The sequence below is a fragment of the Anomalospiza imberbis genome, chromosome 1 (assembly GCF_031753505.1).
Source record: "Anomalospiza imberbis isolate Cuckoo-Finch-1a 21T00152 chromosome 1, ASM3175350v1, whole genome shotgun sequence".
NCBI lineage: Eukaryota > Metazoa > Chordata > Aves > Passeriformes > Viduidae > Anomalospiza > Anomalospiza imberbis.
Window position 1 is genome coordinate 148,538,505 of NC_089681.1, and position 144,179 is coordinate 148,682,683.

The 144,179-nt window shown below is 41.3% G+C and overlaps 1 protein-coding gene across 2 annotated transcripts; it reads left to right on the forward strand.

Moving 5' to 3' along the window:
• Positions 1 to 22,400: 22,400 nt before the first annotated feature.
• Positions 22,401 to 92,682, forward strand: MINDY4 (MINDY lysine 48 deubiquitinase 4). 2 transcript variants are annotated; one of them, XM_068175652.1, is made up of 18 exons: positions 22,401 to 22,510; positions 24,058 to 24,177; positions 25,065 to 25,267; positions 28,122 to 28,380; positions 29,438 to 29,856; positions 42,893 to 42,951; positions 43,289 to 43,398; positions 44,403 to 44,519; positions 48,824 to 48,912; positions 52,557 to 52,658; positions 53,644 to 53,707; positions 54,779 to 54,844; positions 55,158 to 55,225; positions 70,564 to 70,627; positions 73,216 to 73,377; positions 82,649 to 82,829; positions 86,436 to 86,508; positions 91,518 to 92,682. In XM_068175652.1, exons 1-18 carry the CDS (start codon positions 22,448 to 22,450, stop codon positions 91,564 to 91,566), a joined length of 2,268 nt encoding a protein of 755 aa, XP_068031753.1. In that variant the 5' UTR covers positions 22,401 to 22,447; the 3' UTR covers positions 91,567 to 92,682. The 2 variants fall into 2 exon arrangements, with proteins under 2 accessions (XP_068031753.1, XP_068031763.1); XM_068175662.1 differs by lacking the exon at positions 86,436 to 86,508.
• Positions 92,683 to 144,179: the final 51,497 nt, after the last annotated feature.

The window sequence follows — 144,179 nt, forward strand, 5'->3', positions numbered from 1 at the left end:
AGCTGCAGTGTCAGTATCTGAAAGTAAAAACATATCAGCACCTTGCATCAAAGTGGTCACAGCCTGACAGAGTTCAGGGAGTGTTTGGGAAATGCTCTCAGGCACAGGCTGAGATTGTTGAGGCGTCTGTGCAGGGACAGGAGTTGGGCTCGATGATTCCAATGGATCCCTTCCAACTCAACTTATTCTCTGATTCTGTGATTCTTACTTCTGCAACAAGCTTAGGGTCTTCCTTTAGGTTCTCCAGAGAAGCTGTGGCTGTCCCTGGATCCCTGGAAGTGTCCACAGCCAGGCTGGACAGGGTTTGGAGCAACCTGGGATAATGGAAGGTGTCCCTGCCCATGGCAGGGAGTGGAATTATGATCTTTCAAGTCCCTTGCAACTCAAACCATTACAGGATTCTATGATTTATTTTACTTGCTGTGGAAATATTTGCATCTGGGTCTCTATGCTCAAAAAGCAGAAAAAGTCGTTTGGAGTTCAACTTTTGGAGGTAAATCCATGATTTGGAGTGCCAAGAGGATAAAATCTTGATTTTTTTAGACTAGATCCATCCAGGTGTGGTCTAGTGAAAGGTGTCCCTTCCCATGGCAGAGGGAGGAAGGAGATGCTCTTCATGGTCCCTTCCAACCCAAACCATTCTGGGATTCCTTCAGCTTTCCGTGGAATAGCCTGTTTAGTTGTTTGATTGTTTGGTCTGACCAAAGATGGGTAAGAAAACTCAAATGTGAGCCAAGAAGGTTCAATTTCATTAATTTTCACTCCTCTTAAGCTGGACAGCAAGCTCCAGCTGCTCAGTTAGCACAGTGTATCTCATTAGATCCCAACTATTCGTCCAGGCTTCCATTTCCAGGAAATGGGGAGACTGGCAGCTCCAGGAGGTGCCTCATCCCACCTTTTTGAGGTCCTACCCTGGAACCGATAGCACAAATCCCTCACCAGATCCCACCTTCCTCCTGCACTGGCAAGGCAACGTAGCTCAGCCACCTAGAAATTCAGCACGTTGTTCCAAGTCAGATGATTCCTGTTGCAAGAAGAAATCCACCCAGCCCCCTAAGCCACCCAATGAATTTGTGATGTCCTCAACATGTCGGAGTCCAGGATATCCCTCTGGCTGCCCTGGCTGTCTCGAGACACTGGCAGGGGGCTCAGAGACCTTGACAAGAAGTCAAAAACACCTGTGGCTTCGATTTTAGCCTGTGGAAAAAGCTGTCAATTTTGTATGAAGAATTACAGGCCACGAGGGTTTGAGTAGTGTGATATTTAAATTAACAGAGGGTGGAAAAGTAGAATTTGGGTTTTTTTAGAATATAATTCAGGGGGTCAAGATGGAGGAATTTGGGCATGTCCTAGCCTTCTTCTCCTTCTTCTTGTCCTCCATGTCTTGGTGTGATGGTGACACTTTTCTACTGGTTCAAGGTAGAGATTCACAGTCTAACATGGGTGATAAGAATTGGTAAAGAAATTGTAAACGTACAACACGTAGTTTTGAGTATATAATGTGGGAGCCACCCAAGGCTCGCAGCAGACTGCCATGGCTTCCTTTCTGGACAGACCTCAGCAGGTCAGAGAAAGACTGGTTTTAGATAAGAAAAAATACCAACCTTGAAAACGCAAACAGACACATTCCAGGCTCCTTCTTTGGCTGCACGGGCTGGGAAAAGGACTTTCACACTGCTGGGGTCCCGACAAGAGGGCCCTGACATCAACCCACTGGATTCACTTTGCAGGGAGAATGCAGCACCTGCACAGTTCTTAGATCTTACCTTCAGAGTCTCTTGGAATAAAAGCCTTCTTGATTTGGTTTTGGTACAGATCTCATGGACATGTAGGAAATCTCATTATTAGATCTCCCAGCATGCCTGTGGAAAAGGGATTCTGAAGTGACTGAACACAATAAAATTAAAACTCTGATAAACACACCTGGCTCCAGGATCCCTTTTGATGTGTTGAAAGCAGTGCCAAAGACAATAAGAAATTGAGCTGGGGGCTGATTTCATTGCAAGGGGAGCAAAATGCCACATGTAGGGAGAAACTGGGACCCCTCACTTGCACATCAGGAAGGGACAGAGAAGCCAAAACCCTGCTGTTTGATTTACACAGACATTTTGACATTTTACAGTTGTGAGGAGAGTCAGAAAAATGCTTGAGCAGAATGTAACAATGGCAAGAGACAAATTTCCTATAATTCTGTATTTTACAATTTTGTTTTCCAGTAAATGCACTTATTCTAGAGTATCCTACTGTTTAGAGAGCCCAGAAATGCTGCCAGTCAAAATGAAAGAGGACAGAGTGGATCAAATTCAACCCAGGGTCGATACTGCTGGAACAAGAAGTTGTTTTGAATGACTAGAAGTAGAGAGAAAAATAGAAAAACACCCAAGAAGCTGGTTAGAGATTGAACTCAGCTTGCCGGTAAAGGGCTCATCAAGGTCTTTAAATCAAGAGTGTGGATCTCCTTACTCGTGTCCTCCCACTTGTCCTATACTTCTCTGGGTACTGAGGGGTTTTATGTTCCAAGCATCTCCAGTTCCCTGTGCTGCTTCCCCAGAGCTGGCTGGGCCAGAATCTAAACTGATTCTTCCCCAGTGCCCAGCTGAACTTCAGGGAACTGTAGTCCAGCTAAACTGTATTTTTCAGGCACTATTCAAACACTTCCAGCCAGACTTTCCTTTTCAAGACCTGATTTAAATCAAGAAATCTTTATTTTCAGTAGTGCTGCATCATAAAATCAGACAATTACTCTTGTAAATCTGTCAGGGCTCTAAGTAATTATCTAATTTAGAGCAGTTAAAATAAAAAAGGCAGGAAAATTCTGATCTCTGGGGTGTGTTGCTTAGAGGAATTAACCTGGGGGACAGGGATGTGCTGATGAAATCTGTTCCATGGGGTGAGTTGGGGCAGCAGGGAAATATCCATGAATATATGGCCAACTTGCAATGAGTGATCCTTTGGCGGCAGTCATCCTCCTTTCCTGTCCCAATTGCACCAAATTAGAAAGATGATTGCCAGGAATCAAATTCCTGCCTTCAGCTGTCTAGACAAACGTTATGGGGAAGACAAAACCAGACTGAAAGGACAAGAGGCAATGGACACAAACTGCACCAAGGGGAATTTGGGGAGGAATAAGCAACAGCTTTTCTCAATGTGAGGCTGGTGCAGCACTGGGACAGGTGCCTGGAATGTCTGTGGAATCCCTGTCCTTGAGGATTTTCAGCACTCAGCTAATAAAATCCTCAGGCCACATGATCTGACTGGGAAGTGTATCCTGCTGGAAATCAAGGTTGGACCAGGGAGCTCCAGAGATCCCTTCCAATCTAAATGTCTTTGTCATTCCAACAAGCAGAGACTCAGCTCTGCAAATCTGTAATTCTGCAATTCTGTGATTCCGTCATTCTGCAATTCTGTAATTCTGTAATTCTGTAATTCTGCAATTCTGTAATTTTGTACTTCTTACAACCTTGTGAAGCAGAGGCAAGGTTGATCCAAGCAAGACCCCTCACTGTGCCAAGCTGAAACCACAGGAACAGGATCTCTCCTACTGGGACTGTGGAAATCCTTCAGCATCTGAAGTTGACACTGAACCAGAATTTATCCAGATCATGGGTAGAGCAGGTCTTCAGTGACATTTTCAGAGAACCACAGAATGGTTTGGGTTGGAAGGGACCTGAAAGACCATCTTGTTCCACACACCTCCTACTATCCCAGGTGCTCCAACCTGGTCTTGGACACATCCAGGGATGGGGCAGCCACAGCTTCTCTAAGCACCCTGTGCCAGGGCCTCATCACTCTGACAGGGAAGAATTTCTTCCTAATATCTCTTCCTAATATTTCTTCCTAATATCTCTAAATAATATCCTCATCTAACCCTATACTCCTTCAGCTTAAAGCCATTCCCTCTTGTCCTGTCCCTACCTGCCCCTGTGAAATTTTAGGCTTTAGTACCATGCTTTCAAATAACTGGGAAATAAGGAAAAATAACTGCAAACATTTTAGACCAAGGTGCACACGCAAACACCCTTCTCCTTATTCCCCCTTCTGTGGGGTGTTCAGTCAACAACTCCTGGGCTTAAATTTTGCTGCAAAACCAGCATCTGACATCACTGAGAGCTTGTATTGGACAGCAAAGCTGCTGCTGCCGCAGGAAGCTGCCTTCTCCCCATCCATCAGGGCAGCACCAGCCCTATGGCTCCACACTGGCAGCCACACGTATTCCAAATCATCCCTATTTTTCACAAAGCAGATGCACAGATTCCCAGCCAGCTCTACTTGAGAGTCCCTATAACTCCCTCCATCTGCTCCCCGAGCCTACACAGGCAACAAACTGTGCAGCCTTGAATGAGGAGCTTGGCTTGGTGCCTCCACCAAAAAGAGAAAAAAGAAAAAAAGAAAAAAGAAAAAAAAAAAAGAAAAAAAAAAACCACCTCCTCCACTTCAGCTAGTTTTAGTATCTATAATTAGTTTCCCTCAAGAAAACATGAACATAAGACCGTAGATATTTTTGATAAAGCTTGAGTGATGATCCTAAAGACAGCACAGGAATATCGTAGAGCCACAAATGTTTCAAAGCCTCCTTCTGGACGTTTGTAATTTATAACAGGCTTCTAATATGGAAGGCATGCCTTCAGTAGGAAGGGAAACAGGATGAGAAATACTTGCTAGGGCTTCTGGAAAGGCCAGACACAATTTCCATTGGAATTTTACCTTTCCATTCCCCCCAGTGAAAAATTTTAATGTTTCTCCAGAAGAGCAAATTCCAATACCTTTGATGGCTGGGCAGACCTTAAGGTCTTCATTCAAATGAGATGAACATGTGAAGTAGGAACCGCCCTCAGGCATAATACATTTTAAATCCAAATTTTAAATACCTCTGAATTTTGAAAGAGGTTCAAGGTCCAGGGACAGTCTGTTACAGGAGGGAAGAACAAAACTGACATTGGAGACAACACAAGTTTGATATCACAGAGGATGAATGCTTTTATCAGCCAATTAACATTTTAATTGTAGGTTAACAGTAGGGGAAACATTTGGCCTTGCTTCTTCTCCAGAATCTCCATGAAAAATAATTTTTACTTTCCCCTGCATTTTTACTGTACGTAATTTCAATTGAATGTTCCTGTTGCAATCAATCCCTGCTCCATTTCCCAATCCAAAACCACTCCCGTGAATGTTTTCACTGAACAATCCTGTACCACAAACAAAACCTCTCCACACATCTGGAAGGGGGAAGCAGAGGCTCTAACAATTAGACATTATCTTTAAACAACACCATGCTAATGAGAGCAGTTGTTCAAAAAAAGGAAGAGCATTGTTAGAGGGGAATAAACACCCCGGGAAACAGAGCAATCAAAAGAAGTGACACTCATGTTAGTAACAACTGTGACCTTTCAGTCACACTGGAGTAAATGGAGATTTGCTCATGCATAAACATTAGGAGGGAAACGTGCCTCAATAAATAAAGGTTAAAACTTTGAGAACACCCACAAACAATAGGAGAAGACAAAGAGGCTACAGGCACCTCTTTGGAAGCAAGTGAGCAGTGTTGTTTTCCAGCTCCTGGGAAGCTTCTGTCACTGGGAGTTTCAGTTCCATGAGGATTTCTCTGACTTTAAATGTGGGGAAAGTGACTGGTGAAATGCTAACATCCAAACCAGCTACCTCTCTTGAGGCTCACCTGTGCAGCAAAACCTGCCTGACTCAGTCTGGTGCAGGAGAGATGGGGACGAGCTGTAAATTCTACTCCAGCTCAAATAATGTGCTCTTCACTGGTCTCATTAAACTCATTGCTTACTCAAATTCTCTGAGTCTTTGTTTTTAAGGCATGGATGGAGGTCCTCACCACCAGAACTGTTTTTAAGAAGAGAGATCCAATGGAAATGAGGTGTGCTGGGTGCCACTAAAATTTGAGAAGATAAGCAAGGTTTAACCAGGCCTGTGCACTGCAGATTTTCTTGCTCCTTCTTTTGAAATATCCAGTTCCATAGAAATATAGAATCACAGAATGGTTTGGGTTGGAAGGGACATTAAAAATTACCAGTTCCAATTCCACTGCCAAGGGCAGGGACCCCTTCAACTGGATCAGACCTGGGTAGATCTAGTCTAAACCCCAAGATTTTATTATCTTGGTACTCCAAAACATGGACTTAAGTTCAAAAGTTGAACTTCAGACCTGCAATAAGGTCTAGTTCAGTTTATCTAATTCTGAGTCAAACATATTTTAGAAGACCATGTGGGAACTTGCCATTCTCCAAAGTTGGGGTGCAAATACAGAGTAAAATTGCCTTGTTTTTAAAGCCAGCAATGCTGAGGGCTGAAAAAAATGACCAGGACAGCAACCACAAAATGGTTTTTCTTAAAAATATCTACATACGCATAACCACATGCACAAGACCTGCACATTTATTCTGACTTCAGCCTCATTTCTCAATCCAAACATTAACCATTGCCAATTATTTCGTAGTTCTGCAGCTCTCAATAAACTGAATTTGTCACACAGCCTGGGTACCAAACCCAAACAAGTTTGTAAACTTGTTGTAAATTTATTCGTAAACTGCTGGGCTGGAAATCATTCAAATTACTGTGTAACGAAAGTCTGGGATTCCTGCAGGAGCCTGGGACAGACAGACCTTAGCTTGGCTCTCAGCAAACATCCAGGCATTCCTTTTTTTAGCAGAAGTACTCATAAGAAATTAGTTTGGAGTTCTCAGGGGTGCATATTTGAGGCTCCAGAGAGGATCTGTACACACACAAGAATGTGATTCATGCCAGAGCTGCTCATCCAATCAAGGAACGGAAATGCTGCTACTGCTTGTGGTTCATTTACCCAAACGCTCCCAAATACCACAAAGGAAATTTAGAATAGTTGGGACCACTGCGACAGGGAAGATATTCCAAAAATGCATGATCAAAATTCTAATATTGCAGTAAAACCCCTGTGCTGTTCTCAGAGTGGAATAAAACAAAAGAGTTGTGTTAAGTGGGTTCCCAACACCTGCAACTGTTACTGGTAAGAAAAAAAAAATGGATAAGCAGTAGATGAAGATCTTTAAAATCAGTATTTTGTTAATTCACTACTGAGAAAATTGTTAATTCTTGTATTAAATTACATTTCAATTTTAACTAGCCACAAATTTGCTGTGATATGGAGTAAAAGGCAATATTCTGCTAAAAGTTTCTCCTTTTATTTACTGTTATGAGAGCATGAGGAGACTCAGCTCTCCAAAAAAGCCTCTGGAAAAACGAAACCATGAATCAGGAGCTCTCCCTAGTGTTTCAAAATCAGACTGCAGTGAGGAGCTAAAAAGTCTTTCATATTTTACTTGGCGTTTTCATAAATCATATTTGCTGTGCACCTTGTCTGCATAAAAGCAAAAAAAACCTTCCTTGCCTAAGCTCTGATTTCTTTCTGTTAGTATTTAACAAAAGCTTCCTTATCTGGGTCTCCCATTTTACAACAAAATGGGCATACTCCAGTGTTTTGATGCAACTTTTGGTGTCAATTAATTAATATCAAATCAGTAAATTACAGTTTATTTTGCAGGCTCCAAGGACAGCAGCATTTACCATGGACAATCCTTAGCAAATTGTTAGTGAGGATTTTACTCTAAGACACAAGACAGAAGAAAGGAGAGGCGGAAAAAGCAACAGCTAAAAATCTGAAGCATTTCATGTGGAATTGATACCAAAAATCTCAATTAATTCATGACCTGGTTTTTAGAAATGAGTCCATTTACATAAATACAGCCTACATGCAGCTGTCTTTCTAATTTTTCCTCCTCTTTGTGCCTTTAAAAATTTAATTCCCAATAAAATAACATATTTTAGGCATACAGGTCAATGCCAGGGCATGTAGGGACTAAAAAAGGGGAATGGCTTTAAGCTGAAGGAGGGCAGGGTTAGATTGGATATTAGGGAGAAATTGTTCCCTGGAAGGGTGGGGAGGCCCTGGCACAGGTGCCCAGAGAAGCTGTGGCTGTCCCTGGATCTCTAGAAGTGCCCAAGGCCAGGTTGGATGGAGCTTGGTGCAGCCTGGGTCAGTGGAAGGTGTCCCTGCCATGGCAGGGGGTGGGATGGGATGAGCTGTAAAGTTTTTTTCCAAGCCAACCCAATCCAATCCAATTCAACCCAACCCAACTCATCCTAACCCAACCGAACCCAACACATCCCAATGCAACCCAATCCAATCCAATCCAATCCAATCCAATCCAATCCAATCCAACCCAACCCAACCCAACTCATCCCAACCCAACCCAACCCAACTCATCCTAACGCAACCGAACCCAACACATCCCAACGCAACCCAATCCAATTCAGCCCAACTCAACCCAACCCAATCCAACCAAACCCAACCCACTCCAACCCAACCCAACCCAACCCAACTCATCCTAACCCAACCCATCCCAACCCAACCCACTCCAACCCATCCCAACCAAACTCAATCCAACCCATCCCAACCCAACCCAATCCAACCCAACACAACTCATCCTAACCCATTCCAATGCAATCCAACCCAACCCAACTCATCCCAACCCATTCCAACACAACCCAACCCAACTCAATCCAACCCATCCCAACCCAACTCAATCCAACCCATCCCTACCCATTCCAAAACAACCCAACCCAACTCAATCCAACCCATCCCAACCCAACCCAACCCAATCCAACCCAACCCAACTCATCCTAACCCAACCCAACCCAATCCAACCCAACACAACTCATCCTAACCCATCCCAATCCAATCCAACCCAACTCATCCTAACCCGACCCAACCATTCTGTCATTCTGGGATTCTATGATCATGCAGACCAGCCTAGAGGAAAAAAAAAATAGACCCATGGTTTTTACACAGCCTGTCCCCTGGAAATTGGCAAAGTGGCCTTCTTCAGGAAGAGGACAGAAAGTGCCAGGAGGAGTGGGACAGAAAACATTTCAATTCCAACAGAAGTGTGCACTGGGCTGCAGATTTTGAGAGAAAAGGAAAAAAAAGGAAGGACAAGCCTTTGAAAACAACAGCTTTTTTAAGGACAGACGCAAAATCTGCAGTTTGCTTATTGCTGAGAGAAAAATAAAGGCAATTCACCACAGCAGGTGAATTTTTTAATAGTCAGAAAGTGGTTGGACATTTTAAGGGAAGAAAAGAGTGTCTTGCAGCATGCCTAGTACTAAAGAGCTACCCTGCAGAGATGGTGGGGGAACATGGGCATTTACCTGAGACAAAACTGCCCCAAAGATGCTGGATAATTTATACTTTCCCTTAGAAAAGAGACAATAGGACTGCACCAGGAAGAAAAACACTCGGTGTGCCAATGCCTCGGTGTTACTGTGTATAAACCAAACAGAGCAACAACAACTTGGCATAATGATGATAATTCATACCTGAATTCAAAACCCAAAGGAGGAGGAAAAGCTTGAGATGAACTCAGAAATTTCAGGGCAAAATGTTGGGAAGTAGAGGCCTTTGGTTCATTCTTAACAGTGTTTTGATGCAACTTTTGGTGTCAATTAATTAATATCAAATCAGTAAATTACAGCTTATTTTGCAGGCTCCAAGGGCAGCAGCATTTATCATGGACAATCCTTAGCAAACTGTTAATGAGTATTTTACTCTGTAGCTTAAGACACAAAAGAGAAGAAAGGAAGGGGAAGAAAAGCAACAGCTAAAAATCTGAAGCATTTCATGTGGGATTTATAAGAAAGTCTCAATTCATGCATGACTTCAGACTAAGGTAGGTGGTTGCTCCATTTCCCTAAAAACCCCTCTGAAAGGAAAAAAGTAAAAAAAGGATCTAAATCTCAGATCAAAATTTCTTATTTCTATCTCAGTCAGAACAACTGGACACTGAAAGAAGTGATGCATAAAAGTTTAGAGAGGAGATGTAAGAGCAAGGCTAGTCCAGTGTGGGGGCCTGACAGATCCCATCAAAGCCAGCAAAAGCATGATGGGGACAAAGAAACATCTTATTCTGCTGACAGTGATATGCACAGAAAAAGAAAACATCTCCTGTATTCTTCTGATTCACATTCTTGTATTAAACGTATCTTGTATCTTGAGGAAAAAACCTTAAAAGAGAAAAAGGATGTTTGAAATCCAACTTGACAGCCAGAGTGGGTGTTCTGTCCCTCTAATTTATTCTGCATTTTGTTTATTTCTCAGTCTATGTACCAAAAGGTGTTATTGTTCACTGCTGGATTGGAGTTAATTATTTTCCTGACAACAGCATCAGTTCCTATTTAAATACCAAAATACACTCTTGATTTTCCATGCAGCCACGTAGTCTGTTACTGGAGATAATTCAGGAGCAGTGCAATCTTCCCACAAAGTTTCTGTGGGTCTTTGAGGGGCAGGATGTTATAAAAAAAGAAAATTATGTGAGCCACCGAACTCAGAGTGTTTCTGCTGAGGTCTGTAAGAAGTTGGGGCACTAGGATGAGGTTTGGCCAGAGAACAGACCATGAAAAACTACTGGGCACAACATTAGAATCTGCTGAATTAAAAAAAAACAGTGGAAAAGTGGAGAAATAGGACTGTGAGGGATGGTTGGATTTCCCTGAGAGCCTCAGCAGACATCAGGACAGTCACCCATAAGACAGGATGGAATAAAACCAGGGAGAATACAAAAAACCTCAGGCTGTCAGCTACCATGGAAGGGTTGCACAAAGAAAGAGCAGCAGATCCTGCTGTTTTCAGGTGCTGTGGGAATGCTCCAAGCACAGCCCCACTGTGCAGCTGCATTGATTTCATATTTCCAGCAGGATCATGGCCAACATTTGTTCTTAACTATTTTCCAAGAATTAAGGTGAGACAATAGTCTCTGCCTCCTGCTCCCTCACACCTTGCAGTAGCAAACTGAGATCCAAAATCCCAGAGATTTTGACTAAATTAGCTTTTAACTATTTAAAATGCAGTGTTCACGGGGATATGACAACCTGATATTAGGAAACTAATTACAGCATTGTACCCAAAAGACACACTTGTCATTACACACAGGCGATAGTTACCAGTGATTCAAGATTCCAGCAGTTCCTTAACAACAGGGCTCAAGAAGAACAAGGCATCCATCATATTCCTACTTAAAATACTACAACAATGTTATAAATTACACAGCTGCTTCCTCTCAAGGCCTTGGATGCAATTATAAAACCCAGTGGTGGGCAAGTACATATTGTTGGCTTTCATTTCTTCTAAGAAATTTAATTTTTACCTGTGTTTCATAACTTTTCTGTAATAGGAAGCTGAGATTCCCATTAAACCAGTCCTCCTTTCTGTTGGATCAGTCTGTGTCTCACAAACAGGGTGGGACTTTGACTGGTTGTAGACTCAGGATTTATTATCTGTCTTTATTATACAAGCAAAAAGTAAGACACACAGGAAAATAACAACATTTATGTAACTTTAGATTAGAGACAAGATGGTAGTTTATGTAAAGCTTTTTTTATATAATATAAAAGAAAAGGTGTAAAGTTATTATACTTTAATAAGAAAAGGACTTACATGGGTTCAATAATAATAAAAGGACTTATATGAGCTTTAAATAATATACAATAATTTATTATTTAAGATGGAAACTTTTTCTATCTTTGCAAAGCATATATCTAGGACTTTTCACATCTTGAGCTATCAATAAGTTCTTGCTCTTTCTTGTCCTTTATGATAAATATAAATGTATTCACTCGGTTCTTAACTTCCTAGCTTCTAGTTCCAAACCTTCTCCTGGGAACCTTTTCACTCAGAGGAGTGAGCCAAAAAGATGGATGAAACTCCAGATTGAAACAATGCCACAGCTCACAGTTTATGAGTTCTACAAAGGATGGTGATGCTGTATTTCAAACTGTGGCTGGCACTTCTGTGATTACCTGCTTGTTGTTTGTTATTTTGAAATACTCAAAACTGCACAAGGATGCAGTCAAGGTTACCAGGCAGTGTAAAAATGAAGGGTTTTTGAAGGCCTGTCCTTTGTTCCCAGTCCTCCTTAAACTGATGGGGAGGGAAGAGTGGTGGAAAAAAAAAAAAAAAAAAAAGCCAGGTGCCATGCCTTTTCCTTTTTACAGAATGAAACAGCTTTCTAATCCAGCATCAAAACAGTTTTTAAGGAAATATTAGCCAAAGTACACTGGAGGAATCCAAACCAACATGACAGTTATCAAAACAGGTCTTTTGATTTGTTTTAATAATAGGGTCTAAAATAACAGGGGCTATAATAATAATAACAGCTTTAAACTAAGCTTGGTGGGAGAGGGGAACCTCAATCCATCCCATTCCTCACATCCAACTGAAGATGCTCAGTGTCTGGACAGGGGTTACAGTCAGCAGGAGAGCACCTGAAGAGCAGGACAATGGCATTCCAGCCACTCCAGACAGTGAGGCTTCATCAGGGGTCCTGCTTAGCCGTGACTGCCCCATCCCTGGAAGTGTCCAAGGCCAGGCTGGATGGGGCTTGAAGCAGCCTGGGACAGTGGAAGGTGTCCCTGCCCCAGGCAGGGGGTGGCACTGGATGGGCTTTAAGGTCCCTTCCAACCCAAACCATGCTGTGGTTCGATGATTCAACACTGACTAAACAATACACAACAAGATAAACTGAAACCATGCGTGGCCCAGGTAGATCCTGCTGGTTCCAGTCAGAACAGCAGCAGAAAAATACCTTGATATTGAAGCATCCAGAGAGTGGCAGGTATTTTAGTATTTTTTTCCTTAAGAGTGCATTCTTCACGTCTCATTGTGACAGGCTAATTTTTGCAGCACTGATTCACAGCAGCATTCTTGAGCAGGAAAGCAGTGTAACAGCTTTCAAGTGTCAGCTTAACATCCCTTCCTTGAAAAACTTTATGAAATTTCTTGCCATTGTTGTTTTACTCCTCCAGTCATTTCTACCTTTGATTTTCAACACTTAAAAAAAGGTAGGTTTGATAAACACAGGCAAAAAAATGATACTTGGAAAATCTTGGAAATTAAATGACAGATTCTCTGGAGGGAGATGCCAGAGCAGGCTCCCAGGGATGGGGCTGCAGCAGCCTCAAACAGGCAAATTGTGCTCTGCTTGAATTACTAGAGAATTATATATGTTTGCACTGTAACAGCATGAAAGTGTTACAGGAAAAGTGTGGTAGAACCCTTGAGGCAAGGAATCCCATAATCTAATTCCAGTTTAGCACTGGAACTGGGTCCCCACCAGGGCAATGACAGTGAAATGCCAAGCACAGAAAGGGCAAATTTTGGACTGAGAGTAGTGAAATCACTTAAACCCAAAATAGGTCTGCAGTTCTTCAGGATGAGATGCAAACCCAAAACTTCTCAAAGAACCTATACAGGAATCCACAGAAAAGATGCTGCTTTGGATTTAGACTCAAGTGGTGCTTGGAAAACAGTTCAAGTGGAATCACTGGAAAAGCTGTTTTCTAGTGGTGCTCACAACAAAATTGGGTTGCTGTAGAAAAGAGCTGAAAAAAAGCACAAGATAAAAGAAATGTGAAGAAACGAAACAGTGTAGAAACAAAGCTATTAGACAGGAAAATGATTAGAAGAACAGCTCCTGAAGCAGGAACTGTCACCTCTAAAAACATGCTAAAGACTACACAGAATACTGGGTTAGAAGGCCAGATAAAACATGGACCAAAGGGAAAAAAAGAATAAAGAAAATTCAATTAATTTTTGCTTAGCTCAACAGGGAGTTCAGGAGGCTGAAGGAAAAGGTCAGAATTTAAAGAAGTGGAAAACTTGCTCAAATGCAGAGAGCAGAAAAGCACAAAACATGGCAGGTCAGAGCGAAACAAGAAATGAAGAGGATGGAAATTAATTTGGACAGCCCCTTACAGTGGACACTCAACTGCATGGTAAGTAGTTCTTGAAAAGCATTAAAGCAGGAGGCCAGCTAAGGAATCGCCAGAAATGCTTGATGGAGAAAAAGTAGCAAAAACACCCAGTGAATTTCTTTACTGGGCTCTTGTGACACAGACCCTGGGGAGATTCCCACATTTCTGACATACTTTGTAGGGAATTAAAAATATTGCAGCGAACCAAAGCTGTCAATAACCCCCCCAGAACCGACTCACATTCTCTGCAATGTGAGCCTGCAAAGCTGCTGGCAAGGGTAGGTGACCCACCCCAAAAACACCTTCCCTCTTTTAATTCTTTTTTTTTTTTTCACTGTATCAACAGCATTTCTTGTATTCCTGTTCACAGTCAGCACAAACTACTGTCCTTTTTAAAATAAAATATACAATTGCAAAACTGAAATGGATTTTTTTCTAATCAATACCAGCACTAAGGAGCCAAGTTCAAGCTGAATGCATCATTTTGCTCAAACCCAAATTCTGTAAATTGAAGGGGGTGTCACAGCCTTCAGGAGATTAAGCACCACTTTAAAAGACTCTGTCAATTATTTAATAAATTCTTCACTAGTACAATGTTGCCAATCCATGTCTCACATCCAAGGTTAATTTAAGGCTTGAAATGGAGCATTTCAAGTAGTGTTGCATTAAATAATAAAGAACAAGGAGAAAATTATTCATGTGAATAAAGGACATGAATCACAGAGGAGAGAAAATTGTATCTATAAAATGCAGACATGCAAAGATCAATCCTTTATATGAGGTGACACGAAGGAAATTTAAATTGAGGGTGAAACTATAGCTACATACAGTAATTTAGATTCTTTTAAGCAGCAAAGAATCTGGCTCACCACAGATTCTGGTCCAATCAGTCAAGGTGCTACCAAGCCATGCAGAAAACCTCTGTAAAAAACTCAGGTGCATCTTTACTGTCAATACACTGAGAATCACAGAATCCCCGGAGCTGGAAGGGACCCACAAAGACTGTCAAAGCCCAGCTCCCAGTCCTTCCTTCCAAAGACCTCAAATGACCAAGAACACAAACAAAGAACACACACAAGCTCACAAACACTGCCAGGTTCCACAGGAGAACCCACCTCTGTGACAATTAGACAAAGAAAGGTCAGTCCCAGTTCCAGGGAAGGTAGGCATCATAGAATCATGGAATGGTTCAGGTTAGAAGGGACCTTTAAAGCTCATTTAATCCAACACCCTTGTCATGATCAGGGACATCATCAACCAGATCAAGCTGATCTTGTTCAACTTGACCTTGAATGTTTCCAGGGATGGGGCATCCATTGCTGTCTGGGCAATCTGTTCCAGCTTCTCTCATGAGGCCATGTCTCTTTCCAAAGACATTTCAGAAGGTGGCCAATGAAACCACTTATCTGCCCACATTAGTGCTGATCAAGACCCCAAATCACTTCAGAGTTCCTGCCTTGGGGTCTGGAACCGGAGTCAGATGACAAAGAACCACCTCCCTGTCCAGGGAGAATTGCTGCTTCCCCTGATCTTGGATCAGGGATGCTGAGGAGAAGCTGCCAGGCTCATCCAGCCTTGGGCACTTGCTGCTTCTTCACATGGGTCAAGGGAGACCACGAGAACATCAGCACAAAAGGCCTGAATGTCTAGAGCTCCATGATAGATTGCAGGGTGCAACGGAGGAATTTAGAAACGCTGCCAAGGCACGTGGAGATGGTGTCAGAAAAGCCAGAGCTCACCCACAGTTCATGTTTGTAGAAGATTTTAAGGGTTCAGAGAAGTGCTGCTTCTCTCACGCATGACTGGGGTCCTGGCAGGGCTGTTGTCCAGGATCTTTGAACAGTTGTGGGCATCCAGGGAGGTCCTCAGCCACAAATCAAAGATAAATGTTTCAGCTGCTTCAAAAAGAGGCCAAAAGTTCTACCCAGGGCCCCACAAACTGCTCAGCTTCCCTTCAGTTTGTGGGGAAATGATGAAATGAGTCCTCCCAGAACAGATTTCCACATGAAGGAAATGGTGGTGGTTGGGAATAGTCTGTGGGAAAGGACGTGGAGGTCTTAGCAGTCAGCAAGTGATGTGTCCTGGCAGCAAAGGCAGCTGGCAGCATCCAAAAGGAGCATGGCCTGTGAATTGAGGAAAAATTCCTAAGGGGAATTATTCACCCCCTTGGCTCTGAGGGGTTTAGATCACACTGGGTCACATCCCCATGATCCGAGCAGGGGAAATGTCACACACATTTTTGGTACCCTGGTACAAAGCAAATTATTCAGGTGTTAGAAGGGGCTGGCTGTGTGCAGCCAGGGCTGTCTGTCTTTGTGCCCCAGGTCAGTGCAGTCTGTCCTGTGCCCTCATGGAGCTTTATTTCCAACTCCTGTCCCAGGTAAGGGGCTATTGTCCTTCTCTATTCTATGGCCCTCTGCATATTCAGAGGTCTGACTCATCTGCTTCTTTCTCCTGCTTTCAACTCATTGTCCCCACAACTCCTCTGAACGAGAAGGGGTGAAAAAAAGAGACAGGCAATAGAAAAAAGAAACAACTGTGGACCAAAAAAAAAAAATGTTTGGCAACAAGGTTTCACAAAACCACCCAAACCCATGGAGAAGAAGGTGAAGAAGAAGGAACAGCCTTCGCCCTAAAACCTCCATCTTGCTTTATATCTATTCCTGTATTCTAAACCCTTAAACTCTGAGTTTCCCACCCTGTGATATCACACACTTATATTCAAACTCCACCCCCACAATCCCAGTTCTGTCATTCCATTTTGGAAGCCTTCTCCATGGCCTCAGGTCAATGCAGTGTTCTCCTGGGGGTCAGTGCCTGGCAGCACAGAAAGTCTGAAATTCTCAGCAGCCAGGGTTCCAACACAAGGTGATCAATCAACTCTCTTGTTCATCACCACAAATACCAGCCAATTCCTTTCCTGTACAAATCAGCCACTCTCCAACCCTACTATTTACAAAAATGCCTTTTGTTCAGAAAAAGTTGCTGGATTTGACATTTAAATTTCTTTTAATACCTTTCACTTTTAGCTGGTACACACAATGAAATGTTCTGCATTTCTACAAAAAACCACAGGCACATTACGTAGACAAATAAAGATCACCTTAAACAGAGCATAAAACATCAAGCTTAAGTGCAATTATGTTCTCCAAAGCACAGAGCAGAGAACAAAGGAGTCGACAAACTGCAGCACACACCTAGCTGTGTACAATTATACAAGCTATACATGATTTCTTTTGCTCTAATTACTTTGCATTAGTATCAGGCTTTATTGTATTCTAAATTCTCTACCAAAAAGTTGTCAGCCAACTACAGGTGCCTCTTAAAAGCCAGAGCTATTACACTTATTGAGTGTTACCCACTCTGGAAAATAATGGCATTTACAGATTCCACAATGCTCAAAGAAAACTTTAAGGAGTCTTTCCAGACCACCCATTTGCTGGATTACTGGAACTGTCAAATTACTGGAAGCACCTCCCTTAGCCCCTAAGCAGAAGAATGGTTTTAGAGTGCATATGATCAGCAGCTGGTGATGCTGAACCAGCCAAATTGTCCTACAGCTGCAGCTGCTGAGTGACAGGAGCTGAGCTCCACGTGCCTGCCATGACTGCCACCCACCCTGGAGCAGGGACAGGGACACTTGTGAGCTCCAGAACTGATTAAAACCAGAAACCCACAAGGCAGCCCCAGTTCCTGTTGATTATCAGACCTGCACAGACAGCAGTGCCCCGTCCCCAGAGTGTGGCTGCTCAGCAGCCCTTTGCTCAGACAGAGATTAGGGTATGAGGGAAATGTGCCTCAAGAATCCTTCTGCAGCACCTGGGAAACTGGAGCAGGTGGGATGCAGCTGGAGGGTTAAGAAAGAAGTGATTTTTTTTCTCAGTGAAACCTTTTTTCTTGTCTGTGGATTACAGAGCATCGTGCTGCCAAATTGAGCTTGCTGCACTGGAAGCGTTGTCACTGACATGAAGGAGAATAATCAAATCTTAGCACCACAGGGATAAGGTGGGCAGGCACCTCTGTGCCCCAAGAGTATCACACCTTGGCAGATGCTGCTACCCAATGCAACCAAAAATCATCCTGAAGGCCTTGGAGAAAGGGAATCTCAGAGAATGTGAATCTCACCTCCAAAAAGTCATGCAGGTGGTTAACACAAAGCCTGTAGTCCACCACAGCAGCTCTGCAGAAAACTGAACCCCTCAGACACCACAGCAGCTCTGAAGAAAACTGAACCCCTCAGACTAAGCTTAACTTGGCAGAAGACTCAGTTCTGATGACCATCTGCACAACCTGGCCTCCAGAAGGTCTTTTCTAGGGCAGGAGGCTGTAAGAAGCCATGGGCCACAGCCCTGAGATAAATGAAACAACCCTGGGAACACCTACTGTATTCCAAAACTTAAGTAAGAAAAGTAATTGAGCTTAACAACACACCTGGAATTATTTTGGGAACTCTGAAGGGTTCCAGGTCAGGTACACTGCAGTGAGAGCTCCAGCCTGTACCTGACATGATGTTGGAGCATCAACCCCTATAAAACTTCAAACTCTGCCTGATCCTCTGTTCATCAGAGGGATTTGGATGGAGCCTGTGCATCTTTCAGTGAAAAAAGTGGAATAAAAGACTTGGGAAGGCTTTATAAGCTGTGTGCAACTATTGGCAGTGGGGGAAGTAAAACACAGAGTAAAACACAGATTCACATCAGAGGGGTGATGTGAGACAGAACAGCCAGGAGCCACAGCAGGGGAAATTTGAAACAGACAGGGAAAATTACCCACACAAAAACGGCCACACTTTGGAAGAGGTTGGCAAGGCTGTGGAATCTCACCAGCCAGGGGCACAGGGTACTTTAATCAACTCCCCAGGCCGAAAAGCGGCACCACAATCTCAGCCCTGATCACGTTATATTACTGCCTAGAGCAGGTATAACCTACAAGGAAAGGCTCAGGTGATGAATCTCCCACCCCAGACACCGCCAGTGTGAGAAATTCAGCTTTATTTAGCAGCTGCAATTTGTTTTTTGCTTTTTTGAAAATTGTGTTTGGTTTATACAGCTTTACTCAGAGAGTGCTGCTTTGCTAAAGGTACACACATGGTTAAAAGTTGAATTAGCACAGGAGTATTTGACTGCAGGTAACTATGCGCAGTTCTTAAAAATAAAGAAAGAAATCATCATAAATCAGCTATCTCTGAGCTGAACATTCCTTAATTAAATATTATTTTAATAATTATTTTATTAATATAATATGACATAACACAATATATTATGATAAACAGCATAACAAACATAACATAGGATAATAATATAATATAATAAATATAATATAATAAATACAATATAATATAGTATAATATAATATAATTAATATATTTTGTCAGAAACACGGCTCACTATTTAAACTTTTTATAGAAGTTGATTAAGGGATAAAAGGGATAAAATCCAGCGCTGGGGTGCTTGGCTATTTGCCAAAAGCACATGGTTAATTTAAATCATGTTCTCTATATACTGTTACAGTACATGTACATGCATATTCATAAGAGTTTATACATATTCAAACATTCTTTTGAGTTTAGATGTTCTTTTGCTTGGTTTTATATTTTATATTTTTATAAAATTTATATTTTTATATTTTATTATATACTTCTATATTTTATTTCTTTTTTTGGTTCCATCCTGTTGTATTTTCACTCCCTGATAATGAGGGTCAATAAATCCTCCTTTTTTTTTTTTTTTTTTTTTGTGCTCTGGTTTTTGTTTCCATTATCTTGTCTTTTAGATAAGATAAGATAGTCCCTGAATGTGAGAAATCACCTAATTATTTTACACCATTTTCTGAGTTAGTTACATGAAAAAACATGTCAACATTTCACAGTCTTTATTATGCTATGGTCTAAATTAGTATCTATTACACTACTATTTATAAAAGCTGTATGGTGAATACATAAACTGACAGATTATTCTATATCAAAATGTGAAAAGCACGCTCACTCTCCTGTGAAAATTTAAAAAGTTTAATAAAGGACAATAGGAGACAAGGACTATAAAGGTTATTAGGGTTATCTTCGGGGATACCTTTTAAATATTTTTTTATTACATCAGCCTGTTGCATTCTTATGGAACTTTATGTATGGTAAACTTTTCCCCAAACTAGTCTACATGTTCTAAGAATTGTTTAACATATCTCTTCTTTGGATCCACTCTTTTAGAACACGTGTATTCTTTGGTTTTATTTATTTAGTTTTATTGGGCTTTGGTCTACACCAAAGTCAGTGAGTGCTGATGGTTGGCAGATCTGTACAGGTGTCCTCATCCTGTGTTCGTTGGGTGTTATCCCATCCCAGCAGGCATTTTAACACAAGCATAGATGTTTAACTACTCTGTCTAACTTTAATTAACAACAAAAATAAAAACTATATAATGATAACAAAGTTATGCTAACACTACACATATAAAATCAATTTTAATATTTGCAAAAAGCCAGTATTACCATATGTATCTATAACAAAAAGCAGTAGTTACGACTTATTGTTTGTAATAATTATAATTTTCTATATAAATAAATAATATGAATAATTTCTATTTTATTATTTGCAGTAATAACATTAAAATAAATAAGTAAATAATAATAATAATAATAATAATAATAATAATAATAATAATAATAATATATCTTAACTATATGGATTTTTGTCATCAATAATGTGAAAAATGACCAGATAATATTGGCTTTCACATGTATGTATTAGCCTATGTATGTTGTTAGTGATTGTAAGTATTTAGAAATAGTACCAATCACAACTCTTTTTAGCTGCATGTCAGTAAAATATAATCTATCAGTTTAGGTATGCTCATAGTAATAGTATAGTGAATGTAATATCTTCGTGTCACTTATGGAAACAATAGTGTGATGAATGTACTGTGTTACAGACTTGAGGAAAGCACGAGATGTGAAAAAGGCTTTTGTGTAACTAAAGCCAGTGTGAGGCCATCCACTGACCAACCTGTCCAGGTGACACGAGAACCCTGGCACAAACCAGAGCACCGGAGCGCAATTAGAGAATACCACGTTAAAATTCAGGACACGCTAAAATCTTACCAGAGGATGTGAAACAGCAGGGTGGAGACGCAAGAAGAAATCAAATCTATTGACCTGACACCCAGGATCTCATGCAGATAAGCTGGGGGTGTGAAGAAGTGAAACAAAGGGGTTCCCCAAACAGCAGAAAGTTCGAAAGAATGTTTGAATAATGCATGAAACACGTGAATATGTGTGAAAAATGCATATTATATGGCTCTACGCAGATATTTACTATATGTATTATGCTAGGTTGGAAAGTTATGCTGTAGTAACATTTTAATAATATAGTAAATGTAGTTTTGTAATTGAAATTAAGCCTTAGTAGTTAAAATAGAAAATATGTGTGTGTGGTATTCTTTTTGCTCAAGAGAAGGAGAAGATAATCAAGAAATTCTTCACACAGAGATAACAATTACAAAAACCCCTAAATCTTCCAGAGGAGAGGAATTTATGGCTTTCCTTATCAACAAAAAACCGAACTTCTCCAAACTCAATTTAGACTTCAAGGCGCCTGGGATTAACAGGAATTCCTCAACAAGTACCAGACGAATTTCTTGTTTTAAATAAAAAATATGCATATTCATGAAGTGATTTGTGTATGCAACAGGTTACCCCTCTTAAGGAGGGAATTCTCTTTTATCGGGGTCCTTCTCCTGGCTCACTTTTGTCCAGAGAGAGGTACCCAGCCCGGGCTGTAACTTTTTGCTGTTATTGTCTCTTTAATTGTCCTAACTCTAATTGTTTAATCTTTATTACTATACTTGTATTAGTTTTTTTCCATTTTATTTTTATTAAACCTTTATAAATTTTAAAAACCAAGTGATTGGCGTTTATTACAATATGCATGAAACTTAGCGATGTAACAGTAGAAAGATAACATTGTCTGGGTAAGCCAGTGTGTGCTTTGGCTGTTGGCCAGGATCCCCCCAGCGCTGGAAATTGTGTCCTTTTTTTATCCTATTACCATCACCATAACTATATTATTTTATTATTATTGTTATTGTTATTGTTATTATTATTGTTATTATGATTATTATGATTATGTTTATTATTATATTTGTTTATTATTATATTTGCTTATTATTATGTATTTATTATTGTTATTATTGTTATTATTGTTATTATTGTTATTGTTATTGTTGTACTTTTAAAACTCTAAGCAGTGAATTCTGTTTTTCACAATTACAACTTGCAGAACAAAAGTTAATACATAAATGCGAAAAGCCAATACCTGTATTTGTTCTTTACCACCTAATTCATAATGTAATGCTTTTATTTCAAATTTAAGTGTTGCTGTTATGTTTGGGTGTGTTTTTTTTTTTTTTTTTTTTTTCCCGTTCTCCACAACTTCCCTCCATCCCAAATTTCTGTCCGGCTTCCTTCCTTCCTCTCTCCATCCCTCCCTCCCCAGGGGGAGGAGTTGTCCCGGTTTCCGATGACATGGTACCCACGGCGACATCCCTGCGGGCTCCGTCCCATCACCGCGGGCAGCGGCGATGCCGCGGGGCTGCCCTGGCCTGAGCAGCATCCCCGCCCCCCAAATCCGCTTTATTTTGGGGGCTGAAACATGGACAACGCCTTCGTGGAAGAAGTGGCCGCATCACTGGTGAGAGAGTTTCTCAGTAGAAAGGTAAACTTGTGTGAGTTTGCTGGCAGCTGAGCCGCGCTGGGGATGGCGCCGGGGAAAACGGGACGCGCTGCGGGATTCAGGGATGCTGGCGGATTCAGCCGGACCGAAAGCAGCTGGCTGGGAAGGGGGGAGGCTCCGGGGGGAGCAGCTGGACTACATCTCCCACAGTGCCCTTTTATTCCCGGCACGGAGCTGCTTCCTCCTGCTCCGGCAAGCCCATGCTTACCCACACACGCCTGCGAGACTGGAAATTAAATCAAGAAACGCACTTTCAGTTTGGTTTTTCTTATTGCTTGCAGGTTGGTTTTTTGTTTTTTTAATTGTAATGTTTTTTCTTTTCTTCCTTCATGAATTGCCTGTTTTGTTGTTGTCCTTCTGTTTGCAAGAGGAATACAAAGCCTAATTAAAAAAAAAACCCACTTTTTTTTTTTAAATTAAAGCAAAAGGTAACAGTTTTAGAGAAACTGGTAACATGCATTTCCCCCCCCCAGTTTTCAGTAATAACTCAGCCAAAAACCCATTTTTGTTTTGGCTGGGGGAAAGGAATTGAGGTAAGGGAGAAATGAGGCCATTGTACCTGTCAGAAATTTAATACTATAAAGCGAATTTTGGACTACACGGACATGCAGGGAGTGTGGGATTGAGCGGACTGGAAACCACCTTCACATTCCTATGTAGCAGCACCTATTACTTTGTATTTATGTTCAATCCTTAGGAAATAATGCTGATGTTGGACCCGCTGTCTCAGGAATGAGTTATATCAGAAATTAAGCAGCCACTGCCTCATTGAGTGCTACACAAACCTCAGTCTCATGTTTTACATCCCAGCTCCAAATTGCCATTTTCAAAATAAGGGATACTGATAATCCTTTGTGCTTCTGCTTCCCCCAGATCTTTCATACACATCAGAGCCTACAGGGATAATGATCCTTTATTTATCACAGCTTGCCCTTAATTTCATAAATCTGAGCCAGACACTGTCAGCAGAAAAATAAATCCTTTGTTGTGATAATAACCCTCCACAGAAGGAATCAGGGCTTTCTCTCTCAAAATAGTAGCCTGGTGTTTTACCACTTAAATTATTTTGGGATCCAGCTCACAATAAATCAGTGTCTCCCCCGCAGAGAGTGGGATGCCCATGAGTTTTGTCTCTGAGGTGCCCATGGATGCTGACCACAGACTGAAAATTGAAGTGGGAAGACCCCAGACCAGCTGATGCCATGGAGATCTGACTGATTTCCAACCTGAGGCTGCCTGGAATAACTTCAGCTCAGGGCCTTTCATACAGACCATCAGTCTTAGGAGGCTGTTTAGCAGATGAAGTCAGCTGCACAGAGGTTTTTGTTTTTCTCTGTTCAGCCATTTCCATCTCACGTAGCCACCTGAATTACTTTCACATCCGTGGGCTGCTATAATTCAAGGCTGTACCGTTACAGCACAGGTTCTGAGGATTTCCTGCTTACAAACTGCTGCCACCCACAAGTTTCATGTCACACCCAGCGAAACCCAGAGTAAGAGCTTTGGGGTCTGACACTTTTCCTTCTCAGGGTTTGAAGAAAACCATCAGCACCATGGACCGGGAGCTTCCCCGCTCTGCACTCAGCATCAGCAACAGGAATGAGCTCAGGAATGTCCTGCACCTGCACTCCCTGTACAAACAGAACAAGGTGAGCACCTGGCACCATGTGGAAGTATCCTTGCATGCCCCTTTCCATTTGCAGCTTTATATGTGGCACAGCAGATGGAAATTACACTTCTAGCATTTATTATCTGTTGCCCTGATTTTTAAAAGTGTTAACTTTTCTTTTATAGTTCATTTGAAAGCTTTAAAGTTCTCATAAAACTTCTTTAGCTTTCTGATAATGTTTACATATTTGAGAGTCAGAGTTCCCACACAATTTCATGTACAAATAGAAGAGTTTATATATTTCTCTGTGGGTGGAGAGAAATGATGGATTGATCTTTGGACCAGTGTGGTTGGAGAGGTGGTAATTCCATCCTCCAATCTACGGTCACCTTTGGAATTCTATGAATACCAGATGTTTGAATAAAACTGGGTCTTTTTCTCTTTTAAACTTGCCAAGCTTCTGTGTACTCATTTCGTGTCCAATAGCAATAATTATCCTTGGAAATGCAATATAAATAGTTCACTCATAATTTGAGGCACCGCAATACTTTTGGTATCTTCATATAAGTCTATAAATGCCACTTCAAAAAACCCTCTCCCAATGTAGAAAAGGTGCATTCTAGCACAGTTTCCGCACTTTGGAATATTTAGCTGAAATGAGAGTCAGAAATCTCCGTGACCGGTTGCTTTTTTGTGTCGTGCTTCCTTCACTTGACACAGCAGCACCCTTGAGCTCTTGACATTCTCTAGCTGCCATCTTCCATTTCCCTGGATTGTTTGTAGAGTCACTCCTGGGATACACCCTCAGGTAACTCCAGGAAGCAGTTAAAATGTTCAGTAGCTGTACACTGTAAAAATCATGCCCTGCAGCCAGACTAACACAGCATTTCAATAGCCACCAAGAACTTCATTTCTCTTTTTGGCCAGGCAAAAGAGAACCCGCTGAAAACACTGCTGGAAATTATTACTAATTACTTCCTGGAGCACCGTGGGACTTCCAGGAGCTCTGGTTCCAGCTCTGCTCTGGCAGCTCCTCAGAGTAAGAGCTCAGCATCCCACCCACCCGACCTCCTGGATGAGGATCGTGGGAATGCCAGTGCTCTGGATGACAGCAAAACTCAGTCCTCCAGGTACAGTCTGATTTATTTCTCTTTGCCCTGTGCATTCACTTATTTTTTCTTAATGAAGGGAAAGAGTGTTAAATGTTTTATCTTTTATATCTTGAGCTCAGCTTTGTTTTATTAGTTATCCTGGTAACACAAAGCTTACTTTTCCAGATTATTAAAATTTCCTTCAAAAATTATCTATATTCCTGCCAATTATGAAGACTGATAACCTCAATTGCATCTTTCAGTCACTGAAGCACATCGAAATAGGAGATTTCATGCCTTTTACATTGGAAATACTCAAATTGAAGCAGGTTTGGAGGTAAAACAAACCACCTGTGCTCAAACTACAGGTGTATTCATGCTTTACATAGGAAAAAGCAAGTTTTGCTGTCTTAAATTCAGTGTGGTTGCAAATAGTGTAGGTTCAGACCTTGCAGAGTACCTGAAAACAGCACGTAACCAAATTTTTCATTTATTGGTGCCTCAAAGAGGATTAACAGCCCTGTACTTCCATAGAAAGCTTTTAAAATGGGCACAGAAGTGTAATTCAGCTTCCCAGCCTCCACCTTCAGGGAACTAATCAGATTTTGTCCTTCATCCTAAATGCAACATGCCCAAAGCAGCCAAATCAGTGCATGAAAAAAACCCCACGAAGTCATTTCTTATAGGGGAAGAAAGCCAAGATGTTTTAAGTTGAGCTCAGAAGCAGCACTTGAAAAAGAGGCAGTGCAAAGGCTTTTTTCCCCTTTTCTTTTTTTCTTCCTCTTTTTCTATTTTTAATCCCTTTTTCTTTCCCTTTCATGGATCTCTCCCACAGGAGAGTCCCTGACACTGCTCTGGGAGGGAACAGCAGTGCCCAGTGGTGTTAATGTTGGAAGGGGACCTTAAAGATCATCTCATTCCATCCCATTCCTCTATCCCAGCTTGCTCCAAGCCCCATCCAACCTGGCCTTGGACACTTCCAGGGATCCAGGGGCAGCCACAGCTGCTCTGTGCAACCTGTGTCAGCCTCACCATCCTCACAGGGAAGGATTTCTTCCCAATATCCCATCTAACCCTGTCCTCTGCCCTGAGGCTCATCCTCACCATTGCCATCCCCTTTGGGCAAGGGAAAACCAGGGATTGCCAAGTCAGCCAGCCAGTGCCTGAAATCAGTTTTAATTTCAACTACTGTAACTTTTAACAATGCTTTCAGGGGTGGAGACTTTGATCAGACCGGACTCTGCACTGGTTCCTTATTAATGAGTCTGCTGTGCTTTTAACTTTGCTCTTGGAGGTTGCTGTGAGTGTCTGTAACTTAAAACAGTCTCTGAGCCAGCGCCCCTTGGCAGTGAGGGGTTATGTGGGGCTGGGTTGGGACTAGCAGTCCTTACTTTTCCTGATGATTCCAGAGGCAGATCAGACTCCCTTCAGTTTACATACAGGATGCCTCAGGTTTTAGCTTTTATATTTTTCAGATTCTGTGCTGCTTTATTGTGTGGGTCTGGGCTTCACATGAGGGGATGGTGAGCTCTCTGCACAGAGCAGGGAGACAAAACAATTCCTTCTCCAGCTGGGCACCAAGGACAAATGATCCAAATCTCAGCCCAAGAGCACAAACAACGTGGGCTGGAGAGAGAAAAACAAGCAGGATGGGACTGCATGGGCTAAAGCTGGCATGGGACAATGAACTCCAATGTGCAAATGGAGCAGAACTGATCACAGTGAGAGCCCCCGGGAGCGGTCGTGCATTTTGGGACCATTTTGGTTCATCTTGGGTGCAGCCCTGGCTGAGCTCTTGTGCTGCCCAAGGTGGATCCATGGAAGAGATCCTTCTAATAAATCCCTTCTTTATTCTTTAGCTCTGTCCAGCCTCTGTTCCAGGTCAGTCTGCACAAGGCATCCTACACATCATACACAGTGTGTCCTCACCACACGAGACACACTCCTGGAAAAATGGGTTAAATAAAAGGAACATTTTTGTGGTACAAGATGTTTCAGCTTACGGAGTTGCTTTACAATGATTCAGGATGGAGGAAAACATCACAGAGGGAGAAACAAGTTCAGGGATTTGTTTCCTTGTGTTAAGGAAGGCAAGTGTTTTTGAGTTACACAGAATTTATAAATTTATAAATGGACACGGAGCTGGGAGCTCCTCAGTAAAATAATTTCCATCACAAAAGTGCTTTTGTTTTTGGACTAAAGTAAGTGTCCTACAGCTGAACAAGAGTGAGAAGAGTCAGTAAGTCAGTCTAAGTTACAGAACAGAGGAGCAAAGTGAGCAAAGTGTTAACAAATTTTCAAACAGATGGAGAAGGAACGAGAACTGCTGGTTGTAGCTTAGGACCTGTCTGATATAACAAATAAATTGTACTTTCTGCTGTGATATACAATCACACAATCACAGAATGGACTGGGCTGGAAGGGAGCTAAAAGCTCATCTCATTCCACCTCCCTGCCATGGACAGGGACACCTTCAACTGTCCCAGGTTGCTCCAAGCCCCATCCAACCTGACCTTGGGCACTTCCAGGGATCCAAAGGCAGCCACAGCTTCTCTGGGAACCTGTGCCAGGGCCTCAGCACCCTCACAGGGAAGAATTTTTTCCCAGTATCTAATTTAAATTTCCCCTCTCTCAGTTTGAACCCCTTTTACATCAAAATAAGTAATTATGGGATTGTGTTACCCATGTTATAACCAGTTGTGTCACATAATAATGATGAAATAATGTTCTGAAGTCCTACATCCAGATGTTCAGGTGAAAAGTGACTGCATTTGATTACCATTTTGAGATAAAATGTAACTTTACTTGACAGCAGTGCTCTAATTAGCTGGTTTTATTAATTCACTTGTGCATTACTTTGCTCTTTCAAGCTTTTCCTCTTTCTTCTCTCTAGGAATGATGCTGAGAATCCACTGGATAAAATCCCTCCACTCAGAAAACATCAGCACAGAAGTGAAAAATGCCACCCAGGGACAACCCACAGCAGCAACTTACCATGTGCTTGGGACAAGAAGTTGAAAGACAGTCGAGAGGATTTAAAAGCAGCTGTGATTTCTGAGGATCTGAAATCCACAGGGAAGGAGAAGTCAAGGCCCAGGTCTGGTCTCATTGCCAGAGGAATGATGGCTGGACCAGTGGCAAGTCCACCAGAGGTGATTCCCAACACTTTTCAAAAAGTTTGGCTTGCCCATGGATTTTATATCCAGCCTGCTGGGATAAAAAAGTCACTTGCAAATAATGTTCAAATGGCTTCTGCATGTTAATGCATTAACTCTGCAGGCTGAAAAGAAGTGGTAAGTTAGGGAAATCGTTGTGCTTCATTCAGAATTTCAGAAATAACCACTGCAGGCAACTATCCCCTGCATGTCTGTGTTCTCAGGTCACTGAATTCCTTTATAATTCTTCCCCATTCCTGAAACCTCTTGACAGATTTAGTTTTCCATTTTCCCATGAAAATTGCTTTGTTACCTTCACAGTACCTGTTTCACTCTGGTTTTTCCAAGACCCCACATTTAATCAGTAGCATTTGGAACTGAAAATTGCTTTCAGTTGAAAATAAGTTTCTGAATGGATCATATCCGACCATATTCCATCAAGAAGTGCTTTCAAAGCACAGTTAAAAATTTCTTGCCTATTTTTTTTTTCCTTTATGCTTCTTTTATATAATGACAGGGACTTTTCCAATGTAAAATTAAGCTTGTGATAATGAGAAATTAAAATATTTAACTGTGACATTTAGGTAGTACTGAAGAGCATATGGGAATTCAATTAATTAGTTGGATATTTGTAAATATCTCTGATGTAGAAGTAAAGACTAGATACCCATGTATCTACCCATGGTAGATACCAGTAAAATATCTTATATGTCTTGATGTCCTGAGCTGGAAACAGCCCCAAAATTAAGCTCTTAGGAGGTAATTTGTTGTTCTTGGTAAAACCATGGAACATGTTTTAATGGTGGGTAGCATCCTTAATACTGCTCAAATTTTAAGTGAAAGTTTGTCTTATTTTATTACTGATTTTTTTAAAAAAATGGTTTTTTTTAATATGATTAATTTTTAAAAAATAATGATTTACTCTAGAAGCTGATTCCTAAAAATGAACGAATAGCTTAGCTCAGAAATCAGTGCTAGAGCTTTCCTCTGCTTTTTGTGTTTATTTAAAGATGGTAAAATTTTAATCTGTGCCTTTCATGGCACTTCCTTCCAGGATCCCCAAAAAAGGAGGCTTTGCAAAAGATCCACGAGCATCAGCAGCACAGCCCAGCCCAGGGGTGAGGAGCATGAAGAGCAAGACCTGAGTGTCCCAAGCCCTGATTTGCAGGAAAGCAAAGCATCTCCAACAAAATCCCACGTGGAATTTGCATCAAAGACTCTGCTTAGCTCACACACCTGTTCTCCCTCTGAAAAACCAAGGAACAGCCCCAAAGATCCAGAGGACTTTTTTTCCAAGCTGCTGTCTGAGAGAGAGAGGGCCAAGACAGAAGAAAGGAAATCTCTTCCAATCTCTGGTGCAGACAGCAGTGAAAAAAGCCTTAAAGTGAGTGCCCCCCACAGACATTCAGGGGCTGGGAGAGAAAAGAAGGAAAGATCCCTCAGGAAAACTGAGAGTCGGTTGTCAGGCCACAGGTGAGAGTATTTCTGGGGATATTGTGCTGAAACAGAGTTTTTATTATTTTTCTGCACTATTTCATGATATAAAAGTTTTAGAAGTGTCTTCCTCAGAGAACTCCAAATATATATTTTTGGCTTTTCTCTCTCTTATGTTCTTAATTGATTTTTTTTTAATTTTTTTTTTCTTTTTCTGGATAAAATGTAAGAGTGGGAGGCATGGCATTTTGTAAATGTATACACTAACACTGATCTCTTAAAGTTTTTATTGCTATTTTGTTTTCCAGTTTAATTTCTTATTGAGATACCATATGTGGAGACCCTATTGAGAAGGAAGCAATTATACATTAGGTATAAGTACATTTATAACTTAGGGGCTGTGGGAAGTATCAAATTGGGGATCTGCTGGAGCTGCAGATGGGCCAGGAGTGGCACTTGCTTCCTATCTGGAGCCAAAAATTTACTGAAAAGAGCTGCCAGCATTCCACACTGCCAGCAGTCCATCCACATTCATTTAATTTGTGAAAGATTAACATGCAATAGGCCAAAGTGCCGCAGTCTAAAGTCTTAAAACTCAGGTTTCATACAGCTTGACTGATCCTATAAGGTAGTGCTGATCCCAAGAGGTAGTGCTGCCCCATCACTTCATCCTTTCCACTCTCAGGATGATTTTTTTCCTCACCCTCAGCATTAATTGAGGTAGAGAGGAAAGCTTCAGTGGCCTTTGGCAGCTCCCCAGCAAAGCTGAGAATATTGAGTGTATTCCTGATATTGGCTAATCAATGACTGAACAGCTCATTATGGATGAGCCTCAGAGGTGTGGTGGGCTGGATGGAATTCCCTGGGAAGACCATTGCTAAAAAGCAGTGAAAAGTCTGATACAAACCCCACTGGCTAGCAGCTGGGCCCTACATGGGGGTCGCAACAATCCCAGCCAGCACCACAGTTTTGGGAAGGGAGGCTGGAAAAGCTGCCCAGTGGGAAGGGACCTGGGGGTGCTGGTGACAGTGGCTGAACTCAGCCAGGAATGCCCAGGTGGGCCAGAAGGCCAATGGCACCTGGCCTGGGCCAGCAACAGTGTGGCAGCAAGGCCAGGGCAGGGATTGTCCCCTCTGCTCTGGCGAGGAGCAGGGATTGTCCCCTCTGCTCTGGTGAGGAGCAGGGATTGTCCCCTCTGCTCTGGTGAGGAGCAGGGATTGTCCCCTTTACACTGGTGAGGAGCAGGGATTGTCCCCTCTGCTCTGGTGAGGAGCAGGGATTGTCCCCTCTGCTCTGGTGAGGAGCAGAGATTGTCCCCTCTGCTCTGGTGAGGAGCAGGGATTGTCCCCTCTGCTCTGGTGAGGGGCAGGGATTGTCCTCTCTGCTCTGGTGAGGAGCAGAGATTGTCCCCTCTGCTCTGGTGAGGAGCAGGGATTGTCCTCTCTGCTCTGGTGAGGAGCAGGGATTGTCCCCTCTGCTCTGGTGAGGAGCAGGGATTGTCCCCTCTGCTCTGGTGAGGAGCAGGGATTGTCCCCTCTGCTCTGGTGAGGAGCAGGGATTGTCCTCTCTGCTCTGGTGAGGAGCAGGGATTGTCCTCTCTGCTCTGGTGAGGAGCAGGGATTGTCCTCTCTGCTCTGGTGAGGAGCAGGGATTGTCCTCTCTGCTCTGGTGAGGGGCAGGGATTGTCCCCTCTGCTCTGGTGAGGAGCAGGGATTGTCCCCTCTGCTCTGGTGAGGGGCAGGGATTGTCCCCTCTGCTCTGGTGAGGAGCAGGGATTGTCCTCTCTACGCTCGTGAGGGGCAGGGATTGTCCTCTCTGCTCTGGTGAGGAGCAGGGATTGTCCTCTCTGCTCTGGTGAGGAGCAGGGATTGTCCCCTCTGTTCTGGTGAGGAGCAGGGATTGTCCCCTCTGCTCTGGTGAGGAGCAGGGATTGTCCCCTCTGCTCTGGTGAGGAGCAGGGATTGTCCTCTCTGCTCTGGTGAGGAGCAGGGATTGTCCCCTCTGCTCAGCACTGGTGAGGCCACACCTCAAATCCTGGAGTCACTTTTGGACCCCTCATGACAAGAAGGACATTGAGGGGCTGGAGCAGGTCCAGAGAACGGAACAGATCTGGGGAAGGGTCTGGAGCACCAGGAGAGGCTGAGGGAGCTGGGAAGGGGCTCAGCCTGGAGCAAAGGAGGCTCTGGGGGGACCTTGTGACTCTGCACAACTGACAGGAGGGGACAGCCAGGGGGTTCAGGCTCTGCTCCCAGGGAACAGGGACAGGAGGAGAAGAAATGGGCTCAAGCTGAATCAGGGGAGATTTCGTTTGGATATTAGGGAAGATTTCTTCACTGAAAGGGTTTTCAAGCATTGGAGCAGGCTGCCCAGGGCAGTGATGGAGTCACTACCCCTGGAAGTGCTCAAAAGCTGTGTGGATGTGGCACGTGGGGACAGGGTTTGGTGGTGGACACAGCAATGCTGGGGTAAAGGTTGGACAGCTCTGTAATTCTGGGGTTCACTCCGATGTGTTGGGACAGGCTGACACTTCCCAACCTCTGGAGAAGCTGGGCTGGAAGGGGGGTGACCCACAGGATGTGCTGCCATCCTGTCTGTGCTCCATCCTTGCGGGGAGGGAAGGATTTGGGAACAATTCCCTTTCCTCACAGAGCTGCTTTGGTCTCAGCAGGAGCAGGAGAGGGAGCCCTTTCCTAAGCAGAGCCCTTTCCAGAGTTCATTCCTGCCGGGCAGTGTGAGCTGCAGCCAGCAGAGCATTTGCATCCCTGCTGAGCTCCAGGCTCCTGGAAGCACCCACAGAACCCAGCAGGGCTGCTGGGACTCCTGGAGGTCAGAGGGAGGAACAGAGACTCCAAATAAACACCCACAATATCAGGCCTGGCGCTTGCAAAACTTTTATTTCCCTTCAGCCAAATCCTGCTGTGTTTGGGAGCCCTGCAGGTTCTGGTCAAAGTGATTGAGGATTTTAAAGAATGAAAAATTCCAGTGGTAATACAGTGTATTACAGTGGTAATTACCACTGTATTACTGTGGTAATGCAGTGACAAATTACAGTGTAAATCCAGCAGGTATTTGTCTGGATCCACTTCCATTCTCTGTTACTAAATCCTAATCTAAGTATTCTGATGAGCAGCTGAAAACCTCTATAGGATTAACCACAGCTGGTTCATTCACAGCATCTGCAATTCTGGTTTTGTCTCTCATAGAAAACTAAAGATAAATCTTATTTTTCCTTCCAGTTACTTTACTTTTTGATTCTCTTTTCTCCCATGCCAAAAGTGCTGTAACAGCATGCAAGCTGAAGGCATCCTGTGCAAACATATGAGAAAAAATTGGAAGTAAAAATTACTGCTAAGCTTTAAAAAATACCTGGCCATAAAATATCCTAGGGAAATGCAGATGCACAGCATTTTGACTCACACCTTTTAATGAAAGAAATTACTGGGGTCAATGATGGTTCTTTATTGCCTTGATTATATTTTTTGCCAAGTCATGAAGGGTTATTTAATAAAAAAATATAACATGCTGTAGAGGTTGCATACCTACCCAGATTCTACAGGTGGGGTTTATTTTAGAATTTTTGTTTCAATCAATCCATGAGAAAAGCAATATATAGGTGGCAGCAAATCTTCATTTATCCTCAGCTGTAAGCAGACAGCAGCCAGTTGAATTCCTCAATTCACAGAATCCCACAATGCCAGGTTGGAAGGGACCTCAAGGATCACCTGGTCCAACCTTCCTTGGCAAAAGCACAGTCTAGACAAGGTGACCCAGCACCCTGTCCAGCGAAATCTTAAAAGTGCCCAGGCTTTGGGAATTCAACCCTTTTCCCTGGGGGATGGTTCCAATGGCTGATTGTTCTCTTGAAAAATGTTTCCACTTGTGTCCAATTGGAATGTCCCCTGGAGTAATTTGCACCCATGGCCCCTTGTCTTTTCCATGCGATTCCTTGGAAAAAGGGAGTTTCCATCTTATTTGGAGCCAAGCTTTAAATGCTGGGATGTGGTGATGTTGTGCAAGCAGTGCACACACATTTATACAGAAATATGTCAGTAATTCCTCCACGCTCCTTCTCAGCAATTTTGTTTAACTTAACAAATTAAAAATGACATTTATGTCTCAGTGCCACTTCAGTGGAGAATTTGAAACCCCTTTCAGGTCATTTTGATGCTCTTGCTTATTGTTCATCTTCAAAGGAGTATTCCCCTTTTTTTGTTGAGTCCCCGTTCCCCTCAGTTGTGTGCAAGGCCAAGTAAAATATGGATTATTCACTAATTTTTTTAAGAGATGTTGAAGGGAATAAAAACCTAAATTTAAAAGTACCCAGTCCAAGTGACTGATCCAAGATTCCACCTAAAAATTGCTGTAGCTGTGTTTTCTTAGGATTTGTAGGAACTTGGGAAGATGATGTTGAGGGAACATACCTCAGGTCACAGGGAGCAAATTAATAAAGACTTTCCTGAGTCTTTTATCCTGGGTAGAGCCTTGGATGGCAGCAAGGAAAGGTTCTCTGCTTCCTTCAATATCTTGAGGTAGGGTTAGGCCAGGTGACCTCCAAATCATCCTGTGATTCTCCTTGGTGCTGAACCCCCTACTGGAGGGGAATATTTAACATTATTCTCAGCACAATTAGTGGAATGGAATTAATGATCTTTAGAAATGGTAAAGAAATAAATGGGTGTTGAAGTTGATGACTTGTCCTTGCATTCAAGACTTTCTATTGCTTTTCTGGAAAAAAAACCACGATGAATAATGACTTTTTGGGAAGGTTACATGGGGTTGGAATGTCAAGATTTCCCCATTTCACAGCTTGAGCAAACAAAATTGGGGAAAGGCAAGAAAATCCCACTTCAAAACAGTTGAGAAACAGTTCTTTTGTCTTGACTACAGAGGTGTGCTGCAGTTGTTGCTCTTGCAGCTCCTGAAGTGTTTTCCTTATTTTCCATTAAGTTTATCAGTACAAAGTGTGGTGGTGCTGTGGAAAAACCCTCCAATTGTCAGCTGAATAATTTTTGGATGAGTAAATCCGAGCTGGCAGTTCTGCAGTGGGGTGCAAGCACCTTTTGCTGAGTTAGATGGGCAGATTTGGACTGTACAGCTCCATTTCTCTTCTGGTAGTTACAAAGAAGAACACGTGATGCCTGAAATTCTGGTTTCCACATCCACAGCCAACCAACTTCCCTCCCCTTGTTCCAAGGAAAACTGCATAAAATTAAAATCAGAGCACTGAAATCAGAAAAAAAAAAGGGTAAAACTGGACCAAGGGAACAAAAGGACCTGAAGTTAAGGATATTTCCTAGTATCTCCAAGGGAATGGCTCAGAATCAGAAAGGCACAAAGAAGCAGGAGTATTGTGACATCAAAATAAAAACTTCCTGCTGCCATTAGTGAGCAGAGGGATGCAGCAGTGAATCCCCTTGTCCACAGGCAGAGATGTGTGCAGTTCCAGGAGCAGGGAGGGTAATTGATTCTGCACTCATCCTTCCATTGTGAACAGTCCCCTGGATTACACTAACCTGATCGTGCCTGGCCACCAGTGCTGCAGCCTGGCTCTGCTGCTGCCCTCCTGCCAGCATTCTGCCAGGGCAGAGGGGTATTCCAGGCACCAGGAACTGCCTTATGGCTGTGGAAGTTGGATTCAGGTGCCTTTTCTTATGCCTCACGTTTTGGCTTTTATATTTTTCAGATTCTGTGCTGCTTTAGTGTGTGGGTCTGGGCTTCATATCAGGGGATGGTGAGCTCTCTGCACAGAGCAGGGAGACAAAACAATTCCTTCTCCAGCTGGGCACCAAGGACAAATGATCCAAATCTCAGCCCAAGAGCACAAACAACGTGGGCTGAAGAGAGAAAAACAAGCAGGATGGGACTGCATGAGCTAAAGCTGGAATGGGACAATGAACTCCAATGTGCAAATGGAGCAGAGCTGATCACAGTGAGAGCCCCCGGGAGCAGTCGTGCATTTTGGGACCATTTTGGTTCATCTTGGGTGCAGCCCTGGCTGGGCTCTTGTGCTGCCCAAGGTGGATCCATGGAGGAGATCCTCTTAATAAATCCCTGCTTTATTCTTTAACTCTGTCCAGCCTCTGTTCTAGGGCAGCCTTGGCAAGGCATCATTTCCATCCCAAATCTGAGCCCCTCCCATGCACTGTGGCTCCACCACCAGGAAGGTGCCCGTGAGCTCAGAGCCAGGGCTTCTCCTCCTGCCACAGTCTCTCTTCTGAGTTCACCACAGCTGGGCACTGTTCAGTGCGTCCCATTCCAAAATACCCCTCCTTGTTTGGTAAGAAGCCTTTTTCTGGCAGTGCCCTGTGTTTTAACACGGATGGGATTGGGTTAGGGAATTGCCACAGACACCAAGTGGAACATTGCTCATATTTCATAGAATCTTAGAAATTACAGATGGAAAAGAACTTTTAGGGTCATTTCTTTCTATGGCAGATTAATCACTGCTATATATATTTATATTTGCTGTAATTCTTTTTCCAAGTTTTGTCTGCTCCAGTCTTAAACGACTCAGGTGACGCCTCTCCCCTGATGATACATTCCACTTTCTAGCAGTTCCTATTATAAGGAATTTTTTTTGTTGTGTTCACCTTCCATTTGCTATGTTTTGCCCTGTTATCCATAAATGGAGTTGATTTTTTGACTGGTGTTTCTGTTCTTTGCTACATATTCACCTCTGTTAAAATACTTTAAATATTTTTCATGTTCCTTTAGGCATTTTTTGTCTGAAGCTTGTACTGTCTGCTAAACATTTTTATCTTTCCTGCTCTGAACTTTTGCTGTTGTTTTTCTGTTAGGTTTTACTGATTCGTTTTATATTTCCCCCATATATTTAGGGTGTCTCTAACATTGTCACACTGTGAATCTCAGATAACAGGGCAAGAACTGTCACCTTCTGCTCCTGCCTGGTCCTCAGCATTATAAAATCACAGTACAGGTGAACCCATTGTGTTAGTGAAAATTCTGCTTTTTCTCTTTCATATGTTCCAAAAAAAAAAAAGGCCCTGTAGACTTTGTTATAGAAATAGGAAATCCCTAGAGGAAAAAAATACAGATCTTTAAACAAATTCCTTCAATCCTTTAAAAATATATTCAGGGTTGTTTAGCTGTTTTGGTTTTTTATTCTTTTAGATATCTGACACTTTCAAAATATTATTGTATAAATATTGTAAGGACCATAATGCTTTTAAAATATTATTTTGAAAGCGTTATGGTCCTTAAAGGATTGATATTCATGCTCTCTGTTATTAACAGGAATAAAAAAGCTTATTTTCCTTGTGAAGACTGAGCCAATACCTGTCAGTTATAGATTATTGAGTGCCTAAAACTGTAAATATCCTCTCCTATCTTTTTATCCTGCATCATCCCCAGCCACAGTCTGCCCTGATCTGCATTAGGAGATTGGCAGAGAACACTGGCCATGAGTTTTTGAGCAAGTCCTGAGCAGGATTTGGTGTTCTCCCAGTCAGTGTAAGCAACAAAGCAGAACATAAGCAACTCAGGAGGTTTCTGGACTGAACTGATAATTTCATGACACAGTGAAACAGGAAAATTCAATGCCTGTTGAAGGTTAATATGTGAATGTCTCATTTCATAAGGAATACTAAACGTTCCAGTTTTAATGCTGCTTTTTTAAATAAAATTGAATTTCCAACTGAAAGGAAAAATAGTTTCAGCAAAGTTATGTTATGTACATTATTTACCCAGCAGATTTGCTTGGCTTCAGTCTTTCCTACTGTGCATTTTGGTGTAAAAGTAGGTTTTCTAGGAATATTCTGTATTTTTTGCTTGGTGGGCTGCAATATTTCAGTGTTACACACAAAATCGGTGTGTGGGATGGGCTGGCACTGTAAAATAATACCTGGCAATTTGGTGAGTAATGAAGTCTTGATCCTGGGAGGTGTTGAGCAGTTCCTAAAAGTCCTCACCACGTGGATGGCCTGTTCTGTGGAATGAGGGCTGAGCTCCCACGGCTGGGTCGTTCTGGACTTGATCTCATTTAAAACCAGCCAGAAAGCCCCAGATTATTCCAGGATTCTCTGTGTGTGTGTGAGCAATGCCTGAGGAATCAATTCAGTTTTTCCCACTGTGAGAGGAAGAGGATGCCTTGGGCTGGGGTGGCGTTTCTAGAAAGTAGGGGTTGAGTCAGAGTTCCAGATGAAAGAGCGGAAAGGAACGCGGGGCTGGAGCAGCCTGGGAGTAAATTACGTTGGTGATTTCCTTCCACCTTTGTCTGGCATCTCTGCGTTGTCCTTCAGCCACGCTCTGCATCATCTCCAGTGCTTTGGAGTGGGTTTGGAGGCAGGAAACACGGTGAGAGCAGTGCTGGAGCAGCCCAGGAGTAAGTTAGGTTGGCACATTTCCTTCCGCCTTTGTCTGGGATCTCTGCATTGTCCTTCAGCCACGCTCTGCATCATCTCCAGCTTCCCCCAATCCTTTGGAGTGGGTTTGGAGGCAGGAAACATGGTGAGAGCAGTGCTGGAGCAGCCCAGGAGTAAATCATGTTGGCACATTTCCTTCCACCTTTGTCTGGGATCTCTGCATTGTCCTTCAGCCATGCTCTGCATCATCTCCAGCTTCCCCCAGTCCTTTGGAGTGGGTTTGGAGGCAGGAAACATGGTGAGAGCAGTGCAGCCACACCTTCCTGGAGAGAGGAACCAAACCCTCCCGGAGAGGTTCTGATCCCTTGCTCCAGGGGGTCAGCCTGGCTTTGACTCATCCAACTGGCAGCAGAGGAATGTCTGTCAAACAAAACGGGCTCATCCGTGGGGAGCATGGATTTAACTCGCCCATGGATGAAAAGAGAGCTCGTGGTTGCCAAATCAGGAGTGAAAACCTTCAAGTGCCCAGAGTTGCGTAACACCTTTTATAACATAATGCTTGGACCGGAAAAAAGGGCCTAAAATAAAAGTTATAAACTATTGTGACTTTTGTGTGGTGCCAATGCATTTATGGCAGCAGAGCCCACGGTGTAACATCTGTGGGGCTGCCATTTGCCCTTTTAGTGTTTTTCCAGCACTCCATAGGAAGAGGCACTTTGCAATTACTGGAAATGACAAATGGCTTCTGTATCATTTCTTTATTTTTGGAAAGGAGGTAAATCTGGAGAGGTCCAGCCTGTTGCCTGAAATGCAGTCAGTCAGTTGAGAATTTGCATTTGAGGATCATGGAGGTGTGTTCCAATTTAAACTATTCCATGACTCTGTGGAATTACTTGCCCTTAAAAAAATCAGTTGTGTGCAGGTAGCACAAGGAATTCTTTTTACCTGTATTTACCCCTGAGATTACTTTATCAGGAGGTAAAATCTCTGTGGTCTCACCTGTAACCTGTGTTTTGAATTCACTTTTTTTTAATAATAATATAAGAGAATACCCCATCCTCAGTGTATGTTTAACAGTTGATATTAGTTTTCAGGAAGATTGTTTGTATTGCTGATACCTGTCAGGTTGCAGTGGTTTGGACTGTTAAAAATCTGAGGTTTCTGACAGGAAATGGAAGACCACAAATATTCCACATCCTTAAAAATAAAATGGTGTAAGGGTTGAAGGCCCAAACAAGACAGAGTGGGTACTTTGTGGATGGTGAACAGAGCAGAGGGTTGGATTCATCTCCACTGATGTGAATTGATTGAGTGCCAAAATCTAGGAACTCTTTTCTGTGCTTTATGTAGTGTCTTGTGAGTGCTGTACATTTTTATTTAGTGGAATTTTATCTCCTTTAAAAAAAAAAAATACTGATTCTTGTTTATTTTGCTGTAGCAGTTTAGACCTGCTGAACGTAATGGTGAGTTCACAGAGGTGGTACTGAGCTCCTTGGAAATTCCAGTGGGAATTTCACACTCCAAAATCTCTGGTGGAGAACAGTAGGAGCAAAGCAGCTCCATTTTTATAATAATTCTGATTTTGTAGCTGGAGATAAATATTCTTTTATAGCCTATGGATGAGCTTTGTATTCAGGTGAGCCCAACTTATTATGCACCTCAAACCATCTTGTAGCTCAACCTGTGATTATAGTAATTCTTTTTTTTTATATACAAACCTTCCCAACAAAGATTTCACATTGTCACAGTAAAATTCAGCAGGACAAATGCAGACTCACTTGTGAGGGAATCTATTTCTATCAAAAGTGATCACTTCTATTAGAAATTACCCAAGTTTTATATCTGTCAGTTTTCACAAATCTATCTGTCATCTGTTCACCAGTTAATTTTTCATATTGCGAGTGTTCAAATCAAATCAGATGCTGGTCTTCACTAAAAAGGAAATTAGGGGAAATTAAGTGCTTGAGCCTCTGTTACCTTTGTCAACCAGTCTTGCCAACATGATACAATTTATATTAAATCCTCATGACAAGACCTTTTTCCTGCAGAAAAATATTGCCTGGCCTTGATTGTGATCATGTCCTTTGCATCTTTGCAATTTCTTTTAATAAATCTGATTTTGTAATTGTGACCCAAAGCAGTGACAAGCTGCACCACAAGAATGGCCTTTTTTACCCTTTTGCAAACAGCAGTAGAGGCTAGTTTTTAATTGTCTACTCTGCAGATTTTACTCACTATTCCAAGACGGTTGGATATGTCTGCCTATTCTACGTCCAGTAGCAAAGCTGTTGTAATCTGGCATTGAAAATGGGTTTTACCACCACAGTCACCTTAAAGCCACTGATGTTTCATTTTTAAGCCCCTTGGTTTATTTCACCTCTTGTGAGTGTTGGTGTAAATAGGAAATGATGGAATGCACCTCCATTATTGTGCCAAGGAGCTCCCTCTCTGCGAGTTCAGCTCTTCTCTGTAAATCCATTTTCCTACAATGCTTGGAGGCCAGAGAGGAATGTTCAAATATTTAGAGAAAGTGCTGTATAGTATGTTTAGAATGAAACATATTTTCTTCCTGCCCCATTTTCCTGCCATGATGGATGACTTCCTCCTTCCCTAAGTGTTCCAACCAATTGGTTTTACACCTACAATAAATTTTCCTGGAACAGCAGCCCTCTGCTGAAATGGAAATTGCAATAAATGTCCTGGCTGTTTTGAGAAACGCAAGTTCCCCTCAAGGAGGGGAACCTCCACCTGCAAAAATACCCCACTTAAGCAGAAAACACCCAACATTAATCTTGAATGTCAGCGCTTTCCTCAGCTTGATGGGAATTCTCAGCCTTGAGAATTCTGAGCACTTTGCATCCCGGGCTTGGTTCTTCCTGGAATGGGTGTAGAAGCAACATCTTTTAGACTTTCCAGAGAGAATTAACACTACAAAAACTGGTGCCAGGAGAGCTATATGTGAATTGTACGATGGAGGGCTGTATTTTCATTTAGAAATGGAAAATGTAGTGCTGCATTAAGTGTCAGAATCGCAGAATCACAAAGTCACAGAATGGTTTTGTTGGAAAGGATCTTAAAGATCATCCTGCCATGTGCAGGGACACCTCCCACTAGACCAGCTTGCTCCAAGCCCTGTCCAACCTGGCCTTGGAAGGTGTTAAAATCTTGCAAAATTAGATAGAAATGGATTTACTGGGAAGAAGCACTAGAAAAGAAGACAGAATAGTGTGCAATCTCAGACAAAACAAAAATGTGGCTTTTGGTTATGCCTGAGTGACATGACTTGGCTGGAAAATATTTTATTGGTGAATTTATTGTCATTAAGACCCTTTCTTTGACCAGGAGAGAGGAAAATAGTAGCAAGCAGCTATGGGAAGGGAATCTCAGCTGAAATTCATGTCAGGAAACACCGAGGGGAGATTGTGTTATAAAATATACCACAGAGTGTGTTGTAAAATATACCACAGTCAACTCCATTCAATTCTATATCGCATAAAAATACAGTAATGCTCAGTGGGAGCTCAGTGCTGCTTATGCCACTACACAAATTTGCTCCCAGTCCTCTTATTTTTATTGACCTGCTGGGCCTCCCATTTATTTTTACCTGAAGTTCCTAGAATGTAGGTGATTCATTTCCATTCTGTCTGGCCTGAATCAGGACCACCCACATTTCATTGCCTCAGTCCTTTAACTTATTTATAGCTAAAAGGAGAAGTGTTTCTGTTCTTATAGTATCAAATACTATCTGTGAGAAAGCTGCCAAAATGCCTTTAAACTGGGCAAATCCTGAGTGTGATATGTCTGTGTTCTGGTTTTATTATTTCATACTCTGAAAAGGAAATTAAGCTCATGGAAAATATGTGACATGACAGCAGTTGTTGCTGTAATATCGTGCATACAAAGAATGTTGCTGAGGAAACTATTCCATTCTATTTTTGAAAGGATTGTCAGTGTAATTCCTTTTTTTCCAAAGCAAAAGCCTGTATTGCTTTTTTGGGAAAATAGAAAAAAAAAGTCAATTTTTGCCATTTTTAGAAACGGTTATTCAAAACTTTTCCTTGATCCTGAATTCATTTTGGTGTGATTTCAACAGGAAGAATAAAACCCATTTTGTTTCCAAAAATCTAACATTTTATTTCAGCTCTGACTCCACAGCCAAGTTTAAATACTTAGTCCTTTTAGCAGTTATTCATAAGAATTTTAAGCTTTTAATTGGGTAATATACAATTAAATCACAAGAGGGGTTGAACAACTGATCCCTCTTAATGGATTAAAAAATATACCCTGGTAAAGGAGCCAGTCTAAGACCTATTCCCACTTTTATTGTTTGGATATTTCAAGTAGCTTAATGACTAATTTGACTCTTACCCTGATCTCTGTCAGGGATTTAAATTTTATTTCATGATCTGATCTGCCGTATCACACAGATGAAGTGAGATTGGTGCTGGAACAGGACTGAAATCCCAAATGAAACACAGGGTATTGCTCTGTGCTAGCTGCTTTTCCTGATGAACTCCTGGAGTGCAGCTTTCTTCCACTGAAAAAGGCTTTTCTCTAAGACCACTTATTTCTTAGACCATATATTTATTTTATAAATATATGTAAAAATATATATATATATATATATGCACACACACATGAAAGAGTTATATCCTTGTGTGGGAATACTCTCTATTTCTTATTGTTTATTCAAACACCTTTTCTCATTTAAAATGAACATTTTGTCATTAATTTCTTGATTAATTTTCATGTAGGAAGTCCCCAACATCCACTGGCTGTAAAGAAGACCAGATGAAAGAAGTCCTAGATTTGGGTAAGTTATGTCGAGTTTCAGTTTGGCTTTTGCTATCTTTTGTATTTTTCAGAGCTGTGGCCCAATAAATACATAGGAGTGGCTTCTTTTGTAACTCTTAGTTGATTTAGAGCAATTGCATTTGCTATAAACTTCTAAAAAGACAAAGAAAATCAGTAAGAAATAATCAGACAAAGGCTGCCTTGTGTACTTTTATCTGCCCTTTCTGGCTAAAACTGTATTTTCCTTTTTATAAAGGCAATAAATGCTAATTTTCATGTTGATGAGCCCCTAGCACTGAGTATGCTGGGGAGAGCAATTCTTTCCATCCAAGACTTGATTTTTCTTTTTCTTTCAGTCGATGTTGAGGATGAAGAGACAACTGGAGACGTTAATAAGACCCCAGATCTTTCAACACTCTATATGCTTCAAATAGCATCAAAAGCAATTGATATTTCTCTTGCAAAAGTAAGACTAATCATGATAAATATAAATAGATTTGTGAGGTTGTTATTTGAGTTTCCTTAGCCAAAGCTGCAGTGGGTTGCTCTGTGTTGTACTTTTGAACGTGCGCTGTATTCCTGAGTCTATTCCTTGTCCAGGTGACAAAGTAATTTAGGGATGCCTAAATTCAGAAAAATGCCTTCATGCATCAGCCCACTTGAAGCACAGATGATAGCTTTAATTAATTAAGCTTGTATTATTTCCTTAATGCCCCTAGTCAGTTATTCATGTGCTTATTCTCCAGTCCTTTCAACTGACAGTGGTTTATTAGTCCCCTCTCACTGTGTCTGCCTTGCTTATCTCCCCTATTTTGAGCAGAGATGAAATTATTAAATATTTTTCTTTCCCATTCAGACAGAGGAGAGAAAAACTCAGACCAAAAAATAAGGGTGGGTGTCTTCCAATTTATTCCTAGATCAATGAGCTTGGAGTAACTCTACCAGCCCTGAGTAGTTTTTTTTTTTTATTATTATTATTATTATTTCCTGGGCTCTGCTTTAGCATGAATGCAGTTTATTCAGTGTGGCTATTGCTGGCCGTGGTCTGCAGTTGTTCAGGGCCAACAGGTGGATTTGTGCCGCCTGAAATACAGAAATCAAACATTTCATTAGCATTTATCTTGTAGGGGGTCCTTTTCTCCCTCATGTCACCATTCGTTGCTCTTTCAGCTGTTAAATTTCAGGCAGTGTACTGGGATGCTTGCATGGGAAACTCTGCCCCAGACATTAGACATAAATATTTTCCAGTGCTGAGCAGCTCCCAGCATTATGAGTGGAAGGAATATGGCAGGAAAAGGAAAATATTGCTCCTTTTCATTGGGGTGTTGCTATTTACAGTATGGATAAAACAGAAGAGGATGGTTGTACAGTTAGTCATTACCCTTCCACACTCCTCCTTTTTTTTTTCTACAAATTACAGTGTTTTGGATTTGTTTTTGAAATGAGGTTTTTTTTTTCTTTCTTTTATAGGAATTAAAAAATCTCCTGTTTGGCTCCAGTCTTTGTTGCTTCAGTGAAGAATGGAAAATCCAGAGTTTTACATTTAACAATATCCCACAGCTGAAATATGGCATTGTGCAGAAAAAGGTACTGTAAATTCTTTCCTAACAGTGATCTTTGCTTTTTACACTGACTTTACAAAGGCTGTGTGTCAGCAGTGAAAATAAAAAGGTTTCTAAAGACTTTTCCTTTACACTCTGGTTACCAGTGGATGTTGTCAGCTTGTCAGGTCGTGATGGGAGACTTGAGATGGATGGAGGAAAATGTGAAAAAGCTGCAGAAATTGTGCAAATGTTTGTGCGTGTGTGATGGGGAATTATTCACAGGGAGGAGGAGGAGCCACTGCAGCTGAAAGCATGGTAAAAGAATAAAAGAGCATAAATCAAGGGTGGAGTGTAAGAGAAAAAAGATATATGGGCCCAAACAAATTAAAGATGCAGCTTGATGTGACTCACAATGAGATGTAGCAAGCCTTGCCTGGAAAATCACATGGAGATTTTTACTTCCTGAAGATGCTGGGGTCAGCTGATGAGGTTCATTCTTAAAATAAAAGGAGCAAACACCTTGCAGGCACCCTGGGACACTGGCACTGCTGGTGGGCTCACCTCTCCTGCAGCCACAAGATCCCAGCTCCTCCCTACAACGAGGTTTTCATCAATTCTCTGGCAACATCCAGCAGGGGGACAGATGTGGAATGTCCAGCAGAGGAACACATCTGGAATGTCCAGCAGGGGGACAGATCTGGAATGTCCAGCAGGTGGACACATCTGGAATGTCCAGCAGGTCCCTGTGGTGACCAGAGCTGGTAAAACCACCCAGCCATGACTTGGGCCAGCCTGGCCAGCATGTGCCCAGTTGTGCTGGTTTTGCATCACAGAATATTAACAGGAAAGACTTCTCTCCCTAAGTGAACTAAAAAAAGACTCTTCTAGAAGTGTTAAACTGACTGAAAATTTTAAGTTTTATCTCTTTACATTGTCAGTAAGAAAGAGGAAGTTGTAGGGGGAGGGGAAGTGTCCTAAAAGTTTTGTTCTGCTTCTTATTACTCTTTCTTTTAGTTATTGTTCATAAATTTTTCTTTAGACCCTTTTAAAGTTTTGAGCCTGCTTTGCCTTTCTCCTAATCCTACCTCACAGCAGGAAATGAGTACATTCTAGTAGATTCTAGTGAGTGCACTGGTGCTTAGCCAGCACTGAACCCACCACACTCATTGGTGGTACATTGGCCAGGAAATCTCAAATTGGCAAACCAAAACCACTACACCAATCCAGAGAGATTTTTGGTGTTCTCTGATCCAGGGCATCCAGCGACTTCTCTGAGCTCTCCCTTTCAGCCCTGCCTGAGCACCTGGCTCCCAGACAGTGCTTCACCCCTCTCTGCTCTGTGTGGCTCACCTTGGTTTCACAGGCTCAGCCCAGGGACCACCCTCCTGGCACAGGGTCATGGAGCTGCCCCCAAAATCCACCAGATCTCTTGGAAAAATGGATCCTCCCCAGCTGCTTGCTGCTTTTCTGCCATCCCTGGGGCAACATCCAGCAACATCCAACAGGTGGACAGATCTGGAATGTCCAGCAGGGGGATAGACCTGGAATGTCCAGCAGGGGTACAGATCTGGAATGTCCAGCAGGGGACACATCTGGAATGTCCAGCAGGGGGACAGACCTGGCATGTCCAGCAGGTGGACACATCTGGAATGTCCAGCAGGAGACAGATCTGGAATGTCCAGCAGGAGACAGATCTGGAATGTCCAGCAGGTGGACACATCTGGAATGTCCAGCAGGTCCCTGTGGTGACCAGAGCTGGTAAAACCACCCAGCCATGACTTGGGCCAGCCTGGCCAGCACGTGCCCAATCCAGAGAGATTTTTGGTGTTCTCTGATCCAGGGCATCCAGTGACTTCTCTGAGCTCTCCCTTTCAGCCCTGCCTGAGCACCTGGCTCCCAGACAGTGCTTCACCCCTCTCTGCTCTGTGTGGCTCACCTTGGTTTCACAGGCTCAGCCCAGGGACCACCGTCCTGGCACAGGGTCATGGAGCTGCCCCCAAAATCTGTCCTGGTTGAGATGGTCATGGTTGAGATGGAGACAATACAAAACAACACTCCAATTTCAGTAGGCTTCAAACCTTTTTTCGTATTGCATGCATGCTCCTTATACATTCTTTAAAAACTCCTAAGTTTACACATCACTCATTGGTCAGAAGAGACAAACAAAGTGCTCATTGCAGGTTTCTCTTATTCATCCTTCTCTCTTTCCTGGTTTCCAAGTCAACAACCTTGGCAGGAAGCTCTTTCTAGGGTTGACATGGATCCTCCCATCGAACTTTTCTCTGGCTCTCAAAAGCCACTTCAAAACCTCCTCCACAAAAATCCACCAGATCCCTTGGAAGAATGGATCCTCGCCAGCTTTGTGATGCCTTTGTGCCAGCCCTGGGGCTGTGCACCTGCTCCTGGGGTGTCCACACAAGGTCTCTCCCCTCAGGAGCAGGGATCTGAGGAATTCAGTAAATACTTGTAGGCTTCTCTTTCCAAAACACTCATTAAAGCCTCTGTGCTGATGCAGAAAATCTTTATCTGGCCTGAGAGAAGTAGACCATTATACAGAAATGAGAGGAAGAGAGGCTTTGAGGCAAGGACAATGGCTAATAAACATGTCATTAAGATGTTTAATTAACTTACCCCATCTAGTTAAATAATTCATTAGGCTGGTGATCTCAGAAGAAAGCTGCTTATCTCACAAGAAAAGAAGATATTAAATCTAGCAGAAAAAGAAGATATTAACTCTTAATTTAAACTCCAAAAGGAACCGTGGCCGTGGTGGTCACTGGCCCACAGTAAAAGTCACTTTGGTGTTTCCAGCCTGCAGAAAGGATCTCTCATCACTTCCAGCTACTCACTGGCCATTAAATTCCCCACCATGAATTCCAGTGCAGGAATTGTGTTTTGCTGAAATTGTGCCTGTTTCAGCTTGTTAATATATTTCCTTCTCACTTCCAAAATTCAGTTCAGCTCAACATCTCTTCATTTCTTTCTTATGTTAAGCTTTTGTGGTGCTATAAGTAGATATTTAGAATAAATCCTGTTACTTCTTTTTTCACTGAGAGGCCTGCTGGACTGACACAAACCTTGCTGTTTTCCTTCATATATTTCAGATTATTCACTCATCAGTTACTTAAATAAATCTAGAGAAGCAGAGTATATATAATACAAATGAGAAATGAGAAGGTGTCAATATCTAAGCTATTCTAATTTCCATGCTGCATTTACCTGCAGGTTCCCTTCCCTTGGTGCTGCATTTAGGACAGTCAGAGAATTAAACTGATCCTTTAATCACATTGCTGTGTGAAAACTGCTGTGTTGCCCTGATTTTTAAAAGTGTTAGGTTTTCTTTTATAGTTCTTTTGAAAGTTTTAAAGTTCTCATAAAACTTCTTTAACCTTCTGTTAATATTTACATATTTCTACTGGAGTTCTCATGCACTGTTCATGTAAAGAATGATTGTTTTGTGTTCTTTGTGAGAGAATTGATGGACTGTTGGTTTGACCAGTGTGGTTAGAGAAGTTGTAATTCCATCCTCCAATCCACAGTCACCTTTAGAATTCTATAAATACCAGATATTTGAATAAAACTTTCTCTTTTTCTCTTTTGAACTTGCCAAGCTTCTGTGTACTCATTTTGTGTCCAGTAGTGACACTGCAGGGCTGGCTGCCCTTTCCCTTCTTCTGCAGGGTTTGAGGGGAGTTTGGTGGGTGACATTGTGGTGTCTGTGATGCCAGCCTTCTGTCCTGCATGTAGCCCAAAACCGGCTCTGAATCCATAAAATTTAAACTTAATATGGCATTTCTTGGTATTGTGATTTATTTCCTCTGAGACTGATAATTTGAAGGATTCAGACTTTCTTGGTTTTCTGTCTCTTCCCCAGTGAGAGGGAGAGAGGCAGGATCTGAAGTGCAGAGGGCTGTCCTGAAACCTGTAATCCTTGTTTAGTGATGCAGGTGGGAACTGGAGGTTGCTGAGAGGAGGTGCAAGAGCAAGGCTTGTTTTCAGTCCTTGGTAAACACTCAGATTTGATTTCTCTCTGAAAATTAAACTGCAGCTCAGTGGGGATCAGGAGGTTTTTAGTTCATATATCCCGGATTTCAGTAAAACCCCACATTTCTTTTAACATTATAGATGTCTTGGTCTTTTCAGGAAAAATGGGCAGGAGCCACAAAAACACTTAAAAACCTTGATTTTCATTGGCTTGCACAAAACCCCAGAGCCACAGACAGCACTGTAAAGTCCTGGCTACAAAGAGAGGGATGAAAGGGTGGCTTTGGGCTGGGTGGGGGCTCACAGGGGTTTTCCCCAGCATCCATCAGTTTTTTGCTCATGGAGTGTCCCATTTTCCCCCAGGGTGGCCCATGTGGGGTTCTGGCTGCTGTCCAAGCCTGTGTCCTGCAGCAGCTGATCTTTGCAGACAGCAACAGGAACAAAGACACCCGGTAAGGCAGTGACATTTCAGGAGTTCTGCCTACAGAAGTTAAAAAATTATAATTCTAATTAATAATTTCATTGTTATTAATTTTATGTCTCGGCTGCAGCCACTCAGGAGCCTTTTGAGTTTGAACTTACTGAATTTCTTTTTGTTTCAGAGAGAGAGAGAAAGAAAGCAGCTTCTAATTTACTTGTGTTTACTTCCCGTGGAACTGTAGGAATGTAGAAGTTGGTGTCTTATTTGTGTAATTGCTTGTGATTAACCCAAGAACCTCTACAAAAACCAAACAGCTTGAATTGAGGCCAATGTAAATTATTTAGCCTCGAGGTCCTCATGGAAGTTGGATTTCAAACAAAAAAGTAATCAAGGTTTGAAAGACCATGAAGTTCATCCAGTGTTTTGACACTAAGAATCTCAACAGGGTTGAAAAATTAAAGTTATAATGATTTTTTTTCTTGTAACTGCTTTTGATCGTTCCTGTTTAAACTCCTTAATGGAATTTGAATTTATATTCTGTGTATTTTCTACTTGCTTTAAAGGAATTTTGTTAGGTGTTGCTGCTGACAAGGAAATTGCTTGGACTGCTATAATAATGATGTACTTGTCACGTTGCTAAAGGAACATGGGTTCTGAATTAAATTCTGGAAAATAATGCCTTAAAAATTACTTTGTTACCAGTTTTCATGTATTTGCCTTTTGTTTTCAATAAGACTTTAAGTCCTTCACAAAAGACAAATTCCACAAAGCCTCCCTGTGCCCTAAAGAAACAGAATGTTTAATAGGGAAAATTATTTTTCTGGTTTGTGCTGCCATCACCTTCTTTTATTTGTGACCTCCATTACTCTGACCTCAATTTAGAATGAAGAGAAGCTTTCATGCTGAGATCCCTCGTTACCTTACAATATAAAAATGTTCCTCTTGTATTAAATTTTGGCCTTAAATACCCATTTTTCAGGTTGGAACTGTGTAGGAAAATGCTGTGATATCTGTTGACATTCCTTAGTGCTGTCTGCCGTACCCTTTAGTGTAAATTCATTGTTTGGGCTGTTTTTCATCAATATTGGAAAGAAACAAGTACCTGTAGAGCATCATTATTTGTCTTCAGCATCCAGGATGGGAAGTGACAGAAATTATCCTGCAAAACTTTAAGATTCTAATTTAGATTATAATGAGGGCAGACTTTCCAAGGTTCTTGTCTACATAAAAGAAAAACCTCAGAGACTTTCTTGCAGGAAACTCAGTGCATTCTTAGATTTTATGACCAGGAATCTCTACAGAAGAATTATTTCTGGCTGTGAAAACCAAGAATTTCTTGCAGCTTTGAGGACAGCCTTTGATCATCTGCTCCTTGGTCCCTTTGTGTCTCAGGTCATCCTTGGTGAAAACAGAGATGATAATTTCCCTCTTGCAGCATGGTTCAGAGATCATAAGTGAAATAAAATTATGTGGCACCCAAAAAAGTGGATGGAGGCCAGGTTGTTTAAACTGGGTGTCCCAACTCGAGCCATCTCCAACAAATCCTGTTTACTTGGCAGAATTTGCCTCTCCTGTTTTACCCCTCTTGTTATCCACATGGTTTGAAAAGATTTTTGGGTTTTATTCATGAGATAAACATACTTTTCTTATGCTGTGTTTGCCATGGGCAGAAACTCCCAGCAGGCAGAAGGGAAGGGAAGCCTCAGAGCTTCAGAGGAGAGGATAAATATTCCTAACTCTAACCTGGATTTTCAAATTATCAGCCATTTCACAGGAAGTGTTTGATTTCAGGCTTCTTTGACATTCAAGAAATAGTTATCATGTCTCCTTCTTCCTCTGCTGTCTCTCTCAGACACAGAAATTACTTGTGATTCCCATGAATTTCTGGGTGTCTGTATTAGAACACAGGCAGAGAGAAGAGAAAGTTGTGATTATAATTTTTTTTTTTTTCACTTGAAAACTCTCATCAATTATTTCCCATATCTCACATCCTTCAGAGAGGGAAACATTCTCTAATTTAACATTATTTTCAAGGCAGACATTGAACTTGAAAGTCTGTTTAATTTTTTTGACGTTTGGTGTTTCTTGTTTAGTCTTTTGAATTATTAGATCTTTTACTCAAACAATGGGAACAGGTTTTGTCCTCATCTCCCATGCTGGTAGCACTCTAAAACTGATAAAATCTGAATTTCAAAGACTGCCATTCTTGGAGCCACTAGAGAAAACTCCAGTTATGTTCTTCCTAGGGGTATGGGATCTTTTGGCCACTTCTTCAGTCTCATGGATATTGTGTTTATTATCAAATCTGCCAGTTCTCCACCTCGTGACTTTCAGCCTCCTGGTCCTGTAATGTTTTAGGTCCTGACTTTGGAGCACACCTTATCTTAAAAAAATGCAAGCAGCATTTACTGCAGGTGGTACTTTGGAGAAAGTTTAGTTGTGGGTAAAAACATCATGGTGTAGATTTGTTTAAAAGGGTTTAGTAAAAACTTCAGAAAGAAATTAAGTATGAATGCATTTAGAAACTAAAAATCATAATTAAAACGTAAGACAATCCTGTTGGAGAATACTGAAAGCTTTATTACAGATTTAAGATGAAGTAGCTTCTCTTGTCCATTATTTGCCAATATGGTACTTTTCCCTGAAGCATTTACCTGCTTTTTTGTCCAAACAATTAAAAATATGTTTTTTGGAAGAGGAACTCCTTCTTTCAGAAGAGGAATCCTTTATTTTCTTTCAGGGTGTGGTAACAGATCTATGTTTAACCAGTTCCTGTTGTTGATCATACATTATTTATTCTTCTCTTGATTTTCATCCATTGCTTTTAATGATAAAACAAGTTTTTTTTTTAATCATTCCTTTAATTACTTTAATCAGACACCACCTTAAGTAATGATCTTCTAGAAGTGAAGACTGTGAATTTCATCACTTAAACTCACCTGTATGACAGGAGCAGTGTCAGAGCACAGAGAGATATCAAATTTACAATTATTATTTATAACCCTCATTAGGAGCAACATAAACTCATAGAGGTCCCCCAAAAAGCAGCACAGAGTTGTTAATACTTGACTTTGCTGAATTAATGTCCTTGTAATGCCTGTTTTCCTTCTGATTTGAGATGAAACCCACCCAGTGTGCCCAGTTTGTTCTGCAGCAATCTGAAGAGAATTTTTCTCCCTGCAGTTCCTTTCACTGGGTCTGATTATCTTCAAGGTCCAAAGTACCTTCTTAAATGCCTGAAGTGAGGTTTCTCCTCAGAGAATGGTTCCAAAAAGCCCAGTGGTGACATCAATGGCATCTCCCTCTGCAGGTGCTGAGCAGTCTCAGCACGGGGTGTGCCCTGGGTGCTCTCGTGTCCTCTCATTCTGCTGTTCATTCCCAGAGAAAGGTGGGGTTCAGCTCTACCTTTACCCCTGGAATGTCTCCCCAGTGACAATACCAGCTGCCTCTCCAACTCACAGCATTTTTGGCCGTCCAGGTTGTCTCTTTCTCAGCTGTAGAAGAACTGAGGTACCTAGATGATGATTTTCTGACGCAGCTCACCGGAGCCTTGTTATTAACCATTCTAAAACTCTCTCTGAAGATGCACGTGTTCTTTTAGGGAAAAACCTGCCCTGAATCTGTTTGCCCTCACATTTTGCTGCTTGTCTCTCTCCTTTATTTCCTGGACTGCAGTTGTCTCCAGCCCTCAGAAGCTCACAGGACCAAGTGCCTCTCCCTGGCTCTCGCTGACATTCTGTGGCGTGCGGGGGGCCACGAGAAAGCCCTGGTGGCACTGTGAGTAGAAGAAGCACTTTCATTCCCTGCACACTGCTCTTGTACGTCTACCTGTCCCAAATCTACATAATTGACAATAGAAATGCTGTGTAAGCTGCATTTATGCCACCTAAAGCAGCCTGAGGAGCAATGCAAAATGTAATTTCTGCTGCCCCAGTAGCTGGAACAGAATAGACAAAACACTTTGAAGTTGCTGTGAAAGATCCTGGATCGTTATTTAATTGATGGATTGGATTTAATTGGTTGTAGGGATCCTCCACAATCTTCTTATTAAGAGTTATTTTTCCAGATGCAGCATTCTGCTCCTGTATTGCAGGATATCCCATTATGGCAGGAATGAAGATCCTTTTGCTGTATTTGCCAGCTTAGTTTATGCAATGCAATTAGGCTGCTTGTACACAAAACATCCAACTTTTAGATCCCTAGCTTTGGCTGCACGGGAACCTAAAGGATATTTTTTAAGTGAGTTGGGTTTTGTGGTCATAATTTATTTCCTTTATTAGATCAACTGAAATAGCTGCAAAATAAGAGAGAGGCTTTGGGACACAGAAATCCTTTGTAAACCTGAAAGAGAAGCAGCAAATTCAAAGACATTTTAAATGATATTTCACATGTTTTACATCTCAAACGTGCTTCCTCTGTGACATTTTACATATGTTCTTCTGCTTGTTTGAATGTCATTACTCTAAAAATATTTTTCAATAGAAACTGTCGTTAACATCTTATATTTATCCTCTTTCTGTAAGGAGAAACTTGTAATTCATGTAAGACTGAGAGAGCACAGCACGGATAAAGTGCTTGTTTCACTGACAGAAGTTTGATTTGCAATATACACTTATTTACAAGAAATCTTTTTTTAAAAAGTCATTAAAAATAATAATAATGCAAATCTTTGGCACATCATTCAGCTCATATAACATGTTGATTTCTCTTTAATGTCATTTTCTTCCTTTTAACATGAGTTTTGTCTGAATATCCCCTTCAGGCCATCAGGAAGACAGCAGTTCACTCCCACAGGGAAATACAAGGCAGATGGAATCCTAGAAACTGTAAGGCTCTGTGTGTTTCCCAATCTCCCATTCTTGCTTTCCGTATTTCAGTTCAGTGAATCTGATGTCTGTTGCTCTCTTAATATTTTAAAATTGAATTAGTTATGATCCAAAACCCAATAGGAGATAAAATCCCATAGCCTGCCTGGCTCTGAGTTGTCCCAGTGGCTGTGGTCAATTGGGTTCTCTGAAATCCTCTTTTTTTTTTTTTTTTTTAATTTACCTTCCAAACCTATAAACTCGGCCTGCTTTTAATGACACACAGTAAAAATGAACGTGGGCCCCTCCAATTGACCATGAGCATGAAAAGGCACTATTTTCTTCTTGTCTTACACAGAATTCTTTGCCTTTTTCCTCCTCCAGAAGCTCCAAATGGCAGAACACTTTCCAGTTATGCCTTGTTTCCATCTGAGGCACTCTGATGGCTTTGCAAGCAGTGGTGCCTTCAGCCAGGCTTTAGTGGTTGCAGGAAATGTTTTTTGGCCTCATAAAAGGGGGAATGGATGTCTCAAAAAATCTGAAGATGGAAAAACAGGCAAAGAATATTGAAGTGAGGGCCTGGATCTGTGAGCTCTCCTGGATTTCATGTTAAACAGGAATAGTCATATTCTCTGAGTGTGGTAAATGCTTCACCAGGGTACAAACCCCTGAGCTTCTTGCCCATCCTGTGTCTTCTCAAGCTGCAGTATTCCTCTGTTCTAGGAATTGTTATTCATTCCATGAATGAAAAACAATTATTTCATTTCATGCATAAATGAAATAAATTTCGTTTCATGCATTTTAAGCATTTAAGACAATGCTTAAAATTGAATCAAAGTGTCTGTTCGAGAAACTTAAAAATCATTAAAGAGCAGCTTTGAAAAATTCAGAATATATCAGGTGCTGAGGTGTAATTCAATGCCAAATGACAACAGTAAGAGGTAGATTTCATTAGATCTTTATTTCTTTTTTGTTAGTTCAGATCTTTCCAGGCAATTTGAAAGTTTTGGCTCCTTCATTTCAGCTTTCAGGTTATAAAAATGAGCTGCTGTTTTTAAGTCACCTTTGTTTCCTTCCTGCATTTCTTCCCAGCTGATACTTCACAGTGCCATGAGATATGAGGACCTGATTGTACTTCTACAGCAGAATATTCACCAGGTACTGTGTTTAATTATATATTAATTAAACAAATTATGGTTCAGCTACCAGTCTTTGTGTCTATTAGTCTCACACAATGTGTTCTGAACACTGTTTCTACAACTCTATGGACATGTTATGCATTTTAACAAACACAGCAACCAACAAATCCAGCTTTAGCATAAATCACAGCAATTCCTTCTGCCTTCAGTTCCATTTGCATTTCTGGAGAATTGGGCAAAAAAAATTTATACACAAACAAACAAAATAACACCAAAATCCTTGACAAACAAACAAACAAAATAACACCAAACTAACACCTTTTCTTTTGCAGTTTGAAATTGGTCCCTATGGCTGCATCCTCCTGACTGTGTCTGTCATCTTGTCAAGATCCATCAACCTGTGAGTGCCTCTCTAGCCTTGTTTCATAAACTGCACAGCAAAGTGAGCTGGGAAAAGCAGGGAGAAATCCATGGTGTGCTTCAATCTCTGGCCTTTTTACTCTGTCCTGGTGTTTGCTCTGATAAATATGGGGGAGTTGTGCAGATTTACCCACCTAATCTTGGCTTTTCTTGTTGTATGCATACACTTGTGTGTGTGTACAATTATATTTATATCTATATGTATATCTATTGTAGTGATCAGTCCACCACATCTGATATCAAATCCTCCATCTAAATATTAGGAATCATGTCTGAGGTTGTTTTTTGTTCTCTCTACCTTGGCAGTTTAAGCAAGACTTGTTTAAAGGGTTATATATTTCACACACTTCAGGTATCTCAGGTAGGGGGGAATAACCTCACTGTGATGACTTCCCCAGTCTCTCTGTCAGTCATAAGGAAATAAAATGGGTGAGGCAGCTCATTTTTAGGTAGCTGTAAGTAATGCATGACAAATCTGCTCTCAGTTTATTGCTGTAATGCATATTCTGAGCTCTAGCTCATGGGAAGGCATCATGACCTCTTTAAAAAGGCTTGCCCAGGCACAGTGGCATTCTAGTGGAGCTTTTGTAGAGACTGAAGGTGTTTCTGTGGTGCTGTGGGTGTCAGTGGGTCAGAATATAAAGGTTTCCTTCGTTCAGTCAAGTTTTCACTGCTGTGAGAATCCCCAGGAGCAAGGGGAAGCTGCTCCCTGCCAGTTTGCAATAAACAAGTGACACGGAGAGAGCAGCTGCACTTGAAAGCAGCACGAGGCTGATTTATGGAAGCTTTTATTTCTTACAGCTCTGCATTGTCTTGACAAGAAACAGCAGCTTAGTCCAAATTTGAGATCCACAATCAGTTCTCACCTGCTGGGATCCCAGCAAGGATTTGCAGATTGAGTTGGTTTTTTGGTTTTATTGTAATTTCTTCTTTTCTTTGGCTTATAGTAACACTACAGCCCTTGGCTTGACTCCACTTTTGTAGTCTAACACAAATGATGTGATAATTTCAGGGCACATGCCATTTATTCTCATTTTTCTGAGCTGGTTGCAACAGAGAGATTCAGATTAGTAAAGTTACTTGTGCAAGTAATGATCTGTAGGTTCATAATTGCTGCTGTCTGCACTGCTTTGCTTGCTATAAAATGATAAATATTCTTTAATCATTTAAGCAAGGATATATTCTCCCTCATCACCTCCCAGTTCCAGCCAGATGGATTATGACAAGGCCAATCAATCATCTGTGTTTTTATTTGGGGGAGCTGTGTCTGAAGTGAACATGACAATTCCTTTTGGTGCCTGTTTGAATTTTAAACTACTTAAATATTTTTACAGATCTGATGCACAATGTCAGAACAGTTTATGAAGTGCAGTTCTGTTTTGAGGAATTGCCATGATTTTCTCACAAAACTTCATTTTAAAGTACTGTTTCTCTTCTAGCTTGTACTGTGTAAGACACTGCATTGGTACCTTTTTTTTTTTTATAAGAAATGGTATTTTTTTTCTGTTTTTGAACAAAATGGAAAGTGAGTTTAGACCCTTGCATAATTTTTTTTTTTTTTAAGAAGTGCAAACTGAATTTTGTTTATGTAATCTTCAGCAGTCATTTTAGCTGCCTATGTCACCTTGCTTCTCTTAGGATATTAAAAATATCAAGACAAATAACTCAGTGCTGATATCCTCAAGAAATATGAACTATTCAGAGAGTGTTACCAGCATGATAAGCAATTATTTACATAACTGGCATACTTCTGGATGAACAGCTGAAGACAAACAAGAGTTGGTTTAGATAATGGAATTTTAGCCAGTAATAGATCTCCCTGGGATTGTTCTGCCCCAGTTTTTGGTTTTTTTTTTTTAAACAGAAAAATTAGCAGGTTTTTACAACTGAAAACTCAGTGGAAGTTTCAGTATTCCAGATTTTTGTGTGCATATTGCACTGAAAAAAAAAAAAAAAAGATTGTTTAATTTTAGTTGAGGAGTTGAAAGCACTTAGATTCTTCCTATTTTGAGTGTTATTATCTGTCTTAATGATCTTTATTGCCCAGAGAGGTTGTGGACTCCCCATCCCTGGAAGTGTCCGAGGCCAGGCTGGAGCACTCTGGGACAGTGGAAGGTGTCCCTGCCCATGGCAGGGGTGGCACTGGATGGGCTTTAAGGTCCCTCCCAGCCCAAACCATTTCAGGATTCAGTGATTTGTTTTCTTTCTGTGTAAGTATTTGCATTTAGGCCTTTAAACTCAAAAAAAGAGGAAAAAAACCCATGGTTAATTTTGCTTATTTTGGATGTCTGTCTTAGAATGACATAAATAATCTCCTGAAGTGCTTGGCTATCTCCCCCAAAAAGTGAGAAAATCTAAATAACCTACTCATAAAGAAATTTTACACTGTAGATATCAAGTTGAAATCTGGTTTTTAGTGACAGGTCAATGAAAAATGGGAGATTAAACGTCAATAATGCAGAGCATTATACATTAAAAAAACCACTCTTACATCTGTACTCACCTAGTGATGGGCTTTAAATAGGCTGTTACAAAAAAAGGAGAGAAATTCTGGCACCACCACTAGAAATTTAATTATCTGAACACATCAGTTCAATTTTCTGTGATAGACAAGAGATAAATCATGTGTTGAGAGTTGAAAACAGAATAAAAACACATTAATGACTTCATATAAATATATGATATTCCACATTTCATTTTGCATTTTAGTCTTGTCTTCCCAGGCCAGTAAAGTCACATTACTACTGGACCAAAGTGGAAGACAAAAACAAAGTTTGCCTTTAATTTCACAGATAAAAACAAATCTTTTTTCTTCACCAATAAAGAGGAATAACTTGGAAGTAATAAAAATTCAGGCACTCATGACAAGGTTGAATACATTATTCCTCCGAGTCCAAGAGCTTGGGTGCTCTCAGGGAAGCACTCAGGCTTTGATGTTAAAACAAGCATAATTCTAATTTGTTTTCCACAGCATAAACAACTTTCAGTACTGGGAGATGAGGAGGCCAAAAGTATCAAGAGGTTCAAATAAATTTTGAGCAATTAATGAAAGGTGCAGGCTCCAGCATCCCTAAACCCCCTGGCCTTGATGTTGTCTCCATGCCCCCCATTTTTGTGTTCTGCCTTGATGTTTGCTTCTGCTTTTGTTGCTTTTTTTGGTCCAGCTCCATAATTTTTACATTGTTACAGATCTTCCCTTGAAAATGGAAATTCCAGCTTTCAGCCAGGTCTGCTGGGCAGTTGTTCTAGGATCACGGGCAGTCTGAAGCATTTTTATTTCAGGGGGACGCATGCCAGGAAATGCAGGAGTTTGTGCCTCTTTGTAGATTTTGGGTAATGAGTTTTTCATGCTCCAAGCACTAATGATCATCACCGCCTGAGCTGATAACAAATGGCCAGAGAGGAGTGAGAATTCCTGAGGAAGTTGCTGAGAACGCGTTGTTGCTTCTGGTACAGGAAGGAATTCTGGTTCCTAACAATTGTTACCTGTTTTTTTATTTTAATTTGTTTTTTTTTTTTTAACAACCAGCAAAAAAATTTTAAAAAAAGTCATATTATAGCAGCTCAAGGGACTAATCTTTCTGAGTGTGCAAGATGTGTGCTGGGATCTTGACGTTGATGAGAGCTACAGGATATTTTCCATGCATGGGAGAGAAAATGAGCTCAGAAGTTGGGCTGCAAGCCCCCACTGAGGCTCACCACTGAGTGTAGGAAAGTTGTGAATATTCAGGAGTGGTTTTAGTGACAACTCAAGTGATCCCCACAATCTGACTGAATTTCCAGCCTGCAGTGGGACTGCACCACAGCTTTCCCTGCTGGGTGCTGCCTCATCCTCTCCCAACCCTTGGTCCCTTCCTTGCTGTGCTTACTCATGCAAAGCCATTCCTGGAGTGGGGTGTGGCTTCTTTGGATGCACCCAGTGGGTCCTCAGCTTTCTTTAAATTCCAGCTCCTCACCAATCCTGTTCCCACATTTTTTCCTAATTACTGCAATAACTTGTTGTAGTTGAGATAGTCGTAGTTGAGGTGAAGACAGTGCAGAGCGGCACACTCCATCTTCAGAAGGCTTCAAGCTGTTTTCATTCTAGCATGCATGCTTTTTATACCTGCTTACAAAACTCATAAATTTACACTTTACTCATCGGTCACCAGAGACAAACAAAGTGCTTATTGGAATAGGCAGTTGCAGGTTTCTCTTATTTATCCTTCTTTCTTTCTTGGTTTCTGTGTCAACAACCTTGGTAGGAAATTCTTTCAGGGTTAAATATGGATCTTCTTATCAAACTTCCCTCTGGCTCACAGAACCCACTGTAAAACCTCCTCCACAATATCTTACTGCATAAAATCATCATTACTAGAAGCCAGGAGAGCAAAGAACTCGTGGAACAAGAAAATTCCTTGGGTGGAATCCCTTTGTGGAAAACCAGCGCATTGCAATTTTCAGGCTACCTGGAGACAATTCACAGAGCCTGATCTGAAACACGGGCTCATTGTGCTGCTCACAAATCAAAATGCCACTGTTTGCATCACTTTTGTGACTTGGGGATTCTTTATCAGTTACTGATAGCAGGTCACGTGTTGCTCTCCAGTCATGATTGGTCACTGGGTGGCTTTTCCATGTTTTCTCTCAAGTGTTGCTGTGAGAATAAGTAAAACAATGGCTTCAGCTGTGGGAAAAATAAAAAAGGAGACTGATTTTGCAAGTCAGGAGGAGGCTGTGTACTTCATTAAGGTTGGCTGCTGGTAAACCTTGGAAAATACACGTCAACATCTTCTTCCTTGTTGTGATCCCACAGCTCTGTTAACTACACTTCTCTAGTCCTTACTGCTCCAGAGAAGGGTGTTCAGACCTGTTTCAAAGTTATCTGTGCTGTTCCCGTTTTGGTGTTGGGGAATTTTGGTTGTTTGGAGTTGGTTGTTTTGTGTGTTTCTTTATTTAACTTACTTATTTCAAAAGCCAGTGGGTACTTTAAAAGTCTGTTGTTTTTAAAGTCGAACAAATCACATTATGACTCCTTATCAGTGTAGGATTTCTCACACCCAATAACTCTGTCCTTGATTATTACCAATTCACCTCATTCTCTGAAATCTATTAATGAACAGTTTTTCACTTGAGGGAATCAGATTATTAAAATTATGTTGTTCTGTGCACTTACTCTTCATTCCTGTGGTACATTTTACTTAACTGGACAAGTTAAATCTCCTTAATCTGCCATTCTGCTCCATCTTTGAAATAAAAACATGCAGAAGCACCAAATCATGTTAAATGCTGCCCATTATTATGCCCTTTACCATGGTCAAATATATCTGTTTATCATCTTGGGTTTACTTCTGTAATAATTTGTCTGGTTGCAAGCAATCCTACAAGAATCTTCCTCTTCTGGTCCATTGGCAAACTATTTTTACTTTTTTTTCTTTTTTTGTAATTTTAACAGTTCTGTGTGCCTTTACTCATCAAGAGAAGTTTTTTATTCTATTAGTTTTTATTCTATTTCTGCTCTATTTATTATTTTTAGTAGCAGGAAATAATCATTACTGCAGTAATCTTTTTTTTTTCTGTATCCTTTCTGTATCATTTACTGTAAAATAACCCAAATTCTGACACATTACTGGACTTTAAATCTCTTTCAGTCATGCAGGACTTTGAAAAGGAAAGTGATGCTCTGCTGGCTCATGAGCTGTGGGTGGAACAAAGGGTCCCCCACCCTCAATCCACTTTCCTTTGCTGACACCTTTTCCTGTCCCAGAGCCAGTCTCTAATTTGGAGTTCCCCTGAAATTCACCTTCTCTCCTGATGCTGTTTGGTTGCTGGAGAAAGGCTTTCTGTGAAATATCCATTTGGCTGGGCCAGGGGAAAAGTCCAATTGCAGCTTCTCATGAAGGATCCGCTCACTTGGGGCACTCTCAGCTCTTGATGGAAGTAGATTTTTCTGTGATCCAGTTTTCTGAGAAAACCTTTTTAAAGGTAGTTTCCACTCCACTTGAGAGTGCCTGGGAGAGCAGCAGGGGGAAGTTGTGTCTGGGAGCAGTTTGCACTCAGGACTTGCAGTTATGTAATATAAATAGATGTCATCGTGGTTTTTTACAGCTTTTGGTGTTTGAAAAACACAGGGAAGCTGCTGGTTTTGAGGGGAAACAGCTGTATATTATGTTACAGTGCTAAAAATCAAGGAGCGGGACACAACTGAAAAAAAAAAATATATATATATTTAAGAATCTCAGAGCTCTCCAAGAGCCATTTGTGAGTTTGCAACCTGAGGGAGGCAGGTTAGATTTACCAGGAGCAGGGGGAGGAGCAAATAGGAGAGATTCTGTGGGATCCAGACCTTGGTGGGGAAGAATTGAGCCCTTTTTTGTTGGGGTGAGTGAACTTCTGTGCCTCCTGCTCAAGGGGTCACGTGCAATTCCTAATTTTCAGGATCTTCCCTGCCTTTGAGGTTCTGTAGTGGGAATTGGGCAGAGGCCCTTGTAAAGCAAAGTGTTCACTGGGCAAGAGCTGCTTGCAATATTCATCAATTAATAAATGCAGTATAATGAATGCAGCTGTTAAAAGGTAATAAAGAAGGGCATTTACTTGAAATTATTTAATGTTTTTCCTTCAAAAAAATGCAAGAATACAGGGATAATCAGTGACAGCTTTAGCAATAATTGTGGGAGGATGTGAAACCAAGATTTGAAGCTTTGTGCTTTCAAAAGGGGATAGGCAGTGGAATATATTGATGTGTGAAATGTCACATTCTAATGCTTGAGAGAGAGGGGACCCAGGGACAAAAGGTGGTGGAAAAAAGGGGTTTGGAAGACAAGACACAGGAAAGGAGAGTGGAGTCTCACTCTAGGGAAATGTGTAGGATGTGTCAAATTAAATCTGAATATAAGGCAGCTTTTTAATACTCTAGATAAGGAGCGTGACCCAAGTGGAAATGTGAACACAAAGGCAAAGAAGAGGAAAGGTTGAATTAGGTTTGAAGGTGTTTGCTGCACTGGAGGACAGGGAACAAAGGTTAGTGGTAAAGAAAAATGAGTAAATGAGACTCAACTCAGAAGAAAGGGGCAGAATCAAGAAGACAATGATGTTTTTATGCAGCTTCTGTTTGTTATCTTGATAGGTAAAGGATTGGGGAACTGGGAAACAATGCCAAAAATAATAAATGGGGGAAAACGTGGAGTTTGCCCAGGTAATTGAGACATGTGACTCTTGTTCCTCTGGTAAGGAAATTCAGGAATTTCAGCTGTGTCACCAGCTGGGTTCACAGAACAGAAGTGGAGGGCTAGAGGCTGAGTGACAGCAAATTTGGTGTGGATGTGCAGCAGGAAGGTCACGTGTGGGAATAAAAACACATTGCTCCCTGACACATCCAGCTCCTTGTGGAACAGATGAGGATAAATCAAGCAGCTGAGGAGCTGAAGAAAGGGAAGATTATTAGCTCATTCTCTGGGGAGTTTTCTGACTGCTTAAAATAGTGCAGAGGAATGAAAAAAGTGTGGTGGGCAGCTCTGTCATCAGTGGTCTGAGTCCTGGTGTTGGAAAATGGAGAGAAAACATGGTTCAGATGAGGTCAGATGTGAGAAAATGAAACAAAAAGTGATTTCCTTATCATATTAATACAGAGATATCAGGAAAAGATGTGAGGTTTCTGTGTAGAGTGGAGGTGGCCAATATCAGGAATAATGTAAAGAATGCTCCAAGTCTAAATTAATATTTTGCCTCTCAGTAAGGAGAGCAACACGGTGCAAAGTCAGCCTGGCTGATTGGAATTCATGCATAATAACTGAATCAATTCTGTGGGAGGTGGAATTTAACCTGGAAAAGTGGTGATGGCTGCACAAAGGGAAGGAAAAAAGAAAGCAGGTATTTTGTACCTACACTTCATTGCTAAATTTATTCAGCACTTTCAAGCTTTCTCTTTCTCAGACTTTATGAATGGACCTGATCCTAAAAGCTTACCTTTGTCATGCCTTTTTTAAATATAGAGTAACTTGACTTGCTGTTGTAGGAGCAAATGGAGAATTGTTAGTTAAACAAAAAAAAAAAAAAGAGAATAAAATTAGTTAATGGGGACCTAATAAGAGGTTTTTAATTGATCTGTCAAATGAAAAATCATTTATTAATGTGAAAATAACACATCTTTTAAGAATTCTAAAGGTGATGAAGAAAGAGACTCAGGTGTTGTTAGCATGGGCAAGGTAACTGATGGAGTTTGTCAATGATTAGTCTGGGATTAAAAATGTTTTATTCCCTAAAATAATGCTGGGAAAAGGGAGTGGTGTGCTGATGAAGTGACTTGATGACTGAAAAGCTGAAAGGCCCTGTCAGTGCAGAGAACAAATTGTGCTGTTAAAAAGAATTGGCTCAGCCTCCTGATGAGGGCAATAAAAAAGGAATTTATTTTCACTACAGAAAGTGCAAGGTCTTGTAAACAGAGACTGCTCTACTACTGTACTGGGGGGTTCCTCAGCTGTAAGTGGCAGGATGAGGAGCAGCAGAGCACACAGTGACTCTGAGGCAGCATTAAAAAATAGCCTTGGATCTGCTCTGAGGGTGTATCAGCAGAAATAGTTTCAGGAGGTGAAGAAATGTGAATGGATTGTGCAAGGCTCTGATGTGTCCTTGGAGAAACACCATGGCAGGCTGGGTTCACACATTAAATCTGGGGGAAGTGTAGGAAAAGCACAGAGCAGGGTAAGAGGGAATCTGTTTTGTCAAAGAAGAATTCTAAAAGAACAAAAGTTGTTATGTTTTCTAGCCTTAAAAAAGGAAATTTTGAGGTGGAACATAACTATGTTTTAAAAACTGGGATGGTGGTGGTTGTAAATAAGCAAGAAAGGCAGAGAAAGTGATTTAATTTAAAGATCAGTGTTAGTAAAGAGAGAAGGTGCATCAGTAAACCTCATCAAAGCATCAGCAGATTCCAGGATCCTGAGCTACCACTGAGAAAAGTATGGAAAGCTGAGAAAACAAGCAGGAAATGTGGATTTCTGTGAAAGAGAGTAACTAGGATGGCTGGGTTTTACCTGCCACATGCAGAAAACATCATCTTCTCTTCTCCCTCTCCACAACTCTGCTTTATCCCAGCGTGGGATGTGGCTGTAATCCACACCAGGGCTGGTATAAACATGGAATATTCTTCTGGGGAGAACCTGAGATTTGAGGGTTTAACTGCCCCTTGCTTCACAGGACTGCCCCTATAGGATCAAGGAAAGGTTCTGCAAGCCTGTTAGCCTGTGTTTGATAGGGAAAAGACAAGAAACTCTAAGAAATGCAGTGAAGGATCATTCTGCTGGAATATTCTCCATGTTCCCAGCAGTAATTCCAGGATTTCCCAAGCTGCCAATTGTGCCCAGATCATGGAGTTTATTAGCCCTTGATGAAACCTGTCATTGCCACAACCCCCGTGGCAATGAGCTCCCCACTGCAGAAATGTGTTTTGTGAATGAGTTTTTCCTTTTTTTTTTTTCCTTGAATTGCCCAGTAAGTTTAAGGAGTGGTGTGGAATTCAAGTTTTGAAAAGTAGTGAGGAAATATTCTTTAATCATCTCCTTTACCTTGGAGTCCACCAAGTGTAGTGAAATGATCCTGGTCTCTGCAGCCTCTTCCCACAGAAAAACTGCTCCAGTTTTTAACTCTGCTTCCTTCTGACCATCAGAAATTCCTCTGATCCTACAATATCTAAATGCTCAGATTCTGTTGAGCTAAAATCTGTTCTAAGTTAACTTAAAGAAATTGAACTTTTAATTGGTTTGTCCAAATGAGGAGTCTTCTTCAAAGAATGGCTACAGGGTTTTTTTATCTCTAGATCAACCTTATCTCTCACTTCTCAGCTTTTTAATCCAAAAAAACATAAAAATACATTCAGTCTGTCTTCAGTGCCAGAATATTTGTGATTTATCCCCCCAGTCCTTGGTATTTAGAAATTTGATGGCCATGGCCAGGTTGTGGCAGGCTCCTTTTACTGTGTGTTCATCAGATGGAGAAAAGGAATTTTCCTGAAGTTTCTTCCTCTACTCTGCAAATTGCCTGAGCAAGGTCGCCTAAATTGCCTTCAGGATGGAGCAGTTTCTCTCCATGAATACAAATCTAAAGAATTCCAGAGTGATTGCCTGTTTATGTGTTCATCTTTAAAAATAAAATCAGTGATATGAACCCTGCCCTGCAGTGATTGATCAGCTTTTTCCTCTTTCCAATCTTGTTTTTTCCCCTTTTTCCTTTCCTTTAGCGAATCAAAGCATTTCAGAAATTAATTATTTTGATTTTAGGGAAATAAAATATATTAATTAAAAGACTGCAGAGGTGTGGAAGAATAAGTGTGATTCTGCTACAAAATGTAGCAGTAACAAATAAATAGTTGGATTTTGGCCAAATTTCAGCAGGTTACTTTCACACATGCAGATTATTCAGCTGTTTGCTGAAGGGTCTATGTGGTGAGTTAAATACAGATTTAATATCTTTGCTTGTTCTGTTGCACTCAGGAGGACATTGCATTCAGTCAGAAAGATAATTTCTTTAAAAAAATTAAATAGTGGGTTGACTATGCCAGTAGATTAATCATTTTTCCCATCAGATCTATCCCTGTGAAATATAAATACATATTTTGTCAGAACCATGGAGCAGCAGAGCTGATGAATTAACCTACATGTGTAGCTCAGGCCATTTTAAGGACTTTGTGAAATTAGCAGGTATGTTGCAAAAGTGATAAGTAAAGAATGAAGCCACTTCCTTGCTTCTCCTGGTCTGAATCCCAAAAAATATTTTTTTATTTTAGAGAGGCTCTTCCCTTCTTTGAACATTCATTTGAAACCTTTGCCATGTGCCAGTATTAAAAAAAAAAAAAGAAATATTCTGGAACATTTACACAATAAGGCAGTCACCCATCCTGTCATTTTCCATGTCCCCATTGTAATTATTTGAAATCCTTTTGCTTGAAGATGAGTTTTTTCTCCCTCCCAGCCCCAAATCTATTTTGGGAGTAGACTTGTAATTGTGTGTTTGTTAATGTGACTGTCTGTTGCCATGAACAAAGTGAGGTCACCAATTTTCTGTGGCAGCTTTGCCTCAGCGTTCAGGACTGTAAACCAGCCAGCACTTACTGAAATGCATTTTTTTCCTTTTATATTATTTTATTATTTTATATTATTTTTCTTTATATTATTTTATTTTGTTCTGTTATCAAGCCAAGTGGTACCTATGGCATGAACTGACTCACATTGTGATACTCTGGGATTATTCCTATTACAGTTTGCATGGGACTTTTGTATTCGATATTTAATTATTCTCCATTGAAGACTTTTCAAGAATTTTCCTGGAAGTAAATTGAGAGAAAATGTATGTGAAGCATTTGAAAACCATTTATTTCATTTAGTTTTTGCTAAGGAAAAGTTCATCTCATTGCAGGTTATGTTATATTGGAGACTCCAATGCTCAAAAAAATTATATTTTGGATTTGTATTTGTGCACTTTTAAAACTTTATTGAGTCCATGCAGATCACTGAAGTATATTTTATCAATGCACCATCAGTGCTAAGATTTATAATGATATTACAGTTTCTTCTAGCAAGTGTGGTTTGCTCCATCTGTCTTTAGCTTTTAATTTTTGGTTTTTATTTTTTTTTTGCTATTTTTATATCCCAGAATGGATTGATTTCTAGGCAGATTTCTAATAACTGCCTGGAAGTCAGCAAATGGTGTCAGTATGGCTGTGACAATTCAGAGCAGTCAAAGGTTTGTCTCAGAACATCTATCCACCTTCAGTACTTAACACCCTTTATTTATTTATTATTTGAAACAAATATTATTTATAATTTGAAACAAACAGGTACAACCAGGCTGAAGATAAACACAGATTCACCAACAGGAGCACGGAGAGGAAATGAATTTATAATATATAAAGATATTTTTTGAAAATACTTTCAGGCATCCCTGCCTTAAACCCAGCAGCATTAAAAACCATTAAAATATAGGTATAATTCACACCAGCTATATTTTGGTGATTTCTGTCATGAAGAGATTTCTCCAGTTGCTATAAATTAAGTTTTTACTCTGGAGCCACTTTACACATCTTTTGGTTTTGCCACATAATGGTGTTCGTTTTGTGTGATAATAATTTGAGAAAAAAAAGTTTGCTTGCATGAGGACTGAAAGGACAGTTAAGCCTCAGGATAAGGGCTCACAATTGCTCTTTTTTTGATGGGGAAAAAGGCTTTATTAGAAATATTTTCTAAAAGAACAGCTCAGAGTGAGTAAACCATGTGGAGCTGAGTTTTGCCATGTTATTTAAGTTCTGTGAGCATATTAAAACACATCCACATACTGTACATATTTTAGAATCCAAACTCTGTCTTTCTTTGTTTCGTACAGGCATAAAGCACATCACACACATTACAATTAAAACTAAAAACCAATCTGGGAGATCTTACAAGTGATCTGAAATTTAGCAAAGTCTCGTTGTCAACTTTTTGATTTGTATCAGCACAGGGAATGATTTCTGCTGAAAACTGCACATGGAGCACATGCTTGATTTAAAATCTTTATCCAGAAGATTTTAAAAATCTTTATCTTGCTTTCTGCCTGAATAATTTTTAAACACTTTTTTTTAAAACATAGTCTTTCTTTTAAAGACTTTATAATATTACCAGGAGAGGCAAACCTCACTGTTCTGCTTTAGGAGCCAGCATTTTTCTACCCCACTCTCCAGCTGGGATATGACCTATCACAACACTGGAAAATAGTAATAATACAGCACAAGAAAGGCATATTTACCATTAACACTGTTGATTTTTAGTGTCTGTTTACTGATCTGTGATTCTGTTACAACAGCACATGGAGAGTTGAGCTGTAAATTAAATAGGGATTCAGGGAGTCAAGCCTTAAATCATTGTCTGATGATCACTGGGATACCTAAAAGACTCCTGGCTTCAAATTAATGGATTTCTTTCTGTCCTAAAGTGATTTAAAAATTACAAATGGAAAATTCCACACTGGGGGAGTCATATTAGTGATAATGATTTAAAGATTATGTCTGCATTGACATCTGATAGCCAGGACAGCAGAACAAGCAAACACTTCAGGTTTGCCTATCCCCAGTGAACATCTCCACACCTCGACAGAAACCACCCACAGAACTGTGACTATCTGATATTTTTACAAAGCATGAGGTGCACTTGCACCTGAAGCACAACAAACACACCTGCAGAGAGGCTGGGGAGCCTTTGGCAGGTGGGAAGAGGAGCCCCAGGTGCGTTGAGCGGAGGTGTAAATCCCGCGTTGAGCAGAGGTGTAAATCCCGCGGCCGCGCGCCTGACGTCGGTTTCCTCAGCAGCGGGGCTGATTGCAAAGGCAGATGTTGTCCTTCTTCTGCAGGAGCTGAGATCCACCTCCAGACTCCCAGATTGTTTGTGCCTACAGATGGAATTAGAGCTTCCTGCCATTGTGTGTGCCGTATGTCCCCTCGTCCCCGACTGACGCATGTTGGACATTCTGCCCGTGGCGCTGGCGAGATGAGGCCGTTGCTAAAACTGAAAAATGGCCAAAATCCAAAGATTTTTATCATCCCATCCATGCCTTGCAGTGGTGCATGAGGGAGTTTTCCGTGTCACGGGCGCACTTTCCCCAGCCTTTCCTTTGATTTCACACGGGCAAGAGACGTCAGTGGCACTTTGTTATGTCTGACACTGACTTGTAAGTTGTCTTTAAAATAAGTGTTTTTAAAAGTGATGAAATATGTTTTTACAAAAGGGATAAAATGCATTTTTCAAAATGGAAATCGTCATTCCACGACTATGACTTTTTTCTTTATTATTTTAAATACTTTTAGGGCTGAAAACCTCAAAATTATATGTTACATTCAAAGAAATCTTATAAGAAAATAATTATCTAAAGTTTGAGAATTGTGATTCCACGACTGTGACTTTTTTTGAATTATTTCAAATACTTTTCGGGCTGTAAACCTCGAAATTATATATTACATTCTGATTTTGGCATTCAAAGAAAACCAATGAAAAATAGTTTTCTAAAGTTTGGATGAAGACAGAAAACGTCCTGACTTTTTATTTAATAAATACATTTTTAATGGAGCATGTGTGTCAATGTTAAGGGGAAATTTCCAGCTAGCTTTACTCTGACCACATCAATTAAACTCCTGCTTTGTCAGAAACAAAATATTTTCATTTTAAAACAAAACTAATTGTGCCAATTGTCAAGAAACATGGATATTTGTGTGCATAGATTTGGCAAGTCAAATGAGAATGAGGAGCCTGGATGTGTGCAGAATAACTAAGTTTGAATTGCTCATTATTCAGGCATTCCTTCTACCTCAGTAGAAGTAGCAATATCAAAATAAGGATGGAGTCAAAACAACTGAGATCAGCATATTTTATACTGAAGGAAAATAGCATTTTTATGACCCATAGAACTAATCAGTGGGTTTTATTGCCACAACTCTCCCAGAACATAGTACATTGATTTTCCTCAAACCTAGATTAAACATTCATTCGTGTATAAAATAATGTGTGCAATTCCATTATATCTGCAGGATAATAAATGATCACAGTTACAACCTTTATGGTTTAGGCCATCAACCAATCACTAATTCAGTAATTCCAGGAGTTATGAGATAGTGAACTTAATTTGGGGACACATTACTCCTTAATTATATGCAATGCAGTTTCACAGACATTTCTCTTTGGTGTCACAACATATAATTAGGGGCCACACAGCACCATTATAATTGTGTACACCTAGAGGGGTTTGGTTTTTTGTTTTTCCCTTCTTTTTTTGTGGACAATGTAGTGTATAGATTGTACAGATATATTACAAGTATTTATGGTAGGAATAGCAAATAGCAGATCTTATCTGAGTACTGGAATACTCAGGTACTTTGTGGAGTCTGTCTCCTTAGAGAGATTCAGAAACCTTCCAGATGTGGATCTGGAAAATTTGCTTCAGGTAGCAGGGGTGGGGTGGACAAAGGGAGCTCCAGAGGTCCCTTCCAACCTCACTCATTCTGTGATTCTGTCACACAAATAGTGCAGCAATTCTAATTTCTAAAATTCTAACCAGTGGTGACAATTACTTCTTTTCTCCTCTACAGTTGTTTCCTTCAAGCTCTACCAAACTTCTGCTTCCCACAGGTTTAGTTGAGATTTTAATTTTCTTTTTTTTTTGCCACATAAAATCACCTTGAAAGGACTCAGAAAATCCAGGGCTGTATTTTTGGTTGGGAAACAGTTTGGTTTTGTTTTTCATTAAGATTTAGAGATGAAAAGAATGAATAGAAGCAATTGTATTGTCATTTGATTGGTTTTAAATTTGTGTTTTCCTCTTCAGGGTGCGCAATGACTTTGATGTGCTCACAAACCGCCTGATTGGCAGCCACGGCTACTGCACCCAGGTGAGCTAGAGGTCCAGTTTTGGGGATGTCCTGTGCCTCTGCTGTGAACTGACCTCTGGGAAGAGATGGATTTCTTATTTTTGAGTCATAAAGTCATGGAATCACAGAATGGTTTGGGTTGGAAGGGACCTTTAAGCTCATCTTGTTCCAGCCCTTCCAACCTTCCACTACCCCAGCTTGCTCCAGGCTCCATCCAGCCTGTTCTTGAACATCTCCAGGGATGGGGATCCACATCCTCTCAGGGCAACCTGTGCCAGGGCCTCACCACCCTCACAGTAAAGAATTTCTTCCTAATACGAGCTAAACCTGCACTCCTTCAGCTGAAGGCCATTCCCCCTTGTCCCATCACTCCATGCCCTTGTGAAAAGTCCCTCTCCAGCTCGTTTGCAGCCCCTTTAGGTATGGGAATGCTGCTGTAAAATCTCCACCAATTTCCTTTTGTTTTTTTCCCTTATTCCCATATCCTCAAGCACCTTCATCCTTTATTGTTTTTCCTCTTGTTTTGGCACATTGTTGTCTTTGCTTTCAGAGGTTCTGCTTTGCAGGATGGTTTTTTGGCCTGCATGTGCCTGTACCTGTGTGTCCATGTCCTCACACTCCTCTCATCTGCCTCTTTGATACTCCTTGGTTGATTTCAGTGCTAAAATATTGCTGTGTTCCCTCCCTGCCCTCTCAGAAAGGTGCCTGAGGTTCCATCTCTGATCCTACAGCTCCTCAGTGATTCCAGGATCCCATCTATTGCCCTTCTGGCTGCCAAAGACAAGCTGCATGTTCCTCTCTTGTTGCTAGAGGACTTTTCTACTGTGACCGCACAATGGTTCCTCAGGAAGGTGGTAGAACATCAGTGATGGTGAATAAAAGCGCTAAAAATATCAGTAAAAGCCTATAAAGTCTGGGGAATCCTTCAGGAGAAACACAGACCTGTAATTGTGTGCAGTACTTTTTAAAGAAGTTCCAAACTGGCCATACCAGAGTTATTCATGTCTTTGGACATGGTAATTTGCAGTATTTTTTCTGGAAACTTTCTCTTTGTTATTTCCCCTCCTGGTTTTAGCCATATGTTATTTATTAATAGTGAGCTGGTTCACTGCTGCAGCAGTCTGCTGTTAGCTCTGCTTTCATGCACCCCAGCTGGCCCTGGTGGGATGTTAGCTGAGAAAAATATCTCATATTCAAGTTCTTGAACTTCAGGCACTTTCACATGTGCAAATGCCACCCACCCTCTCACAGGTATTTAGCCTCTGACACACCCCTACTTCAGCTGGAGAGGAAATCATCAGCAATCATCTCTAGGAAATATCAATATCTTAGTGATCAGGGTCCATATGGGTAAATGTCTTACTGAAGGAGACTTAAATTCATCCAGAAATAATCAGTGAAAAGAATCATAATGTAACAAATCTTGTCCAACATAAAAATACATCACATATAGAAATGCCATGTAGTACTGGACAGGCTTTGATTTTATGTCATTCCATGCTGTACTTTCCATTGTAGAGAAGAGGGGACACCAAAATGTTTTCGTTTAAAAAAAACCCAAAATAACACTTACATGAGATGTTTGAGTAAATAAATTATCACCAGTTTGTCTCTAGAAGGATGAAAATTGAAAACTTCTCTAATATTTGGACTTCAGCAAAGCTTTCAATACTTTCTGTGACAGCATCCTGATGCCTTGTGAAGGCTGATCTAGAACAGAGACTGGACAGAGCTAAAGAATAAAGCAGGGATTTATTAAAAGGCCTCCATGAATCCACCTTGGGCAGCACAAGAGCCCAGCCAGGGCTGCACCCAAGATGAACCAAAATGGTCCCAAAATGCACGACCGCTCCCGGGGGCTCTCACTGTGATCAGTTCTGCTCCATTGGCACATTGGAGTTCATTGTCCCATTCCAGCTTTAGCCCATGCAGTCCCATCCTGCTTGTTTTTCTCTCTCCAGCCCACGTTGTTTGTGCTCTTGGGCTGAGATTTGGATCATTTGTCCTTGGTCCCCAGCTGGAGAAGGAATTGTTTTGTTTCCCTGCTCTGTGCAGAGAGCTCACCATCCCCTGATATGAAGCTCAGACTCACACACTAAAGCAGCACAGAATCTAAAAAAATAAAAGCTCAAACCTGAGGCATCAATCCTTTTGGACATAAAGTCCAACCAACAGCTGGGAAAGGTTCTTCCCCCAGAGGGTGCTGGGCACTGCCTAGGCTTCCCAGGGAATGGGCACAGCCCCAAGGCTGCCAGAGCTCCAGGAGGATTTAGACAATGCTGTCAGGCACAGGGTGGGGTTGTTGGGGTGTCTGTGCAGGGCCAGGAGCTGGATTGGATGATCCATGTGGGTCCCTTCCAACACAGGATAGTCTGTGATTTTATAATTTCCTCTATTTGCTTTGGGAGACCTTGACCAAAATATCTGGAATCTTTTATATAAGCAATTTTTATCCTAACCATAAACCTATATCCACTCCATAAATTGGGGGTCATGTACATGTGTAACTTCATCAACCCTGAATCAGTCTTGTGGTGATCAATTACTGTTTGGTTTTTGTTTTCTTTTTTTTTTTTTTTCCTTCTTTATTTCAAACATGTCCCAAACAGGAATTGGTGAACTTGCTTTTGACTGGCAAAGCTGTTTCCAATGTTTTCAACAATGTGATCGAGCTGGACTCTGGGAATGGCAATATCACCATTTTGAAAGGCATCACGAGTCGCAGTGATATTGGTTTGCTGTCCCTGTTTGAGCACTATGATGTCTGTCAGGTATGCTTTCCATTAAAAATGTAATTAAAAAGAAAGCAATTATTTCTAAAAATCAGCTTGGAATAAGTAAAGCAGCAAAGAAATTACTGGCTTGGTTCAGTTTGTCTTTTCTGTGCTGTAGTGGTGGTTCTACTACCAGTAAAAAAAATTAAAGACAATTAAAATAGCTGTTAATGTAATGGGATTGTTCCCTTTAATTGCTTTTGATAGTCATATTTTAATTGTAGTCATCGTGAAAATTAAAAGATAGATTAAAACTTTCCTGAGGCATGAATTTACCTCAGGAAAAAACCTGTGCAATGATTTCATTAGTTCTCCATCACCAGGAGATAGGAGGATGGCGGGATGGACATCTTTCCTGAAGACAAGTTCTGTCCCAAACAGCCAGTCTTGTGTTTGATCCAGGAATATTATTTGAAATTCTCTTGCTTTTGTTAGATACTTATAGCAGTCCCACCTGCATTTGCAGCAGCAGCACCTCTAAAAAACTTTGAAAGTGATTACCAAAGGATGTGGTTTTACTGATCTGATATAAATGTGTGGCAAAACAAAGCTTGATTTTAACTCCTCCTCATGTGGCTGAAGTCAGCTACATTCTCCTGCTGCTGGCAAACTGCAAATTTTGTTATTTTTAATTAACACAATCATTTACATTATTCACAGGATTACAAAAGGCTTGAATTCAGTCAAGGCAGCTTATCAGTGTACCTAAATCAGATTAATTCAGAACAGAGTGGGCTAAAAATAAATAAGCTTCTACATCTAGTTCACGCTTCTTTTTCTTTTCTATAAACATTGTGATATTTAAACCCTCAAAACTTGGTTATGCACCACTCCAGCGTTTTTTCCATTCCCCAGTGAGGAGAATGACTCGGGAGTTGCAAAATGGTAAATGAGGTCAGGGCAGGTAAGAGCTATTTCTTACCCACCTGCCGTCTAAAAATAAAATAAGTTACCCAGAGATTCAGACACCATTTTCCACTTACTCTGCAAATTGTATGGTAGAGGGGATTTCTTTCCACTGCTGGGCTCTTGCATGGGAGCTGGACTCATGAGCAGGGATCTGTTTTTCCAAGCCAATGACTTAATCAGTTACAGAAACTGTAGTAGACGCAGTTTCCTTTTTTTATTTTTAAGAGTCTACATTAGTTGGGCATCTGCTGCAAATTGTCCTGGTTTTTATTAAGAACATGTGGGTGTTCTCTGCATTTCAGTTCCGAGGCAATGTCTGCTTAGGACTGGGACAAAAGTCAGATTCTGGTGGATTTTGGCCCAAAACTTGGGAGTCTCCACTGTGGCTTCTGCATGAGGGGCCAGATTCTGCTGCCTGTTACAAAATTTAGAGCAGTTCAGGAAAAAGAAATGTCAGTGGCAGTTTGCATAGGTGGAACTGAGAATAAAATTTGTCTTTCAATGTGACTCTTTTATTCCTCTCAGCATCCAATTACAGTGTGGCACTGAGGCTGGTAACTGAAGCCAGCCATGGAAAAGGACTGTCATTTTTGGTTGGGTTTATTTTTTGTTTCCAGGAGTAAGAAAATCCTGAGTGTGCTATATGGTGAATCATAGACACTGGAGTCAGAAAACTCCCTTTAGGTCACATCCAGCCAATCTCTCAGGGGATAACTCAGGATATTTTTGTGTCCTGTTATATAGCAGGGTTTCTTTTAAAAAATCTGTATCCATGAAGTTCCTGCCTTTTGGTTCAGAGGGCCATTTTTTCATTGATTTTAGTGCACATAACTGTGATCTTACAGTTCTTCTCATCCATCTCTACTCTAAAACATGAATAAATGCAAATAAAGATTTGCAGGTCCTTATGAATTTGGAGGTTTTCATATCTACTACACAGCCTGTGTTTGGAAATACTATTAATAAATCAGACTCTTCATTTACTTAGTTTCCTCTAATTATAATTTCACTCATAATCCAACCTGCCCCCTAAACAATTGATCCCCATCCGCTGGGCATTTGCAGCTGATGTAACAGTGCCTCCCTTTTCTATCAGCACATCCTGTCCAAAGCTTGTTTGTATTTCCCTGCTCTAGGCTTGTTCCAACTTACCAACACATTTAGGACGGGATGTTCAAGATTCCAGGCTAGATGCAGTAAATCCACCTGGAAGAAGACTTCTCTAGCATTTTATCTCATTTTTCTGATATGTGGAGCATTTGTGTGTAATCCACAGTTCCCGTGGTGTGTGGCTTCTGACTTGCTGATATTGTGAGGGCACGTGAATTAATCCTCAAACTCCAACAGTGGCAAATCCAAAGAAAATGACCCATCCCTTTCCTTCCAGTGGTGGCCTGGAGAATCCCTCTGTTCCCCATCCATTCATCTCCTCCAGTGGATCCTGTGTTATCTTTGCTGATGAGAAAAACGTGTGCCCCGAGTAATTTGTCTGGAATCATTCATGTTCAGTCATTGCTCTCAGTCCTGACAGATCACCAAACTCTGTGGAGTTTTTGCAGTGTAATTACTTGCTGCAAATTGTTTCTCGATGACAGATGGATCCATTCCATCTGTTTCATGTGCAAACGTTTAGTTCCACAGTGAGATTCTGGATTTTAATGGGGGAGAAAAGCTAAAAGTCCAATTCTGTTACTTTTCAGCAGGCAAGTTACACATCTTAGTGTTTCTTTCCTTTGTGCTAAGCAATATCAATTCCATGTGATCTTACACATTGAACTTAGAAGCCCAAGTTGAGATTTTAGGTTTCCTGGGATTTATTTTATAGCATGTCAAGCAATAGAAACATTTCCACGTGAAATTGCTGGGGGTTTGCTCTGTCTGCTGGGCTGCAGCATGCAGCAGTTCAGTCTCAGGGAAAATGAGTGGTTTCTCAGCAGGGACAAGACCTTGGAGAAGGGCATGAGGCACAGGAGTGGGTAGGATGAATTTTAGCACTCCTGGGTGAGAAAGTCCCTGTGTTTGGGTCAGAGCCTTTGGCCTAAAAGCCACATTAAAATTGCAGGTGAAAAGAACTAGAATGACAAAATTCTTCCTTTCAAAATGTTTTGAGATGTTAAAAGTAGGAAGAGATGAAAGAAGAGGCTTCTCATGTAGATGCCAGGTCGTTAAACAATAGTGAAAAAAATGAAAAATAAGCTGTATTCTCAGGTAATAAATTTAACAGATTATTATCATTATTATAATTCATAACTTGCTAATTCTTTAATAATATTAATAACCAATTAACAAACACCACTGTGCTAATTAGCATGAATAGTGATAATAATAACAATAATATGTAGCATTTACATGCCATTTCCTATTAGCAGATCTCTGCTTTGCAAGAGTGGCAAGTGTCATTTCCACTTTACACAGAGGGCAAATAGGTGAATAAAAGTCAAAGTGCTCATCCCAGTGAGTCACCCAGTAAGCTCCTGGCTGAACTGGGATGAGTACAGGTCTGAATCTCTCATTTTAAAGGCAGTGTGATGCTGGCTGATGAATTTCACCATCCTTCTGAAATGTTTTTTGAAAACACTTTAGCTATGTGCTGTTGTATGTGAAGAAATGGAAATATTCAAAGTTATTTGTCTCTTTTGAGCCTTCTCTCTGATTTGCCTTTGTTTTCACCAATTCTCTCCTGCTTTAAGCTGTCCTGTCTTTGAACCTCCTGTTGTCTGACCTCCCAAATTCACCCTACTCTGATTCCTGACTGCCCCAGCACTTCAAGAGACCTGGGGCTTTTTAGTTTTTGCTTCTCTGAAAACGGGGAGGGCATTGACAAAGAAGCTACACACATTTTCCCTATTTCTTTTCAAAAAGACAGAGCAAAGCAAGAGAAACAAACAGGATTTATTCATTAACATTCCACAGATGGGAAATATTATCTTTGGTCCTTTTGAAGAAACCACTCTGTGCTATGACAAGGCCTGAATGATGAAATTCAGCACACATGCTCTGTCTCCTGGCACCTCACCTGTGTGATGTCTCTCCCCTATAACCTTCTTCCCAAGGAAATGTGTCCCCTAAACGATCCCTTTTCCCCATCAGATGGGCTGGGTTCAAGCCAGGCCATTGGTGGGTTGTGGAGGGGAAAGTTTGGAAAGAGGGTTTTAACCACCTCCTCTGAGAAACCAACCACAAAAACACACAAGTGCAAAATGGAAACTGGTGGTTGGCTTCAATTTTCCATTTATTTTTCAGGAATAGGGGTAAATTTTGTGCCCTGTTGGTGCAGCAAAGGAAGCTGCTATTTATGTAAGACTTCAGTGAGCACCACTGTGAGCAAAAACATGGAGTATACTCAAATTTGACTGAAACAAGGCTGACAAAGCACTGGCCTTTGAGAAAATCTGTTCTTCATTCTTGTTCTTACATCTCCCTTTCTAGCCTGGAACTGAAATTTTCTTTCATGAAGTCCTATTGTCCTCTGAGTTGTGGCCAGTTATTTTCCCAGAGGCCAGTCACTGTTGCTGGGGTATTGGCATTGCTTCCCTGTCAACATCCTTCCAACTGAAACAGAATCACAGAGTTTTTATTTAAGACAGTAAGGTTAACAAAGCCCACATGTTCAGAAGAGCTCTGTGTGCTTTGCAAACAGGTAAAGCAGAAAATGATAAGTCAGATATTTCCCACATGTCTCTCTCGATTATAAACACCTGCATTTGGATCTGGATTTATCCCATCTCACTTTAGGTGCTTCTTAGGCTGAATGCTTCAGGTAAGAGTTCAGCCAACTCCCTGCATCACTGGTGAATGGGAGGGTCTAAATTTCTGATAATACGCATCTCTTGCTTATTTGATTTTACAGCCAAAGCCCAAGGGCTAAGCTGCATTAGAGGGCCTAGAAACAAATGCAGAAGTGTTCTGTGGGCTGAATCCTGCCCTGTCCTTGCCATTGCAGTGATGTGACTCCCTGAAGTGGGCTATAAACTTCCTGTGTAGTGAGGAAATGGCAAAATGCTGAAACCCGAGTGAGGGTTTGAATCTCCCTCAAAATTTCTTCATTTTTTGGGACATTCCAGAAGAGCAGCTGGGTGGGACAGGGATAAAGAAAAGATCCTGAGGCTGTCTGGCACCCTGAGGTCTGTTTTCCTTTTCCTTTCTACATCTGCTGCCTTTTACACCACAGCCATGTAAGGGAACTTCAATCAGAAGCCAGTACTTTCTAGGAGTCTCTTCTTTGCTTTGGGAGTCCTAGGATTTAACACACATCTCTTTCTGTTCTTCTTCAGTCATGTCCTTTTTTTCCCCTTAGTTCATTATCAGAAGGATTTTCTTTTCTACAAAAAAAAAAAAAAAAACAAAACAAAACAACCCAAAAAACCACAAAAAAACAGGATCCAAAGCTACAGAGAAATTACCTAAGGCTCCAGTGTAGCAGTAGTGTGTTTGCTATTATTTTATATGACTAAAATTATTTTTATGGCTATTATTATTTTCTGTATCTATTATTTTACATGGCTAAAAACTCTTCCATTTCTGTCTCATTTGGCATAGTGCATACTCTGAATGTCAGGTCTCATAAGCATTAATTTTATTTTTCTCAATCTGATTGAAATCAAGTATTTGGCGACGGCAGTAACTTCACCCTCACAGTGTCCCTTAATTATCTGCAGATACAGCAGTGATGTGGCTGAGCTGGTGTTTCAGGGGTGACCTGGGTCAGTGGGGTCACTGCTCCCCCAAGGGCTGCTGAAAAGGTGCCTGATTTTGCATCACTGACACATCACTCTTAACAGCCCTGGAACATTGTTCAATATTCATTCAGAAAAGGTCATTGCAGCTGTGGGGAATAAAACACTGACAGAACAAACAATGGGCTGTTGCCTGGAACTCTGAAGGCTTGGTGTAATTATCCTTTTGCCTGTCAATCCTATCAGAAATTCCTCAGTTTGGCAGAACCCAGCCCTCTGTGGAACCATTACACGCTGTGATTACTTCTCAAATAAACATCTTTAGCAGCTGTATTCAGGGAAAGAAACATAAAGCAAGGAATGATTAATTATAACTAGAAAATGAATGGTAAAGTCCTACAAGCAAGGAGGTGAAATTATGTCAAGTGATAAAACTTCTGGAGAAAAATGTCATCAGATTGGACATATCCAGTAATCCTGCTTGGTTTGGGTCTCACATTCTTTTCTTTGTTTCTTTTGGAATACAAATGGCAAAAGTTGGCCTTGTTCAGGGGGCAAATTAAGGCTGAATATTGAGGTACCATCCACTCACTCTGGTAGATCTGTTGGGACAGTTCTCCAGCAATAAACACTTGTCTGTAGGTTGAATTTCACCATTGTGTGGATACACAGAGATATCAGATGGAGAATGTGCCCTTTGAAGGTGCTTGCTTTTGAAAAGTTGGTGCTTCCCAAAGATCAGAACAGTGTCCCTGAAATGTATGAGCATTCTTGAGAGCTTTGTAGGGGAGAGGACCAGGGTTAGGGAAGCCTCCATAGGAATTGAAGAAATGCAGCACAAAAGGACACCTCATTCATTCCCCCCTTACTTTCCTTTTGCCTGAAAATGAGTAATGAGCCTGCTGGAAGACCAACATTTAAACAGTGATAAAAACACAGCCATTGAGCTCTTATTAAAAAAAAAAAAAAAAAAAAAAAACAAAAAAACTTCATAAAAAGGATGCAAGGCACATATCCCTGATTTGCCTTTGGAATTCAGCAGTGCAGATGTAGGGAAGACACTGGAAAGAAGGGGTCTCAGTCAGCCCTGTTCTCTGTCAGGCTCTAGTTGGATGACACAGACGCTCTGCTGAGTTTGAGGGGTTTCCTGAGGAATCAGAACACAACAAACAGGGTGCTCCTGCCTGTTCTTCCCTGTCCTGTTTCCAGGTTTTATTCCAGGTTTTATTCCAGGTTTTATTCCAGGTTTTATCCAGCATTACTGCCACCAACCAGGCTGGTCAGGCAGCTGAGGAAGCACTCAGGCCTCACCAGCTGGAGCAGATAAATGAGGACATAAATCTGTGTGTGGGGAAGCGTCTGGAGAGTCAGTCCTGTGAGGAGCTGCTGAGGGAGCTGGGGGTGTTGAGCCTGGAGAAAAGGAGGCTCAGGCATGAGCTTGTTGCTCTCTACAGCTCCCTGGCAGGAGGAGTGGTGAGGTGGGCATCAGCCTCTTCTCCCAGGCAACAAGTGACAGGACAGGAGGAAACGGCCTCAGGCTGCACCAGGGGAGGGTCAGGCGGGACATCAGCAGGAATTTTGTCACTGGAAGTGTGGTCAGATGTTGGAATGGGCTGCCCAGGGAGGTGGTGGAGTCCTCATTCCTGGGAGTGTTGAAGAAGCCACTGGATGTGGCACTCAGTGGTCTGGTTGTGGAGGTGATGTTCAGTCAGAGGCTGGGCTCCATCGTCCTGGGGGTCTTTTCCAACCCAAATGACCCAGTGATTCTACTCCACATGACATCTGATGCTTGAGGAAGCAGCCAAAGGAATCCTCACAGTGAGGCCTGCCCTTACCTTGTCAGCAGCATGGTTCCACATTATATTTTGTACAAAATATGTTCTGCATCTTGGTGTCAAAGGCAGCAGCTAATCCTCAGCTGGTTAAATTGATGTGACCAAAACAAAGACTTCTCCCTTCTTCTGGGAGAGGAGGATTTGAGTTACAATATTTTTAGACTCTCTGAGTTGTCTCAAAGTTCATGACCTCGCTGCCTTCTGCAAAGATTGTAATTGAAAACTACAAATTTTGGAGAGTGTTCCTGCAGCCCTCAATCATCTGAACAGTTTGTCCTGGCTTCAGGGGGATGGTTTGTGTGAGTGAGAGCTGGAGTAGACGTGGCTTTGATCTGTTCTGCATCTCTCTGATCTTTGTCAAATGTTGTTTGATGAAGCTGGGAAGTTGCTTTTGCAGACAAATGTAGGAAGAACACATTTTTAGGAGGAGACTGACTGTTCTTTTTGGCTTTGACTTATCTGCATATTCAAATATGCATGTTTGTGAGACTGAATCTTTTCATCTGTGTCCCTCTAATTTGCCATCTTTTGTTGAAACTGCGTATTTTCTTTTTTGATAACTCCTGTTACGAGTATTATTGGAAGCTTGTAAAAAATTCTTTGCTTCTAAGCCAAGAATTTACATAAAAACCAAAACTGTTGTATAAAGGACTGTTTTAAATAGATATTAGCAAAGTAATGAGTCAGGGAACAGTTACTTAATTAGCTGGAGACTTGTTATCTAACATCAGAAGAAATTCTCATTGTGGAAGGCAGCTGAATTTGCACTTGTAACACTTCAGATATAAATTCTGAGAGTCGATCAAGATGAAAACACGCAGGGTCAGTTTTGCCATTTGACCCTGTGCCCAAGGTAAAGAACTGAGGGCTGCACTGTAGGAGCTGCATCCACAAATCTATATCTAGAAATCATTTTTGAGAATTTTTCTATTAAATTTCCTCAGTTTCCACTAGGGCTTTTTCAGTGAAAAGCAAAATGACTGAAAGCAAAATTATTTCACGGAAAGCAAAATGTTTCATTTCAGATTTCAGTTTCCCTGAGCAATTTTTCTAAGGTAGAAAACCCAGCTGCAGTGCTGCTGGTATCCCCTTCCTCCATCCCTTATAGATTAAATCTCTTTAGTATTCTAGTGTAAAACATCTGTGAATGAATATGAAAGATTTTATGCACTTCCTTAGAGAATATTCAGGTTACTTATAACTATACTTTTTAAAAGAAGGACAAAAGCTTAGAAAAGGCTTTGGTTAAAGTTTTATTTTCCAATGAACATATTTCATTTTTAAGAATAACAAAGCAAAATAAATGCCTCTGTTATTGCTTTCTTCTGTAGCTGAAAATACCTATTTAGACTGTGAACTACAAGGTGATAAAGTGAAGGGAATACATTGCTTTCTGTACCCAACAAAAGATTTTGGGCTCAGTTGAATCACCCAGGAAGGGATGTCTCAGGGCACTTGAGATCCTGTGAGTCTCTTACCTGGTTTCCAGTCATTGCTGAATGACAGCAGAGTCTCCCATTTATCCCATGTTGTATTCCTGTGGTTTTTCAGCTGTTGCAGGGGACATGCTTCCTGTTGGTTCAGCTCATTTGGGATCTGATCTCTTAGCTGTATGGACACTACAACTGCATTTCATTACCTGCCACAACTTTGCTAATATTTGCTTTATATGCTCCATGATTTACCAGAGCTGTACTGGTCTGCTTCATCAACAGTCTCTAATGAGCCTTCATTAGTGTTTGTAGACTAGAATAAATAAATCATCTTACAAATTTTATGTTTTCCACAACAAATTGTTTCTCCCCCCAGCCCCAGTGCTGGTTTGCTATTTTGTATTTTTTCTTCTAGGTCGGTTGTTACTTGAAGACCCCCAAGTACCCAATTTGGCTGGTCTGCAGTGAAAGCCACTTCAGTGTGCTTTTCTGTTTGGAAAAGGATTTGCTCAGCGACTGGAAAACGGGACGGAGGTTTGACCTCTATTACTACGATGGCTTGGCCAACCAGGATGAAGAGATAAGGTTGACAGTGGGTATGAGCAGCTCCCTGACTCTGCATTTCACCTCTGGGGGGACAGAAAGGAGGATCCAGTAATACAAACATTGATGGCTGCAGGCAGTGAACGTTAATTTGTGTGATGTTACCTAATTTCCATAATTAGTTTTGGTGATTAATTGCATTTCGCAAGAAAGTTTTGAGGATAAGCTCTTGGAAGGGTTAACAGTGAGCATGTGTCACTTTATGCACACTGGCAAAAATCCCAGTGGCACTGATTCCCAAGGAACAGGTTGTGATCTCTGGCTTATTCATATTACCAAGACTATAAAATATATTTCACTACTTCCATTCTCCTTCACATCATCTCACATCATTTCTACAGGAAGAAAGTGCAGGTCTCCAGTCCCTCACCCTAAATGCCTGTAGGAAAATGAGCAGAGAGGGTGAGGAAACATGAAATCCTTGGCTCTAAGGCAAGAAGATGCCAGTACTCTGCTAAAAAAGTTTAGACTCTTACCTGCCTGGAAGCACAAGCCTGCAAAAGACCTTCCAACTTGTTACACTCCTTCTTTCAGGAAGCCATGCCAAATTACACAGCTGCTTTTACAGTAAATACTTCTTCAACTGGAAGGCATTTGGATGAGTATTCTGATCCTTAGAAAGCACCTACTTCAATACATTCTCCACCACTAAATCCCTGTTTGCTAATAATATCCTACTCACCTTTTGTTTTCTTTCCTTTGGTATATTTATACAATCTTGCCTGTGATTCTTTGATAACCAAATTCCTTCTCAATCTTAAGAAGCCACTCTGCTGCAGTCTGCTCTTTAGAAAAAAGTTGTCTCTATTCCTTATTTGCACCAACATCCAGATTTTTGCAGAGCATGGGTGTTGTATGTTCTGCTTGAGTCCATGTGGCAAAGTTGTTTCTATGCTGGGAGTGCTGGGGGGTTGAGCCCCTCATGAGATTTGGTAGTGAGCTCAATCATCTTTCTGCCTGTTATTTATGCTCTTATTTTAAAGAAAACCCCTGTCATTCTATTGCAGGGGTCACATGATATATTAGCTCCAAAAATGATCAGTTTTCACAGGACTGTGGTTGCCAGCTGGTTCTCACATCCCAGATAAAAGTGACATGGATGATACAGCTCAGCACAGGACTAGAGACACATTTTTTCTATTGTGTTGTATCACATAACATCTGGTCCAAAACAGGTATCCTAATGTGTCTTCCCATCACCAGGAATGTTTCCAAAAGCAAGAGCTGCCAAGCCCTCTAAGATCCCTGGATGAGAAATTCCCCAGAGCACGTATAAATTTTTCCCTTTGCTGTCCAACCTGTCATGGCATTCCTTTGTGTTTCTCCTCAAAGCCAAAATGCATGGAGTTGTAGATGTCTCTTTGTTGTGGCCATAGCCCCTTCCAGGGATGTGTCCCAGTAAATCCTTTGTTATCTGTGAAATTCTGCAAAAGGCAGTAAAAATGCAAATACTTTCATCATTCCACAAAAACGCTGGCCTGGTTCTGGCTGTGCAGTAATCCCTTGCTAGGTCTGGAGAAAACTGTAATTACTTTACATCCAAAAAGGTAACACTGGCCAAACATCTAAACCCAGCACACGGGAACAGATGGAAATATCAGAATGCTAAATATTGCTGGTATTTCCCTTGTGGAAATCCCAACGAGAGGTGATGTTTAGGCAGGGTCACCTGGAGATGCAGCATGAGGAGCTGGGTGCTGCCCCAGCCACATCTCCCTGCTGCTGGGTAGCAAAGTTGCTTGTTTTATTTGAGCAAAAAGTTGAATTCCTTGAAATGGGAATCTTGATTATAATAAGGTAAAATTACCATCAAGGTCACATTTCAGGAAATATTGAAGAAATTGCACCGGGCAAGAAAAGCAAAAAAGACAGAAGAGTAGAATTATATTTTGAGAGTAGCAGCAATAGCTACTTTATACTGAGAATTTGCTCTGTTTCTCATACTTAACCATTTGCCAAAATGTAGACAAGAAACATAAAGTTCCTTCATAAAAGCAGTTTAATGATGTCATAAAGAGAGGAAAATAATAATAAATCTTTCCATTGGGGTAGAAAATTTGGATAGGCAGAGAAGAGCTGTAACAGGGCTGGCACTCAGTTTCTCACTTACTAAGGGTAGAATATACATATTCCTTTTCTTTTACTCTTAGATACACCTTTATGATACTTTTTTTCCTGTTTCTTTGTATGGAAACACTCCATTCAAACCTTTTGATTGGAAGAATTCAAGTCTAAAAATGACAAAATTCATCAAAGTTGGCCATGAGTGGGAGAGGCAGCCACACCAAGTGCCTGTCCTGCTACCAAGGCTATGGTCAGGACAGTGTCTTAGGTTTCACCTGGAGAGTTTTAGAGAAAAATTACTTCACAGAAGGGGTTGTCAAGCACTGGAACAGGTTGCCCAGGGAAGTGGTGGAGTCACCATTCCTGGAAGTGTTCAAAAAACTGTAGTTGTGGCACCTGGGGACATGGTTTAATAGTGAACATGGTGGTGGTGTTGGATTTATGGTTAGACTTGATGATCTTAGAGGTTTTAACTTTCATTATCCTAAAATTCTGTATTACAAACTCTTCAAAATTATGATTTTAAAACGCCGTTTTAAACTTAAAAGATTTCTGTGTGCCTCTTAAGTTGCAGAGGATCTAGAGGAAAGCCACCAGTGTTTTATCTACTTTTAAATATTGTCCGTTTCCCTCCGCTCCAACCCTTGCAGTCATCCAGAGTTTTCTGCATGTGTTTGTACCCATCAGATCAACACACAAGGGAGAGCCAGGTCCTTTCTGTGGCATGAGAGAGCCAGATAGATCTGAGACTGGCAGCTGTGAACGGTCAGGACAATCCCCTCCCATCCTGTCTCCATCAGTCTCACTGAAGCAGACCCAAATCCCGCACCCTGCCTTGGCATCGTGCGCCGCTCGCAGCCAACCCATTGAAAAGAAGAAAGAAAAAGAAAACAAAACCCCCTGGTCTGCTGCAGTTTAAATGTTAGACTCCAAAACAGGAAACAGCTGAGCAGACTGACATCCAAGCTGGTGGCAGGATGTTTTGTCCCTGGGAAGTTCAGCTCTACTTTCACTGTTGACAGATGCCGTGTTTGAGACAGTGACCGCTCTGTTTTCCCCGGAGCACTGCGATGGCCTCTCCATCCCCAAGGAATGCTCACAGCCTGGGGAGGCTCCCTGGTGTCCCACAGCATCTTCTTCTCCTGTCTGTGCATTGCTTGCTGAGCAGTAAAGGGACAATCTTCTTTTCCAGGGTGGAATAGTCCTAACCCAGTTCAAACTGGACTTGGGGTTTCCTGTTCAAGTGTAGAACCACCACTGTCCTTAGCGTTTGAGTAACAAAATTACTCAGTAATTACAACATCAATTGCAAAATAAAAGCCTCGTGACAGCCCTGCCTCACAGGATTTCATTTTCTGATCTGTGGTTTTCCTTGAAACCATCTCTGTATGAACAATCTGACCTGGCTCAGGCATGGTGGTCAGTGGTGGATGTGGCAGTGGTTGGACTCAAACCATCTGAGAGGTCTTTTCTGTGGGGTTCTGTCGGAAGAAAAGGTTCCCCAGGCACTAACAGTGTCTGTTTTGTCTCTGCAGATACAACTCAGGTGTGCCCTGAAAATAAAGAAAATGATCTTACTCCTCCACTTGAGCACTGTATTAGGACAAAGTAAGTGAAATTACAATTTTTCGTACAGATACATTCAGTTGTTGACACAAGTAATATATGTGAGGCTGGAATGTCAAAAAAAAGAATTTCAGCAAGTAAAGCTGAAAAATTAATGCTTAAAAATCAGAAAGGATCTGAATGGGCCAGGGTGTGATAATATGTTCTAAACATTTAACTGTGTACTGTTGTAATTAACATTGAACTGTCCAAGGTGTTCATTCTTAGAGGAACCTTCACTTACATCAGCAAGAACTGACTGAGCCAAATTCAGCCTGAGAGCACAGCTTGGTTGCAACTAAATCTAAATCTAATCTAAATCTAAATCTAAATCTAAATCTAAATCTAAATCTAAATCTAAATCTAATTCCCAAAAGTGCTTGATTACAGAGGTGTAATGAGAAAAGGAGACAATTTATTCCATTTTCATTAGTCTTTTCTGAAGAACAAAAAGGGGGAGCTGGATGTTATTTTCAGTGCATGAAGCCCTATTGAACTATTTCAGTTTTCTGTGGAGAGCACGGGCTTTGCCAGGACCACAAAAAATCAGGTTTTGTGCAGTCATTCCTGACAGGTCTTAGCTCATATTCTGTCCTTATAGACAAGGCTAATTCCTCTTGTGCTGGGATTTTCATGGCCATTTTGAGGCCTATATAAGCAATTCATCCAAATCATACTAAAGTTAATGGGAAAATTTTCAGCTCAGTGAGACATGAAAGAAGCAAAATGGAGAAGTTTAACTGGGCAGAAAATTCAGCTTTATATCAATTCCAGCACAGCTTTGGAAGTTACTGTCTGAATATCTCTGGAGCCAGAAGTGAAAGCCTCTTTGTCAGAGACCGTAACATTTGTTAAATCAGCAAGCCAGGCAGCTTCAGGTTTCTCTTGCAGTTTCCCTCCTGTCCTTCCTACAATTTGCTCTGAAAAAAAAAAACAAACAAACAAAAAAAAAAAAAAAAAAAAAAACAAAAAAAAAAAACAAAAACACAAAATCCAGAAAAAACCAAACAAAAAAACCCAACAAAAACCCAAAAACACCATCAAAACAAGAAAACAGAAGAAAATAAATAAGAACAGTGGCTGCCAGTGTGTTGATTAGAAAATCACTGAAAGATAGAAGAGGCATCCTGCAAGGTGACAGCAGTGCCATCAGTCCAGCCTTTCTGCACATACAGATTTTATTGATTCCTCATTTCCAGTGACACATCAGCATGACTGCAAACTGAAATAAATAATGTATAACCTCAGAAAGCCCCACGGGGAAAATAATGCATGCAACTACTTAAAGTCTTAGAATATCTTCCATTCCTGGCATTGTGTCAGAGTTATACAGTGTTGGTGCTGCTGCTGTTTGTTTATTTTAAGTTCCCTGCTTTAATCTGCTCGAGAGGTAAATTACCAGCAAATTCCAGTGTCAATTCATTTTGTTTGTAGCATTCTCAGCACTGTCTGATTTACCCTGGGCAGGCTGGCTCCTTGTTTTCAGTTTTCTCCCTTTGCTTTGAGGGTATTTATTTAAGCGTGGCCTTGCTGCAAAAGGTTTTTCATGTTAATTTTTTTCCTTTTTGTTTTAAGGACTTTTTCTTCCAACTACAGAGCAACATATAAGGAAAAGTAAGAACCAACCCAGATAACCAAATTTTTAGCAGTTTAGGGGATAAAAAAAATGAATGTTTTTTATTATACAACTGTGGAAAACTCCCCTAAACTATTTTTTAATAAAGCAAAGAGCTGCTACTTGTTTTGAAGAAGAATTCATGGTGAAGACTTTTCTCTTCAAAAAATGCAGGATAATTTCTCAGGCAGAATGGAGAATTCCACAGTCTGGACAATCAGAGCTGAGACAATAAACTATCATTAATTGGTGTTATTGCTAATTGAGAGTTTTCCTTTCATTCAAACGCCTCAGTTCTGGTTTAATCCATGACAATGGATTAAATTAAATGGATTAATTTAATTCATTAAATTAAGCCCATTGCTTACCCCAATACCTGAGCACCACCATCCTGTAACACACTGAGTTCTGTGCCTCACATCTGCCTGCTCTTTGTTCTCTTACCCTCTCCTAAAGGAAAAGCTGCACTGGTAATAGACTGGTTTTGCATTTAGTTTATAATAACAATAATAACAATAATAACGTAATAATAATAACGTAATAATAATAACGATAACAATAATAATAATAACAGTAACAACAACAACAAAACAACAACAACAACAATAATAATAATAATAATAATAATAATAAATTACTAATATGAGTAATATTATTATTATCAGAAGAGAAGGGTTGTTTCGCTTCTGCAGGAGGAGGAGGAGGAGGCTCCTGTTTTCAGTCCCTGCTGCATAAAACATCAGAAGAGTTCAGTTCTGAGTTTAGAGCAGGGAACCCTTCAGCTGGCTCTGGAATGACCAGTCACCACCAGGTATCAGTGTAACCTGCAGGCCCTCCAAAAAAGGAGAAGTAAAAGGGCTTTTCTTGTGGCTCTCAGCCCCAGACATCTGTGGCAGCAGTCGGGTTCTGCCCAGGGATGTCTGGAATGTGCATCCCTGGCTTGTTTTGGAGATGCCGTGCAGACAACTTATCCTGTTCTTCCTGGAGGAATACTCTTATATCACAGTCCTGATCCTCAGCACTGGAGGAAATAACATCTGTTAGCTCTGCCTGAGGGGGACCAAACTCTCATCTGCTATTAGAACCTGAATTTAGCAGTATTTTTTGTTAACCCTCTGTGGTAGTGGGGCTGTGGGATCCATGAGTTCACCTGTTGGCTGTGAAGGGAAACACCCAAAGGGAATTTGGTGGAGGACAGAAGAGCAGAGCCTGGGCATTTCACCCTGAATTATTGATGTGCTCCAAAACAATACCAAATTGTCAGCACAGGAGATGCTGAGTGCTATTCCAGACTGAGCATTGTTCAGGGCCTGACCTGTTCCTCTTCAGTTCCCGTTAACTGCATGACCCTTGGGTGAGGTTGTACTTGAGGCAGGTGGGTCAAATGTAGTTTTCCTTTTGCTAATCTGATAAATTATAATTGAATCAGCAGCTAGAAAATGCCTCATGTTGCAATTAAACTGTGGCAGGATAGTTTGGGGAAGTGATCATCTGCATTGTCCGGGAAGTTTTGTAGCTGTTTGTAAATAAAATACTATTCAGCATGTGAGTGAGATTCCTCACTCCTTGACACCTTTTCTTGTGCAGATGCAAGAGGGGAAAAAAGTTTTGGACCTGTCTCATAGAAGCAAACAGCCAAAGGCTGCTTTTTGGTCTAAGAAATGGTTTGAAAATAAACCCAGGAGATAAAGCTTGTTCTGAAAGTAACCTTCAGTCCTGCTTCAAAAATTATATTGTGTTTAAGCTCTTTATGGAAAGCCAGTTTTAAATAAGGCCAGTTCCTCACTGCACAGTGATTAATAACTTTACCAACAGCAGAAATGGTGTCAGCAAGGTGAGCAATCCCACAGGGCACAGTGCAGGCTCATCTGGTGGTTTTTGGCCTCTCAAATCCCTCTCAAAGCTTTAATCACCCTGTGAGATAGAAAGTTGCACCTTGGGAAGATTGTACTCAAAGACAAGGGATGATTTGATGGCATTACCTGACAAATCCAATGGGGACAGAAGGTGGCAGTTGTTTTTTTCCATTTGGTTGTTTAAGGGTGACATTCTGAACCTCTGATAGGGACAGCTCTCACCTCTGGCAAATGCCAGGCTTGGGTGGAATAACCCCAAATGAAACAAATTCTGCTTTTAATTTAAGATGTGGGGCATCTCTGCTGTGTATTCCTGCTAAGTATTTCTGGGATCGAGACAATCCTTCTGCAATTTTTGATTTTAATTTTCTCAGCAAAGTAAAAAACAGAAGGAAAAATTTCACAACAGCCCTCAGATGGTCACTTCCTTTGAGACATTGCCCTGAAGACTACAAGAATTCAGGTTTTGGTTTTGTTTTACACTTAATTGGCTTGCTCAGCTCGAGGACTGAGCTGCCATACCCTTGCTGACACATCCTGTCCTCGGTGACAGAAAGAATGTGGCACTGGCAACTCACTGTTCCCTCCACCCCCTCACCAATGTCTTATTACTCTGAGACAAATTTTCAAAACAGATATAAATCTTCAGCACTGGGAATGCAACAGTTTAGTTCCCAGATAATGTGGACCATGACCTTGCAGATGAGAAAAGCCATGGCCAAGGGTGAATCCATGCCATGAGGGGTGAGTTCACTCACTTCAGGGAGGTGACTGGAGAGCATCATCCTGCTTTCAGCAGGTTTTGGGTCAGATCTCTGTCTTTTGCCATGGTTTGAAGACACATTTTGTGGCAGATTCAGGATTGATGCCTCCTTTGCATTCAGTCACATTCCTGAGATGGGCAGCTGAGCGGTGGCAGCCAGTGCAGAGCCAGGAATGAGAAACGTGGAAAGTTCCAGAATCATTCTGTTCTCAGTGTACATATTCAGGGTCATTCTGAAGGAGGAATAAGGACAGAGAAAAGCAGAACCTCAGCACAAGGAAAGCAAAACATCACCATTAAAGTGAGCCATGGAATGCTTGGAGGAGCCAAGGTTAGGAGCAAAGATAGGTGCTCAGTGAAGTGATCCAGGCACAGGATCTCAGAGTCAGAGAGTTCCTAATCAGAGCTAAACAAAAATGACAAAATAAGCAAACTGCCTACTAAGCTAAGAGTGAGTATTTTGGTTATTTAGGGTTAATTCTTGTACCCATCTTGGACATTCCCTAATTATTCTGTCCAGCATGAAGGTCTCTGCTGTGAATCAGCTGCTGCTCTGTTGCCCAGAGAGGCTGGAGGAAGGGTCAGAACAGAGATCTCCAACCTTGGCATCTAAAGTCAGGGGGTACAATTCCCTCACTTCTGCTCCATTCCCTTTGGGATGGGATTAGTTACCCCAAACACGTCCATCCCGATCTCTCTGAGCTTGTTTGGGTGGTCCAGGGGTGTGGGTTTGCCTTTCCAGTGATGAACTGATGGATGTGAATGATTTCATTTCTAGGTGGCAAGGAGCTGTCATCGACTGGAACGGCACAGAACCCATCTTGTGACTGATCTGACCTGCACTTCATTTGGGAAGACCAGAAGGAAATGACTGTATGAGCACATTCCTATTCCCACCAATAGAGGAAATGGGGCAGTTTGAGATGAGGAAGAATGACAAGGATTACAGGCTGGCAGGGTTTCACCTCAGTCACCTCATGCCTCAGATATTTTGCTTTTAATATAAACAACACTGACGTAAATTCCTTGTCACTGCCCTCAGCATAAAGCTCCTGAGGGCAGGCTGGGTTCCCACCACCAAATCAAGGTTACAGATGAAGCACTGAAGTCGTCAACGTCCCCCTGAGGTCTCCTTCTGGATCCACTCTGTATCCTGCAATTGTTTGGAAGCATCTGATGGGAGATGCTGAACCCAGATTTCTCTCACTTCACAGCCTTCTCTGTCCTGCCTCGTTCTTCCTTGAAAAAATTTAAGTGCCACTACAAAACATCATCCAAAGAACATATATTCATCTAGTTACCTGGTGTTAGCAAGCCTAAATAGGCTGGTCACCATCTGGGATTTCTGGGGAAAGCCTGGCCTATACCAAGTTCTTGTTGTGTCACAAATTTGCAGTAAGGATTGTGGTTGTGTGTTACCAAAATAATCCCATTAGTACTCTCCTAGTGCTGCTTGCAGCTGGTGTGTAGCAGTGCCTCGTGCTGATATAGCTCATTTTTCTTTCTGGTAAGAGGCAGCTGTATCAGTATCTTTACATTTATGCCCTTATTTCTACACAAGGGTTTATTCACACCCAAGTGACAGATCAGATCTGGGATTTGCTTCTTCATAACCACAAGAAAACAGAAGAGTTGTTAGTTTTGTTAGTTTTGAAATTTAAATGGTGCCTATCTGCGATAGGTACCAGTTTCCATGGTTAAATAAAATCCATGTGCTGGAATGAGGTACTGTGGAGAGGGATACTGAGGTACTGAAGCCACAGTTTGTACTCTGATTAATTCTGCTTTAGCAACACTTTACCAAAATTGGGTCAAGTTACTGTGCAGAAGGTTGGAAAAAAAATGGCTCAGGGAAAAAGGCGGATAAATGGTGTTTCCAGAGGTATTCCTCTCTTGAGAGTGAATATTTCATGAGAGTTCAATAAAGGACTTTTACTTCCTGATGTTTATTGTAGCACCTTCTTCCTAGTCAGTGTGGAAACTCCTCTGGGTCCTGAAAAATGAGTGCAAAATCAATTCCCAGCAAAAATTCAGTGTTGTTCTGCGTGTAGGGTGCAAACTGACTGTGCAAATGGAGATCTCGGAATGAGCGCTGGAGTTAGATTTGAAAACCAACCTGAATATAAGTTACAAAGGAGTGCCAGAAAGGTTTAGATGGCTTTTGGATAAGGATCTGCCTCCCCCTTTGCTTCTCATTCACATCAAACTGTCACAGAATCACAGAATGGTTTGGGTGGGAAGGGAAATTAGAAATCATCTCATTCCACCCCCTGCCGTAGACAGGGACACCTCCCACTATCCCAGGCTGCTCCAAGCCCCATCCAGCCAGGCCTTGGACACTTCCAGAGATCCAGGGACAGACACAGCTTCTCTGGGAACCTGTGCCAGAGCCTCCCCACCCTCCCAGGGAAGAATTTCTTCCTAATATCCAATCTAAACCTGCCCTCTTTCAGTTTAAAGCCATTACATGCAGTAAAGCATCTCAGGGTTGCAGTTATTTTATTTATTTCAGTGTAATAAAATCTGTTTGGTTTAGATCAGACAGATAAGCTTAAAGCTTTGTGAGATCCAGATCTCCCAAAGAGATTCAGCCTCTAGGACATCATCAGCACCAGATCCATGGCATTCCTGACTGCTGGCTCTGCCATCCCTGTGTATTTAGGGATGTTTTTGTGCTGTCAGCTTCAGGTAGATTCAATAGTGTCTTTAAGATACCTCAGCTTGAGCTTCAGTGTTTCTGGGAAGTCCCAAACAGCCAAAGTTCCCAGATGTAAAACCTTTTTCCCCCTCTTCGAAATTTCTTTACTCTATAGTCCACTTTGTCTCATGAAACAAATACAGTTTGATCTTCCCACCTGCCTCACAGGGCATCTGTAATATAACATTTTGAGAGGTGCATTTGGACAGAAAATACTGAGGAGATGACAAATGTTGGAAGATTTTTGGAGCCAAAAAAATGCCTTTCTGGTTTTTCCAGTCTAGTAAACCCACACCATTTATTTCAAAGCTTTAAACTGTGTCAGGTTGGAGATAACCTCCCACTCCCTGACAGCAGAGCAGCGCAGATAAGGGCTGGACTGGGGCAGGAGGAGCTGCTGTGGGACAGGCAGATTTGATCTGACTGAAATCTGGATGTCTGCAGTGCAGAGGTGTTCAGAGGATCTGTTCTCTGTCCAGAGGAGGGGAGATTACCAGGGTGTGGTGGAGCTTGGTTTTAGGATGAGAGAGTTGTTCCTACAAAGGGATCCCAAGAGGATTGTCTCCAGTGCATCACACCATGAAGATGTAAAGATTTTTAGGGTATGAGAAAGAGGATAGACTGGTTGGAAAATGTGGTTTTGGGGTTCTTGTGGAGTGTAAACAGAGATGAGGAGAGGCCCTGAACTCTGTCCCTCTTTCTAAAACAGGCTCCAAAGAACTTTGAGGCTTCTTCATCGCTGGTTATGGAGAATATTTTTTGTTAAAACAGATTTTTCTTACCTATTATCTGTCATTGTGTCCTTGCCTATTTGTTTGCAAAGTCCACTGCCCAGCTGACAGTGAATTAACTCCAGATTCACCCAGGCCCTCGCTCACAAAGGAGGAAAAAATGAACCTGAACCACCTCCCCAAGCCACCAGCTGGGCAGGGCACCTCAGCACGGCTGAGCTCCTTCCACCAGCCTTGCTCCTGGAACCTGAGAGCAGCAGGTTCCTTCTCCAGGGCCCAGTGTCCTTCCAGGCTAAAAGGGATGGCTCCTTGGAAGGAATCTGCAACCAGAACACTCATTTAGACCTAAATACTCTCAAGAAGTAATGCCAGAGCATTGCCTGGTTGCTGCCTGCATCAAGACTTGCATGTTTTTATTCAATGTAAAGCACCAGAAGTTATTTCCCTTAAGGCATTGCAGAGCTTTTTGTGTCAATCACATGAGGCAATGCAAAATGTTGTGTGGCAGAGCAAAAACCTTTGCACAGATCTGTGTAAAAACACATCCTGTGCACAACATGCATCCAGTCTTTCTAAATGATATTTTCCTCTTCGTTGTTTCTCTTTTTTATTTTTTCATTTCCCAAATGTGACTTCTTCAACTGAACAAAGCAGTGATCATTTGATAATTGAGCTTTAAAAGGCACCAGTGATGTTGGCACTTAGGTCTGCATGGTGTCTTCATTTCATTCTCTTTTCTTCTGTGGAATAAAAAAGTGCACCCTGTGCTGAAAACTGACCCCTTAACTAATAACAAACATGGCTTATTGTGTATGGAGATGAATATGGAAGCAGAGTTACTATTTTGGCAGGGTGTCATATCTACCAGCTTTTTACAAAATGTTTATTTAGCTTTGTCTTGTACAGAGTGTCTCAAACAAATAAAACACTTAAAGCAATGGTCAGGCAAAAACCCCAGATTTCCTCCTCTTTTTTTAACAATTTATTTGCTAGTGAAAATTAATCTAGGGGATTGAGTTGTGAATGTTTCATGGGCCTCACCAACTCAGTGGAAAAATAATGGCAAGAGTGAAAAATGATGGTTGTGGGTAAAAAATTTACAATTTTGTAGACCTTCTGATGTTTGTTTTTACATGCCTATTCTGGTTAAATCTGGAAAATGTTTAAGATGTGATGACTGATCCCTTGAATGAATCCCTGCAGTCACTGTGGGTTTGGTTCCCAGGTAAACTAAAAATGACAACTTGAGTCTCTTGCTTTCAAGTTTTCACTTTCCTGGGGCAGATTTCTATCTGTTTATGTTGCAATGTATCTAATTTCTATTTGTTTATGTTTGCAATGGGCTAATTTGAAATGGCAGGAAATGGTCACTTCAGTAGTGAAGGAAAACTGAAGAGCTTGGAAGAATGACACCATCATTAGCCAAGTTTTCCATCAGAGAGAAGTTTTAGGGACTCTGAGGATTCAGTTGCTGAAAGTGAAGTACTGGAAGAAGGCAGGATTTTTTCTGGTGCTGGTTGGAAGCTGCATTAAAAAACCAAAGGCATCAAACCACTGTTTTTTCCTGAAAATACTTGCACCAATCTTTTGAAGCAGTAAAATAGTTTTTCAGAAGGCCTGCATGATTTGGGGTGTGACTGCAATAACATAATGTAGTAAAAAATTCGGATTTCAATTCTTTCGGTAACTCAGCTTTATTTTCCTGTCCCGGGGTAAGTTTACTATGAAGGGAGCTGCCCTGAATTTCACATTGTCAATATGTGGGGTATGCCCAGTTGTGTTTTAGATGACAAAAACTTAACCCTCACCAAAGTTTGTCCTGTGATAATTTGTCTTTTCAGTTTGTGTTTTCAGAAATGTCAAAATTAAGAATCAAGCATCAAAGCCTTAATGTGCATCCTTTTATTTTATTTTTTCATCAAAAAGATCAGTTGGAAACAGAGATTTTTTTTAATGGAATGAAAATGGTTGCTCCTGAATCTCTGTATGATCCCATCTGCTGCACCTCCTAAGGAAAAGTCACTCCATTAAGGACACTTTGTGTACACTCACACTCGTCACTGATTTGTTTTCATTGGCTATAAAATAATAAATTCAACACCAGCTCTGAAATAAGGAAGCAGTTCCTCCTTAGCAGCCTTGTTTATAAAACTAGAAAAGGAAAAAGGGCTTAATCAGGTGTTTTATTTGTCATTTCAATCAGGGTGGGGAGGGATTGTTGGTACAGTGGAAAACAACCAGATTCTGTGACATCCATCACTAATAATTGCTGACTATATCAGCAAGGAATCAAGCATGGATTTTACAAGGAAAAAGTTGGGGTTTTTCTAAGAGAAATAATTATGACATATAATTACTTCAACATTTTTAGTTTCATCTGCTGTGAGGGTTTTTTCTTTTTTTTTTTTTTTTTTTTTCCTGAGGAATTATGGATAACTCCAGCTGTTGATCCTTCAGGAAGTTGTGCTTAAAGGCACAACTCAAATATCCATGCAGTGATGGCACTGAGACTCTTCCAGACCCTCACATTAAAACACTTTCTCTGATCTCTGCCTCTTGGCCCCACCGTGAGTTTCAGGTGGTGTTTCAGTGTTTTCCATGGCACTCTGCACATCCCATGCATTCCACATCCTTGCTCAACACTGATTAAAATGTCCTATAGCAACCCCTGGATCTGGGTGCCTCGATTTTCAAGGGCAATTTATGAAAAAATAGAGCACAATGAGCTGGCTGTGGACAGCTTCAGCTGAGATGGAGTCTTGCAGAGATACTCAGAGGTGATAAATCTGCAGCGTGACTTTAATATGGCTTTGAAGCTGAATTCCAGCTGAGCTGGAGCGAGTCCAGATCAGGTCCATGAGGATGGTTAGAAGAATAAACATTTCTCCTTTAAGGAAAAGCTGAAAGACTTGGGTTTGTTCAGCCTGGAGAAGAGAAGGCTTAAAGAAGGGGAGACCCCAGAGCCCCTTCCAGTGCCTAAAGGGGCTCCAGGAGAGCGACTTTGGACAAGGGCATGGAATGACAGGACACAGGGAATGGCTTCCCACTGCCAGAGGGCAGGGATGGATGGGACTTTGGGAAGAAATTCTTCCCTGTGAGTGTGGTGAGGCCCTAGCACAGGTTATCCAGAGAAGCTGTGGCTGCCCCATCCCTGGAAATGTCATCATTGTCATCAAAATATCTCCTCACACGTGTTTACAGGGTGGGTATCTCAATCTAAACCAGTGACCCAGGAATGTCTTGAAAGCCACTGGTGAGAAACAGGTACTGATGGAGCTCAGCCACCTGGTCTGGTTTGGGTGCTACAGGAGGAATTGCATTTTTCTCTTCCCTGCCTGCTGCTATCTGGATCTCCACGGGTTATACAGATTATTAGAGGAGTCCAGGATGAGTGATTCAAATGAATCCCACTGTGTGTGAATGATAAAGCCTGAAAAGAAGGAAGTTGTGTTTATGGAGCTTGGCAGAACAAGTGAATGAGATGATGGGTCAGGGACTCCTCCTGCCTCCCGTACCATCCTCACCTCTGGCTTCACAGCTTTCACCTGTGACACAGAGAATCACCTCTGTGGAAGAAAGAACAGGGTTGAGTAGCAGGAATTTGGCAGCTTTTGGAAAAGGAGCTGCTGATAAATCAGGTTACTCACGTGGGAACACAGGAGCCATATCAGAGGTGGGACCTGGAAGGTGTCCTGGACGTGAGAATATGTAAGCACAGATTTCTTGTAGAACAGCACTGGGGCTGTGTCACCGCCCTAAATCCTGATGAAACACCCAAGATAACTGTACCTTGTGTGGGTGTTCTGCTTACTTCCTTATCATCATCTTATCTTTTGGCAAGGCCTTCCGAATTAATCTAAGAAATATTCTGGGCATTCGTAAAAATACTCTGTGCACTGGAATTCAGCAAATATTTATTAATTGACAGAACACTGGCGAAGAATGTGTAACCAAAAAAAGAATAAAATTGTTCAGCTCCTCTCTGTAAAATACACAAAGGATAGGAGGTTAAAAGTTACATTCCACAAACATGCCTTTTGCTGAGCTGTACTTGGTTTGGTGAGTGGTGTGGATGGCAGCCAAGCTTGCCAGAACCTGAGTTCTGAATCATTGCTGCAGGGAGAGTGGAAAAATGTCCCTTGTGGCTGAGGGAAGGGAGCAGTCCAGGGTCTCCACCTGTGCAGGTCTGTGGGGCCAGTTCCCCTGAGGATGGATGGGTTTCTGCAAGGCTGTTTCCCAAGAGATATGAAAATCCAAGGTAAAGATCACAGGAAGGGAGCAGCCACTCAGTTGTGGATGAGCTGTGAACATGTCATGGGTCACACTAGTGAGGTTTTGGTAGGTATTAAATCCCAAACATTATAAAAGCATCGTCATGGGGTGGGGGGTGGAAGGTGCAACAGTAAACTAATTTTAGTATCTCAAGTAAGAAAGAAAAATCCACCTTAAATGTTGTAAAATGCAGGTGAACTTAATGGGAAGAATGATGATGTCTGACTCTAGTTTAGAAGGTGAAATGATTTTTTAATTACAACTATGTTATAATACATTAATATACTATATAAAGAAGGCTACTAAAAACTACATGCTACTCTCTTTAACTACTATATCTAACTACTCACAACTCGTGACCTTGTTCTCCAGAGTCTAGACACATGTGGATTGGATTGACCACTAGACTCAAACAATCCTCACCAGAACCTAATTAAGCAATCACCCCAGGTAAACAATTCTCTAAGTACATTCCACATGAGAAAAAACAAGGAGCAGAAACAGAAATTGTTTTCTCTTTCTTTCTCTCTGTATACTTCTATAAAAAATCCTGAGAGAAAGAGAAATGTGCTTACCACACTTAAACATTGAGCATGGAAGATGATACAAATTGTTTTACTCTGAGGCACAGGATATCACCAATCACTGACTTCTGTGTTACTCAGATTATGTTTAATTTGTGATGCAGATTTAGGCCTGTGCTTCATTTGCTTTATTGACCATTAAAGTCAGGAGAAAAACATATTTAGGGCCAAACTCATTCCAAGTGTAGATCTGGAGATATTCTAGAACTGTCTGGACACAATCCTGTGCCATGAGCTCTGTCATGACCCTCCTGGAGGTTGGACCAGGTGACCCACTGTGCTCCCTTCCAATCTGACCTATTTCTGTTGAAATCAGCTAAACACTGTGTTCAGTGGGCTCCACATTTTTCTCTTTCTGATGGAAGATCACTCCCTTGCATGCTGTGACATCTTGGCTGAGAAAAACCTTCATGGTCCGTGTCTTTATGTTTTATTGTCAGTGACACATGGCCGTGTTCCTGTTTTGAAGTGGCTGCAGCACGCTGTCGATGCCATCTCAGATCTGCTATCGTGAATTGTTTACATTTGGTCAATGGAAGCAAAAGGGGAAAAATATCACAATGGCAAATTGCAGCTGGTAAATGTCACTCCCAGGCAGGGTGACAAATGAGTAATGAGTGCTCTGCCATGGCGTGTGAAGAAAGCCGGTCTTTTACGAGCACTTCAATGCAGAGCAGTTTTATTATGACTGACATCCTTCTCAGGGCTGAATTCCTATCACCATATCCTTCCTGAGTCTCTCTTGCTCAGGTCAGTCCTGTGAAACAATCCAGCATTTCTCAAATTGTTATTCCAGTTCACAAACCTGGCAAACACAGCAGTTGAATCTTCTCTGGGTTCATTGGGGTTGGTTTTCGGTCAGTAGCAGAGGAATATAATAAGTGAAAATCTGAAAATTAGGCTTTTGAAATTTTTTTTTTCAGTATGATATATAGCTCTGGATATGCAACTGTTGAGTCATCTGAGAGAGAAAATAGGTTTTTAATAGGTGCATTTGAGAAATGCATAAAATCACAGAATATCTTGAACTGGAAGAGACCCACAAGGATCAAGTCCAGCTCCTGGCCCTGAACAGGACACCCCAAAAATCATACCACGTGTCTTGTGTGCATGAGGAGCAGGGGCCACAAAAAGAGGGATTAGAACTATAATTATTATATTTATTTTAATTTTGAGTATAATCTATATAAGCATTCAATAAAGCAATAGTGCTAAGGCACCCACAAATTAGTTTTTAACAGAACACCGAGTGAAAACATGGAGAAATATCATGATGAGTGAGAGGCTATATTGAGAGCTATGAGGAAAGGCTAAAAGAATTGGGATTATTCAGCCTGGAGAAGTGAGTGACTTAATTGCAGCCTTCCAGTACCTGAAGGGAGCCTGCAAGGAAGATAGAGAGAGAGGATTTACAAAGGTGTAGAGTGACAGGACAAGGGAGAATGGCTTCACCCTGAAAGAGGGCAGATTTCAACTGGGTATTAGGAAGAAATCCATCCCTCTGAAGATGGTGGGGCCCTGGCACAAGGTGCCCAGAGAAGCTGTGGCTGCCCCTGGATCCCTGAAAGTGCCCAAGGCCAGGTTGGATGGGGCTTGGAGCAGTCTGGGATAGTGGAAGGTGTCCCTGCCCATGGCAGAGGGTTGGAACTGAATAATCTTGAAGGTCCCTTCAAACCCAAACCACTCTATGATTCTGTTACAGCCTTCTCTAATAGCACCAGCCTGGGTTTAAATTCTTCTAACAGGTGGTGCTCTCTAAATATACATTGCCTCTGTACCTCCTCCTTTCAAGTTTTCTCAGCTGCTAAGAGCAAAGAAAGGCACTTTGTAACTTGAAGTTTAGAAACAGCATTAATTTTTACTCTCTCCTTGTCTTTTTCCACTTCACATATTCTATGTTTAATGTGTAACTGGAATAAGAAGCTTCTTCATTTTGTGGACAGCAAAATGTAAGCATGGTCTGAGGGGAGAAAGGTGATTTATGAGGTTTCCAGGATGCAGAGAACAGGTGACTTTTGCTTAAAGGAAAAGAAAATCATGTTCCTGGCTTAAAAAAATAATCAAGTAAAAGTAAAGCCATAGAGAGAATATATGTTATCTACAATCGTTCCAGAAAGCATTTCCTACAGAACAACAATTACAAGTCATTGTGAGTCCCTTGGGAACAGCAGTCAAAAACATCAGCAGTTAATTACTAGAACTTCCTAAATCAACCTTCTTTGGCATGACATGAAGTGAATGAGAGCAATAAAAGCAAGGAAGTGCATTGTGCTTTGTCCTGTCCAACTCCTGTTCGGACAGGCGTAGGTCACAAGCACAAATGTAACCAGGCATGAATTGTTAGGTTTTTTTTTTAGTTTTTTTAAAATATTTTAATTCTTGGCCTTGGGTTAAATTAAACCAGTGTGATGGAAAGGCCAAGGTAAAATGCAGGAACAGGTCTTGAGGCTGCATAAATCCTCTGAGCTGTGCCATGGCCACACCTTCAGAGCAGAATCCCTGCTCCAGTAAAGCATCAAAGAGTATGGAAAAAATATGTCCTAGAGTGGCTGGTGAAGTAAAGGGAAAATGGAACAATCTGTTCTTATTGGGGTTTTCAAGGCTGCATATTGGGGTGCTGCTGAATTTTCTGATATGCAGCTTGGGCAGGTGGAGCTTTTTCTTTGCCTTCTGTGGTTCCGTGGCTGCTGGGGTGAGTCTGGAAGGGATACGCTTAGCTATAGAAAAGCAGAAATATTTAATGTGGGCCCTGCTTCAGAATCGATTTCTTTGCTTTAAAACCAGCCTGGAAGATCTAGAATATTTCTCTGATAAAGCAGTTGCTGCTGGTTTTCACCAATCTCCTCATTCTTATCCTTCTATCTCACAGTGGGGTGGACAAAACGTTTCACCAGCTGATTTGGTGAGTCTTCCCTGGAAAAGGAGCTTTGAGTAGGGATGTGAATGGGCCACAGCTGTCAGCATCACACATCTTTGGCTCAGAGTGAATGAGAAAGAAACTCAGAAATAAAAGTCGTGGCTTAATTGGAGGGAGGGAGCTGCAGGGAAAGACGCACACCAACAAATGGAACAGAAGCTGTTTATCAGGAAGAGGTTTATAGGATCTCAAATCTTCACAAATGTGGGTAAGGAGAAGCTGCTGATTGATATAGGGTGGCTGAAAGGAAGAGAGCACAAGATGTTCACCAGACAGGGCTCCCCAGTCCTTGGGAAATTTTTTTTTTTTGGATTAGCAGTTGTGCAAGTCATGCTTGGTGCCATGGAAGGGCTGGCCAGAGAGAGCAATAAACCCTGCAGAATGTTTCCCTAAGCCATTAGCATTGCTGATTAACAGCTAATCACCATAAACCCAAAGGCTCATCAAGGACTTGAGGAACTACAATTAGGTGGAGGAAACCCCAATAATGTGATTGGTGCCAATGGGATTTTCTGTCTCAGTCACACTGGGGCTGGTGAGCAGCTGAGCCCCACTGAGATGTCCTGGCTTGGCCAAAGAAATGCTCCCAGAGGGGATCCTGAGAGCTGTGGGGTTTACTGCCCTCACAGGAACAGGGATGCAAGAGAGGAGAATTTGAAGATTACATAAAACTCACAGTGAGATGATTTTACAGGAGCTGTGAGAGTGTGTGATAGTTATTGTAGGATATTTAGAGAAGGACCAATCAATGTGGCTTGGGGAGGAGCAAGTGTGGGAAAACAGAGAGATAAGGGGATAAAAGCTGTAGAACATGCTAAAAACCTGGGCTGGCCTCTGCTCTTGCTCGGCTCAATCTGCCCTTTCTCCTTATTAAACTCCATTTCCAGGTATTTTCCTGGGCATGGGGCCCCCACAGGTTTGTGTGGGGTCTTAGGGCCAGCAGCTGGAGAAGGGGCCGTGGCTCACAGGGCTGGTGTGGTCCAGGCACTGGAGAGAGGAGGCTGTGAGTGTTCCCTGAGGAACTGCATCCCTGCACACGTGGATGTGCCTGGTTTGTTGAGAGAACTTCAGCCCAACTGGAGACAAGGGGAGAGGTCTGTGAGCTGAGCCTTGCAAAGACTATGGCCCTGGGACAGATACTGGAGGGGCCAGAGGGTGGCAAGTTGGCTACTGGAGGGTCTGAAGGTCTCAAGCAGCTTCTGGGGAGGTTGTGGGGACGCACACATGACCTCACAGCAAGCAGGGCTGAGGGATGTGGAGCTGTGACCACCTCACATCCACTGGGGTCTCAGATCCAAATGCCTCTGACATCCATCATCCTGACCCCTGGTCCCCCATCATCATCCCTCTGATCCTCACTGAATCTTGGTGCCTGTGGTGACTGGCTTTCAGTCATGGTGTGAGTCCCCAAGGGAGAGACCAAGCTTTCGGGTACCTATTTCAAGCTCTTTTTAAAAAGGGAAATAAATTTCATGTTAATACTTTTGTGAGGTTTTAACAGCTCTAATGGACAGCTGCAACCCCCTGAGGATTCCCTGTGCTCTGAATCTCCGGGATGGGAACCTGTTGCTCCATCAACAAACGTTCCTGAAAGGACTTTGGATGTTCCTGGAGGACATTGTGTGCTGACTTCAGCAACTCAGGGAAATCTCCTTTGCTCCTTCATTCCACTGCAGACATACATCAAAGTCACATCACCACCAATCTTGGTCTGGGGGAGCTTCAAATTTCCTCTTCCATGAGATCATCTCTGTCTTTTTGCTTGCCAAACAATCCAGATTTTTTTTTCTCCCATGTTTCTACAGATCTGGAAGTGTTTCAGGCCAGGCTGGACAGGGCTTGGAGCAACCTGGTCTGGTAGAAGGTGTTCCTGCCATGGCAGAGGTTGGAACTCGATGGGCTTTAAGGTCCCTTCCAACCCAGCTGTTCTGGGATTATGTGTGATTCCATGGCCAGTGGGTTTCTGATTTAATATTTCCTCTCATCTTTTCCATTAGAAAGGTGAACAGCTATGAAATGCCAAACCAGTGTGTTGTGCCTCACATTCAATCCAATCACATCACATCCAATCACAAATCCAAGATTAAATCCCAGGTGTCTTAACCAGAGATTTGTTACTGATTTTTACCTCCACAGCACCCCAGTGAAACTCTAATACCAGATTCTTCTTTGCTGTGAGTTTTACTGGCAATTAGTATAAACATATTCTCATTATCAAAAAATATCCAACATCTAGACAGATACAAGCAAAGAGAATTTATATTATAGATAACTTTGATCTGTGATGAAAATCCAAAGGCAAACCACTGCCAGAGCCTTACAGAAAATGCAGATCCACTCTCTTCTTCGGTTCTTTATCTTCAGAAATATTTTATGCTTCGGTGTACTTACCTGCTCTTCACCAGTGCATGACCTTTATTTTCATCTGTGGTTTGTGCTTTTCAGTTTATTGCTAAGGATTTTGAAAAATAAAGGACTTTTTTTTAATGAACAAGCTCATTAACGTATATCAATCAGGGTTTCCTGGGAAAACTTATGGCTAAATGTGTCTTTTGTGCAATTAAAGTCTGCAAATCATACCCAAATTTTAAGTGTTAAAACAGAGAACTAGAGAAAAAAAAAACAAAACAAAACAAAACAAAAAAAAAAAACCGGTTCAGATCAGGAAAGTGATGATTAGCCAGGAGATTTTATCTGGGTTTAAGTCAAAATCATAGCTTATCTATTTCTTGTAATCACTTTTATGTTCAAAAACAAGTGTCCCTTCCAGCTGAATCAAAGTTGCATTTTGTTTACTGCAGCACCTGGTCTGCTTTCCATTTTATACCAAAAACGGGGCAAAACGAGGAGAAGAGCTTTACTTTTCCATCCCCTTTGACAAACATAAAGTTCTCTTGGGCTGTGAGGATGTGTTTGAAGAGCTGGTCTGACAATCTGTGTCAGAGCTCTGAGCACCCCTGACATAGATTGATAACCTGAACATCAGAATTGTGTGAAATGCTGCTTTCCTTTTGAGGTAAAACCTGTCCATTTTAGTTTTATCCGTGAAAGGTTGAACGGATGGCCCATCCTGACCCAGCTTTTTAGAGTTGCTTTGGGAATACACAAAAGCAGAGCACAGCACACAAGATGAATCATAACTTCAGAGGCATTTTCTCTGTGCTCTTACTGAGCTTGCAGGGTCTTTAACTACTTCATCCTGCATCAGGATCGGTGTCATTTACGCACGAGGAGCCCTTATGATCTCAGGGCTCAGCAGGCTCTTTTCCAGTGGGGATTTTTGAGCAATCCCAGTGCTGTGTGTAGGAAACGGCCTCTGGTGACATCTCTCTGCTTTTGCTGCCAGTGCCAACCTGTGCCAAGATATTTGCTGCTATAACAAATAAACTCAGCCACGGTGCAGTTGCCCTTTGTGTAAATTAGGAGTGAGAAGGGTGAATGCTCCAACATCCTGAGCTGGATGTAAAACTGCTGCTTTATCCAAAATTAGCAGTATCTGGCAGCCCAAATTTAGCCTGCAAATCCCTCTGAAAGCACCCATGTTGTAAATGACATCAAGTGATAATTAAATTAAAAGTGACTACCTAAAATGTCCTGTCTTCCCTTCTCTAATTTGAAATTGAAATAAAGAATATAATGACAACTGCAATACATGATTGCAATAAGGGGAAGGGAAATTGGGAGAAGAAAGAAAATATCTTTAAAACTTCAAATAACTTCAAATAAAGTGCTCTCATCCAATTGTCTTTTGTTTACTTCTGTCCTAATATGCTTAAGGATATTCAGGGAAATCTTTACTGACTGAGTTTAATTTTTCAATTCCTATTTCTTAACAGCATGAAGTTTGAGAACAAAACTGGTATCTTTGTACTCTAACATGCAGGATTCCATTGCAAAATAAAAAGCAAAATCCCCCTGTGACTTTGAGTGGATGCTGTAAAATTAGAAATGAAACAGTTCAAGACCAGGTTGGACAGGGCTTAGAGCAACCTGGGATAGTGGAAGATGTCCCTGCTATGGCAGGGGATTGGAACTGGATAATCTTCAAGATCTCTTCCATCCCAAAACATTTTGGGATTCTCTCAGAATTCATCAGGGAACTTCTGTCTTGCCTTTAATACTTTTTAGTATCCATCAGTTCTGTGTCTTAAGGGCCTTCTGTCCCTACTGGCTCAAGATGTTTAGAGTAATTCATAGCAGGCCCTTAGAGGCCTAGACATTCACAGAATTCCCAGAATGACCAGGTTGGAAGAGACCCTCAAGATCACCGAGTCCAACCCAGCCCTAACACCTCAACTCAACCCTGGCACCCAGTGCCACATCCAGGCTTTGTTAAACACACCCAGGGATGGGGACTCCACCACCTCCCCGGGCAGCCATTCCAGAACTTGATCACTCTTGCCTTGAAAAACTTTTTCTTGATATCCAACCTGTATTTCCCTTGTGCAGCTTGAGGCTGTGTCCTCTGGTTCTGTCAGTTCCTGGAGAAAGAGCCCAAGCCCACCTGAGCACAGCCACCTTTCAGGAGCTGTGGAGAGTGATGAGGTCACCCCTGAGTCTCCTTTTCTCCAGGCTGAGCACCCCCAGCTCCCTCAGCCGTTCCTCACAGGGTTTGTGTTCCCAGCCCTTCTCCAGCCTCCTTGTCCTCCTAATTCCTAATTCCCAGCTAACGAGTCTTATCTCCACCCATCACTTCTTTGAGGAGAAAAGTTTTAGCATTAGATTGAAGGAATCTCAGTGTGAAAGATAATGTATCCCATTAATAGGATTTAAAAGTAAAACTCCACTCCTGCTGAAATCAATATGATTCGATTTCAAAATGAAGAGTATTTCACTAAAATTCAGCTTTGAGGTATCTGAAATCAAATAGAAATCCATAATTGAGAAAAGGTTCTTGATTTGATAGCTCCCAAAACACAAAATAAATAAATGTAATAGTCTTAAACCAAGTGACTGTGTGTTATTCCTTTGGGCTGGCCTATTTCAGCTGGAGTTTTATAGCCATGGTGCACTTTCAGTGCTAAGTCAGTGATGGATGGTTCCTCACAAAAATAATCATATGGTCTTTTTCAGATTAATTAACTGGGTGAGCAATTACAGATTTCCAGACAAAATGTAGTCTTGACTTAAACAGAAAAATTCCATTCACTTCGTGTAAAAAAAATAAATAAAGGTACAACAATTTGGCTACACTAAGATCTTGTTTTTCATCTGTTAATTTGGGTTCCCTATCAGGGAATAAATATCTACACCCATGAAGTTTTTACCAAAGAAGGAAAAATGCAGAGTCTTTAGCCAGGTGAAGATAATCAGTCAGGACCTGACAACTGAAGGACTGTTTACCAAGGTTAGCAGGAAAAAAAAAAAGAAAACTTGGAACTGAAACAACCGAATCACTGATTCAACAGAAAGCAGGGATGTGAAAAAGCAGTGCTGCTACCAAGGCAAACGAGCTGAAAAACTGGGACCTTTCCCTGCCCCAGGAGGCACAGGAGGGTCATTAGTGCCTAATCACTCACTCAACATTCCCTGGGAAGCACTTTTTACAGTGCATGCTCCTCGTCTCCTTTTTAGGGAAGCGGTGAGGAGTGGATGATCCCAGAACCTTCTCTTGCCAAGGAGCCAAAAGAATAATTTATCTGTATTTAACCAACCTCCTTGGGCTTATTCTGTAAGAGTCAGAATTGAGAAGAGGCAGGAATTGGTCGCACACGGTTCACTTTAATACTGGAATCTCCAAGACATCCCAGCTTCCTGCTCTTAAAAGATATTTCTGAAAACTGAATCACATTTTTAATTGATTTTCACAGTTTTAGAGCTGTCAGGGTAAGGGGATCTTTAGGGACTGTTGGTATAACGACAGAACTCCCTTGCTTTTGTGCTTGGAAACAGCAGACCAGGTTGAACCCATTTCCATTTTAACCTCTATTTGAGATGTCTCAGTTATTATATAGCTGCCTTAAGCTTTCAATACTGTCCAGAGCTATTTTATTTCCAAAAAAATGATGCAGATTTCACCTTCCGCTCTAATGACTGAATCTTTAGGCTGAGCCAATCGTACCCTGGGCAGTGTGGGCAGCAGATTGCAGGAGGGGATTCTCCCCTTCTGTCCCTCAGACGAGACCCCACCTGCAGAGCTGCTCCAGCCCTGGGACCAGCACAGGAAGGATGTGGAGGTGCTGGACAGAGTCCAGAGGCTGATCAGAGGGATGGAGCAGCTCTTCTGCAAGGAAAGGCTGGGAAAATTTGGATTATTCAGCCTGAAAAAGAGAAGATGTTAGGGTGACCTCATTGTGGCCTTGCAGTGCCTGAAGGAAGCTACAGAAAAGATGGAAAGAGACTGTTTGCAAGAGCCTGGAGTGACAGGACAAGGGGGAATGGCTTCAAATTGACAGACAGCAGGTTTAAATGAGATATTAGGAATAAATTCTTCCTTGTGAGGGTTGTGAGGCCTTGGAATACATTATCCAGAGAAGCTGTGACTGTCCTTGGATCCCTGGAAGTGTCCAAGGCCAGAATGGACAGGGCTTGGAGCAACCTGGGATAGTGAAAGGTGTCCCTGCCCATGGTAGGGGGTGGAATGAGATCATCTTTTATATTGCTTCTGACCCAAACTCTTCTGTGATTCTTTAAAAACAGCAAAATCTTATTCACATATAGTGGGGTCTGAGTGTTTGGGTTTTGTATTTTGAATCCCAGTGTCCCAGATTTTTCTTTTCTAACAACTTAGATGGGAGTAGGTAAATAATGTTCAAATTCATACCAAATACAAAAAAATGTACTGGAAATTAAGGGTACAGCAAGCCCAGAAGATGCCTTAAAATTCTTCCTTTTCCATGTCTCTCTGCTGATATTATGTCATAACCAAAACTCAGTAACCACAATCTAAACTACACCATGGCATTCAGCACAGATCACTCTTATCCATTACTGACTCCACAACAGTTTGGAAATGAAAAAAAAATCCCTTTCTCTTCCCATAAATCAATGGCAACTTCTCATTAGGTTTTATTTTACAAGTCAAAATAAAACTTGAATGTGGCTCCAGGGTGCAGAGTCCCAGTCAACACTTTAGTTTTATTAAAATTATTTGCATCTGTTAACATGCATATGAAGATTACTTGAGTCTTTTTTTTTTTTCTTTCCAAAATACTTGGCACTCAACCTAAGTGATGGAATTTAGAGTTCTGACCCTTAAGACTCCTGTCAGCAAGCTGAGGATGCAATTTGCTTTGGGGTTATCATGACTCAGAAAAGACTGATCTAGATTTAACCTGGTATTGTTTGAATCAGTTTACAATCAAATAGAAAACCAAAAATAGGATAATGGCTCATATTTTTTAATGTAGGCATCTGAGATTTTTTTTTTTTTTTCATCATATAGACCAGCACTGTTGGAACATTGGAGAGCTTTATAGATTATTTCCTTTTTCATTTACCCAACAGGTTTGGTCAGAGATGTTGAAGATTTTTGCTAGATACTTCTGGAAAGATGCGGTTTGGCGGTTACAGATCTTACAGGGAGGCCTGAAGCTAAACAGAGCTCTGTGTGCAGCGAAGATCTGTCTGTTCTTAACAGGTAGTTCTTGTCAAGGACCTGCAGGTTCAGCTCAGGTGATCCCTCAGAAGTTGATTATTGAGCTTTGAAACTTAAATGTCCTGGAAATCAGCCCGGAACTTGTGTTTAAGGACAAAACAAAACAAATCAAAACTTTCTGGAAGTTACTTCTGAGGTGATTGCCGTGTTCTGTGAATTTAAAATAGAACAAAGCTGGCTTAATTGTGTTGACTGGGTCTGAAATACCACAAATCCTACGCCTTCCGCAGAATCCTGGCAGGTTGGTGTTCTGTCCTGGCCAAATCTCAGTTGTACCAAAGCAGGAAAATATGTAAGAAAATGTTATTTCATGGAATTAGTCAATTTTTCACATGTCAGGAAAGCTACAGATGAAAACTGAAGGGAGTTTTCATTTGTTCAAAAGTAGATTATCATCAAAAGAACAGAGCAGAAAGAAAAGTCTGTTTTTCTCTAGAACTGAATCTATAACTTGTGAATAAACCTTTGACAACATTTCAGTTTATGTTGAGCTGATTCACATTATGTGCTCAAATTTTCTGCAATATTTGGCTTCCAGAAAAAGAGAGAGTGTAAAAGTGGGAGATAAATTGACAGGCAAACCACAGACTCTGCCTAGAAGTGCAGAATGTGCCTTGTGATTTCTGTCAAAGGTTTTTATGAGACTGTGTTACGTGCAGGTAATTGCGAGAATCTGCCACTAAATTCACAAAATGACTAAATTAAGAATTCTGAGCATTCCATCTGGGTTTGGGGGAAAATGCTCTTTTAGATAGAGTAGAAATAACATCTAAAGAAAAATGAAGCAGCAAAAAGCAGAACAGATTGTAAATGAGAAATGTATCCCAACAGAACTGCAGCAAAGAGTGCTACAAGCAAACCTTCAGCCAGACTGCCTCTGACAAAACACTTTCCCAACTGCTCCCAACTATGTGCTTCTCTGCCAAGGCACATGAAGCAGTTCATTAGGAAGAAATGCCTTTATCTATTGGCCCAGAGCTGGGAATGTAGGTGGGGTTACACCACTGCGTCCCACAGAAAGGGCCAAGCTCCCACAAGAGGTGAGGTTCTTTGTGTGGTTGCCCCTTCTTGTTCCCTGTTGTCTTTTGTGGTCAAACCTGCCACCTCCGCCTCTCCTTGTCCTTTTCCCTTTGGAAGTCACCTCCAGCTATGTCTCTCCTGCAACCCAATCTGCTTTCCTGGTTCCACGCCTCATGCTACAGAACAACACTTTGTCCAAACCCATTTCTAATTGATATGTGCTGGATTTGGTCCCACCTCGGAGAGAAAGTCCAACTGATTTGGGTGGGAGGAGGATCAATCTTTGTTGTGTTCTTTTTGGTTAGGAATGTACCAAGATCCTGTGAAGCCTAATCAAATAAAGGGATTTGTCTCTGACAGCCTCTCTGTCTCTCCTGAGTCTTTAGGAGGCTGTTAAGTTCATTAAAAGCACCTTGGAAAATGTTGCTCTTGGAGACGGCAAAAGGCGCAAACATGATTAGCTGCAGATGAGCAATTTCTTTTTAAAGATCAGGAAATTAGAATCCAAGCTTTGGAAATCTTTTCTGCTCTGTGGCACCAGCAGTTCCTTCTCGCTGCACTTGGGAAGCATTATCTGAGAGGTGATTCTTTCCTTGCTGTGTGTTTGGAAGTGCACCACATCCAAGCCAAGCAATGCACACCAGCATTGCTCTGTCAAGAGAGTCACGCTCTTTAATGGCATTTCCACCTCATGAACTGGTCTAAAATATTCTGCTGGAAACACATATTTCCAGGGCTGGAAAACCAAGTAAAGAATGGCTGGGAGCACACCAGAGCATGTGCTGGATTGTGTAGGGGCTGCCTGCTGTCTTCGAGTTGGTATTTTCCTGCTGGGAGGTGCTCATGACCATGATTTGAGTTAACAGAAGTCAAACCAAAAACAAAATTGGAAAAATCCTATTTCTTTCTTTCTTTCTTTCTTTCTTTCTTTCTTTCTTTCTTTCTTTCTTTCTTTTCTTTCTTTTCTTTCTTTTCTTTCCTTTTCCTTTTCCTTTTCCTTTTCCTTTTCCTTTTCCTTTTCCTTTTCCTTTTCTTCTCTTCTCTTCTCTTCTCTTCTCTTCTCTTCTCTTCTCTTCTCTTCTCTTCTCTTCTCTTCTCTTCTCTTCTCTTCTTTTCTTTTCTTTTCTTTTCTTTTCTTTTCTTTTCTTTTCTTTTCTTTTCTTTTCTTTTCTTTTCTTCTTTCTCTAATAATACCTACATGTCTAAATCAACCTTGTGTCTTTTTGTCTTGGGCATTGTACACGTAAGCTGGGTATATGCTGTTAAAGATGACCAGGGCTGGGCCTGCAATATTCCATGGTGATCTACTCCCTGAAACATTTTCACTCCATGCCATTTTTCTCTTTCCCAGAAAAGGCTCAGAGATGGTTCAAATACTACCACGGATCAGAGCCTGTTCCCAGGAGGAGGTGTGGGTGAGGCCACTCTTTTTTTTTTTTCACATGGACAAAAGTTTAGCCATATGTCCGTAAGATGAATCACACCACTTGCCTTCAGGGCCAAGGAACAGGTCCTGGACTGTTTGTCCTGCTTGTGTTGGTGTATCCTTTTGTAATCAGATAAAGGGCTTGCCTTTTAATACTTGCAATCTCAACAGAAAAAGAAAATCAAAAGGGAAAAATAAAAGAAATATTATTTTCCAGATGGTACAGAGAGATTAAAGACATGTTTGCTTAGTGCAACGGAGCATTGTGCAGATATCCTCAAGCTAGTGTTGACCTGTGGTTGATACATGCTCACCACAATTATGAATAGAATATCTTTGCTAGCCCATCCAACTTTAGAAGTTGGCTCAAATTCCATATAAACCAAAGACCACTGAGAAGAAAGTCAATAAAGTAGCAAGAAGACATTTGAAAGGAGACATAAAAGGAGGAGACTTTATAATAATCCTTGTATTTCTTCTGGAGTGTGACTCCAGCAGGTTTGGTTCCATGCAAAACCTCAAGTGAGCAGTTGCCAGTGTCATTTTCTGGTGGCATTTCCCTGCCTCAGAGTTGCAAGTCCCTTCAGCTTTTCATGGAGGGATCATCAGACTATAGCAGTGCCTGTGATGTCCATTCATCACCTTCCTTTTGCATCTCCTAGAATTGTAAGTTTTTTCACCCTTTTAGACTTCTGAAAGAGTCTGAATCCTGATAGAACAGCAACATGAACTCTTTAATGTGAAAATTGCGTATTTATGCTCTTCATGGGCCATTCCACCCTTTTTACAGAAGGACACCTCTAATCAAAGTATACTGAAACATCCAAGCTCAGTTTGGTGGATGAAGTGGGGATTTATGACCTCGTCTTACAGTAATTTTAATGCTGACCACATTTCCTTGAATTTTGCCCCCTTGCCTTAACCACTCAAATCTGTCTGGCTGAAGACTTGTTCAGTATCTTGACTGTCCACCCAGTGAAATACTTGTGACTAAATTTATCTGCCTTTTAAGTTGTTTTTAAATTGCCTTTAGCGTGTGATGCTTCCTTATCTTGGACAAGAGAGAGGAAAAAGGAAGGAGGCTATTTCTGCCATCTCTTTCCTCCTGCAAGAAACCCTCCTCCCCCTTCCCTTCTCCCTGCCTTCCAAAGCTTTTGTTCATTTAAAATTAGCCCTTTGAGGTGTTCTTGGGAAAATCAGGCTGCGCACAGCGAGCAACTCCCTGTGGGGAGGTTTGTTGCAGTAAACATGGGGCAGAACCTCAGTGAGTCACCTGGCTGGCGTCCCCCCACTGCAGGAGGGACAGGGCAGTAGGAAACCCATAAAGAAACATGCCACCACCACCAGGGATGCCTCAGTAAAACCATTTCCCATCCCATCCAGGCATCCTACCAGCAATTCCCTGCAAGCGTCAGTCCACTTAGTAATTAGTGGGCACTGGATGCCTGGCTCTGATCTCATTGCCATTGTTTGACCAAAGGAAGGATTCAAAACAAGGCTTGGGGCCAAAAATAAGGTCTGGAATGCTTTTAAAATTCAGGTTATCTTGCCCCCATGCTTTTTTTTTTTTTTTTTTTTCCTCCCCTAATTTCCCTTGCAGCTTAATTTTAGTGACACCCACTGGCCAAGGCTCAGCTGTAATGAATCCCTGGTAGCCCTGGCTGGCTTGGAGAGAAGGTGTTGATGGCTTGCAATGCATCAGAGCAGTCTGGTCTATCTGTCTGCCCTCACCTGCTGCTCAGTTAAGCCACCCAGAAATGCTTGGGAGCACTGTTGCAACCAAAAATGCCTCTGCTGCAGCTTTTCCCAATAAAGGCATTGCAGGAGGGATGCAGCAAAACAAATTATCCTTTGTCAGCCTTTGATGAAAAAAAGAAATCATGTGGGATGTTTTATTCAAACCACCTGTCAAGATCTTTCACAGAGGCTGCATGGAATGGGAAGGAGAAGAAATACACAAAATGACCTTTTTTTGGCATCTCCATTATCTGTTTTGTTGCTCTGCAGTGGAACACATGGATGTAGAGTTTGTTTTGCAGGAGAGGGAGGACGACCAAAGTTAACAGCCTGTTTCAGGAGCTCTGCTGGGTGGAAGGTTTATAGCAGCTCCTGACAGCTTTGATGACAGAGGGAAAGGGCTTTATTTGATATCTAATTGGTACCTGGGCAGCTTGGATGAGGAACTTCTTTCCCATTCTCTTTCTTTTCTCTACATGTAGGTCAAACTTCAGGTTCTATGAATTCCAAACCTCACCTTTCTAACGCTGCAGTTATGTAGATCTTCAGTGCTTGCCTTGAAACACCGATGACTTAAAGCTTCCTTACATTAATAAAACCTTGTTTTCAACGAGTAAATGGGAATTTTTCCAAAGTTTTGCCCTGCACAGTAAATGAGACACATCTGGTGTCATGGCATGAATTTATCACCTATTTTCAGCTGGTACCTTCAGCCAAGCCAGCTCTTGTTCTGGAGGTGGAGCACCAGGGCAGCGCAGATCTCAGCATGGGGGAATTGTTCTGCCAAGGGGCGTTTTGGTCTGGCCCATCAGACACTGACCCCACAGGGATAGCATTCACTGCTCACAGCAAACACGGGCTGGGAACAGGACATGGCTTTGAGAGGCTGCATAAATGGGTGGACTGTTCCCGAGCAAGTGCCCATTCCTGTGACACTGGAAATTTACAGCTCGTGGTGGAAATGGTTATGTGTTTGCTGCCCCACCAAACAGAAAGCCTTTCTGCAGCTGGATATTTTATTGATCTGTTAGAATTTTGTGGTTTTATGGCATGGACACACTTATCACGAAGGAAAAATAACACAGAATCAATGGTAGGTCTGATATTTCATCCAGAATAGAGCAGTGACGCAGAACCAGGACATTTCATATTACATTTTCATCTTCTGTTTTAATAGACATCTTTTAAGTTTACATTTTAAAACCATCTACAAGTTCATTTTTAAAAAAATACCCTCAAAGACAAAGCAAGCACATATAATCTGTCAGAACTATAATTATGAATAGTTTTCAAATCAAAGACTTTATAAAAATGAATCAATATCAGAGCTAAGAAGTCATGTGTATGTACACCACCAGGGAAGTGTTTCCTGATTTAATTTTTGTAATAATTCCTTAATTTCTAAAGAATTATTTATTAAAAAAATAAATTTTGCAAATTTAGCATTTCAGAAGATTGATCAAATATGATAAAGAGAAACAAATAGAAAGCCATGCCTGAGTGAAAGAATAATGAAGAAATAAAGGACGGCAAATTGTTGACTTGAAGTAAAACAAACAAACAAACAAACAAGGGAATAAACATAAACAAGAAACCCATAAAGAGTAAAGAAATGCGGAACTCAACTGTCTATGGCTGAATTCCACCAGATTTCCACTGTGGTGACTAATAGAAGGTGGACTTCTATCCAAAAGAAAATTTCATCTACCTTAAAAGAATTCTGTTTCTCCTTCCCATATCTGGTGGGAGGACAGGTCATATGTCAGTGTTTCTTCTGCCTCAAAGATTTTACATAGAAGAGCTGTGGCTCTTCTGATGATCTTGATATTGTGCATGGTAAATATTAAAATTGTTTAGGAATTTTTAAAGGGAAGTTTTCTCAGCTTTTGAAACATTTGCCTTCCTGAGCACCAAAATTCAATGTTGATTGATTTTGCTGCCCAGAACTGTGCAGCCCTGTATAAAGTAATGAGGAATTCTCTTCCTTTAATATTTGGAAACAAACAAAAAAAAAAGCAAAAAATAATTTTTCCCTCTTCTCACATTTTACTTAGGATATAGTTTCCATAACCTTTTCCTTTCAGGAACAGACCAGTAGATAAAACTTTTCCCTTAATATCCCTGATTTCCTGTTGTATTCTGGTCCCTCTTGAGTCATGGCCCTCTACTGACTAATTGAACAGGATGAACGTTGTGGCACTGAGGTTCAAGACAACACACAGACAGCTTCTGTTGTTATCTACATGGGAAGGATGAAGCTGAGGGCTGTCTTTGGATTCCCAATGGCATCACCAAACACTGGGGTCAGTCCTAGGAGGGATTGGAAGTTGCTGTTCATAGCTGGTCTCTGATGGGAGCTTGTTGACCTCACTGTGAGCTCCTTTCTCCAGTCACTCTCTTTCCTGGGCCCTGACCAGCTCTTCTGAGCTCTTTGATACCTCCTTGCTCCATCCTGCCTCGCTGGTCTGTGTATCTTGGAAATATTTCTAGGCTAAGCAGTGGATGTGTGATAGTTCAATGAACTGTAAACCACCCACTTAGATCACCTTCTGTATGCCCTGAAATGAATTTAGCACTTCTCTTTAACAATTTCAGAGGGTTTTTTCTGAGGAGAGTAAAGAATTTAACCAGGTTATAGAGGATGACACTTTATCCAGCAATGTCCAGAACAGACTTCATTTTGAAGTTAAGTAAATACAGGTGTGTGTGGAGCTGGTTGCAAAAATACATAATCATAGAAATATAAAATATGCTGCATTGGAAGAGACCCACCAGGATCATGGAATCCAGCTCCTGGCCTTGCACAGGACACCCAGAAAATCCCACCCTGGGCCTGAGAGTGTTTTCCAAATGCTTCCTGGAAGCATTGGAGGCAGACTTGGAGGTGTGCCCCTTCCCTGGAGAGCCTGTTCAGTGCCCCACCATGCTCGGGGGCAAGAACTTTTTCCTGATACAAGCCTAAACCAAAATTTTTATTTGTCTCCATCCAAAAAGGACCCATAGGCAAGAGGAACTCAATGTTTTAGGGGGGCCCTAAGTCTGCCACCCCTAGGCACACCTGGGATACTGGGAACACTCTCTTTGTTCAAGGGAACAAGCAAATGATGCCCCCATTCCCTCTATCATGAATTCCCAGGATTCTTTGCTATATATGAAGGAAGGAGTAGTGGAAATAGAAAAAAGTCCAGGAGCATCTTGAGGACTGTCAGGAAAAATCAGATGGGACATGAACTCAAGCTCTGTAGCTACAAGCAATACTTGTTGGTTTCTTTTTGGAAAATCGCTGCAGATGTTCAAGCAAATTGAAGAAACTTAGTAAGAGCCTGTGAAATGAAATCATGTCTTCTGTTACAAAGCTTGTTTTTCCGAGCCCCAGAGAGGATTTTAAAATGCTTTAAATTGTTTGTTTTGACTTAAGTCAAGATTAATTAAGTTTTCCTTGGATATAGCTGGGCATGTCCAGAAACAATTGGATGAGTATGAAATAAAAGTGTACGTGGTAGGTAAGAACTCTAACTTTTCATATAATTTATAAATCCTGAGGCAGATAACTCCTGATTTCAATATTGACTTGAAAATTATTAAAGGAATAGGGAACCTTTTGTTTTCTTGGTGCTTTTTAAGCCTTTCTTTGCAAATAATTTTCTGAAAAAAAATAGTAGAAACTGATATTGTCCTATGAGTTCCAGAGAAGTTAGCAAGTTCAATAGCTGCAAGAGTAGGTGGATTTTAAAGCTAAATGAGATCATTTTAATTATGTGCCTTGAACACTTCCTAACCCAGGCCAGCATATCTAAGCCAGTAATTCCTGTGGTGAGTTTCATAACATCTGGTTGAGATAACCCAAGTGTTTCTTAACTGGGTTTCATAAGGCACCTCTTCATCTCAGCCCTCACCTCTTATCGGTATATGCTATTCTATGAAATATTCCTGTTTTATCAGTAAAATAATGGAAGGAATTTTCAGAGCTGTCTCAGAGAGCTGACAGAAACTTGAGCAACACGATGGACTTCAATGTAGGTTTAAAAAGGGCGTCTCCACAATCATGGGTGTGAGGATGTTGATAATGAGGAAGACCTCTTAAGCCTTCAAATTTGCCCAGAGTGCTCATTTCCCATCCCTTGGAAAACCGGAAGAATATCCTGCAAAGCAGGAATGATTCAGTCCAAGCTGTTCAATGCTTTTCTCCCTCTGTTTTCTCCACATTGTCAGCACACTGGCCTTGGTTTCAAACCCAAATTAATCACTTTGCAGGCAAACAGGCTGGCTCTAGAGGTTTGCAGTGTTTTCTTCAGAGGGTGGGTTTATTTTGGAGGTCAAGGGAAGAGTTGCCAAGCAGCTGCCAGAGCTGATGGATAGAAGGCAATTGCAGGAATGTCCAGAAATGTTTCATTGTTCTTTAGTTGTTTAAACAAATGGATGCAGGATGAACTCCACGTTGTTCTGGGTGTGGGCATTGGCCAAAAGAGAGGACTTTGCAAATGTATGTATATTATTTTTTTTTTCTCTAAATGTAATTTTGTTGTTATTTCCACTGTTTCTGCATGCTGGAGAATTCCAGGAATATAATAACTTTATGTTGTTGTTGAAACAATTGATTCAAATTCAGAAATTGGTTTGAGAAAGGATTTGTAAGAAGCTGGGACCTAATGGGCCTAAATTACTTCACTCGGTTATAGTGATTGCTGAAAGTGCTGCTAATACCACTAGAAAAACCTGACTGTTTTTATCAGAAAACAGTAACTCCACATGCAGTGGTATCTTTATATTAGAAGATTACATGGGCCAACACAGGAGCACACCCTGTGAGAGCATTTCATATTCTGAGTCAAAGAAGTTTCATACCAAACTGGTTCCTGGAAAAAATGCCCCTTCCAGGAGTTGTGTTGAATTGGAAAAGAAGTGAAAGCACAGCTTGTAAACCTGAAATAAACTGCATAAACTGCATGTGAAACACAAGTAGTTTATCCCTCCATCGTGCCCTGGGATTAATTAATTCAGGAGCATTCATTTAAAGAATGAAGATAAATAATGATGACTGAGGACCACTGAAGTGCCTGGTATTTAAACAGCACTTATACGCCAAGAAAAGTCTGTCAGCCCTGAAATTAGGCTTCAAAATCTGTCTAGAAACCAACTGCTGCTGCTGGAAAGAATGGTGTTGCACATCTGGAAAGTCAGAGTGTTCAAGTGTCTAAAAATGGCAATTGGGTTACGATTTAGCTCTAAATAAATGGTAAAAAAATTCCTTTTCCCCACTGAGGCAGCACCAGGCCTTTAAACAGATTAATTAAATGTTGACAGTGGTAATGGCAGATTAAGGGATAATTTACCTATAGAGGATTTGCTGTTAATAATGGAAGCTGTTACCAATTATTAGATTTTGTAGGCTGAGTATTGCCTAAGTAGGAGTGTGAGGCCCTCTTTAAGTGGACTCATTCCCTGCTATCTTCAAAGGTATTTTCAAACTTTCTTATGTGGTTTTGGAGTTGTTGAAAAGGAATGCAATGACTCTGCAACCTGCAGTATGAAATATTATTCATCATTCTGACCTTTTGAGAAGGTTTTGGGTTTGGGGATGGTGTTTTTTATTGGTTGGAATTTTATTTTTTTTGGTCTGGTTTATTCTGTGGAAAAAAAATGGAGATTAAAAAATCAGAGGAGGAAACAGTGGAGTGAAAAATTATGTTTTCTGAAATATTTGCTGTATTAGAGACAGGAGTTTCTTCTCCACCTCATATTTTGTTATTTGGGGCCACCCTGTTTTCTTGCATTGACTTGTTCTGAGGATATTTTTGGTCACATTAAGCAGGCATGGAAAAATCAACAAAATGAGTCAGAATCAAGTCTTATCATGGGGAATATGCCCCTTGGAGTGTCTTAGTTTTCAGTGATCATGTTTCCAGCACTATGTGCATCCCTCTGTAGGCTCCATAATTCAGGGAATAGACATTGTGGGGAGGGAGATGTTCCTCTCACCTCATTTTAAAAACCAAAGTTTGACACAAAAGTCAGCAGTTTGGGATCCATGCATTTATCCAAAGGAGAGGGATGTGTTTGTGAGAGCCTCTGGAGAAGCCTCTCTTTCAATCCAGGTGACAAATCACGTAACACTGATCCTCTTCCCATAATAATCAGTCCTGGGAGATCACGACATGGGGATTTGCAGCCCAGAAAAGGCAAAACCTGAAAAAAAGGGTTAGTCTTTGGAAAGATGACAACTTCCCAGGGAGGACCATTTGTCCTGCTGGCATTGCCTTGGACCCAGTCTCTCTGAAGCAAAATTTAAGCCTCGAGTCAAAGATGTTATTTCTTACAAGGGCTGAGTAAACAAATGCTGTGTTTGGAGTAAATCCTCATGGGTGATACACCAGGGCTGGTTGTGCGGGCTGTGTGCACTGTGAAACCTGGATATTGGGTTGCATAAAGTGAAAGAAGTTTTAGTGAGGAAAACTTTTCTTCCTCTGGTGTGTTCCTAATGCAACTGGTCCTGTGATATCCCAAGAGCCTCAGGACTTTCCCTTCCTACTACTTTCATCTGGCAAAAATATTTTGTCTCTCAAGTAACTCGTCTGTCTTTAGTTAGCAAAAAGGAGTGGTTTCCTTGGAGATTTATTCCCCTGCTTTGGGGCTGATCCGCTCCATATCTGCATCAGCAACCATTGCATTCCCACCTGGTCTGACTTCCAGAGAAGCCAACAGGATCCATTTCATGGCCTTCAGTGGCCAGCTTTGATTATCCTCTGAAGGCCAAAAGACAAACATAAATAAAAATGTTGATCTATCACATCATCAGCAACACAGAGCGAAGCATCGGGAAGGCATTTATTTCACATTAGGATAAAACCGTCAGAGAAGCCAGAATCATTAAATCTGACAGGACATTAACAGGCAGGAATGATTTGGAGGAGGCTGTCAGGGAAATCCCAAGACTGAAATATAAATTATGTTGAAACAGTGCCTATTCAGTGATAAGTTAATGCTCAGAAACACATCTGCATGGTTTTCTCAGATCCATAAATCCTGAAGCAATTCCATATGAAATTAGGGCTTCTTCTATCAAGGCATCTTTCATCTCATATCCATCCCACTCTTGGAATGGTTTTAATACACGCACAGAAAATATCTGGAATGACACCAGGAGGTGATTCATAGGCAAAACCCACGTGCAGAGGGTACACAAGTTTGTTTTCTTGGGCAAAGACCCTGCCCTTGGCTCTCTGGTCTGGAGATAGGTGGGTCTGGAGATAGGTGGGTCAGCAGGCATGCACTGGAAAGAAGTTGGAAAATAAGAAAAAATGTTGTTGCTCTGCCTCATCCGTTTTGATTATCTTCCTCCTTGCTTTCTGAATTTTCCTCATGAAATTAATACTAATCAGAATAATAAAAAAATTATTAGAATGTCCTTGTTAATGAGAGGGTATGTGTCTTTAGAGCAGAGCAGATGTTCCATGGCATTAGCCGCTTCCACTCTTGGCCCCATCACGTTCCAGGGTGACAGGATGATTGGAGTGATCTGGTTTGGGAGGTTGCATGAGCTGCTCTAGGAATTCTCCAGCTGTTTCCTCCCTTTGGACTGATAGCAAACTTCTGCAAAGAATTGTCAACATCTCTGTGGCTCCTTCAATCCCCATAGATCTTCACAAGCCAGAGATGTGTTTCTGAGGCCTGCTTTCACAGCTTTCTGAAAGTTTTCTTACCTTTACTATGTTTCCCACAGGAGAGGTCTATTAAATGTTCAAATTCCTTGCCAGCACAGGTTTTCTGTTCAGTGCACACTTGTTGGTTTGGGAAAAAACTCACGTTTAGTATTTCAAGAAACTGTGCTCGTCACTTCCTCAGGGGAGTTATTATACAATAGGTCTTGTTGGGAACGTTTCTCCTCCACCTTGATAATTTATCCTAGATTTTCTCTTCCTAGGGGTATATATATATAAATATATATGTGATATATTATTTATATATATATATATATATATATACACACATATATATGTACACACACATATATATGTAATTCAAATGAGTTCCTAATTCTGTTCTTTTAACACATCATTAAATCATATGATACCCAATCATATGATACACCAGAGCCTTTCCTATCCTACAGCTTGGATAAACTACTCACTCTCATGAGCCTTTTGTTAATATCCATTATTTTTTCCAGCTTGCTTCTAGGAAGTCAGCACGACCCCATGGCTGGAGGTCTGGGAATACCTAAATTCAGTTTCTTGCTCTGCCATATTATTTCCATCAGACTGCAAGTATTCATTGTTAGTTCTCTCCATTCCTTGTAAGTGCAAATATTTTACTTGCATTTCTTTTTCTCAGCTTCATCAAGATTGAATCTCACTTTTTTATTTTCCTGTCTCTTCTTTTCCCTATTTACAGTGGGTCCTTCTTCAATTTTTTCTATTTTTTTTTTCCGGTCATGGCTTTCCCCAAATTAATCTCCCCTATACCTGCAATGGCATTTAACGGCTCCTATTTTTACCTTTTTTTTTTTTTTTTTTTTTTTTTTTACCTCCCTGACTCTCTGAGAGGTAAAAAAAGTTTTAGCTCAGAAACATTGATGGTTCTGGCCAAAAAGTGCTGCTCTAGAGAGAAGCAAAACTTTCTTGTCTTTATTTGTGGCATGTTTTTGGTACAGGAAATACTCCACTCCCTCACTTCTCATCTGATTCATCCAGTGATTTCAAAGAAAATAAAGGCAGATAATTTGAAAGGAATTACGGCTATTTATGCCTGGTGGGCTTGAGAAATTTTGTGGTATCTTTCCTTTACTTTTGATGAAAACTCTAAAGGTTTCTGTGTAGGGAGAGATTGGCAGGTTGTTTTTGTTGTTAAGCTGAGACAGCAATGTGTGGGTGGAAGAAGATTTTGTTTGATTCAGTGCTGGGAAATGGGGGGACTTAATCTTGCCTCCAATATCCTGCTTCTCTGTGTTCAGTGGCAAACACGTGAATGAGCAGCTGAAAGTCTCTGGGAGCAGCAAAGTGCTGGACAGCCTTGGTCACCAGCCAAAGATAATGCCCAGAGCACATCTAAATTGTGTTCTGTGTCTGAAAGCCAAGGAGAAGAGATGTTTGAAGGCAGCAGCTTAAGATGCCATGTAAATTGGGATATTTTGACCAGGGGAGCCTTAATGGGTCACCACCTTCCTCTTTATCCTGCCTGGACTGTGCAGGTCCCAAAACCTAAACGAGCCAGGGGAATCTGCTCCATGAGTTGCTCATATTACACATGTGGAAATAAATTGAATTCTTTATCTCAATCTTCATCTTAGGTCTGAAACTGGTTACCAGATTTTCTTAATTAGGGGCCAGAAAAGACATTGGTAAAAATTTAATTCAGGTTCTTAAAAAAACAAGAGAAAGAAACACTTTTTGAATCTGCCAGCAAAGAAGGGTTGGCTGGATATGGTGCCCACCTAGTATGGGCAGGGGTATGGACAGCAGCAGGCAAAAAGGAAGAAAATACTTCCTGGGAAGAATATTAACCAAATAAATAATTACATTTTTTTACCCCAAACATGATTTTATTTCACATAAAGTGCCATTCATACTGCATGAGGACTTTATCAGGCTCTTCACACAATACCAAAGGATGCTCCATCTGGAAGCAGTCTGGATTAGCCTGAAAAACCAGGCTGGCTGCTTGAGTCCAGTGCTGGAATCCTTGATAACTATGAGACTTCTAGAAAATTTAGACAGTTTCAAAGTGTATCTTAAAAGACAGGATGAACTTTAGCAGAGACACAATTTAATGTGAGCCAAATCTCACCTTTATGAACTTTTTTACATCTTGCATGTATAGAGGTCTCCTCACTGGCTTTGTTCTAGGTCTGTTTTAAATTGCTCATCTTGGCTGCAAAGCAGAAAATATAAAAAACTTGGCTAAAAGCAAGTTTTTATTGATTGGGAAAGGCTTTGGCTGTTTCTGTTGTAGTAACTTTGCAGAAAGATGGAGGAGTGAAAAAGAATTGTTTAAGGTAAATCATGGCACAGGAATAGTGAGAATTATCTGAAGAGTAATATATATATATTTGAAATGAAATGTTCCTGGCCATGCTTGCACTGAAGTTTGGAAACAGCTTTGTAATGGGAGAAACAGAGGAAAGAGAGGAAGAGGTGACTGTGAGCTGGAGCTTTATGCATTTACTGAAGTAAGAATATGATATGGATTCTTTTCAACAGCACTGATTTGAATTTAATTATGGAAGAGGTCATGCAACTCACTTCACTTCCAAGGAACAGATGCTGGCAAAACCACATGGGCCAGTGAAGAGATTGTGAATGTCATTCACATCCATGCAAAGGAAGCACATGGAATGGAAATGTATCTCCCTGTTTTTCTCTAATATTTGTGCTCCAGGGTTGAGATAGTTTAAGAGATTAAGGACAGGATATGGAAGATTTCAGCAGAGAAAAGCTTTTGAAATCAGGCTGTGGTTCTCAGCAAAGAAGAGTGTTCAATAAAACTGTGTGTTCAATAAAACTGTGTGGTTATCTCAGTCTGATTTATGGGGATGCACATGTAAGGCTACTCCTTCATGGCCCAATTCATTGCATTCAGCAAGATCAGAGCAAATTTCTCAATCAGCTCATGAATTTGAAATAGTGGAGTCAGAACTCGAACCAGGCTATAATTTATGCCATTGGAAAATCACTCTACTCATCCCTGTACTGGAGATTACTGGCCAGTGACAATTATGGTAACTTTTAAGTCAAAATTTAATCCAGCTGTTCCTCTTCGGGTGCTTTGTTTGGTGTGCCTGAGGGATTTCAAGCTGCATTAGACTTTGTTGGCTTTCATGGTCAGAAAAGACTCCAAATTCCTTTATTCCTACCTCCTATACTATATAAACCAATTCCTGCCATCATGGGAATTTTTATTGTTCTTTCTGATTATATTTCTACTGTTTACTAGTAACTACAGCTAGTACACTGCTTGTAAACTACTACTGCTTTATTGGTCCAATGTGAGGGAAAAGTCAAAAGTAGAGAAAAGCAGAGATACTTTGTCTGCATTTTGCAGACTCTGGCATTTGTTGCTTTTGAACTCTGGACACAATAGGAAGAGAAAGAATCTGGAAATCATCTCATGCCCATCCTACCCCCCCTCTTTGCCCATCTCCCTCTATTGCCTCACACTGACTGTGAGTTATTAAATCCCGGTGCTGCATCAGCCAGGCATTCAACCACTTGAGCTTTACTACCTGATATTCATGTTACATAAAAGGAAAAGAAAAAATGCAAAAGCCCCATGGCCAAGACAGCTAGAGGAAATGGAAAACCACAGCAGCCTGCTAGGAAGGAGGAGAGATTATTGCAGTACAGTGGGGCAGAGCTTCTCCCCTGGAATAGTTAGGAACAAGCCTTTGGGGCAGGAGCTGTGTAATCTTCCTTCCATTGCAGGAGTAACAGGAATCTTCCAAATCAAATGTCTGCCCTGAAGATGTTAATCCATAATTTCTTCTGCTGCTGATGCCAGCTTGATCTTCTTGCTGTGGCACAGCTGGTTGATTGGGAAATATTCCATGTCATCATCCTAATGCCTGCCCAGGAGAACTGAAAGCAGTCCTGGTGAAAGTCCACAGAGGAGTTCCAGCTGCTGATCCCACCACCTCATTCTCCTGTGACACTGTCTTGGTTTGAAAAGACAGGTGTTTGCTAAGGAAGGCAGGAGCTTCCCTTGAAATGGAAAATGTAAACCCCCTCCCTCCAAATTGTTATAATTTTGAAATTAAGGGGCTCTCAGGCAAAGATATAGGAGTAGGAATAACAGTTCTTTAATAGGGAAGAAAATAAAAATAGAATAAACAATGCAGTAATACAAAACACCACTGCCAGAGTCAGAGCAGGCCCTGGCAGCCTGTGGGTCAGGGTGGTGGCAGCAGTCCCATCCCATGGTGGCTCAGCCCTCCTCCAGTGCCAGCTGTGCTTCTGCTGGAGCAGGGATCCTGGACAAGGCTGGAGTTTTCCTCTGAAGCTCCAGGGCTGGTGGGGATGGGCCTGGGCTTCCTCTGGGAATGCAGTGGGGAAGAAAGCTGCTCCTCTGGGAATGCAGTGGGCAAAGGCTGCTGTGGTGCTGCAGGAGTCAGATTGTATCCAGGTAGGAATGGTTGGCTCCTCCCCCTGGGCAGAGCCTCTCCCCATGGGATGATGGAATTTTCTCAGCCATGCAAGGGACACTCACTGACCATGAACAGAAGAGATCTCCTGGAGGGAGGATTGGCTGTGGGAGAGATAAATAAAACTGCCCAATGAACAGGAGATAACTGACCCACCTCTGACAGATGGCAATAGAATACACAACCCAGATACATCTTCTAACCTAAGACACACACCTTGTGGATCTAGGTGATTAAAACTGCCTGTATTTGTACAAGAAAACTGAACAGGTCCAGGTCCTGGGGTGTGTCTCCTGCAGAAAACCATTTATGTCATAAGGTTTCTACCATCCATCATCTCTAACATGGTGTGGCTGTCTCCACAAATTTTTCTCTGGGAAAGTTAGGCAGATTACTTTACAGAAACACCAGAGAAGGATTTAAACCCATCAAACTTCTTGGCTGAAGCACTGAAGCTGAGAACCTGGTTGTTACAGGCTGGGGTGCTGGAGTTCATTGGTTTCTCACCTGAACTTTTGGAAGGCATCCAGCTACATTTGTACTGATATTTTGGCCTTAGTTTCCCCACTGAATTTGTAGAGAAGCTGAGCCTACATGGTGTGATTCACATGTTATTCCCTCGAACAGCACATGCTCTGAAACTGCTGTGGATACTTTCACAGGCACTTGATTTTAGCAGGACTCTGTAGTCTCAGAGTCGCTCCTGAATATGGAGGGGAATGGAGAGAGATTTGAAACAAAACATTAAAAATACGTCCTCTGTCATCACATGGGGTCGTGCTCAGCTGAACACTCACTACTACTGGTGTATAGCCCAAGCCCCAGTGATCCTTATTTTCCATCAGCACTGGTTGAAAAGAACAGAAAATAGCAAAAGATTATTGATCATGTTTTTCTCTGCATATTGACAATCAGTGTATTAAAAGCTGATCTCTGTGATTATTACCATGAGTCAGTGAGTGCCATCTGTCTCTTGGCACTGATAACTCAGCCAAGATCAATATCTGCATCATCCTACCTTTGTGTCTTTCCTTTAAAATTTGTTTTAAATTGCTCTGAGTGATTTTCTTTTTAAGGACTTTTCAGGCTTTTAGTTTCTCTATGGAATAAGTGTATTTATAAATCCTAGAAAACAGCATTGGAATTCTTACCCATTAAAGAATATCTGCCTTATACCTTAGCAACTTACCATGCTCAAAATACAAACAGAATTTCTGAATGCTTTTGCAGAAACAGAGGGTGTGCAGAGCAGTGAACACTGAGCCAGGACTTTTGGATCGCCCAGGAAAGGCTCTGAGAGCTCTGTGGGCCCCCCCAGGTTTGTTTTTACAAGAAATCCTTGACACCGGCCAAGGACTGATGCACTCTAACATCCCATCCAGATGAAAGTCAGGAACATGCCTCTGCCAGCCCCTCCCCACCTCTTTTCCTTGGCTGCACAAACCCCCAATGGTTTGTCAAGCCATTTGTATTTTATTTTAAAGCACAAGGCTCAATCACTCTGTGACTACTGGAAGTCTTCCAAATACCAATTAAACCTCAGCCTGAAATAAGCTATTTCCTCCTTATTTGAAACTTTCAAAACAATGCTAGCAATCTGCTTTCACTCTGTATCATCCACAAGGCCATGGATCCCTGATTAATTTCTGGTTCTCATCTTCTAGGATTCTGTTTTGTCTCTTATCTTATATTTTATTTCCTTGCATTGTTATCTTGGAAGTTGCTAGTGAGACTATTTTGCTGTAACTTAAATTTTAAAGATCGTTTGCATGAAGTGCAGCAAAATTAGAATGCTTTGCACCCTGTGCCACTCCTGGTAATAATTTAAAAAAGAAAAATGGTGTGGCCCTGAAAATCAAAGGTATTCTTCTTAAGCCTGTTTTCTTGTGCCCCTGCACAAGAGATCTGCTGTCCCAATGTGGAGTTGCCACATAGCAAGGAAGGCCTATGGTATATTTTTCATGGTGTGTTGTTGCTCTAAAGAAATTGTATATGTTATTTACCCTCTCTGAATACAGGTTTTGCTGTAGGCTACAGCCTGTTGTGGTCAGTGGCAGAAAAACCAACCATGAATCTGCAATTTCAGTCCGTGGCAGAGCTGCCCTGGGAAGGAGCATCGTTGGAGAGCAATTTTAGGCTTGAATCAAAGGCCCAGGGCCAAAATCCTCTGACCACAGGCAGGGTGAAGCTGACAATCCCTTGGAATAAATTGCTGTGTAATGCCCCATTCATTATTATTCTGATTTCTAGAGAACTGGTTACAGCATCACAAATGTCCCATGAGAAGGGCTGTCTCACAACCCCAGCTCTTTTCACCACCAAAAATCCTTTTTCTCCATTATTCCTTCACAGTGCACCACCATTGTTTTCTTCTCCTGGAACATTTCCATTTATTGTCCTCTGAAAATCTGTGCTGGTAAATAATATCATGGAAGGGTCCCTGATTGTTATCCCCACATTCTGTAAGTTCTCAGTTTCCACAGGATTCTTGCTTATTCACATGTGGGTAAAAAGGTTCAGAACTAGGCCCAGGACAGTTAAACATCACATTTTCAGGTGGTGAAGGAAAAATACAGCTGGAAACTGTAAGTTCACCAAGTTTATATCTAGCCGATTATTTTATTCTAATTTTAACCTGTGGTAAGAAGGGGGAAAAAAAAAGTGGATATTTTGAGTTCACTGTATTTTTGTTCTCATGAATAGCTGGCATATTGCTTTGCCAAATGGCACTGTATATCCATGATGGAAAAGGTTATGCAGAACCCCTCATTTCTCTTCAGAATAGACGCAGCTCCTGACAGAAGAGAGCTGGATTTAAAGATGATGCAAGGCAGACCTTAGGCACTGAGGCTTATCATGTTTGTCCAATTATGAAAGTTGCTAAGTGTGCAGGAAACACCATAATCCTAAAATACAGGCAGGCAACCCACAGAAAGATGTTTTTGAGTGTTTAATAGTTAAATCTGCCATGTCATGGCTGGGAAAAAAATTGTTGTGAACTACAGTATTCTAGGTGTAAAACTTCTACATGGAGACAGGAATGAGTCCAGAGAAACAGCAAAGGCTATGAAAAGGCTAAAATTCATGAAGAAAAAAGTTTTATAAATAACCTAATGCAGAATGGTGGAGGGGCCTAAGAATAATAAAATAATGAGGCAGGTAAGTGCAACAGAGAAAAAGTGACCCAGTGCTATTAATGCAGAGGAGTTGAAAATGGATGATCCTTAATGTCTCTTCCAACCCATACCATTCTAGGATTCTGTGAACATCACCAAGAGGATAAAACAATGTGAAAGAAAAAAAAAAAAAGTATTTTAACCTTAATGCAATAAACAGCTTTACAATTGTGAGATATGTCAGGTCCTGGACCAGTTTTCCAAGGGTAGTAAATAACTCTCCATAATGAAGAGATCTAAATTCAAGCTGGAGACAGAAATATAAAAATACTCTAATAAAAAGGAGTATAAAAATAAGCAAATGTACAATTGATTTATAAATGTTACAACTGAAAGACAATAAACACATAAACACTGCAATTAAAAGACACCCATAATGGTTTCAACTGAATGTATTTCAATTTTCTGTGTTTGCATCCAGGTATTATTTTGGAGAAGTTTCTTGGAACGAGAAATAAACTGGACCTTTCCATATGACTCTTCAGTTTTGTATATAATTGGAATTGTCCACAGCATTTGGCTGTTGAACAAATCCCAATATATACTGATTTCACTTTCCTTGGAAGATTTCCAAACCTTCTGCTTAAAACAACTATGAACAACAACCCTCACAATATTTGGTATTTTTCTTCTGCATGTGTTTTTTTCCAGCTGTTACTTGAAACTCTGAGTTGTAAAGGAATATAATGGGTTGGAGACCATGAAATTGGAACCAGGTTGTCTAGAAATATGTGATGGGTTTCACCTGAGAGATTAAGACATTTATATATTTAGGCGTTTACATGGAATTGTGTCCCATTTCCCACTGCAATCTGTGGATGTAATCAGTGGAGTCCAGAGAATAAACTGCATTTTCCTCGGTGCAGTCTTCGAAACTCCATAAGCTCCAGCAGTTTTGCTCCTTGATTCAGTTGTCTAAAGATGGGGCCTAGTGCCATGTGGGGCAAACCTCTATGGAAAAAGTGGGAATTATATAGGATCTACAAATTTATGGACTAGCAGCTGATTATCAGATGGGAAATGGAATCCCAAATAAAATATATTCCCCCTGACACAAAAATATGGTGCCTTGATACCTAGATTAAGGTAACTGAATTAAATCCCAGATCTCAACATACAAGGATCATAGGCACTTAGTTTACATGTAGATGTGAACACTGAGACTTCTGATTTTTTGAGCTGAATACCACCAGAAATCATCATTAATTAAAAAAAAAAAAAAAAAAAAAACCTGAGTTTTTCAGCATGTAGGTTTGTTTGTTTTGGCAGAATTCATGGATTGTTCAGTTTCAGATGTGAACATTTTATCATTTCCTAGCTGGTCTTGGAAGAGAGATTATAGAACTTCCAAAAACAGAAAAATAAAATACTTCAGAAAAAAAAAAAAAAAAAAAAACCAACAAAAAACAACCATTGAGAATACCATATTTCAATCATAATACTGCACTGTTAGGTTTTACCCCAAGTATTGTCTCATGTGGAATCTGAGGGTGCATCACATGAAGTGAGGCTGTGAGAAAACAAATTACCTGGGCCTCTGGAATTTACTGACCCTTTGAAATGTGTAGCCAAAGAAAACACTGAGATTTGTCTTGTTGATCTTATTGTCACAGAGATTTGAGCCATCATCCCTCGTGGAGCACGCATGGACCAGATCCCCTCCAGAGGTCCTTTCCAGCATCAACCACTCTGGCACTCTGTGAACAAGCAGAGTGTAGAACAATAAAATTGTTCAGAATATTAAAATTTTTTTTTTTTGGCGTATAAAGCATAACTTGAGAAAAAGCCTAAGATAATACCACGAGAAAATGGAACAAATAGATGAAGAAGTTTGTCCTCACTGTCTGCTCAGATTTTTCCATCAGCTTGTAAATACTGATTGAAAATAAGATAATGAAAGTCCCTGAGATTGAAAACCAGCAGGGTTTTTCTACATGATAGGAAAGGAATAAGATGAAGGATCAGGGGAGGAAGACAACAGATCAATAACTCCCAGTTAAGACACATGGAAGATTTTGGATTTGGATGTTCCCAAGGCAAGGTAACCAAGATAACAAGGCAAGGTTGTGTAGCTTAAGATCTGAGATAAAAGAGATGATAAGAGCCCAAATGACATCTGCCCTTCCAGATGGACAGGAAAAGTAATATTAAATAAAATATTATGTGGAATAAGGTGGGATGACTCAGGACATGAAAGCCTTTCCCAGTAACACAGAAAACTTAAAAATGGAATTTTGCAGTTTATTTCTAGTTCCTCAAAGGCCGGTGAAGAGAAGAAGCCACACTGGGCAGGGTGACAGCCCTGAGTGGACAGGTCTGTGTGCCACCTGCACAGGGCCAGGAAATGAGGCAGAGTTGAGAGGTAGAAGGGGAATCATGAGGTAAGGGATGCTGTGAGTCATTCTGACACACATTAATTGTGTTTCCAAGCTTGGAGTGAGATTGTGTCAGTCCTGCATGTTTGTCAGGGTGGAAAGTGCTTGCATGAGCCTGTGTGTGTGTCAAAGAGGCTTCCAAAGGGATTTAGTGATTCCTTATGGATGATTTACATTCCATCCTCTCCCAGGAAGGGAAACAGTACAGGAAAAATGTGCGCTGAGCTTGATGCAAAGCTCAGGATGCATATCACCTTTAGCCATCTGAAGATGAAGGAGCAGCTCTTTGGGGAGAAGTTGGTACTTCCTGGGAATGGTTTGCATCACCTGTCTTGGATGCTGTGCTGGGACAGGGTGCATTTCCATCTTTCAGTACCTTCAGGACACAAAAATGTCATCCTTCCACTTCTCCAGGCTGAACAACCCCAATTCTCTCAGCCTCAGCCCCTAGAGAGATTCTTTATTTTATTTTATTTTATTTTATTTTAATTTAATTTAATTTTATTTTATTTTATTTTATTTTATTTTATTTTATTTTGTAACATTATTACAATGATAATTGTGTTTAATATTCTGCTTCACCCCTGACCTGCAGAATTATCATGGAGATCACAATTAAGGGAAACGGTGCTGAAGCATCCAAAGTCTTGCCCAGGCTTCATGTCCTTTAACACATGCAAAGATATAAAGAAACATGGGGCAGAGAGAAAGTTCTCAAACCAGACTCTAAGATGGTGTCAGAAACCTCTCCGTTTTCTCCTTTTTATCTCTGTAAATTGGAGGTACAAGTGCTCTTGGGTAAGACTTCCCTGTCTGCCACTAATAGGAAGCACATGTGCAGAGAATACACTGGAGAAACAGTTCAAGAACATGTTATTCTAGGAGAAACATTATTTATGTGATCCTGCCAAAGATATCAAGACTTTTGGTTACTGGCAATGTATGTGCTCACTGGACAATTCAGTACCACCCACCCCTGTGCAAGTAAAAATTCTTACAAATGATCTTTATCATTTAGGACTCTGCATTAGGGCTTATTGTCCCCTTCTTTCAGAGATTGTATGGTTATAGTGAGTCACTCAAAGTGTTTATTCTGGAAAAGTCAATGCAAATGAGCCTTTAGAAGACCAAAATCTGAGCCTCAGCTACACTGTGAGACCCTGAGCCCCAGCCCCTCAAGAGCTCTGATTCCTGTCCTTAGCGTGAGTGAAAACAGTAACTGCAGAGTTTTGGAGGTTTGCTGGGCATGTGGAAGGGCAGAAGTGTGAGCCTTGAACCCCAGGCAGTCCTCACCCTCTCTCCAGACCATGCAGACACAGAGCAGCAAGTCACAGAAGTAATTTCACCATTGTTTGTTATTTAACTTTTGTTTGTAACTATAGCTTTTGGCATAAGGATTCGGAAAGAAAACTTTGGAAAGTCTTGTGTGAGTTAAAAGTATTTCTCTTTGTGTTGGTAATCCTTCAGGTACCAAAAAATCCAGTTGCCCATGAACTGCTGCCACCTTGCAAAGGGTATGAAGGGCTGAGGTGGAGTTCCTTCAGTTTTCCCAATGTGGCTGAAGATTGCACCTGAGTGCAAAAGGGTCAAGAGATAAGGGCAGACAGGGAGCATACAAACACTGGGAACCCCAGAGCTGGAAAAACAAAGTGCATCTTCAAAACCCAAAGCAATTAATAAAATAGCAGCCTGCAGGAACCCTCCACAGAAAAAGTTACAAGCATGGACACAGGGAAATGAGAAATTGTTTAGTTTAATCTCAGTAGATATTGGACAGAATTGAAAAGGCCTCCAGAACTGTGTGAAGTGGATAAACTAAAAAGTCAGGTTAGTCTTGTGCTGAAACAAGTAAGGATTATATTTAAAAAATCGGAAGGACTGGACAGAATGTTTTTCAGTGAGCCAACAGCGGCACAATTGTCTGTTCTCCTGATGAGAAAATTAATGGCTCTTCATCAAGAACAGGTAACATCGTGTGGTCAGCAGAAGAGACACTTTTGGAAATGGTTTGTCCTGTCAGCCAATGATTTTATGTTATCAAGGGTTCCAGAGATCTTTCAAGTTCTCTGGGCTTCAGGAAAGCACTGAAGAGAGGAAAAAATAAAGTTAATGTTGCTTCAGTGCTGTCTAATGATTAGGAACCATCCCATGAGAATATTATACCTCTGTTGAGTTCAGTTTTCTGGTATCACAAGAAAGACAAGTTAGTAAATAATCAATAGGAAAGGAATGATTAATTATTCACAGTCCAATCAAAGTTGTTTTAATAAAGTCAAACTGAGGCTAAAATGTCTGGGAGACAAGACTGCAAGTTCTGTGTGTGGGAGGAGATAAATTTATCTTGCAAGTGGCAAATGAGGCACTGATAACTTTCTCAATGACAACTATTGCAAAATATAAACCAGTGGAACTTTTGGATGTACATGGAGAACATTCAGTAGCAGGTGGGAAGTGACCTTGCCTCTATAAACTGCTCCATTTAAAACTTGTTAAATGATGTGTCCAGCTCTGGAGCACATTTCAGAAAAGTCATCTAAACAATGGAGAGAGTTCAAAGGAGATCTGCAAACACAATCCAGGGCAGGAAAGCAAATCTTTCACTACAAAGCCTAAGAGGCTTAAATTTCCCATCAAGAAAGGCCAAGGAACAACATCATCCCATGAAAACAACTGCTGGTTCACCACCTTAATGGCTCTACCTGGAACTGTCATCCCCATCTCTTTGAGAAGGCTGGAAAATGTTCTAGCATGTTTTATATGTGGCTTTCCAGCAGGTTAAAATAGAAAATGAAAACAAACACTGCCACAGTAACACCTTGAAGAATTTGAATTAGACTGTATTTTAGGGTAGGATGAGGCATCAGAAGTTTCCATCCAAATCTTGCATGGTATTGAATATCCACATAGCAGGAGATATTCTAACCACCCATTTTACTTCTTTCTGTGGCCACAATATAGCCCTGACATCACTGCTTTTTAGAAGTAGGAGATATCAAATGTTAACAAAATATTTCAAATTGCCAATCCACTGGAAAATCTGAAATAAACTTGCATTTAATTGGTGTAATTTTACTCAGTATGCATACTTACTCCTCATCTCAGTCCCATTTCAGATTACTCACATAGACCAGAGAGAGTGTTAAAAAGACTGGGGGTTAAACTAGTTAAATAGTTTTTGGTAAAACTATATTTGAAAAAGCTCAAATCATAGTCCCAGTTCTGACTGCTGGGAGAGGGGGAATGCTCTTTTCAGCCACTGCAATTCCTTGGCCATGAAAGTCAAAATTTGTAACAATTTGATGACCTCTACATGATTTCAGAGTGATGGAGACCCAAGCCATGGTTGGTCTTTTCTTTCACCTCTGTGGCACTACAAGGACTGCAGTCTGGAGTGGTTTGGTATTCCCAGAGGGCCAGTCCCTAATTTTGAAAGCAGCTATTTAGGAAGCCCAGCTGAGCTCAGTTAATGTTCAAATCTCAGACAATTTGTGCAACAATGTCAGCCAAAACTCCTGCATGTGCAGAGAACAATGTCCAGCTGTTTCTTTTTTTTATTTCCCCTGAGCTTCCCTCTCTCAGATAAACTGACATTTTCCCTTCCACCATAATCCAAGCATAATTCTCATCTGAAACATACACAGCTGAGCCAAACTTTGCAATAATAATTTGTTCAGTTATTTGCTTTCCACTCCTAAGTATTTGTTAGTCTGGATCAATGGTGATGGATAATCAAAGGAAACAGGATTACACCCTAATCCAGATCTTCAGCTGCTTTGCTAATAGAAATGTCACTCCTCTGTGGCTGTGGCAGCTGTCTCTGATTTTAAGGAGTCCAGCTGTGCCTCAAGATGCTTGGGAGGCTCTGAATTCCAGGACAACTCAAGCCCCTATAGGTGTTCTTTACATTCATGTTGTACATGTACATGTACATGCTTTACATTCGGCCTTGCTCGAACCTGCCAAATCCTGTTATTTTTCTTTTCTTCCAGACCAGGGAAAATCATCCAGACTCACTTCTCTTTTCCTCCCACCTCCAGTGATTCAGTCATTATGGAAAAGTGAATTAATTGCTGGTACAGACTTAATTTACAGAACACTCTTGAGCTGCTGTTGCTCTCCAGCTGAGCAGAGACACATCCTTCCAGGACCCGCATCTTTCCCGGTGCAAATTCCAAAATCCCTGCCCACTTTACATTTTTCCATCATAGATGTCTCATTCACCCACAAGTTGGAGCAATTTAGGGGGCAACAGTCTAAAGGTTTGCCTTGGAAATCCCTTGGGAGATGAAGTTCACCCTGAGGAGTTCTGCTGGATGCCATCAAACTAAGGGGCTTCTCCCCTCACTTTCAGGCCAGCTGAAGGGTCTGGGGAGGAGATTCCCATATCCTCTCCTTCCCTGCAAAGGCAAAAAAGGAGATGCAGGGCTGCTGCAATTGAAGAAAGTCATCCACCATCTAACTCCCTGGTTTTGTGATCCAGCTGTCATGTGAGTGAACTCTTCCAATTACAGGGATGGGAAATGAATGCTGACATGATTTTTGACCTTTTCTCCTTGCCCTGGAGCTGGTGGATACACTATCCCTTGTTATGGGAAAAATCTTGTTGGGGTGAGAGCTGTGGGAGGGAAATGACTGCTGTTTGAGTCAAACCAGGCAACTGACTGGTTTCTCCTGTTTCTTCCTTGTTTAGAAGGTCTTTACCATTGAGTGCCATCCTGCCTTCCATTTTTTCCACCCTTCCTGAAGACACACAAGTCCTCCTACCACGTAATCCATGGGATAAAGTGGGAGTGCAGAGCAGGAATGAGTTCTAAAGCCCACAAACTCTTGCAAGTCTCTCAAAAGCAGCCAATTGAAGCCATTCTTTCTCTTCACTGGTATTCAGAGTTCAAATTCCAATGCCTAGGCTGACTTGATTGTCCTTAGGCTTTGCCTTGTGAGCCTTGTTTCTCAGAATCTCTTCTTTCTTTTAAACCAATTTTATGGCAAATGGGAAAATTTTTCTTTTTAATTTTAATCCTTTTTCTGGGTGTTGGACAGATCAGTGCAATCCTTACGTGGGTCTGTGCTGTTAACAGTAATGAGCACAGACAAACCATTTGAACTACTCACAGATATCCTGACAGCACCACTTGAAGAAAAAGCTTGGAAAACTGTGTCATATAAAAACACACACACATTTCTGCAGCAGAATATAAATACTGAGTCTGGAATTACTGAGAGCTCTGCAAACCCTGGTGGGGGGTGTAATTATCCCAGTCTTCAGTGGCTGAAGAGAATGAATGCACAAATTGAGGGTGTGACCCAGCTCTCTCCATGCCACATTAGCCATCGTGGGCTCCTCTCTGGCTGTCTTTTCCCATTTGTTAAAGGAAAGTTTCTTCCCAGCTGTCTGAGACATGTCACCACACCATGTGCACATCCAAAATCTATTTCTGTCCCAGCCAAAGGGTTTATTTTAAGTTGCTGCCTTGTGGGCACTTTTGGGTTTCCCCTGGACACAGACCCTGACCCCAGTTTACCCATGGGATGGGGACTGCAGTGCAGGGATGGCACAAACAGGTCTTAAACCTCCACAGAAACCTCTACAAGAGCTCATTTTGTGGCAGCATCACTGGTTTATGTCCTGCTGCAGCATCAGTGGGAACACACTCAGGGAGGTGCTACCTCACCCTTACAGGGCACAAATCCATAAGCACTAAACACTGGAGTCTTATTTCCTTATGACATCAGGAAGGGATGGAAAAATCAGAGGGATTTAATCGGGACCATTTGCTACTGCTCAGATGAGAACGGAGTCACACAACCACAAAACTGAGAGATGACTTTGAAGAGGCCAAAAGTTTTAAAGCTTACTGGATCTCAGCTTTGCTTCTCTTACAGAAAGCTGGGACCCAGTATAATTTATAGACTTTTTTAATCTTCTTTTTTTTAAGTTGTGCATCTCTGTTTTTTGGCAAACTTTCTATACTCCATGGTTCTGCACATTGATGCTTTTCTGCAAGGAAGGAAAATGGTGCTTCCTATAAACATACATATAATTTGTGTGAATTTATAATTGATTTAGAATTACTTCTGCAAGGAATAATTAATCCATTCCAAGTTGTAAGGGAAGGGATAATTAATACATTCCCCACTTGTTCCTGAAGAAATGGAGTAGGTCTTGCTAATAATTTGTATCACAAACAAGCATTGCAGTTTTGTGCATCAGAGTTCACTTTGAGGCAAAGATCTGGTCAATGTGGTCGATGGTGTCTCTGAGCATCCAAAGTGGATTTACAAACAGAGTCACGTGCCAGAAGTGCCTGTTTCTTTCCACTGACTGCAAGGGAAACAAGTAAAACTAACAGAATAGGAAGAGTCTTAAGTTAGATGGGGTGAATGCTACTATTTCTAAGGATTTTTTCTTTTTTAAAGTGATTTTCTATAGTTATCTCTTGGTCTTAGTCAAGCTTTGAGTTTTCTGCTCTGGTAAGCAAAGGAGAATGAAACCAGCCAGGGTTATGAATTTGAAGTAAGCTGGAAAAATACAGCTAAGAGATAACTATCAATCATTCATGATCAAAACTGAGGAAGTGATGGAGGTAAAGGCTTTGCTAGGATCTTGTTCTGGTGTGGTATTTCCCATTGGGTTATGCCTGGGGTGATGGAGCAGTGAGCAGGAGTAAAAGTCACAAGCATTATTGAGTTAAAAGGGGCAGTCGTACTCTGGAGGCACAAGGTTAGAATTAAGATGAACCTGAGGATTATAAAACTGATCTGAAGTACAAAGGAGGTTCTCTATAGAGAAAATTCACTGTACTATAATCATAAAACATCAGCTAAAGAACTACATTAACAGAACACAAGAGAACCAAAAGAGGTAAGTTTGCAAGAAAATGAGTTGATCAATCTATAAAAAATAAGATTGAGAACCTTTAAAAATCTTCCAAATTTTTAAGAGGAAGGGAATAAATATTTTCCAGCATCCATGTTGTTTACCTTTTATTACAAGGGAGATTTGGAAAATTTTGATGTAAACACTGGAATCAAACATCTAAAGGAGAGCAGGAATCCTCCTCCTGGAAGAAGGTCTTTGAGACAGCCCAGAGGAGCTGCTCTCAGGGGGATTGAGTGTAACTGGAAATGCAGGGAAGACTCAGGAGCTCCCAGGGATGATCCATTTACTAAGAGTTTCTGGCACAGCTTTCTGTAAGAGATACAAGTGCTCTGCCTATGGTGACTTTGTTTGATTGCCTCATTTCTGCAGCCTGTATCAAATGCTGAATTCCTTTGCTGCTGCAAAGTGATCTCACAGATCTGGCAATTCCAGCTGACACTTCCCAGGCTGTGGCTGTGTGATAAACCTGACAAAGTTCACCTCAAGGCTTTTTTCTGCTTGGGAAACAGGTCACAAGTTTCACCTCGAGGTCTCCCTTTTATTTTCCCTATCAGTTCAACATCCAGTGCCTTATAACACCTGGCAGTTAAAAGAAATTCATTATTCTGAAGAAGTCTCTGACGTTGAATCAGCACCTCGGACTGTGCCAAAGACAAGCTGTGAGCCTGAGCAGTGGAGCCACGGGGAAACAGAGCACAGAGCACACACAGTGATCAAATCTGGTGACAAAACTCATGGAAATCACAAAAAAAAAAAAAAACCACCTCCTGGAAACAACCAAATCATCAGCATTGCTCTCATGGAGCATTGGAGCTTAGGGCAGCAGCAGCTTGGACTGTGCTTTAAAAAACCAGGCAAACTCTGATCTACACTTAAAATACTCCTATAGCAATAACAATGGTTTATTCACCTCCTGTGTTTGTGATGAGCTACCAAGGCTTTCATTAGCACAATCACTGATGTGTCATGCCTCCTATTCTTGGCAGACTTATTATTTTATGTAACACAATGTGCGGGGCAAAAAAAAAAAAAAAAGGGAAAAAAATTTGGTCAACCTCCCTGTGATGCACTGGGCACAGGAAATTCAAAAGGACAATTGTTGCTAAATATGTACACTCAGAAAAATTCATAATATTTGGAGTTCAACCCTCAATGTGGTGGCGTTTTCTGAGATTGAGAAACAAAATATTGCACAAGAGAGCTGGGTTTAAATAAAAAGTATTTGAGAAGGTTTGTTTGGAAAAAGACAGGATTTTCTTCTATTTTATGGTAAGGTTTCATACCCCTTTCTCACACAAATGGCTTTCCCTCAGAGTGCATTGATGTTTGTTTGATTAATATCTATTACTGATATGAGAAGGGCAATTATTAATATATTTATGCTGCTGGAAGTTTGCTGCTGCTATCAGAAGAGTGTGTGGCTTCTCTCTCCAGCATAAGCTTGGGGAGGAAAAATGCCCAGTTTGGAAGAAGTCTGAATTTTGCCTTCTGACAAAAGATGTTCCTGATGAGAGACAACTTTTCTGTTCCTTTTCCCTGACACTCCATGCAATGTTTCAGAGAACAGGCAGTGGTGAGGACTTTGTGGTCCACAATGCTGCATCCTCTGGAGAGATGCTGCTGACAAACTTGGTGGCAAAAGGAAATCAAAAGGATAAAAAAATTCTGCTTCCTGAAGCAGGCTGGTTTATCAGTTGTCTGGGTTGGAAAATAGTAATCTTTATTATTTCACATCCCAGAAGTGTCAAAAAAGGGATAATAGCTGTCCTGTCACTGTTTGGCAGCTGTGCAGCTCTGATGGCCAGAGAATCAGGATTTCCAGAGAATGGTAAATGCTGACTCTGGAGCTGGGCAGCCCAGGCAGCCTAAAAGGTTGGTTAAATGGAGGCAGTGCAGTGTAAATATCTGAAATCCAGGGCTGTGATCACGCTCTGAAAATGCTCACAATGAGAATTCGTTGAGAGGTAGGCAAAGGACATCAGAGCAGCTTCAGCCATTTTCATGGTAGACAGCTACAACTGGGGACAAATGCCACCCATGTGGCTTTGTTGTTCTTGTGATGAAAACCTCTGCTGTGCTTACAGATGTCTCACTGCATTATAGATGTCTTCGGGAGGTCCAGTGGGGTCTTCTGTTCTCAGAGGAGATAACAACTTGAAATTGGAAGCAAACTCTCTGAGGACATTCATGAGTGATTTTCTCTTCAGATGCTTTCAAAATCTCCTTCAAGAGAAAGCAAATCTTAAATCATCTTTTCTATCAACCTGGGTTAAATTGGTCAGTGATGTCAGTATCAGCCTCTGCTGATAATGAATTTCTTTTAATTGTACAAACACAGATTTTGTCCATTTTTTATTCACTGATAGGCTTATCTCTTCTACTGTTTTATTATGGTCTGGAGGGCAAAAACAAAACAAAACAGAAAATGAGGAAAACAGAAAGAGGGAAATGCTGTAGCAAGGAGACTCAATTATCCATATGTAGTGATTTTTTTTTTAATCCACCAAAAGAGGATTATGTTATCTAGGTGAACGTGGACAAATGTACAGACACTTTTTGTGCATAAGAAATGGAAAAACTTTTTCAGTCTTCAGGACCTGCTTTGATTTCACTGAAACATGAAGTACCTAAGTGAAAATTCATCATGAGAAGTTTATGCCTTGGACTTTTGCTTGTTAGAGGGTGGCAGCCCATATTGCTTCCCAAAAGAGCAGCTGACTCATGTGGTGGATAAATAACTGCTGATCCCACCTAGAGAAGTTTGTGAGAATCCAAGTCCAGCTCCACAAAGGGATTTCAGTGTCCAGCTCCATGGGGGTATTGCAGGCTCTGAGTTTTCCATACAGGGTGTCATATTCCACTTCAGGGAAATGCAGAGAGAGTTCTCTTAAAAATGGATGTTTGGAGATGAAATTAAGCTGAACTAGGGATGAAATTAAGCCAGAGCTGTATCTGAGAACTGCTCGTTGGTAATGGAAACAAGAAGGAAAAGGAGTCGCTCAAACAAAAGAGGGCTAGAAAAGACAGAAAAGAAGGAAAGAGAATGAAAAAGAATGGGGGAGAGGAGATGTCACAGTCTGGCTTTCTGTGATCTTGAGTCCGCTCTAGCTGGGGAGAGCGTGGCAAAAATAGAGGGACAGGAACAATGAAATTGCCTGAAAAATAAAGGACTTTAATAGCAAAATAACAATAATAGCAGAAACCACATCATCTGAGGGCCAAGACGCATAGATGAGGGACGTGGCAAACATAAAAATTTATAGGGGTATTCTGAAGGCAGAGGTCCAATCACAACACAAACTCGGAACATGACCTTAGATGTGACAGGTCACGAACCAACTGAGAACAAGAACCAGAAACATGACCTATTCTAGAAAAATTCCATTAACATACCATTAACATACCAACTGTCCTGACCAGATATCTCCCTTTCAGCATTCCGCATCCCATGGTCTCAGGTTGATGCCTCCTGCATATGGAACTCAGGTTAAACCACTGTTCATCCCAGCCGGTTGCGTTTCCACAAGGAAAGAGAGAGAAGACAGAGAGGAAAGGAGGGCGCTCCCCCCAGCTGATCAGGGAAGAGCTGTCGGTGTCCAGGTGGCCTGCGTGGCTTCACGGGCACGGCACCCACGGTGACGGCCACACACGCGGTCAGCGGCGCTCGGACAGGAGGTCCAGGACCCTGGACAGAGTTGTGGTGAGGATGGAAGCGGTGTGCGGGGTCGAGGAGGCAGGGTTGAATGCAGCCTAGGCAAGGACGTGGGGGAGAAGTGGCAGGGTGTGGAATCCTCTGAATCTTCCCCCCTCAGGGAAACCCCCAGAGCCTTGCCTTGGAGAGACTTACCATAGAGTCTTTCCCCACCAGGGCGGACAGAAAGGACTTCCTCATGGTGGTCTGCAGAGCTATTGCCAATCCACACTAGATTGCTTTCCCCATTGGCCAGTTGACCCTGCCCACCTCAATTATTCATCCCTCAACCCCCCTACAGGTTGCTGCCCTTTGCCCTGCCCTTCGTACCACCCCTGTGCCCTCCCATAGTTAAGCTTGTGCACAGCACGTGGTCTTTGTCTTTTGTCTCTTGTTCCCCTTCTGTGGTAGTTACATTTTTCTCTCTCTCAGGATTTTTTCATAGAGGAGCACAGAGAGAAGATAGAGAAAACAATTTCTATTTCTGCTCCTTGTTTTCCCATGTGGAATGTGTTTGGAGAATTGTTTACCTGGGGTGATTGCTTGGTTGGATTCTGGTGAGGATTGTTTGAGCTGATGGCCAACCCAATCCACCTGTGGCTGGACTCGAGCGAGGGTTACAAGTTGTGAGTTAGATATGGTAGTTAGAAAAGTAGGTTTGTAGTTTTAGTATTTAATTTAAATAGTATATTAATGTATTATAGTATAGTTATAATAAAGAAATAATTCAGCCTTCTGAACAGGAGTCAGACATCAGCATTTCTTCCCGCTGGGTTCGCCTGCATTTACAATAACCAACAAACAGCAGCAAGCCTCAGCGACAGCAGAGACCATTGGCCCAGTCCAACCTTTCTTCATTGATGGAGACCTTTTTGTGACCTGCTTGGAGAAGCTCCTTCACAGTGTCTCCTACTGCCTCATGTGAGGTGTTGCCAGGCTAAGCCTCCCCACGGATGAAGCTTCCCTGACTCCTGGCTCCCCCCTGCAAGTTGCACCTGTACACTGTCTCCCTCCCTCCCTCCCTTCCCCCCTCATGTCTCTGACACCCCTGACAGCCAGGGTTGAGACTAAATCAAAACCAAATTGGCTTGTCACACAGGGAACAAGTCCAGCTGAGCAGCTCAGGAGAGAATTTTCGTCATCTGGCATATGAAGCACGCATGGGTGCTGAGACTGGCTCGTAATGAATTCCCTGGAGAGGGAGAAGTGTCTGAAATATTCTATCTTCCCCAGGTTTAGGAGCATTAAGGCAGAGATTCAGTCTGAAGCCCCTCCCAGTTTGCTCACACTGACAGGTGTTGGTTGTGGTCAGGCAGCTGCTGCAGAGAAATTTCCAAGCATCTTTACCTTGTCTCAATTTCCACCCTGTACTTTTTACATCAGCAGCATGGAGAGGTTCTGCTTCTATCCAGAAAGTGGTTTGAGCCCAGGAAGCAGCTCCTGAGTGTTGCTGCAAATCTGTTGAAGTTTGTAAGTGTTATTCTTGCAGGAGACTCCACCTGTGAACTACAGCTTTCTGTATGTTTTCATTCTATCCATCAGTGCTCAAATCCTTCCCATTTCTGAGATGTTTCAGGCAGGATACATGGATCCCCTGGCTCTTCCCTGCTCCATGGCTTTGCTGTCCTCTGTGATGGTGACAGGGGTGATGACTCAGAGGGGTGAAAATCCATGGGCAGAAGTGGAAATTTCTATTGTCTCTGAAACTGGAGGTAAAAAAGCTTTCCTAGAACTGCTGCTTGCCTGCTAAAAGACTTGTCTGGCAAGGTCACAGAAAAATGAATTCTTCTCAAAAGAGGACTGATTGTATTTTGCTGAACTTCCCCTGGTTCTTTCAGTCATTTGACTGCTGGACTTATGTTCATTCCTTCTGCCCTTAGACTTTGACTGTTCCTTCACCTAAGAGGGAAATTCCCAGAGATTTCATGTTAGCCAAGACCACGTTTGAAGTCACTGACATTTGTTTCTTGTTAAAAAAGCAGAGATCCCGAGCAATCTGATGGGTGTGATCACAGAACAAAGCCTACCACTTCAACAAGTACATTTGTTTTCTGAATAAAATGTTAAGGGACATTTGTGCTATAGCACTCCAAAATCTGATTTGTTTCATGCAAAAAAGGAGTCAGCCCTGAGATCTTGGCAATGAAAAACCCATTCCTGTGAGCTTGATTTTTCACTCAGCTGTCTCTAGTGTAACTAAATC

Excerpts from the sequence above, each read along its gene's own strand:
- MINDY4 (XM_068175652.1), top strand. The coding sequence starts at position 22,448 with ATGGACAACGCCTTCGTGGAAGAAGTGGCCGCATCACTGGTGAGAGAG. Across the intron at positions 73,378-82,648 it reads AGCACTATGATGTCTGTCAG|GTCGGTTGTTACTTGAAGAC; the intron begins GTATGCTTTCCA and ends TTTTTCTTCTAG. Across the intron at positions 86,509-91,517 it reads GAGCACTGTATTAGGACAAA|GTGGCAAGGAGCTGTCATCG; the intron begins GTAAGTGAAATT and ends TTTCATTTCTAG.